General features: G+C 41.3%; 1 protein-coding gene across 2 annotated transcripts; it reads right to left on the reverse strand.

Annotated features, from left to right (window-relative positions):
* Positions 1-8,942: 8,942 nt before the first annotated feature.
* Positions 8,943-103,699, reverse strand: LOC124622048 (protein roadkill-like). Of its 2 annotated transcripts, none has more exons than XM_047147611.1 (2): positions 103,581-103,699; positions 8,943-9,356 (listed from the first exon to the last, which is right to left on the reverse strand). In XM_047147611.1, exon 2 carries the CDS (start codon positions 9,343-9,345, stop codon positions 8,986-8,988), a length of 360 nt encoding a protein of 119 aa, XP_047003567.1. In that variant the 5' UTR covers positions 9,346-9,356; positions 103,581-103,699; the 3' UTR covers positions 8,943-8,985. The 2 variants fall into 2 exon arrangements, with proteins under 2 accessions (XP_047003567.1, XP_047003566.1); XM_047147610.1 differs by lacking the exon at positions 8,943-9,356 and adding an exon at positions 32,496-32,988 and having other exon boundaries at positions 103,581-103,694.
* Positions 103,700-144,179: the final 40,480 nt, after the last annotated feature.

The following is a 144,179-nucleotide window of genomic DNA, read 5'->3' on the forward strand; positions in this document are numbered from 1 at the left end:
GCCTGCATTCTGGGAGTAGATTTTCTCCGTGAGAGGGACGCAGTGATCGACCTCTCCTCGGGAAAACTAAGCATAGTTAATAAAGGTAGGAGGATTGAGTTGTCTATGATGAAATGGAAGGAGGTACTTGTGCCATGTTGCAACCGAATAAATATCAAATGTAGGAACCCCTGGGTACTACACCTCGATGATTATTCACATGTGGCAGATCTCTATTATCCCAGTATGGAAGATAGAAATTTAGAAACAAATGTTGATGCATTTCAAACCAAAGTACAGGAATCTGAAAGTTTAACCAACATACAAAAGCAACAGTTAACGCAGCTGCTTTCGGAATATACCATGGTATTTACCGACCGACCAGGAATAATCAAGGGGTACAACTATCACATAGAGGTGATGCCCCACAAAACGTACTGTCGCGTATCTTACTCCATCCCTTGGTCAAGGAGGGAAGTAGTGGCTAAAGAGATTCGAAAGATGTTAGAGTGGGATAGTGAAATTATTTATTCAGTGACCCGTCAGATGTAAATAGTAGCAGTAAGAAGATTTCAATTGTGTTTTAGAGTATAAGTATGTTAGCTTTAAGAAAGAATTTGTGTGTATTTAAAATATTGAGAAAGCAAGACATTTAATAGGTAAGCATAGCATGAAAGTAGAATCAACAAACTGAGCAATAGCATGCAAATTGAAGACTTTGTTTACAGACAATTACTGTTATTAAAATACTATATGCTCATCAAGCAATGAACAATCTTTTTGTTGACAAGGTAATGAATAATTTCTTGAATCATTTTTCATTTGTAGTAAGTAAGTACAATTAATGATGAGATTTCATATAGTAATGTAACAGGTGTTAATTGTGTTAGAATTATGGAGCCCTGAGAGAGAGTCTCTACTGGACAATAAATGACTTTATAGTATAAAACAATTAGGTGATGTAATGTTACTGCCAATAGTGATCTGAGAACGACACTGGAGCAGAATTCAATCAAAGACAAACCCGTTCCGTGTAACCTACGCTTCTTATGTATCGATGCTTCAATTGAAGCCTGTGTACTTGGTGCACGTCCGTGAATATTAATTACGCGGTACGCGAATCAATTGAATCTACGCGGAAACTACACTGTAGTCCTGTAGGACAGATCATTTAAAAAAAATACTAATACTAAATGAAGTATTTATTGAGCAATATGCCCAAGTCCAGCTGTCATGCATATGGTAAAATCTGTTTGCTAGATGGGTGATAACCTGGCAAGCTACACCGAAAAAGAAAAGAAAACTATGTACCAAAAATCACACACCTTTAAATAATTTAAAAAAAGCCATATATGCCTAGTAACAATACTAAAAGTGTGTAATGACATGGTAAACACAATGGACTCAATGTAGATGAGAGTGATTATGCTAAGAACAGTTGATATGCATTAAAAATAAACTGTGTGCATAAACAATCTAGGAAAGGAAGGAATATTGCGTGTAGCAGGTACAGAAAATGACTGTTGTATCTGCACCAATATATACGTCGGAATAAGTCAATGTTGAGTGACTAACTGTCACAGTGCAGTGCTCAACGAACAATAAATTTACTGTGTGTAAAAGCGGTAGTTAGTGATCCGTTCGGAGTCGATTCAAACAAACATCGCTCGACGGAAACATTTAGTGTGTGTGAACCGAAATATTTTCGCGTGTTGAGAGACGCTCTGGCAGCGTATCGACCCTGAGAACAAATGAAAGTGTATAGTACAACGTGCGTGTGACGAACCCTAAATACCAGTGTCAAACGCGATTCACTTGTGAAGCCACAAGAAACCCGTTATCACGCCAAAACATCCTGTGCATACCAGCGAAACGACAGCTTACTGAACAATAAACGCTTTCAACCAAGTTGCATTTTCTCCCACAGTTAAAGACAGTACACCGTTGTGGAATATTTGTTTCATGCGTTGTGATGGGGAGCCATGCGGAGAAGCAGAGACGGGTGCCGTGCCGACAGCCAGCCGGCCGCGGGAAACAACTGCCACACGCCGACATTGGTGAATGGTTCGGCGCGGTTCGCGACTGCGGGGGCGCCACCCCAACACTCCGTCGCTGTTAGGCTCGTTTCACACTGGGACACTTGGGACGGTCACCGGTGACTGTGGCGAACACTCCTGGGTCATTGGTGTCCCACACTGCAGCTGTTGCCAACTGATTAGTTGGTGAAATGGACTCGAGCGAGTAGGAACTGTTGTTAGTACTTGTAATGAGGAGGAGGAGAATGAAGACAAAACGTTCATTACACATACATCCACTGCTACGTGATCGGCTGGAGAAAGGATTGTATTACACCCTTTATGACGATCTGAAACAATCTGAGAAGAAGTTTTTTCAGTATTTTCGAATGTCAAAAACTTCATTTGATGAACTACTAGCATTCTCCTTGTAGGTTATTAACCTCCTAGCCTCGTACAGGGGTAGAAAATGTATTTCGCTATTCTTGTGGTCCGAAAAATACGATATTAAAGCGAAAAAAGAATATAGAACTCACCAATTTTGTTTCTTTCATCTATGCTCTTTTCATCGAAATCAGGCACAAACTTCGTAATAATTTCTTGCCACGATTTCATTTTCGTGACTTTGTTACTGTAGTCATCGCTTTTCATATCCCAAATAACGGGACGACTTTCCACTTCACTTATAAAATCTTCTGTGTTGATGAACTCTAAACTCATGGCTGCACTGTGTGGAGAACCACTGGGCTCAGCAACGGCTGCCTGTCTGTTGGCAACTCTGCACTGCTGTGTCTGATCGGTTTCCCAGTGTGAACACTCCAATACAAGCTAATGCATGTCCGGCGTGACCGCAGCGAACACAGTGTCGGTGCCCGTCACATGTGGCGAGGGTGAGTCACTGCTGGGTCACCGTGACTCGGTGACTCAGTGCAGTGTCCCGGTGTGAATGCTCCGATTCAAATGAATGTATCTCTATCAGTGACCGTCACCGGTGACCGTCACAAGTGTCCAGTGTGAAACGAGCCTGACGCCGAGCAGGTCGTCGACCCCAGCGGACGTTGGCACGCCGCGTTCCAGACGACGCTACGCAACAATTGCTTCGCACCGCCCGCTCCGTACGACATTGTCGACATTCAACCGAACATTACCAACTACGCTGTTAATGTACTAACATGAAAATGATTTATTGGACACGAAATTACGTGAAAAACATTTTTTCTTTAGTTTACTGTGTATAAACTCAAAATATTATTTTGTTAGCTGTAGTATGTTTTCGTCATATTAGTGAAGCAAGCCGACACGAATGCCATACCATGGTAGAACATTTGTCGTGAGTAAGTGTAGAGACAATTCATTACACCACTGTACAACTATTTAATGATTGACTTTCAGTGTGACACAGAACACAAATATTACCACGAATGTGAAAGAGTGTAGAAGGTACATTTTTAACAAGGGGACTAAACGTTTAACATTTTATCATAAATAACCTTCGTTATCTGTGAACATTTGATAAATGCCGACCGTTTTTGATGAACAATCAGACTGCGTATTACGACAAACCAGGCGAGATGACAATGCCTCCGGCGCAGTTTTCCCAGGTTTTCTGACCGCACATAGCCCGAATAGGGGGAGCCAGAAAACTGTAATGACCCTGGGACTAGGTTTACGGTCACCTCGCAAAGTGTGAGAAAACCATAAAGAGTGTAATTAAAATTATAGTGCAAAAGAGCAAACAAGTGAATAGTGAATATTCCAAATAAGGTGACAAACAATGACAAAACGGACGTTAGTGGCAGCATATTGCCGAACATTCCTAACGTTAGTCAACTGCTGCCAGGGGGCATTGTAACGTCTCTTAGCAAAAGACATATTATGTAATAAAGACAAAGCATTATGTGTCATGTTTCGTTCTTGTATAGAATTATGTACAGGTTTTTTTTATTTAGATGGTATCTGTGTCGGCGAATGCTGGGGCCGCCACAGACGATACTTATTGAATATCAAACAAAGATGAGAGAATGTGACTGCTATAAATGGTACAGAACGAACATTAATTTCTCTGTCGTCTTCTTGTAGTTACGTGAGTAGGAAGAGCCTGTGATGTTATATTGTACGCTTGCGTAGCATTCTTTTGTCAAGATTGTGAGAGGGACGCCATTAGACATAGCTTGGGAAAGGTGTGTAATAACTTGATTTATTTAAATGTTTTGAATAGAGTTACTTAGTGAAACCTTGCATTATGATTTGTAATAAGCTTGCCTGGTATTTTATCCCATCCCTTTAAGAAATTTTCAGTTATTTAAATATTATTCGTGGTGCAGAGCTGCGCTACGAATGAACGAGCCGCTGCCGCGGCGCATTCAAACTGCATTAAATGAAATCAATCATACCGCAAAGAAGCGGGCAGGTAATAGTGAAGTAAAATTATTTCTTTCAGCTTTCGGAATTGCAGAGCAGAGCAGCAGATTTTATTATGTATTTTACAGGTTGACGCGGGCTGCTGATAATATATTATTAACAGTGCAAAAAGATAATTTACCTTCATAACATAAAAGAAATCTTGCTGTGCGTAGTTCTGATCAGGCCAACCTTATAGTAAAAACATCTTTTTCTATGACGATAGTCTCATGTTCTCGTGTTAGTTGTGGTACTTATTGGTGTTTTACTGTTAACAAAAATCCACTGCAAAATTTTGATGTTGAACAATCATTGTGTACTGTAAAATCAGTATTGATAACGAAGTAATTTTCATTAACCTTTTCAATAACTATAAAGTAAGGAAGATATGTTGAATTTTATGGCGAGTTACAGTAACGAAAAAATGTTCCTTTAATAGAAAGTGCCGGCCGGAGTGGCCGAGCGGTTAAAGGCGCTACAGTCTGGAACCGCACGACCACTACGGTCGCAGGTTCGAATCCTGCCTCGGGCATGGCTGTGTGTGATGTCCTTAGGTTAGTTAGCTTTAAGTAGTTCTAAGTTCTAGGGGACTTATGACCACAGCAGTTGAGTCCCATAGTGCTCAGAGCCAATTGAACCATTTTTTAATAGAAAGTCAGATCCAGAATAATAAGAACATAATATATTTTGTTTTGTTGAAAATTAATGATCTAAAGAAAGTCATAGCACAGCATCACTAAAACGTATTTCGGGGCTCTTTTCGTAGCAACATACAGGGCGTTTCAAAAAGAAAGAGCAGATTTCAAACATTTATTTCTCAAAAACTACAAATGATAGAAACACAATTCAAACGTTTCTTGTCAGAGAAAGGTTCAAAGTTTTTCAATGGTCCGCGCAGAAGTTCCATGCAAATCCGCAGTGGCGCTGGCGTTTGTTTGTAGGAAAATGGCGACGACACCACAGGAACGATCATTTTGTGTGCTGCAATTTGCAAAGTTAGAGTCCATTGTTGGTGTGCAACGTGCATTCCGCCGTCAATTCAACAAACAGCCGCCTCGTCATAAGCAAATTTATGAGTGGCATCACAGATTCGTAGAAGATGGTTGCATCTGCAAGCGAAAAAGCACGGGTCGTCCACGCACATCGGATGAAAATGTCGAGCGTGTCCGTGCAGCTTACGAAAGGAGCCCTAGAAAATCCACGACACGGGCAAGTCACGAACTAAACATGTCTAAAACAACGGTATGGCGCGTTCTGAGTAAGCGTCTGCACATGAAGCCGTACAAACTGCAGTTATTGCAAGCATTGCGTCCTGACGACCACAACAAAAGGTTCGAATTTTCAACTGCAATTCTACAGGACATGGAAGAGGACAATTTTGCCGAACGATTAATTTTTTCAGATGAATCAACGTTTCACATTTCTGGTAAAGTTAATCGGCATAACGTACGAATTTGGGCGAGTGAAACTCCGAGGGACGTTATTCAACATGAAAGAGACTCACCAAAGGTTAACGTCTTTTGTGCAATTTCGGTAAACAAAGTTTATGGACCTTTCTTTTTCATGGAGAAAACTATCACAGGAACCATTTACCTGGACATGTTAGAAAACTGGCTATTTCCTCAACTTCAGGAAGATTCAAATCACTTCATCTTCATGCAAGATGGCGCCCCACCACACTTCTCTGAACCTGTACGACGGTACCTAAATAACACCATTCCAGGACGGTGGATTGGAAGAGCAGGAGCACAAGATCAATGTCATCGTCTGTGGCCTCCCAGGTCACCAGACCTTACTCCCTGCGATTTTTATTTGTGGGGGTACATAAAGGACTGTGTTTATGTCCCACCTATGCCCGCTACTCTTCAAGAGGTACGACATCGAATTGTTGCGGCCGTGAATTCGGTAACTAAAGACCAGTTGCGTCGTGTGTGGCAAGAAATGAGATACCGGTTTGATATTTGTCGTGTAACAAATGGTGCTCATATTGAGGTACAGTTTTGATATTTGTTGTGTAACATTTGGTACTCATATTGAGTGAAGGACCGTTGGAATTGTGTTTCTATCATTTGTAGTTTTTGAGAAATAAATGTTTGAAATCTGCTCTTTCTTTTTGAAACGCCCTGTATTTTATCTCATATATTAGTTGTTACGCGAGTAATTGTAAAACAAGGCAAATAGTAAAGTGCCAGCGAAAACCTCCAGACAAATTCTGCGTAGTTTTATTCAGTCATTTACTTCTGTAACGACACTTCATCCTCTTCTTACAGCACTGAGCGTGTTTGATGCACCAAAATGATTTCCACATGAAAACTATTATTTGTACCCAGTATCTGTAGAACAGTGTTATTTTGTTAAAGATTCAGTGAGCTCCTAGGTCAATAAAACGCATTCTGGGATTTATTTGAGTTAACGACATTTTTAATTCAGTGCCTGTACAAATCAGATTGCGTGTATTGGAACAGCCAACTTACCTCTGGGAGTGATGATGAGCAAAGGCTAGGGGATACATGTGCAAGTTTTAGTTGCATGTGGAAAAGCGGTTTTAAACTGCTCACCATGGTGTGCTGGTGTGTCGACAGCCACATGGCATGCCCAGGGTTACTGGTGTATGTGTACAAGGAGCTGGAAGAGCTTTACGATCACTAACAATGTGTTGCATCAATCTTGGCGGAAGGTTGCGGCAAGCTGTACAACTACGGAATTACAACTGTACAGTAGTATATCTGGGATATTTACGTTCTGTGACACCTATGCTTGTGGCATCAATGTTACAAAGAAAATGGGTATTTGCAAGATCACTGGTTGGAAACACACATTAGATACCCCTCTTCCACTTACTTTACATGTGAACATTGTAAGTAAGAAGTAAGTACAAAACTTGACGTAAATATTTCCACTGTCACAACGGTCTAGTGGAAACTGTAGCTTTGCTGCAGACATGGAGATAAATTCGGTATGAGTCCAGACAAAATGGTAAGATTCTTGCCGCAGAACTAATAGGGAAGTAATATAGGTGGCATGTAACGCACAGTAGGTCCATGTAGCATCGTGTAAACTGGTAAGAAACACTTTAACCCTAGTGGTAACGAAATACAGCATTGTAGAGGTGGTGTACTCCTTGTTAACAAATTGAATATATGTTCGTCCCCACAGACTTTTGAAAAAATTATGCTGTAAATATGTGAGAGTTGTTCAGTAAACAAATATCGAATTTTCTTACAGCCATTAATATACATAGGAAAACTTTCTTTTAGATCTTTTAAATTCTCTGTTTTTCCTGGATGTGTGCGGAGATTACAATTCCAGCATATGGAAGAGGCATAGCGAGCCATTAAAACCAAGGTGTTGTAATCGATTTCTTAGTTGCAGAAAAATAAACCAGGGTAAACATTAATAAATGTTTCTGTGGTGTGTATGGTGTGATGCAGTTGATGGGAGTACTTTTGGGCTATGGATAAGAAGAGTTGAAGCATCAAGCATTGCAGAAACTGACTTCCATAATGTGCCACGTTTGAAATGTCATATCCACAACCATACTCCAAATATTGTGAATCCCGCAGATGCCATTATTCATTGAGACAAGTGAATCACAATTCGATTAGTTGGTTCTACAGCTGTCGGTAAACATTTGAAGTGGAATGACAAACTATTGAATATTCAGAGGTGACGTCCATGAATCCTCACAACACACAACAAAATTTTTAAAAAAGTCATTTTATCTGAACTAATGGGGCAGTTTGATACCGATGAAGGGGCCTTCCTGTCATAGACCATCACAGGTGATATAACCTGGGTGCACCACTTTGAGCAGGATACAAAAAGGCACTTGAGTGGTAACGCTCACAATAACCTAAACATAAGAAGTTCTAGGAAGCTCCTTTGCTGGCAAAGTCTCGAAAATGTATTGTGAATTGGGTCAACCATTACTTCACAGGTACGGTAACGACTGAACGAACTCTGTAACCATTTCTGACATGTTGGATTTGACAAGAATCCAAAAGAAATCTTGCTGAAACACGAAAACACTTACCAGAACTCAAGAACACATCACATATTAGGGTGGACATCACTGCTTCATCCTCCCTGCAACCCAGACCAGGCGCCCTCAGACTCTTACCCATCTGGGTCATTTAAGAATTCTGTATGTGGGGACGATCTTTGAAGAAGATGAATGTGTAATTCGTGCAGTGAAAACGCGGCTATAAGCACAGGACCAGAGCTCACACCAACAGCAAATACACAACGTCATAGAATATGTAGAAAAATTAATATATATAAAAGAAATGTTGATTGATATTGCCACCGATCCTTAACTTTTGAGAATAAACATCTTCTGACAAGAAAATTGTGGACCGTCAATTATTGAAAGATCTCGGTATTTCAGATTACTGTCAGCTAATTTAAGTTACATTAGTGTGCTGTTACTTCTGTTCTGTTGGGACCTAAATCAATTAGTTAAATGTCCTACATATTGGTGGTATAAGTGAGTGGTAATGGCATCTTATTTCATCTGAATTCTTTGTGTACAAATATTTATTAAACACATTTGAAGGCAAGTTGTTATATTTATTTCACACATGGTACTACATCAGTCAGCTGTGTTCTCTGCGGCCATGAGCTGTTCACACGCAGCCCTCAGGCCAACCACTTTGTACTGGTCAGCGGCGGCCAGTAACTGGGGACCCATACCGCCCAGTCCAGAGAGCCTGAAGGCGTACATGTAGGACACCAGCATTGCCAGCACGGGGCCCTCCACATCCGGGATGGTGAGCTGGTCACTGCCGTTGTCCAGCATTGAGGCTAAGACGGGGCTCCTGGCTGCCACGACAGCCCTGTGTGCCACCAGCCGCGTGTTACCAGACACCAGCTCCACCATGCCCTGGTCTGCGTCCAGCAGGGAGCCCAGGTACACAGTTGCCCCCCTCTGTTCCGTCTCTGGAGGTGACATGCCAGAAGAACCTGAAACACAGTGTTCTTCACTAATTCTGTATCCTTATGGCAAAGATGCAGTTGAAAGGAGTACTTCTGCGCTATGGGTAAAGAGAGTTGAAGCATCAGGAATTGCATAACTGAGGTGTACAATCCACCACGTTTGGAACACCATGTCACCAGTCCCTGTTCCAAACATAGTGAATAACGCAAGTGCAATTTATTCGTGGTGACCAGTGCATCAAAATTTAATTGGTTCTACAGTTATTGGTAAGCATTTGAAGACTGTGTGGAATGACAGACTGTTTGACATTCAGAAGTGTTCTCTAGATGACTTCCATGAATGCTTACAACAGACCACAAGACTCAAAGAAAAGACTCACACAGGACGTCTCTCTCAACATAAAGCAGAAACGACGTGGTACACCACACAGAACTTGCTCCTCATCATGATCATTAATAAAATTACTTTTCAATTATGGAAGGGCAGAAAGAATGTGAAGTATGTTCCAGTGAGTGGAATGTTGTTTGGACCTTTTCCCAATTTCTATCTATCTATTGCTTCTTAGTGAGTGTGCAAGTGCACAATAGTCAGAGGTATCTTACCACATTGTGGATTCACTAGATACCTCTTGATTGTTTTCGTTGAAAAATAAACTCCATTTTCCACAGGAACAGGATATTCCCTTGGGCAAACAAATGGTGAAAGTTGCTACGAGACAAATGTGGTGTATGAATTTTTGGCGGTGTACATATTCAAGTCCAGTGTCTGTATCTCAGAATATACACAAGAGTAGTTAAGTAACTACAGAAGTTTCACTTGTTGACATTGGATTAGTGATAAATGCAGCTCAGAGCAAAGCTGGCGACCTGTATTATCACATTGGTGGTGTAGTAGTAGTAGTAGTAGTAGTAGTAGTAGAAGAAGAAGAAGAAGAAGACGAAGAAGAACAGGAAATTCCTATGGATTCGCCTATAAATACTTCTGTCAAATCAGCAGAGTAGTAGATTGGGTAACTGTTTTCATGTGTCGCAGCATGCCGATGCCAAGTTCCCATGGGATATCTTCCTTAATGTCGAGCACCCGAACGTAGTTTCCTACATGGACGGTAGCCACTCAGAAACGAGCTGGTGCATCAGACGGATCTCACTTCTCACTTATTTGCTAGCACAGCACTCTCCAGTGGCAGCTGTTGGCGTGCAAGCTGAAAATGACTCATGTTTATCTATGTATCACACAGCGTACTGCAATGCAGGGGAATCAGCCTGTGTGTAAAAAAAAAAAAAAAAATCTCAGTTCATTGGTCCAGTTAAGGACAGGAATGTGACGAGTGAGGTCCAAAATTCCTGTATGCTACAGGCGAACTCGGGAGACGCCATTTAAATTTACTTTGTTTGCAGTTGCAGGAGATCGTTGATGTACCAGTACTATAAACAGCATATTTTCGTAGTTTGACTTATACAAAAAGCACCAAACATGTGATTCAACTGCAAACAAAGTAAATTTAAATGGCCTCTCCCGAGTTCGCCTGTAGCATACAGGAATTTTGGACCTCACTCGTCACATTCCTGTCCTTAAAGCAAAAATCGGATGTATCCGATTCTACCTACCTTTGACACTTGGAAATGCTCTGCAAAGTGAAATTCCACGCTATCAGATCACAATACTCGTAATATATTAATTTGTTCTGGCTACTACGAAGAGTCCTTTTCGACTGCGAAAAGTGCAAGAATCAACGTCCCAAGGAAAGGAGTAGTTCTATTTTTTTTTTTACCGTATTTAACACTTCCGCTGCGGCATCGGTGCAGGCGCGCAACTCTCCAGTGCGGCCCGGCAACGCCGGTAACGCTCTGAAAGAGCAGGTACCGCTCGGAGCCGACGCTCCTAAGACACCTGAGTTACACGCCGACGTCAAGACCTTGTAAGGTCTGTAGGATCATGCCCTATACTGACTTAATGATGACGTCTGCACTTAGAGGTTTCCATTTACAGATCCTAGATCCCTCTCTTGTATTTTCGCTCAGCAATATGTTGACTCGTTATCGTTCGTTTCGTCACCTACAAGTTGCAAAAAATCGTCTTTTACCAATAATCTGAAGAAATCCATAGGAGAATTGCCAGAAGGGTGAATTTGGAGAACTTCTTCCTTCGTAAATGGGTGATTCTGCATATTATGTCGTTCTTTATGCCAGGACTCACCTGGATTATCTCCGTGTGACAGGTCGGGCTCTTTTCCGTCGTTGATTGCCACACAATCGTCGTGATTCGTATCGTCGGATTCCGAACTGTCACGAAACAGATTCGAAAGCTGTGCTTCCACGCTATCATCTCTCTGCAATTCTTCTGCAGCCTCTAAACGACGCTGGCCGGCGTGGCCGAGCGGTTCTGGGCGCTACAGTCTGGAACCGCGGGACCGCTACGGTCGCAGGTTCGAATCCTGCCTCGCGCATGGATGTGTGTGATGTCCTTAGGTTAGTTAGGTTTAAGTAGTTCTAAGTTCTAGGGGACTGATGACCTTAGGAGTTAAGTCCCATAGTGCTCAGAACCATTTGAACCTCTAAGCGACAATCTCCGTGGTATGCCTCGTCCTCACTACACAGAAAATCACTGTCGTCTAGTACACTAAGTACCTATTCCTCTGTCAGTTTAACACTTTTTCTGCCCTTCTCACATTGGAAGGTCCAGGTGTTGGTTCACTAGGCACCATTACCAACAATATACGTTCGATAACTGACCACACAAAAGTTTACACGCTTTGATGCTACTAGCTTCGACGCTGCAACTAGACTGAGTCATCCGACAGTGAGCGCGGCCGCTTACAAGCGTCAGCCGCACTGGCTCGTGTCTTGTGACGCTTATAAGAGTCAGCCGCAGCGAAAGTGTTAATGTAGGGAATTTATCCATTTTGTGTGTACGTTTTCTTGATTATGTCATTACTTATTCAGCCACAACACAAGCATTTAGTATAGGCTTAATATGATAACATGAACGAGAAAATCTGTGAGTGAGTAATTTTAACGGATTTTCATTTATAATGGACTAAACAGAGTATGTTCTGAAAGATATTTAATGGCAACTAGTTGATGCTTCATTAGTATACAGCACGTTTCATTGATTTAATTACATTGCTGCCACAACAAAGTGTACATTTTTATGGACAGAAGCAGCAGCTGTGCACTGAAATCTGCGCGTTAAGTAATCGTAACATACATGTTAATTACAACTGTTTGTCGCAGACACCTACTGTCAAATGTTTTGCTTCTATTTTTCTCTTCCGATATTTGTGTGCCCATATTATACATAATGTACTTGAACTTTAAAAGACTTATTTTCATGTGGTGACAGTTACTGATTATAAGTAATCCAAATGCTTGTCAGTTTAACACTATGAATTACTTTTCTTTTCTTTTCTTTTCTGTCTGTCTATTTGGGCTTGCTGTGAACATAGTTGCGTGTAGTCAGCGCGTACACAACTTTCCCACTAGAGCGCGCCCCGCTAAGCACAACAGCGCAGGCGCAGCGCATGTCCGTCTCCTCACTATGAGATGGCGCTGTCTTAGAGACAGACCAAATTCTGCTTCCGCCGATCAGCGTATTAATATGTCACGCAGCCAATGAGATTGCTGCTAACGTAGAACCTTTTCTCCTCACGGATCACACTCACACAGTGATACCTGAATGCTCGAGGTATTATAACGAGTGTACAGACCTCCGATTAGTCAGTCTGCATTTGTCTGTAGTCAAGTTTCAGTCTGCGCCTAATAAGATTATCATATTCCTGTACATAGCCATGAAGGGCTCTTCTTAAGTGATCAAATTTGCTCTGAAACTTTGTCGTCTAAATTCTGGGCGAAATTTATTTCTCTGGATGTGGGGATATATGAGTATTCTGTATGTAACACGTTAAGATATTTTTAATTATCTGTAACATTCGATTGTAAATTTGTGTGTCTGCTTTATTGCTGAGCATGTACTGTATCGCAGGTAATCGCTACCTGCCGACAATGCCTTGAAAAATGTGCGATTGTTGTTGGGTGAGAGAACTTAACGTGGGAATCTAGTGGAGAACAGAGCTTGAAATCCACAACTTTTGTGGATCTCAGACGATGTGCTTGACAGCCGACTTTATATAAAATTGCTAGTTCTTATTCGATATCACTATAGACTGTACCATTGTTTGCCAAGACTTTCAGTGTGAACCAATCATTGCAATGTGGTGGCATACAAAATATTAGTAAACAGTGTATAATCGTTTTCAAAATTGTCTGGAATGTGTCATTTTTTAAGTAATAAATCTTACTGTCGGTGTTCTAATAATAAACATTCTTAATCGATACAATCATTGTTTCTTGAAACTATCAGTAATGTACACGTCCATTAATATGTAGAAGTCCTTTAAATTCATGAAATGGGGGGAGACGGGAGCAGTAATATCACAATGTAACCACCTTACCAAATGGTTCAAATGCCTCTGGGGGACTTGACATCTGAGGTCATCAGTCCCCAAGAACTTTGAATTACTTAAACCTAACTAACCTAAGGACATCACACACGTCCATGCTGAAGGCAGGATTCGAACCTGCGACCGTAGCGGTCGCGCGGTTCCAGACTGAAGCGACCATCTTCCCAGTCGTGTTACAATGCAGTAATGGAATACAATTTGGCTGTAACGCAACCAATATGTTACAGTTTTGCTGTAGAATGGTGATTTATGTACTGAATTTCCATGTACAGATTCTTTCTCTAAACTATAGCCATTATTATAAGATTTGTCCTTTGTTTTCTACAATCCCTCACGATTGGCCAGTTATACTTTCCTCCATGCAGCAGCATCTACGAACAGTCTTATAGTACTGCTGATCTAAGGTAAACAGTTTGTGCATATTAAAATTTTTGGCATTCAGATTCCTGTGTAACGAACTGTATTCTGTTTTCCAGCATGATGACTGTTTGTGGTACATGGACTGAATTGTCATTGTTTGATGGTGTGCATAATTCACTGGAATAACACAAAACTGAAAAATAAAGTTGCACTTCCCATTGATGTTACAGACTGATGAACAGAGAAACAAATGTGGGTTGTGAACTATGCCACTACTGTCCAAACTGGTATACTTGCCAGCACCTTGAAAATCAAGTAGTTCAGGTTCATAGCTACAATAATTTCAAGTCGGTGACCGAAATGGGACGATTCTCTCGGTGTTATGCACATTTCTCTAGGATTTGCTTGACAGTAATTGAAGAAGAGGGATCAAGATGAGCTAATGTTCTACTCCATTCCTATTCTCTACGTTACTACAAACATACTGCTAATTTCAGACCTCAAATGATGATACCCTGCACATGTATTTCCAGGAAGGAAATCTGTTTCATCACATTGGGTAGATCTCAGCTCATTGGATGCGGTGGTTAAAATGATAGAAAGGCTTGAAATGCCAACAGTGTAGCTGAGATGAAGTGCCAGTGAACATGTGGAATTATCATATTGATCCCAGCTCTTCCCTTGGATATTTAATTCTTCCACGTTTCCCAGAGGTGATTTCACAACACTTGCTTTGCTAGTGATTACAGTGACATGAACGGCACGATTTCTGACTTATCAGCGCGGTTGACTGGTCGTATATTTTTGTGTTTCTGTGTAAATGACTTCACTTTGTACCCAATATTGGAACAACTCTGTCATTTTCTCGAAGTGTTCCGATCAGTGGTCTTCGGTATGTCTGTCTCAGTGTCACTACAAGTTTTTACTTCATCTCATTTCAAATTGCACCTACACATGCACTCCACAAACCATCATATGGTGTATAGTCGTGGGCCCTACTACTACTCGTTATTCCCATTCCACTCTCAAACAGAGCACTGCAAGAACACTGTGCTTCCATACAAGCTCCGATTTTTCTCGTCTTCATGATCCTTAAGTGAAATATACGCAGTTTGCTATATCTAGCAATGAACGATATGATTAAAGCCTCACAAATTTATGTACTTTGAAACCATTACTGTTATACAGGATGGTCCATTGATCGTGACCGGGCCAAATCTCTCACGAAATAAGCGTCAAACAAAGAAACTGCAAAGAACGAAACTTGTCTAGCTTGAAGGGGGGAACCAGATAGCGCCATGGTTTGCCCGCTAGATGGCGCTGCCATGGGTCAAATGGATATCAACTGGGTTTTTTAAAAATAGGAACCCCCATTTTTTATTACTTATTCGTGTCGTACGTAAAGAAATATGAATATTTTAGATGGACCACTTTTTCGCTTTGTGATAGTTGGCGCTGTAATAAACATATAGGTCACAATTTTAGAAGAACAGTTGGTAACAGGTAGGTTTTTTAAATTAAAATACAGAACTTAGGTATGTTTGAACATTTTATTTCGGTTGTTCCAATGTGATACATGTACCTATGTTAACTTATCATTTATGAGAACGCATGCTGTTACAGCGTGATAACCTGTAAATACCACATTAATGATGTCCGTCAACCTCAATGTATTTGGCAATACGTGTAACAATATTCCTCTCTACAGCGAGTAGTTCGCCTTATATAATGTTAGCACATGCATTGACAATGCACTGACGCATGTTGTCAGGCGTTGTCGGTGGATCACGATAGCAAATATCCTTCAACTTTCCCCACACAAAGAAATCCGGGGACGTCAGATTATGAAATATGCTATTCAATACCGCTTCAACCGCACGCGAGCTATGTGCCGGACATCCATCATGTTGGAAGTACATCGCCATTCTGTCATGCAGTGAAACATCTTGTAGTAACATCGGTAGAACATTACGTATGAAATCAACATACACTGCACCAATTATCCTTCCTCCAATAATGCCGCATCATACATTAACCCGCCAAGGTCGCTGATGTTCCACCTGTCGCAGCCATCGTGGATTTTCCGTTGCCCAATAGAGCATATTATGCCGGTTTACGTTACCGCTGTTGGTGAATGACGCTTCATCGCTAAATAGAACGCGTGCAAAAAATCTGTCATCGTCCCGCAATTTCTCTTGTGCCCAGTGGCAGAACTGTACACGACGTTCAAAGTCGTCGCCATGCAATTCCTGGTGCATAGAAATATGGTACGGATGCAATCGATGTTGATGTAACATTCTCAACACCGACGTTTTTGAGATTCCCGATTCTCGCGCAGTTTGTCTGCTACTGATGTACGGATTAGCCGCGACAGCAGCTAAAACACCTGCTTGGGCATCATCATTTGTTGCAGGTCGGGTTGACGTTTCACATGTGGCTGAACGCTTCCTGTTTCCTTAAATAACGTAACTATCCGGCGAACGGTCCGGACACTTTGATGATGTTGTCCAGGATAACGAGCAACATACATAGCTCACGCCCGTCGGGCATTTTGATCACAATAGCCATACATCAACACGATATCGACCTTTTCCGCAGTTGGTAAACGGTCCATTTTAACACGGGATATGTATCACGAAGCAAATACCGTCCGCACTGGCGGAATGTTACGTGATACCACGTACTTATACGTTTGTGACTATTACAGCACCATCTGTCACAAAGCGAAAAAAGTGGTCCTACTAAAACATTTCTTTACGTACTACACGAATATGTAATAAAAATGGGGGTTCCTATTTAAAAAAAAAAAAAACCAAGTCGATATCCGTTTGACCTATGTCAGTGCCATCTAGCGGGCCAACCATAGCCCCATCTGGTTTCCCCCTTCAAGCTAGATGAGTTTCCTTTGTAGTTTTTTCGTTTGACGCTTATTTCGTTAGATATTTGGCCCGGTCACTATCAATGGACCACCCCGTATAATCTTCTCGTTGATAGACATTGATGCAGGCGGCAAGTATGTGATCCCTCTAACTAATCAACTTGAAGAGCCATAAAACTGGAACTTTTCATCATTTGTACTCACGATTACACTTACGACATGTAAAATTCCAAATGTCAATTCGCAAAACATTCGAGACAAATTACACCCTCCTTTGAATAGTGTCATATGTAATCTCGTCAGTTCTGAAGAACATTTATCAGTTCTGCTAATGTAAGTAAACTTTATACTTGATTATTAAAATATAATTTATTTTTGATTTTCAAATTCTTACCATTTACAGGAAATTTCTTTCTACGTAAATTTGAACTTAAAAATATTTGGCTAATTTTTGGTAGATAGAAACTTTAGTGTCAACATAATGTACAGTAAACAACATTGATACACATTATAGACTAAAAAGTCCCTAAACTCTCACGTCTCCTTGTCTTCAGCCAGTAGTTTAAGTTTTTCTCAGTACCAGTCTATTTATTCTGAACACTGTCATTAACTGTCTCTTATGATGTATGTCCGTTATGGCTTCTGCCATCAAGGAAAGTGTTACTAACCAAATACAAATGAGGTGATAGTAAAACTGAACAGGCTAACATTTTGTTGATGTTTACTATGACCACCGGCAGGCATCCCGATGGAGGCAGACGAGCTGGCATGGGTAGAACAGTCGACCAGTTGAGAAACATGCCATTAAGGACACATGCATCATGTCGTATGGGCAGGCCCATTGATCGAAGTGTTTATTTGTGAGTGGCAGTGAGTGTAGCATGCCTCTGTTCTTACCAGAGACTGACTGCCATGGACCTAGTCTTGAGCTTTTGCGAAGAGCCATCGTGTCAGTCGTTAGGTGTCCAGACCAGACATGTGCTGAGTACATTGTGTGCATACCTACCTAGGTTCAGATGCTCTGCTTCCTGTAGTTCATTTCATATGCAAGTTCATTTCACTTACAGGGTTTTGTTCCCCAGTTGTTACCAAGTCACTGTCGACCTGTGTAGCGTCCATACGGATCACGTTGAACAGCATCATTGTCACTAAATTGTCATTGATACTAAAACATGTCATCATTTGGATTCATTGTATCAAGATAGGCGATATTTGATGGTAAACAGACTATTTTGTGTTTTGTAAACTGATGTCAATAATTTAATGCTCTCAAGCAGCCATAGCTGTTTCATATACATAGCCCCAACTGCGCCGCCCCCCCCCTCCCCAATTTGTTACTGTCTGACACACTTATCACTGTCCATTACTAGAAGTAGGCTTGAGGTTCTATTTTTTTATTTCTCTGTGAAATTTGTCTCTTAGGTGTTTCCATTTATTCATACATCTTTTTCCTGAATAATAATAATACTAATAATAATAATAATAATACAAAATTTAAGTAATTACATTACTTATTACTTTTAACTAATTCTATATTATCAGAGGTCCCTTTCAACTTAAATAATTTTTAGAGGCATGGTGCTGACATTCAGAATAGAATTCACAACCACTATTAAGAATTGTAGAGTTGACTACTGAAGTGTTTAGGGATTGCCTCCAGCCAAATGACATGACAACGCTTTCTGAAGATGATTTTCTGAAGACTGAAAATGATTTGTATAAAATACAAATATTTCGAAATGCATCTGGTACTGTGAGAGAAAAAACATTCCCCTATATCGCTCAGAAAACTCAGATACTATATTGTATTATAATTATTTTCAGTCAATCATAGCACAAGCAGCTGCAGGAACTGTTTAGAAGTTCATAGTAATCGATCTTTAAGCAAATGGGAAGCAAAGTGATGATGGTATATTTCGTGGTGGTTGTGATGATGATTAAGAATGATTTATGGGTCATCAGCACGAATGCATTAATGATATTGAGCATGGTGAAAATCTGTTTAAAAATAAGAATAAAATGGAAACCCAAGTTGTATTTTCCCCACAAGAGTTGAACAGCAGCCACAATAAGGTGGGTGTCAGAAGGGTCTGTAACAAAATCCCGATAAAACACAATGAATTAACTACAAATAAAAATCAAGGATAAACTACTGGTAACGACACTGTTAAAATGGGGACAGATGACTGGCTGGATGGCCACTTTTAAATAATGAGCGATCGAGACGCACTGTGACACATTAAAATCACACACACACAATATTTTGGGAAGAATTCTGGACATCACATAAAATCGTAAAACATTAACCACTCTCGTCTCATTACCATTTAAACATAAGGTAAGTCCTGTAGGAGATAAAGATCAACCATCAGGTCATCATAATGAAACACACTACAATTTCTCATATTGATACCTGTGGCCAGCATCTGTGTCATACTGGGGGCTCTTTGGGACTTAAGAGAAAGCCATGTATCGATGGGCAACATCCTACTCTAAGCAAATCCTGATGTACCCCGAAAACCAGCTGAAAATTATTACCTTGTCTTGGCTTTGTAATCGAGAGCGACCCGTACTCCTTGCACCATCCGATCTGATGGGTATATCTGACCAGGAGCGAGAAGGGCACTTTGAGAATCTGTGCAGATGAAGAATTTCTTGTCATGGCTTCATCTCATCTGCTCCATTGCCCTCAGGTTAGCAAACAATTCCATATAATAAACTGAAAACAACTCTGAAAGCCCTGTCCTTAGGATGATGATGATGGGGAACACAACAGAACAATGGATAAAATCTCCCTGCTAAGGCCCATCTGTGTAACAGTAAAAATCTGGGTGGTGATGTAAAATCTTGTTCAATTGTAAAAATTGAGTCTGGGATACAACGCTTCCTGTAAGCAATCAGTTATAAAGTAATCTGGGCCTCAATAGCATCCAGTGGATACTCTACTCCACGTCTCGTTTTAAACCTTGACGCCCCAACCTGTAATTGCTCAAACTTCTCCCTTGCACAGATCCCAAATGGTCTCGTTGCTTGTGGCCAGTGACTGAACAGCCATTCCAGTAGCGGCTACGAAACAGAACTGGATGCACACAAGCTAGTAACAGGGCTCGTGCAATAGGTCCCTGTTGACAGCCTAAAACCTTTGTGATGAACCGCATCCAGCATTTTCCGATATGTAGGCCTTGTTGATCCATAAACCTAGCGTCCATAGTCAAGCCAGGGTCGCGCAAAGACCTCAAAGTTGGAGCAGACATGTCCTGTCGCCTCCTCAAGACCTATGACTCCTGCATTTAAGGATGTTTAATAGCTTGAGACCTCAAATAATGGTATCCTCCAGTTTAAAACCAGACAAATTCAAAAGAGAGCAGGAGCAGTTAAAACCAACACAAACAGTTTTCTCCAAGGACAATTTAAAACCTGTGGTGTAAGACCATTCCCCCAATCGCCTGATGGTCAATTGCAAGTGCTGAGCAGCTGTTGCTAGGATACATATAAGATGGAGAAGTCGTCCACAAGCGCTGAACACATTATGGGACATGGAACTGTGGATGTAATACTGATTATTTCAATGGCATATGCCACGATACTTAAAACACTCCCTTGAGGGATACCATTATCCAGCTTAAAACAGATAGGACATTCCAAAACTCATATCTAAAACACATGTCAACAGAACCCCCACTGTAAGAGCTGCAACAAAATAATATGCCTCTAGGTATTATTTTAGGCCTTTTGCAGAATACAGGCTGCTTGTATTCCTCTATGTTGATGGAACTGAAATCAAATCAGCCTTCTCTGGTGTCTCCCAATATCGAGAGGAAGTCGATTCTCGCTAGAATTGGTCACAAGGGACTTATATGATTCAGCCTTTGTATGAGCTGTCTCTCAGTGATGTTAGTAGAGACCAGTGCACTATTCTTAGAGCTGCTATTGGTGGTTACGAGTTGCACCTTGAGATCCTCCTGGTAGTTTCCCATACTTTACTTGTGGACATAGATCTAGTGGAGTTTAGGAACTTTTATCGACACCTCTGCTTACTCTGAATTATTCTCCTCACCTTTGCCCACACCATTCGAAAGGTTGCAAGATTTGCACCTGCAGGGCACCAACAAACTGTGCATAGCTGCCCTCCTACTTCCACTGACACTCGGATTCATCACTGACATGGTGGATCGTGAACAATTTGATCCACCCAGTCGTGGACACTGTCCCGATGCTCAAAAAACAGCAAACACTCTGCAATCATCCAATTAGCCATTCTGAACAACCCTCTCAGCAGCTTCTTGCAGGACCTGCTCCATCAGTTAGAAGGATTCTGAAAGGGTAGTGGTCGGTACCATGAAGATTGTCATTGATTCTCCATTGAGTACTGTTTGCAAGGGCAGGCACAGAAAGATCCATGGCGGTAGATGAACCCATTGCAGCACTAAAATGTGTAGCTTGACCTGTGTTCATCAGTATGATATCTGTAGTGCATGTCCAATCCTTAAGTATCCAAATTTGGGACAAATGATGTTAAGAGCCCCATGGTGCACTGTGTGCATTAGAGTCCTCTGTAATAATTGGTTGCTTGATATGGAGAAGGGGACAAAACAGCAAGCTCATCAATTCCATGATATAGGGTGTCAGGAATCAAGAGAGGAACAACACAAACAGCACAGCCCAGTTAAGGGGAAAGGGTAACATCCAAACAATGAGGGAATAGGGACATCAGGGCAGCAGGAAGAGGAAAGAACAAAAGGGGGTGGGTGGAAATGGGGAGAGCAGGGGTGCCCCAGACATGCTACATGTGGTGAGGCACCAGCACTGCCACTGACCCATCATGACATCCATACCATACCATGCCATCAACACAACGTAATGGGGACAAAACCAGGCAAAGAAGACAACCACATAACAGATTAGATAAAATATAGGGAAATGGTGGAAGAACATAGTCAGTGTGGAGGTAAGGATAAGGCCTCCGAAACCAACATCTACACTGAGGGACTCATATTCCAGATGAAAATTCGAGGACTTCTACTCAAGAGTACAAACGACTTTCGCGAAGAAAACTGAGGACAGACATAACCACACAATGGTCATCCACTGACACCTCTGACAAGGAAGGTTGGGGTAATCCAGCAAAATACAGATCACTGTGAGTGGAGCCCCACAACTACAGAGGGGAAGAGGGGGTGGGATCTATCATTGCTGAGTAAAGAACCATAGGTCAACTTTGTATGGCTAATGCAACGATAGCAGAGGATGGTAATTCCCTCTGGGAAAGGCATAGGGAAGAATGCCACATGATGGGAGTCTCCTTGATGGTGCGAAGTTTAATATATAGAGGGGTAGCTTCCTGAGAGTCATCTCACGATTGAGCAAAAATGAACTTCATGTAAGGCCGCAAATCCACCCCTGGATGGGTCAGGAAAAACAGCAGGGAGTGGTCGCCCCTACAGCCAGATGATCAGCAAGTGCATTTCCTGGGATAACTACATGGCCAGGAACCCAAAGGAAATCAACCAAACAAGCAGTGTCACCAAGATTAGCAAGGTGGTCATGGATAGCTACGACCAAGGGGTGGCAGGAAAAACACTGAGTGATAGCCTCAAGACCACTATTGAGTCTGTATGTAAAAAACTGGGTCAGAGAGGACTATTAAAGAGAAGGCCCAAGGGATGGCTATCAGTTTCACAGTAAACACCCCACACATCAGGCAAGAGATGGTGTTCTGTGCCAATAGAAGACGTGTAGGCATATCCCACATGATTGGTGGATTTGGAGCCATGAGTGTAAAAAGACAATGGCAACATGAAACTCCCATAAGAGCCAACAGAACACCATTGGAGTGATGGAGGCTTTTGGTCCCTGCAAGAGATCCATCCAAATCTGTGGCCAAGGAACTAACCATGGAGTGGTGGCTGGAAGAGAATGTGGGAGACAAGGAGGGGAGCTGGAAGTTGCAGCAGAGATACATGACATGGAGCCCAACCAGTAAACCCACCCAAGGATGGAAAACATGTGGGTGACATTCCAAAACCCCAAAAAGAACAGAATAGGAGGGAAAGAGCAGATAGTGACAGCATAGGAAACCAAGAACTGAGACTGGTGAATCTAAAGGGGAGGGATCACAGCGTCAACCAGAAGACTGTAAACATGGCTTGTGTGAAAGACACCAGAGGCTAAACAGATACTAAGATGGTGAACTGAGTACAAGAGGAGCAGCATGGAAGGGGCAGCCGATCCATAAACTTGACAACCATAGACCCTATAGAACACAACAAATGCCCAGTGAAGGTGGAGAAGGGTCGAACTATCTGCACCCCAAGAGGCATGTGAAGGAAGTGAAGAACACTGAATTTACAAAAACAGTCAACCTTCAGATGATGGATGTGGAAGCTTGTTGTCTAACAGAAGACCCAAGGAACGGAAAGTGGGGGGGGGGGGGGGGGGGGGGGGGAGCCATGGTCAGGTGTTGGGTCAGAGTTGACTATAATATGGCGACAGAAATGCACCATCCTTGACTTAAGGGGAGAGAATACAGAACAGTGCGTGAGTGTCCACATGGAAGCATGCCAGATGGCACCCTGGAGCTGCTGTTCTGCACACGCCATCGAGTCAGAGCTAGCCCAAATACATATATCATCCACATACAGAGCAGGGATGACCACCAATCCTGCAGAGACCCCAAATCCATTAGTAGCAATGACAGAAAGGACACTTTGTATGGAGCCCTATGGAACATCATTCTTCTAGATCCAAGATAGCTCAGAACAGTGCCATTGTGGACTCTGAATGTCTGATCAGACAGGAACTGTTGAATAAAGACTGGGAGGGCACCCCGAAGACCCCATTCATGGAGTGTAATTAAGATGTCATGGTACCAAGCTGAGTTGTAGACCTTACAAAGGTCGAAGAAAACCGCGACAAGGCGGAGGTGCTGAGGAACTGCAGTTTCTGAAAGACCATAGCTCCTGGAAGCCACACTGGTAAGGAGATGAAAGGTCCCAAGAGTCAAGGACCCAACTGAGTCTAGTAACTTGCAGTGGACATTTGTCAGGCTGATCAACCTGTAACTATCAAGGGACGATGGATCCTTGTCATGCTTAAGGACAGGTACCACAATACTGTCTCCCTATTTAGTGGGGAAAATGCCTTCAAGCAGTGGCAATGGCTGTTCCACAATGGATCAGGCAGTTGGTGAACGGACCCCATCAATTGAGGAATGGCAATGTCAGCAGTGTGGATTATCTTATCAGACATATAACACACGACTTCATCAATGAAACCTTACGAAGAAGGTATATAGAGGCCAAATAGCATGATGGAAAGCCCATCTGGGAAACCTTATCAGGAGGCAGGAAGAGAATGAGAGAAACAACAGTGAGTCATCATTATCATAGAGGTAATGTGGCGAGTAGTGTAGAGAAGGAAGAAGGGGAGGGGAAGAGAGCAAAAGATCAATGGCAGAGAGAGTGTCATATGCAGCACTAAAATGAGTAGGTGAAACATTAAGCAGCCACAGGTCGTTGTCCACAAGAAAATGGTCAATGAGGAGCCCCGACTAGATGAAAACGCACTACCCCACAAAGGCTGATGAGCATTACAATCCCAAAGGAGGAGGAAGGGAGGGAGGGGTGAATTGCTGAAGGAGATCAGTTAGGGCAGCAGATGTAGGTGGCCTTTCAGGAGGGAATTCCATTGACAGCAGAGTCCAAGTGGACCCAAAAGGCAACCACTTCCAATGTTGTATGAATTGGGATCCATGTACTAACAATATCTGTAAAGACCTATGTGCAGATGTCACAGTAAGCCATCAAATGCCTGACCTGGTTACGATGAAGCATGGAAACTATGAAGGGTCGATAAGTGAGCATCAGTAAAATGAGATTCTTCAAGAGCAACAACACAGGCTGCTATGTAAAAGACAATAAGGGATTGCAGCTCTGGCAAATGACGGTAGTATCCATTACAATACCATTGAATAACCACAGAGGACGGTAGTATCCATTACAATACCATCGAATAATCATAGAGAGGGTGACCACGTGGGAGATGAATAGACTGGAGTCAACTGATCAACAACGACAAGGTGACATCTATAAATACGATGTCAGATTCAGGTTGCTAGGGGGAGATCAGACCTCTGGGAATACCAGAGGGGCCTTGACCTGGGGCTTACATTCCTCCTCCTTCTACGTGCCCTCTTTCAAGAGGGCAGGGCACAGAGAGAGAGAGAGAGAGAGAGAGAGAGAGAGAGAGAGAGAGAGAGAGAGAGCAGGCTTCCGCAAGATCTGAAACTGAAAGAGAGCAGTGACCATGGGGCACGCAGACTTTGTCCCATGGCCGAGTTGTGGTAGCAGAGCTCTGGTCTGGACACACTAGGGGAAGCAGTCCACATATGGACCCCATCACTGGTGGGCGCCAAAGAAATGGGACACTCCAATGGAGGGCAAGAGGAGAGGGGGTGGAACTGGGGTAAGGCAGAGGGAGGAGGGGGAAAGAGCATAACAGATGCAATAGCAGAAGACGTCAATACAGGGTGGAGTCAGTCATGCTGTATCTTCTTTTTCTTTCTTATGAGCCGGGTCATCTGTTGAGCATGGAGAGTGACGGTTATGACAATTTTTACACACACAGGTGGCGGAACACACAGGCTCCCCTCATGGACTGGGTGCCATAGTCACCACATAGAGCATCCTCTGTACATTGGGAAGTTATGTGCCCACAACACAAGCACCTAATGGGTGGTGGGATGTACGGCATCATGTCACATAGACAGCTCACAACATTGACCTTCTCTGGGAGGATATCTGCCTCAAAAGCCAGAATAAAGGCGCCAGTATCGGTGTACTTGTCCTTACGAATTTTCTGCACATTTTGAATGAAATGAGCACTCCATCATTCCATATTAGCCTGGAGTTCGTCAGGTTGGATGATGAGATCCCGATTAAAAATTATTCCCTGGATCATATTCTGAAACTGGTGAGGTGTAACAGACACCCAGTCATCACAGAGATGATCACAAGCACAAAGAGCTGCAGATTTGGTGACAGAAAAAGCTTTTGTCATCAGGAAACCTGGTCATGTCTTACTGAAGAACTCCACATCGCCAAACTTATTTTCGACATTTTCTACTGAAAATAGCGGCTTTGCGGCGGTGATGGCGTCCCCATCCACCCTAGTGCAGACCTGACAGCAGAGAAAGTGTTTCACTCCAAGATGGTGTGCCTGACCCTCCTTCCGGGGTGTAGCCAGAGCAGGGAAGGCCACAGGGTCATAAAAGCAGCATTCAATGATGTTACCACTCTTAAGAGATGGCTCTAGGAGAATAGCCAAAGTTTTGGAGCTTGATATGTTTCATGCAAAAAGCATCTGCCCTGATACCACCCACTCTGATCAGGTGTCCTCTCCATGGGCGCCACCCGGCCACAGCAAGGGCCTTCTGGCATGGTGACTGTGGATGGGAGTCCGATGCTCTGGAATGACAAGCAACCACTCCTATGCATACTTTGGGAGGCAGAAGCTCAGGTATCAGGATTCCTGTGTTGTTGGGGCTCAGCCAAATGCATACATAACAGCCTCACCACACTGGCTGATTACATGTGCTGGCAACCAAGCAGGGATGAGGGGGCTACAGCAGACAAGGAAGGGAGGAGATGAATCCATGCCGTAGACACAAGGGAGGGAGTTCTTACCCAAATGACGCTACAGACATAAGTTTTAAGCGGACGTCAAACCCCAAAGACCCAAAAGCAATGAAAGAGAAAAGGCAAGGGAAACAAAACCGCAAGAACAAAGGAAACCAGGTGGATAGACAGATCAACATAAGTACGAACACAGAGGCAGAGGAAGAGGTAACAGGGAAGGAGTGAGGATGGAGAGGGAGGGGCACAGGGAAGGAAATGCAGCCTGGGTAGGAAGGATGGGCTGCAGTAGCTTGGGGCCCAGTGGGCGCCATTCACAAACTCGCAAAAGAAAAGTGATCCCCCTGGAAGACCACCTAAAACGAAAAAGGGATGGGTTAGATCAAGATGATACATAATGGCCTTGCTGTTAATGGCCTCATAGACCTGTTGGTACACAGAACGCACTGTGACAGCAACATAGGACACAATCTGAATGGCAACTGCTTGTAGGGTCGTGGTTTATGGACAGAGGTGAGGAGTGGAAAGTGTCCTTAATGAACATTTCTACCTGGCCTTTCAGTCTGTCATCAGTAAGGTAATAGCATCCAAGTCCATGTGTGTCCGTGCTTAAATTGAGTCTCTTGAAGAGAGAGGCCAAAAGGTACATCCTGTACGAGGAGTCAGTTCCTCCAGACAAGTCCTGTATCCATTCATACTCCACGAGTATGGAAGCCATTTCATTAACATGGTTTTGATTTGTCTCTATACTTCCACCAGGGGGGTGAGACAGTGTTAGAGTGTTGGGGAGTGCAGGGGCTGTCTGGGTACAGTTATCAGGCATCAAACCCATGGTATCATCTGACAGACATGCCAGAATAACATCTGATGGTACCCAGGACAGCTCTTGACTAATACTGAGACCCTTCCCTACTCCCTTTCCTTTCAAGGATGAGAGGTACGTGGGCGCCGAGAGGCGCCCTGCTTTTACGGAAGTGGGCGCCGAGAGGCACCCTGCTTTTACGGAAGTGGGCGCCGAGAGGCACTCTTGCTTCTGTGGAGCATTCATGATGCTCACTGCAGAAACATTGCTGCTCTCTTCTGGTGTAGCTGCCTGGATCTCTATGTCACTACTGACCTTCCTTTGGCATGTACAGGTCCTGGTAGTTGATAACTGTATGCTGGACGTCATTTCCATCGAAGTTACGACCTTGGGAACAGGTTTCTGCACCATGGAAAATCAGAAGTGGCATCTTACATTCCTTTTTGGCTTCTGCATAGGAGATCCATTTGGTGACTTTCACTTCCTGAATTTTTCATTCCTCAGCAAAAACAGGGCAGTCCCATCTCTTTATTGGGTGCCTCTAAGAACAGTTAATGCTGATTGTTGGAGATGGGTAGCCAGTCAGATTCATGGGGCCTTTCCACACTTTCCCCAAGTCACTTTGCTTCTGAAACTCAGCATTGTATGGCCAACATGATGGCATTTGTAGCACTGCATAGGGTTAGACATATAACGCTAACCTTAAGTCTGAGGAATCCTGCCATGGTGTGAAGGTCACACTTAGGTGGTGGTTTTCTTAATTTCTCCATTATTCCTATGCATCCTTTGCTCCTCATCCACTCTCCTGTGTTACGCATTTTTGTTTCAGCTCCGTCACATCCACGCCCAAAATGTTAATGGGCACATGATCACACTCTTGATGGAGATGAAGTTGTGCAAATCAACAATTATGTCACAATCAGCAACTTTTGTGACTTCCTAAGTAGTTCCACCCACTTTCCCTTTTAGTCTCGACCGGTACAGGAAAGTTTTGCAACTGCTTGACATACCTTAAGGTACCAGCAAGCCCTTCTAAGCCTTTATGTATATAGAAGGTGGGCATTTTTTTTTCCAAATATCCCCTCCTTTCTCTTGGTCACTACAAAAACGCTCCAGTTTATGACTCTTTGAGCCCTGTTACTTAAGACAAGTTTATTATCAGGGGGACTAACCTGCTTCATTCATCTGGATGAGAGGGTGTGAGTACTCCCAGGTAGTACACCCATCAAGCTGGGAAGAGGAGAAAAAGATCGACAGTTCCATCTTGGTCCCATGAGCAGCTAGGGAATTTAAGGTCCACTCAGACAGAGCCTCACTTGCTTGTGGAAGCTTTATACAACTGAGGTGCGGCCATTTCTCCATAGGTTACCTGTTAACGATGGTTCCATCTCATCAGTGCAGGACACACCTTGAGACTGTTGGGGCTTTTTACAGATGTTTGTCCCATCATCACAATCTGGACAGTCAAGCCAAGATCCATCACCTGTGCACACAATATTCTGCTGTTGCACTCTGTGACAGGACTGGCAGTGCTTATGAGCCCCAACTCAGGACCCAAGGCCTTACTCAGCAAATGAATGCCTAGTCCCTGAGAGTGAATACTCATTCTTCTAATGTATTTTGTTTGGTGCAAGAATCGGACATAAGCTACTGCTCAACCATCCACTGCCAAGGGTAATAGTTGTGTCTTTTGTATTTAATGGAGAAGAGGTGTATTTATTGTTGTGACATTGTATCAGACCTTACAGTCGCCATGTTTCAGATTCAGAGAAAGAATATTTCAAAGAACTTCATTCGACAGCACAAAAAATAATTTAATGGGCTCCTGGAATAGTGTGCGCTGATGCCCATAGAAACGTCACCACACTTTTGCCGACAACACCAAAATGTCTGTTCTGCACAACACACATTAACCTAGAATGATCCGAAGTGTCTATGAGCAACATACATTAGAAATCTAGCAATCTATACAAGGCACTTATGAAACAGGACGAAGCATTAACAAAGTTTCAAATTAACTTGTCCAAATAACAACGCTTTTGTAAACTGTCTCGCTCGATAAAATATGATTTTCATGTGTTTGCCATACGGTACTTTTAACTTTATTATCGCATTTCGTTTTAAGGCGATTGCAGAAAAAATTAAGAAAATGTATACCGCTACCTGCAGAAACAGCCAAATGCTCTGGCATTGATCGAAAGCAGCCAGAGTCAGTCAAATGTTCTATCTTCACTCTAAGAAACAAACTTCATTTCTTCATCACTGGTCTACACCATCTCCTTCCATACTGCTCTACTTGCAGCACCACAGCATTCTGCTCGGAATGCCATGCGGCTCTTGTCATTCAGTGTTGCTCCACCCCTCCTAGAGCAGTAGTCTTCTTCTGCTGTCACTGGGTCATCAGAGTTTGCGTAAAACAAATCAGTGAGTTATTGTCAAGGGTATGATCTGTCCTGTGGGCCTTTCACACCTCACTAGGACATCATTATTCTTTTGATACTACTGCCATCTGTCTAACACCACCTACTAATTTTCTTCTATTCTGCTGTGTGCTCCGAGAAAAGCATTTCACTGACAACCATTCTCCAACTTTTGGAAGTTACTGTAAATTATGTCTGGACAATGAGAAATCGCAATTACTGGACCAGGGTTCGACGGAAGTTTCTTAATTTTTGGTGCTATATGCCTGGGAACATACCAAGGGCTTGTACATGCGGAACCCCTGCTGTATTGTGTAAATGTTACAGCAACACATTATTAAGGACGTCTTCACTTCCATGAGCCACACTGCCCAAACAGAATTCTGGTTTGGTGCGACAGATTTGCCTGTATCCAACGCCTAAATACAACAAAAAATAGATACTAGTTAAAGAGCAATATTGTTATATATAAAAAAAATCGCGTTTCGTTGCAGTTCCTATGCACTTACTGCACTGTAGTTTCATCTCCTGAAAGTTTGTGACCACTGTATGTGGAGCTGTATCCACCTATTAGTATACATGAAAGCAGGTAAGTAGGTCAGAGTGCTAACATCACATTTCTGGAAATAATTCAGTAACTGGAAGTCCACTGAGCCTAGGGCTCAGTTGAAGTGTAAAGCTGTGTACCAGAGAGCATGCCAGCTGTCGTGGTGGCGAACTGCCATTAGGGGACATTAGGTGACAAGCATTTATTAACATTCCAAACCACATGACGTGGCCAAGCATCTTTAGTTCCATTTGCATCACACTGGTAAATGCGATCTGAACATCATGTGATGTGCCATCTGCAGACATGCCCTTACAGCTATTCCACACTAGGTTCCCAAGTGGTGCCCATAGCATGCAGTGACTGCGGTTGTGGTGAGTTGTCTGCCACATACCCAGTGCAACAAGGAGTGGCCACTGTTGATGCGTTTTGCTTCCTGAACTGCGTCTGTTGACACACACAGCTCTTTTCACCCACATATGAATGTGCAGGGGTGACAGCAGTGTATAGTGTCACAGGACAGTGGAGGAGCCCCCAGAAATGTAAACACAAGCACACACTAAATGTTCAGTGTGACACTATCTCACATTTTGGACAGGATTCTGAACACATTTATGCAGCACCAGTGAGCTGGGAAATCGGACAATCATGCAGCCTGGGCCAGTACTCCCAGATTGGCAATTTTTGATCGTAATGATCGATTCTAAAGTTACAGCATTATTTTGAGTTTTCCAACAATGGTAAAATTGCCTGTCTTCACCTCTTCTTCTCGCAAAGTGGCAGGTTAAGATGCATACACTCACAACACAGGTTGCAATATCACTGGTAGGAACAGACGTATCCAGAGAGATACCACCGTGAAGGACGAGACATAGGACAGGTTTTTGTCTTTGGTAGCCAAGCAGACTATGCAAGTTGCCCTCACACCTAGAATGAGGGACGAGGCCCATGTTCACAAGGGGACATAGCGCTCCCAGCATTCCTTCATACTGCACGAAAGCAGATAGTAAGCCTCAGCAATGAGCCACTTAAAAGTGATGAGGTTTGTCTGAAGGATGCATGAAACTTTGTACGACTCCTCAATGCTGAATAGCTGTCCGGTCAGTGGCCAAGAAGGTGCCATGGGCGTAACTATAGTGGATACAAATACTGCCAATGGGACATGCAGCTCAAAAATCAGAAAGTAACTGATGAATCAGAAAGTAACTGATGAATCAGAAAGTAACTGATGAATCAGAAAGTAACTGATGAATCAGAAAGTAACTGATGAATCAGAAAGTAACTGATGAATCAGAAAGTAACTGATGAATCAGAAAGTAACTGATGAATCAGAAAGTAACTGATGAATCAGAAAGTAACTGATGAATCAGAAAGTAACTGATGAATCAGAAAGTAACTGATGAATCAGAAAGTAACTGATGAATCAGAAAGTAACTGATGAATCAGAAAGTAACTGATGAATCAGAAAGTAACTGATGAATCAGAAAGTAACTGATGAATCAGAAAGTAACTGATGAATCAGAAAGCCCCTACCAGATGAATTACTTCCCCACAGAGCACTGTATGCTTATTAATCGCCAAGTAGGAGGAAAGGGGGAGAGTCGATAGTTGTTGGATTAACATGATCTCGCAGAATACATGTATCCTGCCTGGTGGTAAATAACTGTTACAAATGATCACCAGGGTCACTCGCACTCTCACTGCTATTGCATACACTCCCTATTGACACTTGTGCAAAATAATATACAGATTCCCCAGATACACTCTAGTGCTGCATACTTCACACAGATTGCTGACGAAAAGCTGTCTCTTGTGGAACAAAAGGAAGTAAGTTTTTCTTTCAGGAGAAAGGGAAACCCACTGCAGTTTCACTGAATCGTCATGTAGAGGGTATCATGGTTACGCTTGAAGAGGCCAGGAGGACAAGTCACATCCCATGATTCTCTCTCTCTCTCTCTCTCTCTCTCTCTCTCTCTCTCTCTCTCTCTCTCTCCCCACTCATTCACTGTGATTTAACTATTAATTGAATGTACTGTACACTGGTGGGTACAAATTAACAGTTGTGGGGTCTTTCTTCATTTAATTCTTTATTTACAAGTATTTAGCGAACACACATGCAGTCAAGCAGTTAAGATTTATTTCACATATGTCAGTCATTTCACATTATTTCACATATGTCAGTCATCCTCGTTTTCCACATCTAGCAGCTGTTCGCACAAAGCCCTGAGGCCCACCACGCCATACCGGTCGGCAACGGCCAGCAGCTGAGGGCCCAGGCCCTGCAGCTGGGAGAGCCTAAGAGTGTACATGTAGCCCACCAGCCTCTGCAGGACCGGGCCCTCTACGTCAGGGATGGAGAGCTGATCACTGCCGTCCTCTAGCATGTCCTGCAGCATGGCAGCAAACACAGGGCTCCTAGCTTCCAGCACGGCCTTGTGCACCACCAGTCGCGTGTTACCGGACACTAGCGTCACCATGCCGAAATCAGCGTCTAGCAGAGAGCCCAGGTCCTTACACTCACTCATACTAATCGTCTTTGCTGGTGACATGTTGGATGAACCTGAAACACAGCGTTATTGAGCAGGTCTGTATCCTTATTCCATCCACACACAGGATGTTTTTCTCAATGTGAATCATCCAAAAATGGATTCCAATGTAGATGGTTCACGTTAAATACAATTTGGTAAATCACACTGCACTTGCTCCGTACGGTTATATGGGAGTGCATCTCTCTCCAGAGCAAATTGTCTGCTACATCTGGTGGCCACTGAACACAATTCACTTATGAAAAATGACTACACATGTTATTCTTTCTGTAGTACACAATGCCCTGGAGTGCTAGTCAATCTGCCAATGTACATAACAGCAATTTTGCAAGTCACTGGTCCATATTCCTCGATTACTTCACAAAAACTAACACCTCGCCCTCAACATAGGGTCGTCTTATTTGTACACTGAACGTATACCTACATGAAATAAATAAGAAAACCTAAGGAAAATACGAATAAAAACAAACAATATTTTACGAAGTAATATATAAGCCCCTTTCACAATCCGCCTCTATCCACTACTCTATTACTCTGTTCCACCAACATTACTTAAACTTTTGTGATTTTAAGATGATAATTTTTAAGTTCACATTGGATATGATTCTAGGAACATACATAACTTTCTAATAATAATATACAGAAGACACAAAACTGCCAAATTCTGTTATGACATCATTTACTAGCCTTTGAACATAGTAATGTTCCAAGCATTCACTTTTAACCACATACATTACATTTCCTTTGACGTAATTACGTTTACTATATCAGATAATTGATGGACTGCACATAATCGCGAATCTCAGTGGCAGAACTAATTACAAAGTTTATCTTCCTCAAATTTACTTATGTCATCTGCATCTCCAAAGGCAGACAAAAGAATTAAGAGTAATGAAAATCTTTGCCCCTCTTTGTCATGGGTGCTATCTGTAAAACTATGATTTGTTGCTACGGTGGAGGCAGATTAGAAAAAAATACACTACTATCCAAATGTATCATAGCACAATCTTAATCTGAAAAGCACTAAATAGGTGCGTGTTCGTGGTTTTTAGAGCTTATGGGTACTCAGTGACGATAGTATCAGCGCCCTTAAACACATTAAAAGAAACGGATGTGGATAAAATTACGAATTATCACACAGTAAGGGGAAACCCATAAAATGACACTCTTGCACTCCCACTTCGCTTGTAGTAACCATATAATCACTATCTGCCACGTCTTAAGACAATAGAGAAAGGGTAAACGGTGCTATACCTGGGATTTAAAAAAATAAAATAGCAGAGCTAAAAAAAGGGGTGATGGGAACACTGACTGCCCACCTGAACCACTCACCCCGTTAACACGTTAAAAACATCTCCCTAAAATTTTCTGAAACATGTTGGACGAATCACAGATCCTTAAAACTCGCATTTGTTTGAACTTTACTTAAAACAGAGGGCAGATCTGTTATCAAATCTGCTGCCGCCCTCTGATCAGAAAATAAAACAATCTAATAAAATGTGGTGCACAGTGATATGTACGCCAGAAACACCACACATTGCTTTTCCTCAACAGCAGTTGTCGATACAAGTATTATTTTCCGATTTTTGGACCCTGTTAATATTATCTCAGTTGCTTTTCTCAAAACCTCCATATAGTTTTATTGACAGTATGCTATATATCAAGCTAAAATTTATGAAAGTAATTACTTTATAAAATATTTTAGTTTCGATGTTACAATCGGTAAGTGATAGTTGTGAATGTACAGTTAAAATTATTTTTAGAAACATGTGGAATTACGAATTATCTGCACATTTAAAATTTCTATTATTAATTATGTAATCTGTACTGTTTACTATGTTTATTTCTGGATTCATTTATGAAAGAATAATCGAAATTAATAATGTAAGGAAAACCAGAAGAAATTAATTTGTTACGAAAAACTCTAAATCGTTTGGAATATTGTTATTTCCGCAGAGTGTGGGAGTCTTAAGCCTGCCTCTGATGTGGTCAGACGGATTTTTTTATAATAGGTGCAAACCACGTAATTTCGGTTTTGCTGATGTGAAAAATCAAGACACACTGATTTACTAAAATGTGAGAAAAATATGTGGAAAATATATTTACGTAAAAAAAATTCTGCAACAACCATCTTCCAATTATTTAGTTCAAAATAACAGTGAGGACCTGATGTTACATATACAGCTTCAAGAATCAGACCCCTGGACAAGAAGTGGAGCCTTCTCAACGTGACAAGCTAAGTGAACTTTAAAAGTTTATTTTTATCTTCGCTCCTCTCAAATCTTCATAAAAGACTTCAATTACCAATTACTTGGATTGGGCATAGTTTAATGTAGACAATAGGTGGAAGAAGGGAAGAGGGGGAAGATTACAAAGTCCTCTCGCCGGAGCAAGAAGCCATGCGTCATAGGCCTGTGGCCTAAGCGAAAACAACTAAGGAGGACCTCGTTTCATCGACGTGGCTGGAAGGAAATATGCCATGGCCACGTTGTGGGCTGTGCTAGGATGTCACTTCCTGCCACTCATTCTTCCGTTGACACAGGACTATCTCACAAGTGAGCCGATAATATGCGAGGGGATTGCACATTGAGCTACCTGAGAATTGCAGTACATCTCCTTGGCTGCTGCATTTGCCCTTTCATTCCCTGCAATGCCCATGTGCTTGGTATCCAGCAGAAAGACACTACGTTTCCAAGCCATTGTAGCTGGACGAGGGCATCCTGGATATTCTGGAATACTTTATCTGCTGGGTACAAGAGTTCTGGAGATTGAAGGGCACTCAGAGAATCTGAACAGACGAGGAACTTAGTACTCTAATCCCATCTCATCTGCTTCAGAGCCTGCAAGATTGAATATAATTCTGCATTGAAGACAGTTAAGTCTTGAGGCAGTCTAACCTTGAGGACATGATCAGGGAAAACAGAGCAACCAGAGTCTCCATGTTTCTATCTATCACTAAAGACAGCTGTAAAGGTGTAGTGCACAGTTAAAAATGTCCTTAAATAACGTATTGAAACATGTGCGGAAGTGCAACCCCTCCGCTGCTGCACTAAATCTAAAATGACTGTGGATCTGCAGGTACTATGACGGCAGACAGTTAAAACCCTGGATTTGGGGTTGAATCTGCTCCACTCCCAGCGACTCCAGCACATGCTGCATGCGGGATCCCACGTGTCATTGCTGTTTGTGGAGGGTTGGACAAAAGTCATTCCAGAGGTGGTTGGGCAATAGTATTGTATGCGGATGAAGTCAGAGCTGTGAGGAACTTTCATGCCTGACGCACCAAGGAGCTGCCGCCGGATGGCGACTGGCGGCTCCCCAGCATCAGCAAGGAGACTGGGTCTGGGGCTGGTCCTGTGAGCACCTGTGGCCAGCTTAGTTCCCTCATGGTGTGCAGGCCTCACTGATCTCTACACTGCGCATCCACCGTCTAGTCACACACACACACACACACACACACACACACACACACACACACACACACACACACACACACAAAATACTGAAAACTTGTCTTTGCAGACCACTCCTCTAATCTCTGCACTAAGTTGCAACTGGGATCACTGTTGCAACACTGTAGGAAGAACAGGAAACAGCAAAATCATCCACAAATAAGGAACACTGTAAAGCACTCCTTACCATAAACGTGATACTGCTTATGGGTATGGCAAAGAGAGTAACACTTAAAACACTGCCCTGAAGGATACCATTCTCCTGCTCAAATCAATCTGACAATGTGCCACAAACTTGAGACCTAAAAAGAACTGCTTAGTCCAGAAGGACCTTATGAAAATGGGGAGGTAGCCACGAAAGCCCTATTGATGGAGTTGCACGAAAATATTGTGTCTCCACATAGTATCGGACACCTTACTGATGTAGAAGAATATCCCGAGAGTGATATTTATGCAGGAAAGCCTGCTGAATAGCCACGTCGCCTGGGTCAGGTTGTTGACAGTGGACCAAAATCCAAGGAATCCACTCAGAGTGCAACTAAGGAGATGTGTTGTCTCTAAGAACCGGACCAGGCGACAGTTAACCGTTCACTTCAGGGTCTCTCCTACACGGCTCGTTAAGGTGATGCTCCAGTGACAGACATGTGAGGCCCTTTCATGATTTGATGAGAGGTATCAATACTGCCTCTCTCCAAGAGCTGGGATAGTTTCCTGTTTGTCATACCAAGCATACATTCAAGGAGGATTTTCTTTGATGCTAATGGCAAATGTCCTAGCATTTGTTTGTGACCAGGTGCAGTACCATGAGTCTCAGACAGTGCCAATTCCAGTTTCCACAGGAAGAAAGGACAGTAGTAAGACACAGAATTATTGGTTCTGAAGTCCAACTTGCCCCCCTCTGCAGTCATACAGTAGTGGCGAAATGGTGGATCCTGGCTGGCACTGGCAGTAGTCGCTGCAAAATCCTCTGCAGTCATCTGAGCCATGTCTGCGGGTTTTGTTGGGAGACACCACCGATTCAGCTGTTATTGGTAAACGACTACATTTACCGGAAATCCTCCAGATGGCTTCCTGTACTTTTGTAGAACAAGTAGAGTGGCTGTCAGACTCTAGGAACGCTTGCCGTGGACTCTTCTTGCTCTCCTTAATTACGCATAGAGCCTTGGCTCTCGTTACTCTGAATGTCTGCTGTTGGGCAGCAAAGAGCAGCACGCCCTGGACTGCTGGGCGACACTCACCAGTCAGTCAAGGAACTTGTTGTCTCCTAAAGTGATATGAAGACTTCAGGATGGGCAAGTCAGTGGCACGACAGATCACTCACAGGATTTGTTTCACCCATTCCTCGATGCTATTGTGGTGTCCAAGCATATCCAAGATGGCTGATCAGTGTCCATTTGGCCCTGCTGATCAATTTCGGTGGCTTCTGTTCAAGGAATCCCTCATTCAGTAGGTCGACCCACAGTGGAAAGAGGTCACTGGAGTGAAGGTCATCAGCTGCTTCAGATAGTTGAGTTTGCAATGGTGGGACAGCAGAAAGAGGTCAATGGCTGAGAGAGATACAGCAGCAGCTGAGAAATGAGTGGGACTCTCTGTATTGAAGATGCACAGCTCCTGAGACATCAAGAGGGTCTTCAAAACTCGATACCTTGTGCTGTGTCAAAACGCACGGGTTACGTTCGCCCTTACTAGTGCTGAGCATCTTACATGATAACAACACCTGGTGGTCACTGTAAATATACGTGTACGATGTATTAAGAAAAAGAAATGTTGTAGGTGAGCGCGCGCGACTCAGCGATGCAACAAGTCGCCTTCGCTGGGTCCAGAGATGCTGCCCGAGCGACGCGCAGTGGCCGGCCGCTGTCGTAGGGAACAGACAGCAGCAACTGTCAAAAGTTGGCGTGGCGCTCAGCGTTTGTCGTTCTGAAGAGTTCCTATGGTGTGACAGAGTTTCCCATGTAGACCTCTCACCGACTAAGTGGACATATCAGTGTGCGTCTACGTCCGATAGTAGGGAGACCTACTGCGTGGTGTAGTGGGGCACCGCAGCTGGCGGTTAAGGCTTGGGAGAGGGGAAAGAAGTCTGGATTGATAGTATCACTACTTTAATTTGGGTACAGTTCACGGAGGCAGCGTGGCTACTTAGTCTGTTAGGCCCCTGCTCATATACATGGCTGTAACGGTTGTTTCCTCCCAACGCTGAATAACGAAATATACAGAGATTCTATGGGATTTTCTGAATAGTCGCTGGTGATACACTGGTTTTGGCGAATTTAGGCACACGGGCTATCAATTGAATGTCGTTTTGTGGACAGTTTCGGTCGTAAAGTTTGTTGTGGTAAATCCAGCGTGAGCCTGGTTAGAGAGAGAGAGAGAGAGAGAGAGAGAGAGAGAGAGAAGTAGATTGTAGGTCCTGAGGTTTTAGGAATAGGTGGAACCGATATCCTGTCCGTGTTGTACGATTAGTGGTCGCTGCTCGCCCGGAGGTAATTTGGTTGTTAGCCGTTCTGTTGAAGTGTGTGTGTGTGTGTGTGTGTGTGTGTGTGTGTGTGTGTGTGTGTCGAGAAGGGGAAGTACGTAGTAGTTTAAATACCACTATCTTGCAGCGGACCGAGAACTGGCTCGAATGAATACGAACTGCTTCACTATATTGTGATAGAGTGCACCAGTGTTCCACTGTGTTTGCTTAAAAATTTATTACAAGACCTTAACTGCAGTGTGAGGTCTCTGGTAGGTAGTATTGCGTGTTACGCACAGCTTCTTGTTTGAAGTAACAAGAGCTAATGACTATCTCTGTCACTCTCGCATCGCACATTTCTCTGAATGGGTTGGGTTCTTTGGGGAAGGAGACCAGACAGCGAGGTCATCGGTCTCATCGGATTAGGGAAGGAAGTCGGCCGTGCCCTTTCAAAGGAACCATCCCGGCATTTGCCTGGAGCGATTTAGGGAAATCATGGAAAACCTAAATCAGGATGGCCGGACGCGGGATTGAACCGTCGTCCGTCCGAATGAGAGTCCAGCGTCTAACCACTGCGCCACCTCGCTCGGGTTCTCTGAATGTGTAGCGTGTGTCCTGCGTGGTTGGTGTTGATATCGCAACCTGTGCTCGTTTATGTAAATGTCACTACGTAGATTGTTTCTTTCTGCTGCATAGGTGTGTCACACTATCTCTGCCTGCTGTCCCGTGTGGCTGTACTAGCGTGAACAAAAGAAAAATATTAATTTCCTCCCCTCTCCTATTCTGTGACATAACAATGTGTTAAAAGATAACGGAGTAGGTTGCATGCCTGCCAAATCCTTTCTTATGAAAAATTTTCAGTGTGTGTTAGATCACGTTATGTTTTGGTTTAACATTTTAAACGGAAATCACTTTCTCTTGAAGTTGTGTGCATTATTAACAAACACACATTACATTTTAAATTTTTTCCAAGAAAATTTAGAAAATTTGCTTCACAATGTTTCTCTAACAAGAGCTGTAGTGAACTTTATGCTTCCACATGAGTTTTTCTCGTAATTAAGAAAGGAAACCGTGGGTATCATAAACCTTTTGAACACAATACATTAATATACTATTCTCCAACTTTGAGGCATGTTGTGCGCGCTTACCGTTTTATTTATCAGAAATTTTACAAAACCGGAATTTTCGCGATTGGAGCAAGATTAGGGGTGGGAGCAGCAACAGTATCTTTTTGAAAGGACTAAGAGTTAAGCTTAATCATCCTCGCAGATTACAGTTGTATGCTGGATCAGGACTCTAACCCAGAATCTTTTCTTTTCGTGGGAATCTGCGGGTCTGATTCCTGACCTAACCCATTGTTTTAATCTGCCATGGAGTTCGAAAACAGTGCCCAGACAGTTGCAAAGTGACAATCCAACCCAGATGGTTAAGCTGTTTGCTGTGATTCAGTTGCGAACCTGTTATTTTTCTGGCTATGTCTTATACGGATGTGTTTCGGCCTTTTATCGACAAAATTGTGTAATCAGCGAACAATTTCGCTGAGTCCTCCAATGCCTTGGGCAAATTATTTATATACCTTTATATACGAAGTGTGATTGGAAAGTTTTAAGAATGGGTCCGCTACTGCTTACTGGTTCGGCAGGCAGGTACACGGAGAGTGGGGAATGAGTTATTGCCTCGTCCTTTAACGCCCTCTGACAGGAAACTTTACTTCATTCGGTTTGTTGTGGCAGCTGGTTGAGTGCCGTCTGTTAGGACTTATTGCCGGATTCTGTCTACGTGGAAACTTACGTAAAAACGGAGCAACGAGTTTGTGTGAAATTTTGATTTAAAACCGGGAAATCAGCTAATGGGACTTCGAAACAAAAACAGCTTTTGGAGATAATTGTATGAACCAGTGAAATGTTATTGTCTCGTTCAACAGGTTTAAAAATGACCACGAATGATTTGAAGATGAAACACGATTCGGCCGTCCTTCCACCTCAAAAACGAATGAAAACGTTGTGAAAGTTCGCGACTTTGTGCGCCATGATCGTCGTCTTACAATTAGGGAGATGGCCGATGAACTTAATTAACATTTCTATGCAGTTCAGTCAATTTTAACTGAAGATCTGAACATGCGTCGAGTGTCCGCCAAATTCATTCCAAAAGTGTTGTCAAGTGACCAGAGACAATACCGACTTGAAATGTGCCAAGAACTGATTAATCGGAGTAAAATGAGCCAGATTTGTTAAATAGGGTGATTACAGGTGAAGAATCGTGCGTATATCGATATGATCCAGGAAGCAAAGTGCCGTCTCCGCAGTGGAAGACTGCAGGTTCACCACGACCGAAAAAAAGCACGGCGAAGTCGGTCGAAGGTGAAGACAATGTTGGTGATTTTTTTCAATTCTATCGGTATTGTGCATCATGAATTTACCCCTGGAGGACAGACAATTCACCAGGAATATTACAAATGTGTCTTTGAGCGTTTGTGCGAAAAGGTGCGGAAGATAGGGCATGCATTGTGGCTAGACAGGAGTTGGATGCTACATCATAATAATGCTCCGGCTCATCGTGCCTTCTCCATCGCTGAATTTTTGACCAAATTCAAAATTCCTGTGCTTCCACGACCGCCACATTCCCCTGATTTGACCACTGCGGACTTCTGTTTCCTGAACTGAAGTTTTCACTGAAAGGGAAGCGATTTGGTTGGCTCTGAGCACTATGGGACTCAACTGCTTAGGTCATTAGTCCCCTAGAACTTAGAACTAGTTAAACCTGCCCGAGGCAGGATTCGAACCTGCGACCGTAGCGGTCTCGCGGTTCCGGACTGCAGCGCCCAGAACCGGTCGGCCACTTCGGCCGGCCGGAAGCGATTTGACTAGATTGAAGACATCCAGGCAAATACGGAGAGCGCACTTAACACACTTCAGAAAAAAATTTCCAGGTATGTTTCCTAAAGTGGAAATACCGTTGTAGTCGGTGTGTTCAGACATAAGGGGACTATTTTGAAGGAGATGCATCACAGTAGCATGTAAGTACCACCATCGTACAATTACAAGCCCACTCTTAAAACTTTCCAATCACACCTCGTAAAGAACGGGACTGGCCCAACAACCGAGCATAGGACGCCATACTTTTTATATACTTACATGGATATGGTGTCTGTTCTTTCGGACATGTCCGAAAGAACAGACACCATAAAAACCATTGAAGACCTGCAGCAGTCTAGAACGAAATTAGAATTAATTAAATACCTTCGGCTGCTGACGCGCGTTGATATATATCAACGGGGACAGGTGACAATGTGTGCCCCGACCGGGACTCGAACCCGGGATCTCCTGCTTACATGGCAGACGCTCTATCCATCTGGGACACAGAGGCTAGTGAGACTGCATGGACTATCTCGCGCACGCCTCCCGCGAGACCCACACTCTCACCTTGTACGTCCACACACTACATTCGTAGTGTCCCACCCCGATGTGGGTCCCTGCAGTCGCACTATCCTCTGTGCCCTCGGTGGCTCAGATGGATTTGCTGGCACGGTAGCTCAGCGTGTTCGGTCAGAGGGCTGGTTGCCCTCTGTAATCAAAAAACAGAGCAAAGGAATCAACGATCAATATGAAAGGATGTTATGTGACGTCCGCCCAGACCAAGCGCAACGAACAATACCGAACAAAATGCAGAGAATTAAAAAAAGATGGATAGAGCGTCTGCCATGTAAGCAGGAGATCCCGGGTTCGAGTCCCGGTCGGGGCACACATTTTCACATGTCCTCGTTGATATATATAAACGCCCGTCAGCATCTGAAGGTATTCAATTAATTCTAATTCCATACTTTTTTGTCCAGTCCTAACGTTGTCTTATTCCGATGATGTATCTTGTCTGACACTTCTGTTGCGAAGATATCACTTTCTATAAAAAATAAATGACATCAACTTCCTGATATGATTTATGCAGTGTAATTTTATTATTTATGCAATATTAGGCAGTAGGAAGATTAGTTAAAATTCCAACTAAATCATTTTTCTTAATTATTTGTACTAGAAATGACTTGAGGCTAAAAAAAATTGAGACCAAGGGACGAAGGTAAATAGTTTCGTGATTGGACGTGAGGGAAGTGATTTCTAGCATTCCCCAAGATACTGTTATACGCCCCCTGCAGTTCCGTACAGTATAAACGATTTATGAGACTATCTGACCAGCTGTCTTATGGTGTTTGCAGATGCTGTAATTTATCGCCTAGTAAAGCAAAAAATCAAAACCAATTGCAAAACTATTTAAATTAGATATCTGCAGGGTGTACAAATTGACAGTTGATCCTAAATAACGAAAAGTGTGAGGTCATCCATATGAATGATAAAAGGAATCCTTTAGACTTCGGTTACACGATGAATCAGTGATATATAAAGGCCGTAAATTATCGGAAAGAACATATACGAAATGTTGTGGAGAAGGCATACCAGAGACTGCATTTTATTGGCAGAACACTTAGAATATGTAACAGATCTGCTAAAGAGACTGCCTACACTGCGCTTGTCCGTCCTCTTTTAGGAGTACTGTTGCACAGTGTGGTATCTTTACCAGATAGTATTTACGGAATACATCGAGAAAGTTCGAAGGGGGGCAGCACGTTTTGTACTAGCAAGAAATGGGGGAAGAGTGTGTCACGGACATAATACAGGATTTGGTGAGGATATCATTAAAAGACGTTTCACGTAGTGGCGCTATCTTTTCACGAAATTCCGATCACAAACTTTCTCTTCCGAACGTGAAAATATTTTATTGACCAGACCTACATTAGGGAGAAATGACCATCATAATAAAATTAGGGAAATCAGAGGTCGCACGGAAAGATAATGGAGTTCGTTCCTTCTGTGCATTGTTCCAGAGTGGAATAATAGAGAATTATTTTGAAAGTCGTTCGATGAAACTTCTGCCAAGCACTGAACTGTGATTTGTAGAGTATCCATTCAGATGTAGGTAACTTGCTTATCTCATTTTTATAAATGGGTATTACTACTGCTTATTTCAATCTTTCAGGAAATACTCACTGACTCAGCTGATTACAAAGTTAATTGCAATGGGGTGTTGCTAAATCTGCCCACGATGTTAGCAGCTCGTTTGAAATACTATCATAATCAGAAGACATGTTTTTTCAGTATTCAGCTACTTTTATGATCTGTAACAGCTGATTTATCGGAGCTAATTTCTGGTTGTATTGTACTGGGTGCAATGATCGTCAAAGTAAGCGACGCGTCTGCTTCTGATTTTTGTGTGTGTGTGTGTGTGTGTGTGTGTGTGTGTGTGTGTGTGTGTGTGTGTGTATGGAGTGGGTGGGGGTGGGGGGTGTACCGAGATATTCCTAGGTAGAAATCACAATTTGTTGGGCAATTATTTGAAAGATCATCGTCACTGTTCCTGTTCACAGTTTGGATTATTGCGTTTACTTGTTTCATGTCTCACAACTCTCTAACTAGACGACTGTTATTAGAATTTTTTGCACACAGAGCAGGCTGAATATTAAACAGATATGATTGATAAGTAAAGCACAATGCTCCATCATCTGGGTCACTAGGGGAGAGGAGCAGGTGCAGCTCGGACAGCAGTTCGCAGAAACCACGGTTACTGGAATACCACCTTAGTCGTCTTTTGACATTGAATTTCATGAGAAGAGTGTTTCAGTTCGTTCTGATAAAACTTAACTGTTCATAAGATGTAGAACGTTAAGTCGCAGCTCTTGCAGTATCTTCAGATGACCTTTTATTAAGATGTATTCTTCTGCCTAGGTTAAAAATCCATCTAATCACAACTCTAGTTCTAAGTTCTAGTGGACTGATGACCTCAGATCTTAAGACCCATAGTGCTCAGAGCCATTTGAACCATTTTGTCTTGCAAATAATAAAGGCGAAACGCGTAGGGCAAGAAAATATGTTTTATTCAGTTGTATTTATGGAATATTCGCGACGGCGGCCGCATTAGGGGCACAAATTCATCGATGATGGGAGTTGAAAATTTGTGACGAACTGGTACACTAGACTGGATGCTTCGTTTCTCTAGAACGGATGCCTTAACTACCTCGTCCATCAAGCTTCACGCCAGACCCAAATTCTCAACGTCACATGCCCATTCAATTCAGCGTTCTAGTCCATGTAGCCTTCGCTCGCAACGCAGCCTGTATTCCCGCGGGAGGAAACGAAACCTGCTTTGCTTCTGTGTGGAAGGAATCACCTTACCATCTTCTGTTTTGTTGTAAGCGCCCATCGAAACTAATCACACAGTCTTTGTCATCGACGCTGCAGATAACTCATGTTTGATAGGAAAGGATGAGTAGTCTCTCCTGAAGAGAAAAACATCGATTACCGTTATCTAAAGATGTTCGAGGCAGTGTACCAGTGAAAAGTACATTTCTCGCCATATAAAGAGTTAAACAACATTGTAAGACCTAATAGTTACGTTCATTTGCACCAGCCTTTGCAACCAACGCAAGCAAGTTGGTGTGAAACAGGAACAGTAACGCAATTCCTGGATGACTATAGCAGTCTGTCCAAGGCAAAAACGTATTTAATGGACTGAAACTACAAGACTCAGTTTTTTTTGTGTGTGTGTGTGTGTGTGTGTGTGTGTGTGTGTGTGTGTGTGTGTGTGTGTGTGCGCGTGCGTGTATACGAAACGTAATGCGTCTCCACTTGTTTAACACATGACTGCCTAATCTACTGAATGAAGAAACCTAATGCTCGACTACAAAGTGAAGAGATAAACTGTCCTTTTCGGGCCTCAAATTTAGAAACTTCTCTGGATAATAGCTTTCTTCCTCGAAAGTAAAGACGAGTTTTATGAATTGGCTGGAGGAACCGACGGACAGGACTGAAAGCGACTTTCGCACACCCCTATATATGAAAGCAGCGTACTATTAGCCACAAATCCAAATAAAAAGGCTATTTCGCGCTTGAAAAGCACACTTGTGTAAAGGACACTAGAAAATGAGACAGAGGAAGAAAGTAAGTGAATTGTTTATTATTTCAAGTACGTAATCACCATATCTTTATACATTTATCCCACTGTGGGGGACGGACAGTGCCTTCATGGGAAAATGTTTGCAGTTGCCTATGGAACCAGGATTGTATCGAGACGTGCAACACCTCGTCCGACAGAAATCTACCACGAATGTGTCTTCAGGGGTTCCAAAAAGTATAGGTCCACATGTTGCTACGGTTGTTTCGACTACGCTGCAGAAGTTTCGCTGGGAAGTTGTTACACATGCTCTATACATTCCCCGTCCGTCCCCATACTATTTCCATAATTTTGGAGCCCTGAAGGAAGACATTCGCGGCCATCGATTTGTTTTGGAATAAGAGGTGCACGCTTGGGTGCAATCGTGGTTCTGTAGGCTACGGCAAACATTTTTCCATCAAAGCACTGACCGTCTTATCCCGCAGTGGCATAAACGTACAGGGTGTTCCAAAAAGGACTTTACAACTTTGAAAATTCATATAAATTAATTTGTAGTGCCTGCATGTGTTATTGTAGTGTCAATTCTTAGGGAAATACATCAAGTTTTGTCTCGCATAGTGCCGAATCGCAGCGAACGGTGCGGGAGACGCTGTTAGCACTTCGACAGTCAGATGTGACGTCAAAATGACTTGTACGTGCTGTATCGAAATCGGCAGAGGCCGTGTATCGACTTCAGTGGTCGTTACATACACTTTGCGATAGAGGTGGGCCAAACGGTTATTCTGGAGTAACCGTTATCACAGTTCCAGTTATTCTCTGATAACCGTTATTGTTAACGGTTATTAATAACTGCCAAGTTATTTTTCGCTAGCGAATACCGAATACTCCGAGAGTTAAATAACGACATAGTTGGAATCCATCAGTTTAGTTATCAGTATAACTGCGAGTAGTGTGAAATGGCAGGAATGTCATATGAATCGTGCCATAACGTTAGCTTATTAACTCCGGGTACATTTTAGTTGATGTTAGAACGATTATTAGTGTTTCATATTATATGTTTGTAGGTTATCGGTCGCTATTAGAAATATTATCTTCGCAGCTGCATCAGAAAGTACGCGGAACTTCGCCACAGCACTGTTTAAGTAAAATGTTAACAACGTGCGTTTTTAAGTATGAAGTAATATGTAAACTGAGTACTGTAGGTTAAATTCGAAGCTTAATTTCTTGTGCTGCTCACATAATAGAATAAAATGTACAGCCTTGTAATACAACAAAAAATCTACGTAATGTGATAGATTCGTTTACTCCTGTGATGTAAAAGATAGTCCTATTGGGGAAAGAGTGAGTACGCTAATCCAAGTTTTATGTGAGATTTCGAAACTGCTCGATTTCTCCAGCTACAGCACGTTTATAACATATGAAGACATGCAGATCGAAAAGGTTGACAGTGTTACATTTCTGGGACTACAACTCGATAATAAATTCATTTGGAAAGGGCATACCACATTTTTTCACTCTATTATTTCATAATGCAGCATATTCTGTGGTAACTCAAACGTAGCAAAAGTTTTTTTGCATGTAAAAGCGTGTAATAAAAATCGTTTGTGGTATAAATTCAAGAACATCATGTAGGAACCTGTTCAAGGAACTTTGTATTCTAACCACTGCTTCGTAGTATATTTATTCCTTAATGAAATTTGTTGCAAGTATTTCCAATCAATAGCTCAATACATAATATCAGTACTAGAAATAGGAACAGCAATCTACATAAAGACCTAAAATCACTTACCTTGGTCCAAAAGGGGTCCAATATTCAGGAACATGCATTTTCAATAAACTGCCAGAGTCAGCAACCATTAAAAACTTGGTTTCAGATAAAGCACAGTTTACAGTGTGTTTGAAAGACTTTTTGATACAGAAGTGTCTGATTCCACCCGTCATCAATATGCCGGAAATGGCTATTTTAAGTGTGTCCATGACGTCACTACACACACACACACACACACACACACACACACACACACACACACACACACACACACACACACACACACACACACACACACACACATGGCAACAAACAAGAAGATACATATAAATAATACAATAACATCAACCACCAAAAATACAATCAAACTAACGGGACAACTGCGGGAAGTTGGGGGTTTTAGGGTGAGGACAAGCTAGTAAAAGAAACACACCATGATCCCAAAACACAAAATGAAGAACAAAAAGAAAAAAAATACAGCATTCTGCTACACCAACAAAAATCTGCAGGAATCAGACACTTCCCTTGAACACTATAGGTCAACCATAGGTGACCATACCAAAACACCAACACTAAAAGCACGAAAATTGGAATCGGACAGATGACAGCAAAACAACACGTACAACTATGAAAATGGGAATCGGTCATTTCCGGTGACCTATATAGGTCCACCACAGCTACTGATGCCAAAAAACCAAAACCTACAACTGCGAAAAATAAATCCACAGTCCCAAAAGTCCACAAATCAATCATCCCTACATAAATCAAATCACATTCAATACTCCATAAATACACAGAACATCACAGCTAGAAAAAAAAAAAAAAAAAAAAAAAAAAAAAAAAAAAAAAAAAAAAAAAAAAATCAATTACCACCAACAAATTCCGGCACTGCAAACTAGATCGGCCAGCCCCCCCCCCCCCCCCACACACACACACACACACACACACAAACCAACTCATAAACACCGTGCCGTAATGACATTCACACACCACAACACGTTTTTACGTCGAAGCAAACGGGTGGAATCTGACGCTTACACTGACCCCTCCTTCTACTCTGTAGATGAATATCGTAACAGAGACTGATAGACCAGCTTAGGTAAAAATTCTGCTATATTTCAGTTTTGACAGCACTTGGTTGCAACAGTCAAGATCGGGTATTCTGTGTATGATAAATTTATTAAAAGTACGTAACTGTGTTTTATTCTGACAGTGTATTAATTCTGTAAATATTAGCAGTTACTGTAATATATTCACATATTTTGACAATCTCCTGACAAATGATGAGGATAATAATTATTATATTCAACTGTATTATGTTATTCTTCCTGACATGTTATTTGTCACTCGCGATGGCCAGCAGCTATTTCCGAAGAAGTACGTAAATATTTGTTCGCTCCAGTAACTATCGTCTCTGAAATATCTCCGGGGTCTAAGACTGGAGTCACTGTGTCAGGAACACAACCACACAGTTATTCCGTTACCAACTTCCAGGTTACCTGTAATTGTAGCCCGATAACTGCCAGAGAGCGAGAACTGTGAACCAATAACGATAACTGCCAGAGGAAAATACCGATCTCTGACAGTTATTTCCATAGTCGCTCGAATTCCTTATGGTACCTCTCTTTATACTACCCGTCCAAGCTAAATTGACATATGAGGCGGTGGCTTAAGGGAACGACCGTACTTGTTAATGCCTGTACTGCAGCTCCTATCAGCCACCGCTCGGACATTAACTTTATTTAATTGTTTGTGCTAAAAGTAACGAAGACGCACTATATAGTACAAAGTTCTTATCAACAGATGGCGCGCAGTTATTCCCATGGCCTATAGAACGCCTTCCAAATGGTCTACCCTCTCCCTAGTTCCTAGCCAGATCTCCGATGAGTTGACAAGAAAGCGTAGTACGATCTTCGGTCAACAGATGGCGCGAGGCACTGTTGACATTAGACAGTTATTGAAATAACTGCCTGTATCAGAGGAACGGTTATCGCAGTAACCGTTACTTCTCAGTAACCGGTTATTTCTATCAGTTACGTTATTTTTGCCACCTCTACTTTGCGAGTTAGCGTCAAACTGTCGTTCGTCTTTTAGCGGGCTGGTTAGCTTGCATACGATACGTTCATATTTCAGGATGAGCTGAACTTTTCAGAGTTTGTTAAAAGAAACGCTGAAAGATTTCAGCATAAATGATCGCGGCCAATATCGCGGTCATTGCGACACCAAAGAAGAGACTGAGGCACTTCTGGCTCGTCTGAAGATTGGATTTTCCTACTCTGAGGAGCAGCGGACGTTCAGATGCAGATAAAAGTAAGTGAATAAGTGGCTTTTTTGTGTTGAATTTTATTTCCGCAGCAAACCAGTAGTGTAACAACTGTTTTCGCAAAACTTTATAGTGTACGCCGGTTCTCGTACCTTGTGGCCTTGAAAGTGCGTGTTTTCTTCTGACCTCTTCCTTAGAAACATTTTGTTTCTACTGTTGCAGGTTCTCAAATATTCTTCTTTAGTCTCATGAAAGGGAGTGTGGAAATCTGATTTTGTGGATCTCTGTTCTCAGTGGAAGGTATAAGCCACCGAGTGTGCATACAAGGCCCAAAGTACCGAGAGGGAACTATGGATGTTATTGCAGATCACGTTGTTTTGTAACATCAAATTGTGTACAATATTAATTGGTAGATTATGGTAGAAACCAAGGAAAGTATTCACATCATTTATTATATCGTGTTATTTGGTTACGAAAGTTAAATGTTTGCACTTATTCTTAAAATTGATTTGTGTATGCAGTCATGACAGTAACAGTTAATTACATGCTATGTAAGCAGAATAATCTTTCATTGCTCATTATACTACTATATATTAAGCTATGCATCACTGAATATGGTCTTAATCGTGCCAGGTTCATTAACAGCATACCACTTCATGTAATACTCTTTAGTATAACTACTCTTCTGTGGCAGATTAACACTTAGGCCTATTTGTTTTCTTTGATCTCATTTCGAAGTTAGACAAAATGATTTCTTTAGGTAATACACTAATTCACACTGTAGCTTTGTTTTTCCTGTTAAGGTCTAACTGATGGTTAAATCTGGTTCATGTATAGACTTGGGTAGTTCTTGTTCATTGATTTTCTGTATGAAGTACCATATGTGCTTAACATACATTCTTCCAGCAAACACTACTTTTAAGCCTGCTGAGATCCTCCACAAAGGAAACAAAAACTTTGAATTAAGCCTGTGTGTTGTGTGTTTGTTTAGGTTGTGTTTTCAGCCTGATGTTGTAGATTCATGGATGCTGCTGGAAGTTTCTTTGGTTAATTTATAGTTGAAAATATTTGTTATTCAGTCAGTGTTGTTTTTTTAGGTGTGGATCGTGTTTGTTGTTTGTTTAGAATGTCTTTGCCTAAAAACCCCTACTTTACATGGTTGTCCTATTAGTAGTTCTTGTCATTGATCATTTCATGCTATTTGTCGTCTGTCTGGTATGGCACCATGGTCGCTATCTTAAATACAAGCAAAATATCAGGAGTTTTTAAGTCTATGGTGGTTGGTATCACCATCTTCTGTAATGCCAAAATTTTATGAAAGGCTAGAGTATAGGTTTGTGCATAGTTTGTATGCCAGAGACAGTTAACTAAATTTGAGCAATACATTTTTTGTTGAGGTGATTCCCTTCTATACACGCTAAAGATTAGCGAAGTTTGTGTGTGGTATGTCCCTGACCTGTCATTTTCAAATGCTGAGATACACTCCTGGAAATGGAAAAAAAGAACACATTGACACCGGTGTGTCAGACCCACCATACTTGCTCCGGACACTGCGAGAGGGCTGTACAAGCAATGATCACACGCACGGCACAGCGGACACACCAGGAACCGCGGTGTTGGCCGTCGAATGGCGCTAGCTGCGCAGCATCTGTGCACCGCCGCCGTCAGTGTCAGCCAGTTTGCCGTGGCATACGGAGCTCCATCGCAGTCTTTAACACTGGTAGCATGCCGCGACAGCGTGGACGTGAACCGTATGTGCAGTTGACGGACTTTGAGCGAGGGCGTATAGTGGGCATGCGGGAGGCCGGGTGGACGTACCGCCTAATTGCTCAACACGTGGGGCGTGAGGTCTCCACAGTACATCGATGTTGTCGCCAGTGGTCGGCGGAAGGTGCACGTGCCCGTCGACCTGGGACCGGACTGCAGCGACGCACGGATGCACGCCAAGACCGTAGGATCCTACGCAGTGCCGTAGGGGACCGCACCGCCACTTCCCAGCAAATTAGGGACACTGTTGCTCCTGGGGTATCGGTGAGGACCATTCGCAACCGTCTCCATGAAGCTGGGCTACGGTCCCGCACACCGTTAGGCCGTCTTCCGCTCACGCCCCAACATCGTGCAGCCCGCCTCCAGTGGTGTCGCGACAGACGTGAATGGAAGGAAGAATGGAGACGTGTCGTCTTCAGCGATGAGAGTCGCTTCTGCCTTGGTGCCAATGATGGTCGTATGCGTGTTTGGCGCCGTGCAGGTGAGCGCCACAATCGGGACTGCATACGACCGAGGCACACAGAGCCAACACCCGGCATCATGCTGTGGGGAGCGATCTCCTACACTGGCCGTACACCACTGGTGATCGTCGAGGGGACACTGAATAGTGCACCGTACATCCAAACCGTCACCGAACCCATCGTTCTACCATTCCTAGACCGGCAAGGGAACTTGCTGTTCCAACAGGACAATGCACGTCCGCATGTATCCCGTGCCACCCAACGTGCTCTAGAAGGTGTTAGTCAACTACCCTGGCCAGCAAGATCTCCGGATCTGTCCCCCATTGAACATGTTTGGGACTGGATGAAGCGTCGTCTCACGCGGTCTGCACGTCCAGCACGAACGCTGGTCCAACTGAGGCGCCAGGTGGAAATGGCATGGCAAGCCGTTCCACAGGACTACATCCAGCATCCCTACGATCGTCTCCATGGGAGAATAGCAGCCTGCATTGCTGCGAAAGGTGGATATACACTGTACTAGTGCCGACATTGTGCATGCTCTGTTGCCTGTGTCTATGTGCATGTGGTTCTGTCAGTGTGATCATGTGATGTATCTGACCCCAGGAATGTGTCAATAAAGTTTCGCCTTCCTGGGACAATGAATTCACGGTGTTCTTATTTCAATTTCCAGGAGTGTAGTTTCGTAAGGGAGATTTATCATTTTTGTCTTGGGGTAAAGGTTTTGCCCACATTGTGAGGAGAAAGAAATATTTGATCTCCATTGTAATTAATCGGCAAATTATTTTACACAAGTGTTGTGTGTTTTAGTTTAAGGCTGAGCATGTGAATCCATAAAGGACATATTTTTAATATCTTACTAAACACGTTTTATCTACCTATGTCAGTCTATCTTATGGAAACTTTTTTCAGGCAATTATCTTCTGGCAGTTCTAATACAAAATACAGCCATCTGTATTAGAGTAATGGTTTTGTGGAGCACACACTGGTAATTGAATCTCACGCCCAATCAGAGGAGAAGGCAATTACTTTTGCACGTAATCTGGTATATAACAGCAAATTTTGTTTAAAATTTATTTAATTTCCAGAAAACTTAGTCTGTTAAATTGGAAAGTTTTAAGTGTTTTTGTATGTATTTTTTAGGCTGGTCAACCAGGGGTGCTCAGAGTGGACAGTGTTGTGAATGCTGGCTGTTTTCAGAGAGGGCTAAGAAAATTAAACATAGTGAGTATCTGGTCTCAGTCATTCCTGGAGAACATTAGCCATCGCATTTCCATGTTGTTTAACTGTTTCAAACTAGCTTAATTAGAACCTTTGTATTGTATCACAGGTATTTTTAGCCTGAAGCAAAATTTGGAGTAAATGAAGAATCCAAAGACATTTCAATACTCTGAGATTGCTTTGTGGATGAATTGGTGCTGAAGCAACTGGAAGTATAGATAAAATGTTGCCTTTATTGTAAGAAATGAACTGCAGCAATGCAAGTCCTTGGAAAACAGACCACATCACACTCCCCTCCCCCCCCTCTCACACTAAATCCTTTTGCAGAATATCATTAATTCCATAATACATGCTGGAGAAGTGTTATCACTGTTGAAATGTATGTTTCTGTATTTTGGTAGCAGACAACTTTTAATGGAAGTCAGTGTAGGTTTCGTCAATTCATCACATTGCAAGATTGGAAGGTTATCAAAAATTTTCTTAACTTCATTACTACAGGAAGTCAGATTTATTAAATTTTCATACAGCTCGTGCCTGTCGATGCAGTGCTGAATTAGAGCTTGATGTTTCAGGAATAGTATGGTGTTCACTGTTTAACAATTGCCCTGTAAGTTACGTGTTGTTTAATTTGTTCACTGCTTGTCACACACCCAAGTGTTTCAAGACAAGCAAATTAATGGGCCAGTCCTATAGCTTAAATTCAGTTTGTCAAATCCACATTAAAAGAACAACTGGGAGATAGCACAGAAGTGCTTGTAAGGATACTTTGTAAATGTCCAGATTTCCAAATCAGAATTGCAAAGTTTATGACAATTCTTCAATTACTGCACATTTTACACAAAATAACCCCACATCTACCATGATTTACATTCTGTACTACATTAAATTTCTACTGATTTGCTTCATAAATTCTTCCTGTGCTGCAAGGATACAGGGATATCGTAGTTATAGGGTTTAACTGGGGAATTTGAATTACAAAATTGCTAAATGGGGCTAGAGATACTTATTAACTACAATCTTAACACCACCTGTCAAATGTTGAATCTGAGAAAGTGAAGGTGCCTTTGTTGTATTTATGCTGGCAAATCACCTTTGCCCCCAAATTATTTTATATGCACAGCTTTCTGTTAAAGAAGATTGATTTTTGTCATCAATCTTAGCATCTTCATCTCATTACTAGTTTGGGACCCAAAGATTGCCGATTCTAATAGAAAGGAAGTTGTATGGCTGTGTGTTATACAATGCCATTTTTAACCTTCATCGAACTTGTTCAGTACTGATGACTCGTATTTGTATCTATGAACAGTTCAGAGGATGCTGATGGAGCAGTATGTCCTCACAGATCCAGAATTGTGTCTTTATCAGCTGCTATTGTTAAATTGCCACATTTTAACCATCTCTGGCCCCTTCAGTGTGAAATGGACAAAGAAACATACAAGGCAACATTTAAATTGCTTCTATTTTGGACTCTGAGAAACCCAGTATGTAGGCTTGATGTCTGTTCCAGTCCTTTAAAATCTTTAATGTTTCAGATGTTGTAATCAATTTGGAGTCTTTCTTCTCTTACAAACTGATTCAAGTACATGATTAAAAATGGTTATGTCTGAGGGATGAAACAGTTTTCATAATGATCTAGTCTGATTTTCCCGGTGAAGTTAGAGGATGCAGCCAGATGTGTAGCTGTCAGGAATTCACTTTGTACGGACAAACACAGTTTTGTAGAATAGTATATGCTGAAAGACAAATTCTGATCAAAATTCAGATTATTGCGAAGCCCGATGGTTTATAAAATCAGTCTTAGTATAGGACTGATGAGAGCCTCCCTGTGATCATGTAATCCTGGCTTGGTCTCCGAAGATGTCAACAGCAGGGAAAGTGAAGAAATACAGATGTCTCGAGCCGAATAAAATCATTTTCACAGAGGCACAAGCTTTACAAGACCATTTGAGTACCAAACATGTAGACATTTTTCTAATAGAATATGGGTGTGCTGATTATGGTTTATATCACAGAAATAACAGATGGGTAGGCCAAGTGTGGAGAAATAAGCCAAATGTGTTTCGATTATCAATGTAAGCTGCTTCATTTCTGCTGCTTGTTCTAAAATTACAAGATCCACCATGAACCATTCTTACAGCCATGTAATTATTTCATAAAACTTCTTTGTTGTGAAAATGAATCTTTACCATGAAATGCATATCTTCTTACATAGCACACATTTGTTTTGCATATTGCACAGATTTAAGCACTTTGGCTAGCTGTTAAGATTGTCTGACAGGTAACTGATAGGTGGTGTCTTCTGACTTGCTAAAGAACAGTGTTGAAATACTTGTAATTATATTATTATTAACGTGCTCTGGTGTATTTTATGATCATGTGTGTGTCTCTGAATGATGCAAATCTATAATACCTGGTAATGATATCATCACTTGGGATTTATAGTAAATGGGAATGTTGTCTGTGTATTCTGAATTGTGTAGTGTGGTGTGAAGTTCATGAACAGAATAGCATGTTTGCTGCTGCACACACAATGATGGATGTTTGACAGCCAGTCAAGGTCACAGTCAAGAGTAAGGCTCTGCTGTGGCTGCCAGCAGGCACACGGCATCACAAGTGAGGCTCTGGTGTAGTAGTTGGTGACCTTGTGGTAGTGAATGTATTAAGCGATTCATCATTCTTCAGAGTAAAAAATACACCATTAATGTGTTTTCTTTCGTTCCTCAGTACGTAAGTAATGTAACAATTGGCCGAAAGTGCTTGAATGTACATGCACTGTAATCCTCCAAGTTAACATTTGTGGTGGCAAAATGTAAGACTGGTATCTACTTTTAAACAAGTAGGGAATTATCGTCTTCAGGAATGGTTCACTTGTTAAAATTAAAGATGTGTATAATGCCAACGCATCATTTAACATATATTCTTCGTACTGTGAGGAAATTACACATATTGAAAAACTGCATCAGTGTGTGAAGTTTTCTTAATAAGGATTGTTGAATTTGAAAAGAAATATTGAAATTTTTCATCTCACCAGGATGAGACAGAGGTGTAGGTTTGACTTTTTTGTTTAGACATCAGAGGGATCACCAGCATACATCTACATCTGTACTTGGCAAACTACTGTGTAGGGCATGGGACAGGGTACATCCACCGTACCATTTACTAGGGTCCCCCCCCCCTCCCTCTCTCCACTCCATTCATATTTGAAACACATGAAGTGTGTTTAAATGCCTCAGTGCAGCATGTAATCTAGTCCTTACAATCCCTTCCAAGTATGTTACTACATTAACGATTTAAAATTGGTTCTTGAAACTTGGAAAGTAGGCTCTCTCATGATAGATATAAACTCTTCAAGAGTGTATGTACAGGGTGTACATAAAGTCTGGGAACACTTTCAATTATTTATTGCACAAGCACCGAACATTGAAAAGTTTTTTTTCCCCCTCTCTCTTCACGTATACCGCAATAGCGTTGTTTGGTAATTTGTCGATAGTCAGCACTAGTCGAAAACACAGGGTTGAGGTGCGGAGCGAGCTTTCTGTGTGTTGGGGTTCAACAAAAACAAGAAGTGTGCTACAGCTGTTCAACAGATTTTTAGAACCAAGTACGGTAAGGAGCCACCAACAAGGAAGGGCCATTTACCACTGGCACAGCAAATTTGTTACGACAGGTTGCTTGTGCACAGCAAAGAGAATCGGACGTCCCAGTACAAGTGAAATGAATGTGGAGTACGTAAGAGACACATTCATAAATAGTCCAAAGAAATCGGCACATTGTGCATCCCGTGAACTCTAAATGGCTCCAATGATGAAGGTCCTGCGACAGAAGCTGTCTATGAAACCATTCAAATTGGAGCTAGGGCAGAATCTCAGTGACTATGACAAAGACAAGTTTTGAGTTTTTTTCGCAGTTGCAATAATTGAATGAGGATGGGGATGGCATTGTTGATTGCTTAATTTTTAGCAGTGAAGCCACTTTTCATACTAATTGGAAAGTGAACAGGCATAATTGTCGAATCTGGGGTACAAAGCATCCACACGAATGCATTGAATTTGAGCACAATTCCCTAAAGGTAAATGTTTTTTGTGCCCTGTCATGTCAAGCTGTAGGGGCCATTCGTCTTCGGCGAGAGCACTGTCACTGAATATTACTACTTGGACATGTTGCAGCAATGGCTGATGCCTCAAATGCAGTCGGACTCTACCTTCATCTTTCAGCAGAGCGGGACTCCACCCCATTTTCATCGTGAAGTTCAAGGGTACCTGAACACGGGAGCTGCTGCGTAGATGGATCAGCTGTGCTACAGAAGCAGACAGCTGTTTCATGAAATGGCCTCCACAATCACACTACATGTTACTTTTTTCTGTGGGGACACATATGGTTTATGTACCTGTCAGGTCACTCACGGTTCGCATAACGAATGTTCGTAAAAACTTTCAAAGTTTCTCTTCAAAATGCAATATGTATGACATTTGTACAATGTTTAATTCCTGTGCAATAAATAATTGAAAGTGTTCCCGGACTTTACGTACTTCATCTCTCCAGGACTCCCCCACAGATCAGTTGTGACCATTCTTGCATTCAGTACCCCATTTAGTACACGTCCCACAAACTTGAGCAATATTCTAGGATGGGTGGCACAAGTGATTTGTAACCAATCTCCCCTGTTGACTGACTGCATTTCTCCAGTATTCCATCAATAAACCACGACTTAGCCTACATGAGTCACATTATAATGCAGTCAATTCCTCATTTAGTTTGTTTTCAAAATTAGTATGGCAGATTTGCTAATAATAGTTGACCTTGTAACTTGTTTCTCAAATACCAGTTTCAAGTGACTATATCAGCAATACTTTCAAATGGTTTGTTAATCAGTTAAATGTGTTTTGTTGACATTTCTCATCTGACAGTTTCCACATATTTGAAAATTAACATAGAACTTTCCTGAAGTGACTAAAAATGACAATGAATATTGGATTGAATTATGTACCTGTTGACAGTTAAGTAAAATGTGATGAAGACTTACAGAGCTAGGAAAAATATCTATGGCACGCAGTGTCCTGTGTCAGAGCTGTAGGCCTGTGTTACGTATCATGTGACAGGGCAGACTAACGTGTTGTGCTTAATTACGTAGTCATTAGTCATGCCCTAAGATTGTACAGGGCTATTACAAATGATTGAAGCGATTTCATAAATTCACTGTAGCTCCATTCATTGACATATGGTCACGACACACTACAGATACGTAGAAAAACTCGTAAAGTTTTGTTCGGCTGAAGCCGCACTTCATGTTTCTGCCGCCAGAGCACTCGAGAGCGCAGTGAGACAAAATGGCGACAGGAGCCAAGAAAGCGTGTGTCGTGCTTGACATGCACTCACATCAGTCAGTCATAACAGTGCAACGACACTTCAGGACGAAGTTCAACAAAGATCCACCAACTGCTGACTCCGTTCGGCGATGGTATGCGCAGTTTAAAGCTTCTGGATGCCTCTGTAAGGGGAAATCAACGGGTCGGCCTGCAGTGAGCGAAGAAACGGTTGAACACGTGCGGGCAAGTTACACGCGTAGCCCGCGGAAGTCAACGAATAAAGCAAGCAGGGAGCTATTTTCATCTTTCAACAGGATGGTGCTCCACCGCACTTCCATCATTATGTTCGGCATTTCTTAAACAGGAGATTGGAAAACCGATGGATCGGTCGTGGTGGAGATCATGATCAGCAATTCATGTCATGGCCTCCACGCTCTCCCGACTTAACCCCATGCGATTTCTTTCTGTGGGGTTATGTGAAAGATTCAGTGTTTAAACCTCCTCAACCAAGAAACGTGCCAGAACTGCGAGCTCGCATCAACGATGCTTTCGAACTCATTGATGGGGACATGCTGCACCGAGTGTGGGAGGAACTTGATTATCGGCTTGATGTCTGCCGAATCACTAAAGAGGCACGTATCAAACATTTGTGAATGCCTAAAAAAACTTTTTTAGTTTTTGTATGTGTGTGCAAAGCATTGTGAAAATATCTCAAATAATAAAGTTATTGTAGAGCTGTGAAATCGCTTCAATCATTTGTCATAACCCTGCACAATAGTGATGAATATTGAGACTACCTCCATAATGCAGAGGCTACAGATTGGTGGTGGTCCATGCATGTAACATACATTCCAAGTTAGATATTTAAATTCACGATATGATACAGTTGTTAAAAGAACACCAGTCAATTTGATTCAGATGCAGCATTTCTATTCAAGATATATTCCATCGAATGTAGCTGTATAGTAGATTAAATGAGTTACGTGACTAATAAAGTTGCAACTTTAAAATGCTCCGTGCTCTGTAAAATAGTTACCAATAAAATTACAACACAGGCAATATGTGGTAGAGATTTAACTGCAATCCCGAGGTGTGTTACTAGCTGGCTTGCTGTTTTATTTATGCCTTGGAATAAATAATTCATCATATCAGCAATATGTGTTTAACTGAAGAGTGTGCATCTACCTTCGAAGTTTTCGGGTATATACAAACCCTGTTTCTGTGTGACCATTTTTAACAGTTGCATCGGAGGCACATGTCAAGAGTAAGTTGGCAACATTTACATTGGGGGAGGGGGGGGGGGGGAGTAAGTATCTAGAGTGTTAACACTTCACAGCATTCTTCCCCATTTTATACAGTCATCTCAACTTGTCAATTTTGTTTTTGGAATAAAGGTGTCTAAAAATGAAAAAAAATAGGATTGCAAAACGTTTCACTTCATAAGTAGCAAAACTAGAACACAAGGAGGGCGAGTTAACTGTATCAGTTCGAAAAAGAACATAATATAAAATTACGAATAGAAAACAGCATTTAAAATGATTTCAGAATGAAAATGTATTAATCCATATGCATCCATTTATTTTCATTTACCTTCAACATAGGACTGAAATAATTAACAAAACTCTTGTGCGTGTTGCCCACTGTCATACACATCCTTATTAATAATCCCACTCTTAGTAGCCCTGCATTTGAGTTCCTGTGAACCACACAATAATCCTGCTGACTGACCCCTTGCCAGTACTGAAAGTCTGGCATGGACAGAAGGAAATCACAAAGTATTTGGGGTGTCATAATAGCTGATTTCTTGGTGGAACACTTATTTCTGAAGGAAAGAATTTCGGGAGACATTTGCGTGACAATTGAAGAGAAATTTTAGAAACAAGGCTTTCCAGTGAGTCACTCCACATAAGTAGATTCAAAAGCTAAAATTACCTGATAGCTGAACAGCAAGTACCTATGCTCTTGTAACACACTGGTGAACTATTACTTTACGGTAACTACAAATATGTGTATGTGGATAATACTAATAATTAAGGACAATTTTGTAGCAGTTGAAGCATCATTGTGTTCCTTTTAAAAAAAGATGAGAAAAAGGACCGACTTTCCAAATAATGTTTGTGTGTTAAACTTGAGTGAGCACAAAAAGTTAACATGTTTATGAGAATAATGCTAGGCGAGAGAGAAATTTATTGCTGTAAAGCTTCAAAGGGCCCATGGCTCAAGTATTTTCACTGTAAGTTATTCTGGCAATGCTGTGTTTACAGAAGTATCATTCCCAATAGGGGAGATAATGAACAATATTTTCTTTGCTATGGATATAACATAGCTTGAAATTGGAAAACTAGTGCTCTACAAAAACTTTGCTACATGAAACGTAGTGGTGTTTTCTACTGAATAAAGTGTTAACACAAATGGCACCCACGACTGGTGTCAGTTTTCAATCTGACTAGATCTATTTTGACACTGTCTGCTAAATGATACGAAGTACCGTACTACTTTCGAATACGGCTGTAATTTCAGCACGCGGCAGATAAAGACAATTTGGTAGGACTTCCTTTTTTATGTAGCAAGTTTATACAAATAAGATGACAGTATATTATTCACGAAATGCATATTATTAAAAATGAACAGTATTCGGTAAATAAGGAAGCATAAAAACAATGTCATCTGTCAGTCATATGCTGCAGTTTCTCACTTAAGAGGTATTTAAAACAAAGTACACCGCAAAGTACGGCTCTCTTCGGAGCATGAAATCTAGATATAAATTCGGAATCTTCGTATTCTTAAAAATATTTGGAGCGCTGTCTCACTTTCTTCTTCTTTTTCATTCCGACATACAACTCTGCCGCGAATGCCGTCTATAATATTCCTGTCATCTTATAAACCCGGCTGGAAGTCACCGGCGTAGTTATCCTGCATTCTATGCACGGCGAAAGCATGCCTACAACTCATAATTTACGTTTACAAACACCATATAACATTAGCAACTACTTCCCCTCGTCTCGTCGTCTGAAATGATGGCTCCATTGGCTCGCTAGTCGCTACCAGTTTACGGTTTACATAATCACATCTCGACAATGTGTGGCTAACGACCACAGAAGTCGATACATGGCCCCTGCCGATATCGATGTAACACGTGTACGTCATTTTGAGTCGACTGTCAGTGCAAACAGCGTCGTCCGTAAGGAGCGCTAGTGTAGAGATGGGTCGAGCTCGTTCATTCCCGTGAACTACTACATTCATTTCACTCTTTGCCGTGAAGCGTTCAAATGAAGTAGTTCATTCATGAAGTACGGAAGGCTGGCGAAGTTGCCCAGTTCGCCGCTCAGCCGCGGCTACGCTCGCTTCGCCTCGCTCGTACAATAAAGCTTCGTAATACAAACTAGGGCTACCAACGAAATGCAGTGCAATATTGTTCCTTTTAAAATTTAATCCAAAATAGAATGAGTATGTTTACCACTGTTACAAAGTCTATATACCTACATTAAGTAATTATTCAGACGTTTCCCTGTAGATTTTATTTTTGTTGAGAATAATAACCCTCGAAATTCAAAACGTAAACTGTCACCTGTAATCATTGGTGCGATTTCAGGTAAAATCCCTCTTTATTTTCTTTGGAAAGCAGTTTTTGTGTCAGTTCGCTCTTATGCAATGGCTAGCAACTCGCGGTCGCGTAAAAGTAGTGAGCTTTGGGGTTTCTTCGCCGATTTAGGTGATGGGAAAGCAAAGTGCAATTATTGTTCTAAGTGTATTTCATATAAAGGAGGAAATACATTTAATCTAGCGCGTCATGTTCGAGTGCTGCATCCAACAGTGTCATTGTCAGTCAGGCGCTTAGCGCCCCCTGCTCCTGCATCTTCCGATATTTCTTGGATAAAAAACTCGGACAATCCGGAACCAACATCAGCAAATGCCAGAAGCGAACAGCAGTTGGTGCCAGAAAATAACAGTATCACTTCAGTATCAGAAAGCAGACCTCAATATCACGGAACATTACCCATGTATTTTCCGAAACCTCTTTCTAACAAAAGAAATCAGGAGATAGATTTCGCACTTCAGCAGACTGTTGTAAAGGATTATTTGCCCTTCAACATAGTGGAAAGCAAACATTTCCAAAGTTTTGTAGGCAAACTGAATGGTGCTTACAGAATGCCATCTCGGAAGACCATTTCCAATACGCTGCTACAACAACAGTACGCCATGATGAAAGAAATTGTGAGAGCCAAAATTAATTCTGCGGAAGCGGTTGTGCTGACAATGGATGGGTGGACCTCAACTACAAATGAGAGTTATTTGTCGGTGACAGCACACTACGTTAAAGACCTGGAGCTGGCGTCTTCCCTCCTAGAGTGCTTTAAATACGACGAAAGGCACACGTCAGAAAAACTCTCGGAAGAACTGCTACGTGTCACAAGGGAATGGGACATACAAGAAAAAGTCGTGTGTGTTGTCAGCGACAATGCTGCTAATATTGTGGCAGCTATAAGACTCACAGCCTGGAAACACATCCCCTGCTTTGCGCACACACCCAATTTAATTGTTCAGAATGGGCTTCCGCACATTCAACCCATTCTGAATAAAGTAAAAAAAATGTTGAATTTTTAAAAAGAAGTTCGCAGGCCTGCTCGAAACTGAAAAAGATGCAGGAACAGTTAAAAGAGCCAGTTCTGACACTAAAACAGGACACTGTTACAAGATGATATTCAACCTATGATATGCTGCGAAGAATAATCGAGGTTAAGAATTCCCTAATGACAGTTATCACTCTGAATTATCCGGATCTTCCAAATCTGACTGCAGAGGACATTGCAAGTGTAACACAAGCCTGTGACCTGTTGAAAGTTTTCAAAGACTGCACTGAGGAAATGTCAAGTGAAAATGTTGTCACTGCTTCTAAAGTTATACTCCTTAGTCGCTCGTTGAAAAAATGGTGTTGCAGGTTTGTTAATAACACTGAAATTCATGTAGACGTGCAACAGATGGCTGAAAAGTTAGCTGAAGACCTAAAACGACGATTTAGAAATATAGAGGGAAATTCCATTTTCGCGGAAGCAACTGCATTGGATCCTCGGTTCAAATTACATGGTTTTTCTGATAAAAATTCAGCTGAGAAGGTGAAATTAAACCTGACCAGGCACTGTGAGAAATTTGTGACGAACACATCCACTGCTACTGCAACAATCTCAGTTCCAACCACCGAATCTACTTCCAGTCTCTGGCTCGAATTTGATATAGTGTTTTCCAGGCTGCAGAGTAAAGCACACCCGAGAGCTGCTGCAATAGTGGAAGTGGACAAATACTTACAAGAGCCCCTGCTACAGAGACAAGGCAATCCACTTCAGTGGTGGTCTGAACGACTGTCAGTATACCCCTCGCTCTTTGAACTTGCAAAAATACGACTGTGTATTGTCGCAACCGCCACGCCGTGTGTAAGAGTGTTCTGGAAGGCAGGACACCTTATAACTGACAGAAGAAATAGCCTGACAGGGAAAAAAGTGGAACAAATCATGTTTTTAAACGGAAATCTCTGAAGATTCACCAAATCCGTTGATGTTTATTCATAAATATATATGTGTATTTTTTTTAAATTTAATTAGGACAATCCTCAAATTCACATTTAGTGTAACTATTTCAGTTATGTGTACGAGATAAACATTCCTACATGAACGATTATCTTTCAAGCGTGGATTCCACGCATGCTTCAGTCCCAGACTCACAAGGTAAGCATTTTATTTTCATGTTGGCTGTGCGTGCTCACACAGCCCAGCCTCTTCGTTTGTATTTTAATATTCATTTGTCTGCAAGCGCTGCCAACGGTAGCTTACCCGTAGACGCCAAGTATAACTGCACAAATTGTCGCTGGTAATGATGTCAGCACTGCAGGAAGCAGCTGACGCTACCTTCCCCTCGCCCCTCATCACCGCTACCCCTACTAACCCTATCATTCTCCACAAACACCGCGCGATTCGTCGACAGGCAGTAGAGGGAGGACTGAAGTGAAGGGGGAATGAGTGACGTAGCGCCGATGTACTGGGGGGAGGGAGAGGGGAAGAGAGTGAGGAAGAGAGTGAGGAACTAGAAAAAAGTGTGGAGTGTGCTATCTGTGAAGAATTTGAAGTACCGGTTCTTTGAAATTGAGTGGTTAGTTCACACTTCACTGGAGTGAAGCGTTCATTTGAACGACTCATTCACGAGCTCCCCATCACTACGCTAGTGGCAGTTGTGTTAAAGATGGCTGCATTAAGTATTTACTGAACCTGAGCGTGCTAGCTGTGCGTTTTGGTTTGAAGAGTCGACGTCTGCGACAAGAGTTCAGCGTAATTTCCGTACCAAGTACGCTAAAGATCCTGCTAGTAGGCCTCCAATTTATGAGTAGCATAAATATTTTGCAGAAACAGGGTGCTCGGTAAGACATGGGAAATCAACAGGTTGTCCAGAAATTGACTTCCAGTAGCATGTGTGCAGGATAACAAACGGACGCCACATACATCATCTTTAGTTTAAGGTAAAAAAAAAAATGTGTGTTTCCCTACAAAATAACACTATTTTGAAACACCCTGTACTAACAGTTATGGCGGTTATTTTTGAAGTACTAAACGGTTTACTTATTTTCTATCCGCCTCTTTTTCACTTGAATGCCCATTATATCATGGGATTCCTGGAACAAGCAGACAATCTTCGTAGTCCCAATCTAGCAGCCATACGTTGTATATCGTCCGTGACGAGAGCATTCATTCACGGGAGTGTGTTCACGAAGTTACTTGCTGTATCCATGTTACTAATGTAAGAATGAATGCTGACTAGTCCCGCGTTTGTAACACGGAGCCAGGACATTTCAACAACCACGCCATCGCGCATATGTAACAATACTCGATGGAAATGGTGACAAAATGATGCAGTATACACTGCCGACTTATTCCTGTACACGACCGCGGTCCACAATTTTAACATCAAGGCCTAGACGTGTTTCGTTAACAACGTCAAGCCAAGAACCAACAACGGCACATCAGCGTCCTGTGAACACCAGCGCGTTCAGCCTCTGCTGTAACAGGAAGTCAGAAACCTTCGCCCACCGGACACCTGCACATGCAGTGTCCGTCGTCAGTTTCCAAAGACACGACTTGTCTCGCAACTGTACCACCAATCCTACTACTTACATCTACATGATTACGCTGCAGCTCACAATTAAGTGCAGGGCAGTGTTCGTCGAACCACCTTTAAGCTACTTTTCTACCGTTTCACTCTGACAGCGACAGAAAAAAAAAAAAAAAAACCTAAATCTTTCCGTGCGAGCTTTGATTTATTATTATGATCATTTCTCCTTATGTAGGTGGGCGCCAACACAATATTTTCACATTCTGAGAAGAAACTTGGTGACAAATTTCATGAGAAGTTCCTGCCACGGCGAGGAATGCGAATGTTTCAATGACTGCCAGCCCAATTCGTCTATTATGCCCGCACTCCCTCCCCTATTTCGCGGCAATACAAAACGAGTTGCGCTTACTTTAACTTTTCCGTTGTCGTCCGTCAATACTATCTGATGCGGATCCCACACCGCACAGTAATCCTCCAGAAGAGATAGGACAAGAGTAGTGTAGGGTGTCCAGTAGATGTTACATTTCTAAGTGTCCTGCCACTGAACTGCAGTCTTTGATTTGCTTTCCCCACAACATTATACACGTGATCGTTCCAATTTATTCATAATTGAAACCCGTGTTGTTGAGTTGGATTTGTGTGATTGAAATTTAGCGGATTCTTTTTAGGGATCGTGTGAATGACTTCGTACCTTACATGGCTTCTAAACCAGTTGCCACTTTTTGCACCATACAGACATCTTGTCATTCATTTTTAGTTCGTTTTGATCATCTGATGACATTACATTACGGTAAATGACAGCGTCATCTGCAAATAGTCTAAGATGACTGCTCAGATTGTCTCCTAAATCGCTTATGTCGAACACAACAAAGGGCCTGCAACACTTCCTGGGGAAACGCCAGATATTACTTCTGTTTTTCTCTATGTCTTTCTGGGATGCAGAACTTATTCATACGACAGGTGTGCAATAATACTAGCATCAGGGTATGCCGTACAGCCAACCAGTTCGAAATCCATTAGAATTTATCGTTAATTTGCGTGCCAGTGAAAGTGGATCTCTGGTGTTACCCTGTACAACCACTTGCAAAAATTAAGATCGCTTCTGTACGTACAAACGCAACTAAAAGAGTGAAGATATCAAAATCTTCGACTTTATTGCAGGCCTGGCCTGGTTAGTTTCCGCTTGACAGTTGGCGGGCAGAGCCCTTGAGCGCCATGCGACCGCCGCCTATTACGTAACGGGAGCAACTTTCCAGTGACAACAGCGGTCCGTCGCTAAAGAGAGGGGGGGGGGGGGGGGGGACACACGTACCTATTCCGGTCTCCAGTTTTCGTCTACCACTTTGGAAACGTTAACATTTTTTTTAACTTCAGGTTACAAAAGACACGTGCATAGGTCAATAAGAAAAGAACACCCTGTTAAACATCTAAAATAATTCTATAATCCAGGGCCGGCGCAAGCCCAAGTGCCGCCCCGTGCGAGCTGCTAAATTGCCGCCCGCCCCCCCCCCCCTTCTTCTTCTTCTTCTTCTTCTTATTATTATTATTATTATTATTATTATTATTATTATTATTATTATTATTATTATCTTTCCTTTCTCAGACCTTAGGTCTGGTTCGGAATTAAAGTGACGCGGACCTTGATCAAGCGTCACTTCCTTTTAACTGTACGGTATATGTTACATTGCGTTTAGGAACTTTCGGGTAATTGAACATGTATCAATAATTACGGATTTCTGAAGTTGTATATATAAGTTTGGATGTAGCTGTATTGCATTGATGTACTGGTGGATATTGTGTGGTATGACACCTGTAGTTGAAAGTATAATTGGTATAATGTCAACTTTATCCTGATGCCACATGTCCTTGACTTCCTCAGCCAGTTGGATGTATTTTTCAATTTTTTCTCCTGTTTTCTTCTGTATATTTGCTGTATTGGGTATGGATATTTCAATTAGTTGTGTTAATTTCTTCTTTTTATTGGTGAGTATGATGTCAGGTTTGTTATGTGGCGTTGTTTTATCTGTTATAATGGTTCTGTTCCAGTATAATTTGTATTCATCATTCTCCAGTACATTTTGTGGTGTATACTTGTATGTAGGAACGTGTTGTTTTAAAAGTTTATGTTGTAAGGCAAGCTGTTGATGTATTATTTTTGCGACGTTGTCATGTCTTCTGGGGTATTCTGTATTTGCTAGTATTGTACATCCGCTTTTGATGTGATCTACTGTTTCTATTTGTTGTTTGCAAAGTCTGCATTTATCTGTTGTGGTATTGGGACCTTTAATAATATGCTTGCTGTAATATCCGGTGTTTATTGTTTGATCCTGTATTGCAATCATGAATCCTTCTGTCTCACTGTATATATTGCCTCTTCTTAGCCATGTGTTGGATGCGTCTTGATCGATGTGTGGCTGTGTTAGATGATACGGGTGCTTGCCATGTAGTGTTTTCTTTTTCCAATTTACTTTCTTTGTGTCTGTTGATGTTATGTGATCTAAAGGGTTGTAGAGGTGGTTATGAAATTGTAGTGGTGTAGCCGATGTATTTATGTGGGTGATTGCTTTGTGTATTTTACTAGTTTCTGCTCGTTCTAGAAAGAATTTTCTTAAATTTTCTACCTGTCCATAATGTAGGTTTTTTATGTCGATAAATCCCATTCCTCCTTCCTTTCTGCTTAATGTGAATCTTTCTGTTGCTGAATGTATGTGATGTATTCTATATTTGTGGCATTGTGATCGTGTAAGTGTATTGAGTGCTTCTAGGTCTGTGTTACTCCATTTCACTACTCCAAATGAGTAGGTCAATATTGGTATAGCATAGGTATTTATAGCTTTTGTCTTGTTTCTTGCTGTCAATTCTGTTTTCAGTATTTTTGTTAGTCTTTGTCTATATTTTTCTTTTAGCTCTTCCTTAATATTTCTATCATCTATTCCTATTTTTTGTCTGTATCCTAGATATTTATAGGCATCTGTTTTTTCCATCGCTTCTATGCAGTCGCTGTGGTTATCCAATATGTAATCTTCTTGTTTAGTGTGTTTTCCCTTGACTATGCAATTTTTCTTACATCTGTCTGTTCCAAAAGCCATATTTATATCATTGCTGAATACTTCTGTTATCTTTAGTAATTGGTTGAGTTGTTGATTTGTTGCTGCCAGTAGTTTTAGATCATCCATGTATAGCAAATGTGTGATTTTGTGTGGGTATGTTCCAGTAATATTGTAACCATAATTTGTATTATTTATGCATGTTGGATAGTGGGTTCAGAGCAAGGCAGAACCAGAAAGGACTTAATGAATCTCCTTGGTATATTCCACGCTTAATCTGTATTGGCTGTGATGTGATATTATTTGAATTTGTTTGGATATTAAGTGTGGTTTTCCAGTTTTTCATTACTATGTTTAGGAACTGTATCAATTTAGGATCTACTTTATATATTTCCAATATTTGTAGTAACCATGAGTGGGGTACACTATCAAAAGCTTTTTGGTAATCGATGTATGCGTAGTGTAGCGACCTTTGTTTAGTTTTAGCTTGATATGTCACCTCTGCATCTATTATCAGTTGCTCTTTACATCCTCGTGCTCCTTTGCAACAGCCTTTTTGTTCTTCACTTATAATTTTGTTCTGTGTTGTATGTGTCACTAGTTTCTGTTTAATGACTGAAGTTAATATTTTGTATATTGTTGGTAGGCATGTTATGGGGCGATATTTAGCTGGGTTCGCTGTGTCTGCTTGATCTTTAGGTTTCAGATAAGTTATTCCATGTGTAAGTGTATCAGGGAATGTGTATGGGTCTGCAGTGTAACTGTTAAATAATTTAGTTACATGTGAATGTGTTGAGGTGAACTTCTTTAACCAGAAATTTGCTATTTTATCATTTCCAGGGGCTTTCCAATTGTGAGTAGAATTAATTGCTTGGGTGACTTCATGTTGCAAAATTGTCACTTCAGGCATTTGTGGTATCATCTTGTATGTGTCTGTTTCTGCTTGTATCCACCGTGCATGCCTGTTATGTTGTACCGGGTTTGACCATATGTTGCTCCAGAAGTGTTCCATGTCTGTTATGTTTGGTGGATTGTTTATTTCAATGTGTGTGTTATCTATTGTCTGGTAAAATTTCTTTTGGTTTGTGTCGAATGTTTGGTTTTGTTTCCTTCTATTTTCACTTTTTTTGTATCTTCTGAGTCGTTTGGCGAATGCTTGTAATTTCTGCTTCTTTTCGTCTAATTGCTCTGTCGCTTCTTGTTGTGAGATTTTACCTAACCTTTTTCTTTTTTTTCCGAGATTTCATTTCTTATAAATTGTGTTAGCTGTCCCATGTCTTTTCTCAGTTTTTCTATTTTGATCTGTAGCCTGTGTTGCCATGCTGGTTTTGTGGGTTTCTTCTGTGTGTTGGTTGGTTCTGATCTCTGCCTAGTGTGTATATTTAGTGTAGTAAGTGCTCCTATATATACCAGTAGTTGTAACACTTCCATAGTTGTGTTTTCATTTATTTTGTTGTGTATGATTGTGTTGATAGTTGTTATTGTTGTTTCGACTTGTGGGTTATTTGGTGGTCTATGCAAGAATGGTCTAATGTCTGTATTTGTGTCTTTGTATTCTATATATGGCAGCTGAAATTTTTCTTCTATATCTAACATGTGTCACTTCGTGTTCTATTTGTGCTTGTTGTGGTGGCTGCCTTAAGATTTCGTTTTCCTCTGATTGTTTAATTGGTGCGTGTTGTTCTTTGTTTGTTTGCTCTGGGATGTTTGAGTCCATTACTGTATTTTCTTCTTCTTCTGATTGCACATTATTTTGTTCCAGTATTTGTTGTACTTGTTGTTTGATGTTTGATGTTATCTGATTCTGACTGGGGTATCCTGTTATTTTTTATTATTACACGGATCTGATCAGCTAGTCGTTGTTCTGTTAAAAATTTTAATTCTGGGTATCTGGTAATAAATGTTGTGTATACTTGTGATCTGTATCCAGTTGTGTTGGTTCCTAGGTTTGTTGCTTGGTAATAACAGAACATGAGGTGTCGATTAACTTCATCTGACCATCTCATCCTCTGTCTTTGTTTTCCTTCTAGGGTGGTTGCAGGAAGCATATCCTGCGAAACACCTCTATTTGGATTTAAATCATTTTCCAGTTGGCTAGCAGTGTCGTTACCATTGTGGGCGGGCATAGGGTTCAAGCGTCGTCCCCGACCATGACGGCGCTTGTCCGAGGCTTCATTAGTTCTGTCCTGAACCAACTCATCACACTAAAAGGGGGGTTAGCCCTATTAGTGGTTTGTTCTTTTCGTCGCTTTTACGACTGGCAGAACATACCGGAGGCCTATTCTTTATTATTATTATTATTATTATTATTATTATTATTATTATTATTTCTTCAAGACGTTTGTGGAATTTTATTTAAGCATATCTGTAGGAAATGTCAGCAATCAGTCGCAATTTGTTTTTACTTTTCAGATCTACCTAGGTTTCGGCCACTGAGTGGCCGGTCTCAAAGCTTTTTGTTGTGGAGGAGGAGGATATTAGTGTTTAACGTCCCGTCGACTACGCGGTCATTAGAGACGGAGCGCAAGCTCGGGTGAGGGAAGGATGGGGAAGGAAATCGGCCGTGCCCTTTCAAAGGAACCTTCCGGCATTTGCCTGAAGCGATTTAGGGAAATCACGGAAAACCTAAATCAGGATGGCCGGAGACGGGATTGAACCGTCGTCCTCCCGAATGCGAGTCCAGTGTGCTAACCACTGCGCCACCTCGCTCGGTGCTTTCTGTTGTGTACATAGAGTGTACAGACCTCCGATTAGTCAGTCTGCATTAGTCTATACCAGTATATAGTCACGTTTCAGTCTGCGCCTAATTATATTATCATATTCCTGTACATAGCCATGAAGAGAAATGTATAGACACTTTGTCAAGTATCAGACATATGTGAGAATAAGATTAACGTACCAAGACTAAAGGAACTTCAGATTGTCAATTGTAAATAGCATCTAGAACCAAGTTAATTTATTTTTATGCTTGTTATTATTTTGATAAATGCGTGTGAAAATTAAGTTCTGTTTAAAGTTGGTCACCGTCAATCCGCTACTTTAAGCGTGCAAGTGGCATTTCTATCGTCTGACCTAACCGCAGAAGATAAACACGCCACGATAAGACCACGAGACATATTGCTGACACTCGCCTACTTCGTTAGAGCGACAAGTCAAATAATCTGATGGTGTGTGTACCGAAGGTCTTACAGTACGCACGCCACACTTTTAATATGTGCTTACATCTAGAGTGCGAGTAGTATTGTCAAACAAAGTGGCAGTCAAAATTTAATTGTTGTTCATGCAGACGAAGACAGGTGTTTCATGGCTCAAAAACAAAAACGTCCGACTATCACTCAGAAACGGATAGCAAAAATTTTCAAACATACGTGGAAACCCAACTTATGCTAGGTTTATTAGCAATGTCTTTATCCCTTGTAATTACTCGCAGCGTATTTATCCATTCGGAATACTTCTAGCCATTGTAAGTGTTGGACATGTTTGACTGTAGTAATGTTCAACCATTTTTTTCCATAATGCGGGAAGAATAAAACACTCGGAAACTGCCATTGAAGGGCTTAGCAAAATTGCCTCAGGCTTAACATGTAACCGCAGTATCGAACATTGTATTCGATTTTACAAATTAGATTTCGTCTTCTGCAAAATTAGTTGTGAGTAAACGCGCGCGACAGGCTGGCAGCGCTCCACGCCGCCAGACTGCTTCCCCCTCTCTGTGCCTCCCGCGTAAACACGACGGTGCTGCCACAGTGGCGAGGCAGAAATTAGACCACCTCCCTCACAAGGGCGGCCGGCAGGTAGTCCAGGCGCCATGCCACAGTTCCCGAAGCCGCTCCCTCCGAGGTTTGGTTTTGCCGCCGCGAGCGGCCGCACGTGCCTTGCGCCGGCCCTGCTATGATCTTAGACCGAAATTTGGAGCAGGGCTTTTACACGTGAAGAAGAATCAGTTTTAAATCAATCCTCCAGAAGTTTCAAACTTGTTTTAGACTGTTCCAGAATTGTATTATGATCATAATAGCATCTTCCGCATCAGTATCTGTTTCATGGCGCAAAATTCGACATTATGTAGCTTTTACGAATGTACTTGAATGTTAACGAATGTCCTTAGATTGTCCCGAGATGCTGACATTTTCGAATAATCTAGAATATTGTAGGAAGTTCTTGAGTTTCTCCTACTTTTATGAATTTTTTCCAATGTGTGCTCAATAAAGAGGTGAGTGGCGTAACTATATCACATTGCTGAAAATAGATTTACACGTATTTTCGAACATTCGAGAGCACTTTAAAGCGAAATACGTTTCACGATTTTTTAAATGTACAACATCGAACGAGTAATAAACTTATTGTGAAAAGTGAACTATCAAACAAAGCATTTGTTATTGCTGTTGTCTCCGGCGCGCGTGTACCTCGCCGTACGACTGCAACACTTGCACGGAGTTACACTTGCACGAAGCCTGGGGCTCTAGTCGGGCTATCCGGCTTTTCACAGGTTCAGGTGCATTAAGAAGGCTAGCAGCGCAGCACAGCTGCTCGTGTGAGCTGGTTCGCGCTCACACCACAGCAGTCACCAACCATGTGCCTCATTAAACCGTTTTGTGGCAAATTTTTAAAACTGCATTAATGAGAACTGACGACCAAAGTCAACATCTCTTTTAATGTTTGGAAGATGCTAAGAACGAGAGCAACTAAGTTAGAAACAAGATATTTCTTACAACTGTTGCACAGCCCTATGACTTCCGTTTTAAGACTAAATTGACAAAATTACATACAGTCACCATGTTCTTTAAACGTTAAAGCAAAAACACAGTTGATTTTTACTAAAGGAGCAATGCCTTGTACCACTTTTCGAGTAATTCTAACTCAAAGTTGAAGTCTTCCAGTGAGTTTCTGTGGTTGGATTTCGTTCTCTTCATTGCGTAAAAAAGCAGCATGTCCATGTACGTACAAACATCGACGTAACCGCTGCAGACTTGTAAAGTCGTGGAAATTTACATCGAAGAAACAGAAGTTAACAAGACTAGTTTCATAGTAAAATTAATCACACAAACGTCGCACTGTAGTTGTAAAAGTTCTTGTAGCCGAATTTCCACAATGTCACCATAACCCGAAAATCGGTGAAACTGCACAAAACCTCTGCAAGCTGAAAAGCAGCTGAGGAAAGCTCCGCCTACCATACTCCAAGGAAGCCATGGGTCTGAAGATGGTTATGTAAATATAACCGAAACCGGTCACCTATGTTATTGAGACGTAAGTGTTGTGATCGAGACTGACTTCAGTTAAAATATAATACTCTATTGATCACTGTTTACCAAAATTGTGATGCATCAGTTTCTCCCGGCGTATTTCTTGTTCGAACTGTCCACGGGTGTACTGTCGGTCCATAGTGTCCAACGGGCCCGTTGGACACCATGGACCGGCAGTACATACAAGGACTGTTCGAGCAGTATGGTAACTTGATTTAACTGTATATGCATTCGTTGAATGGTTCTCCCGAACAACAATTTATTTTCTGAGAATTATTGACGTTGGTTGGTTGGTTGACCTGGGACGGGGGGACCAAACAGCGAGTTTATCGGTCCCATGGGATTAAGGAAGGATGGGGAATGAAGTCGGCTGCGCCCTTTCAAAGGAACCATCCCGGCATTTGCCTGAAGCGATTTAGGGAAATCACGGAAAACTTAAACCAGGATGGTCGGACGCAGGTTTGAACCGTCGTCCTCCCGAATGCGTGTAATTTCCAAGAACGTTGCCTATCGAAGCCGCGGGCCCCAATCGATAGGTACCGAAAGTTCGACTGTAAATCGATCATGCGACTGTGGTGGCGGGCGTTATGATAAATCGTGTAAACCCACACAATTTATGTCCGTAGTGAGTGGTGATGACGTTTCTTCGGCCGATTGCCTCACGCGGAAGAATCTAATTCCATGCTTACGCAATGTAGAAAATTGTTTGACTTTCTGTTGCAAATATCTACTAATACCGGATGAGAAAAGGATGGACTGCGGTGGGGTGAAGTGTGTATAAAACGCCGTAAGAAGAGCTCTGATACTGAAATACCGTTACAATGTCATTGCGGAAAGTGTGGAAAACTAACGACTATCAGGAAGAATACATGGTTTGACCATTGAAAATTCTTCCATCTTGCTGGGTTAGGGACTGCACCCTGCAAGCGACAGCATCGGAAACTGACTTATCTACTAATACCGTGTGTGACTATTTGGGGTTTTGCAGAGAGGTGTGTTATTTAATAGTCGCGAATGAGAGTTTACCGACTGGTGGACCAAGTAAAGTTGTTGAAATGGACGACTCTTACATAGCAAGACGCAAAACCAGAGAGGACGACCTTCAAAGAATGAAATTAAACATATTTGGTGGTATAGAACGAGAGTCCAGGAAGTGTTTTGTTGTGAGAGTGTTGTCCAGAGACAAGGTAACTTCAGTCGGTTTGATAAAGCACTTTATACTGCCCAGTAGTAGTCATTACAGACGGCTTTCAGTCCTACACGACACTGAAAGCAGGAGGATTCGACCACGAGTTCGTCAACCACTCTGTAGAATTCGTGTCTTCGGATGACACCAGTGTGCACACGCAGAACATCGAGCGGCTGTGGAAATCTGTGAAGTCTTCCATTAAAAGAGAAGGGGTCCAGGAGAAAGAAACGAACTACTTGTTTCAGTACCTCAATTTCCGTAACTTGCGTTTGCAAGGGAAAGTTGATGCATGTGACACCCTACCCATATTTTTGGGTGCCATTGGCAGAGTTTACCCAGGTTACAGCAAGAAGGGAATGCTTCCCGTATCGTACACATCAAATGGACTTTCTCATGACGACGAGTGGTGTAAGTCGTTTCCTTTGTAATTACAAGTACTTCAGTAAAGCTCTTCTTTTGTCGTTGCTGTAGTGACCACTTTAAACATGCTCGTAACGCCCGTCGCCATAGTCGCGTGATCGATTTACAATCGCACGTTCGATACCTATCGTTTGCAACCCGCGGCTTCGATAGGCAAACATTCTTGGAAATTAACCGAATGCGAATTATTGAGATATTTATTTCTCTTATCCCATATGATTAATACTTTCTTCAGTCATATAGCTTAAAAGCGTTGCTCTCCCCCCCCCCCCCCCCCCCCAAAACATCAGCTTCTCATTGTTCGCCTTCCAGGTGCTTTGCATCGAGACGATTGTAATGTTGCTGTAAACTGAATTTTTTCTTTGTGTTCAAAGTTTTTGAGCACGTTAATAAAACACTAAACGTACGAAGACACCGTTGCCTACAGTAAACCTATGTATCTGACTGCCTGAAGTTCCTAACTCGAGCACCGTGCTACTTTTCACACCTTTAAAAACAGCCAACCTCCATTTTAAGGAGAGACGGCACCTAAAACTTAAATTTTTCAAAAAGAAATTAATGGCTATTTTACATCTTTGGAGTATTTACTCTTAAATTTCAAAACGATATGGCTGTGTTCGAATTAAAAGTACGTCTAAGAAATGTTTGAAATACCGACAGCGTAAGGGGCTGTGACACACCAAAAGATGCCAAAGACAATTTTTGATTTGTCATCGAACAGAGCCATCTTTACTCCGAATTTGGCATAAAATCAAACTGGAAAAAACAGGCTGCAAGTTTTGCAGGAAAACTGAAGTGAAACAAGTCGCGGCCAGTCGTTGGAAATCAATTACTTTGCCTGTTGACTGTAAATATGAATTTAGGGAATACACTGAAGCCTTGTTCAGCACAATCAGCAAGCTCAAAGGAAAAAGGCATTGGCTTATTATCAAATATTCCTAATCCTTCACCTCCTCAAGAAGACAGCAGAAATTTTGTGCAGAAAATTGAAGAAAAGGCTACCCTGATCTCGAAATAACAAGCAGCAGCCTCATACAAGCAGGAAGGGAAAACGTTACGGTGCTGGTGAATTTTAACCAGTAACATTAATTTTTTGATCGAACGTTAAAATCTTTTTTACCGTAAGTTTTTCTTAGCTGTGTGCCAATTATATGAAAAATATTAACCAGTCCTAATGAATTTTTTATAGGAAGTAGTCGTCATATGTTTGCATACTTCTATGCATTAACGTTAGCGGAAATGTAATTGGTCTATTTTATCATCACATTTTGTACCGATAATTAAAGAAAATTTAAGGCTAAAAATTGAAATAAACGCTGATAAATTATTAAATGCCCCATAAAATTGAATGCACAGAACCGTTGAACTATGTCTTGTGAATGTACCGTACCTACAAAGACTGGCGTGTGAAAATTTTGGCTTTCACGAATACCATTTTAAGTCATATTAAAAACTCCAAAATCAATAAAATTACGGACTTCAAAACTTGGGTACTGCAGCAGCTTTACATAATAGACGCGATTTTAAAACTTGGTTGCTACTGGAAAAGTAGAAGAAAAATTGAATTTTTGGTTGGTGTCTCCGCTTAAGCACTGCACTGTACGCTGATGGGCCGAAACATCCCGACCACCTGCTTAACAAATTGTCTGTCTTTGGAACGAAATACTTCAGATTCTGCGTATTACAGGTCCGACAGTTTGCTGGTAGGTCCGTGGAGGTATGTGGCATTAGATTTCTACGCACAGGTCACCTAATTCGCGTAAATAACGGGCCGCTGATTTGCGTACGTGGTAATGGCACCCGATAGCGACCCAGATGGGTTCCACAGTATTTACATCAGGCGAATTTGGTCGCCAAGACATCAAAGTGAGTTCACTATAATGTTTCTCAAACCACTGTAGCACGGTTCCGGCTGCGAGGCATGGACATACTGGACTAAGATGACATCGGGGAAGACATCAATCATGAAGGGATGCAGGTGGTTCGCAGCTGTCAGCCCGTCTTCGAGTACTACCACAGCCCCCATGCAAGGTCCGGAGAATAGGGTAATACTCCTCCCACCAGCCTGCGAACGCCGCACGTTTCGAGCCGCCGTGCACAACGATGACGTTTGTGGAGACTACCACACATCTAGTGTAGCAAAAATGTGATTCACCTGAAGAGCCGATGTGTTTCTATTGATTGACGATTGAATCTCGATGGCCCCCAAAGCCCTCTGCAGTCTACATGTGAACACGTAGGGAGTGGTCTGCTGCGAGCTCCATGTTCGTAATGTGCGATGTGTGCTCCGAAACACTTTTGGTTGGTTGGTTTTGGGGGATTAAAAGGACCAGACTGCTACGGTTATCGGTCCCTTGTTCCAAAACAAAAACACTCACAAAGAATAAAAACGGATAATGGAAAAAGACAGACGACACAGGACAAGAGAAACTTAGACAAAGACCAGACAAGACGAACTAAAATCACACAGAGAGTGACGGTGGTTGGCCAACCATAGAAACAAAAAAGGAAAAGCCAACCACCGAGAAACACATTTAAAATCAGACTAAAATCGTAGGCCATAGGCCAGAATCAACACAAAAGGACAAACACTTACATTAAGCGATAAAAGCCCCGTGCCCGAATAAGACGCAGAACTAAGTCCGCCATGGCAGAGTCGTCTGTTAAAAGGGCAGGGAGCGTATCAGGCAGCGCAAATGTCTGCCTGAGCACAGCTAAAAGCGGACAGGACAATAAAATGGGCACCACCGTCAAAACCACCCCGCAGCGACAGAGGCGGGTCCCCACGGCTCAGTAAATATCCATGCGTCAGCCGGGTGTGTCCGATGCGGAGCCGACAAAGGACGACCGAGTCCCTGCGAATGGCTCGCATGGATGATCGCCACACAGCTGTCGTCTCCATGACAGCACGGAGTTTATTACGTGTGGTCAGTTCGCGCCATTCGTCGCCCCATAGCGCAAAAACTTTGCGGCGTAAGAAGGCTCGCAAATCAGTCTCCGGGAGGCCAGCGTCCAGAGATGGTTTACTGGAGGCCTCTTTCGCCAGGCGGTCAACATTTTCATTGCCGGGTATCCCAACATGGCCTGGGGTCCACACAAAGACCACAGAGCGGCCGAAACGGGCAAGGGCGAAACACTTTTGCGTGTACCAATTATTGTGCTCTTTCGGCAGAGATGCCGCGGATCACCGTCTCTCCTATTCTACAGGGCCAAAATGCCTCCGAACCCCGTGTTCTGTGAAGAGTCGTGTACGTCCAACCATTTAGCACCTAGTTGCAGTTTCACGGTCCTACATCATCTGTTGGTGGTCACGACAGTAGCACGTGAACATTCGACCAACTTCCCCGTTTTCGAAATATTCGTTCACAGTAATAATCTCCCCTTTGTCAAAATCGCTTATTTCAATGGACTTCCCCATTTGCAGCTCATATCTTCGCTGGGGTGAGGCCACGTCCGAGTCTGCTCCACTTCGATAGCTTTGTTGCCGTGTCACGTTCCCGCAACGCCACCAGGCGCCGTCCAACATCGCGGTGGGCAGTTGTCATAATGTTTTTGCCTATCAGTGTGTATACGTTCGTATCTAAGGCTACGCCGAACTTAACTGTGGTCATTCCTCTGAAAGCAACACATTGTTTGCACATCTACGCTCCCAGTCGGCCGTGCTGTGTAATGACGTCTGATCGTATTGCGCTCACGACGCAGGCAGCGAGCGAGCGTGACCGCTCAGGCCCGCGTAACCGCATCCTCAACAGGCCTGCTGTAGTCTGCGACAGGTGTTCCTAGAAATTAGTTTTAACGTATGTTTAAAGGTTGCAAAACTGCGACCAGTCACTTTAATATACACTACTGGCCATTAAAATTGCTACACCAAGAAGAAATGCAGATGATAAACGGGTATTCATTGGACAAATACACTAGAACTGACACGTGATTACATTTTCACGCAGTTTTGGTGCATAGATCCTGAGAAATCAGTACCCAGAACAACCACCTCTGGCCGTAATAACGGCCTTGATATGCCTGAGCATTGCATTATCCTGCTGAAATGCAGGGTTTTGCAGGGATCGAATGAAGGGTAGAGCCACGGATCGTAACACGTCTGAAATGTAACGTCCACTGTTCAAAGTGCCGTCCATGTGAACAAGAGGTGTCCGAGACGTGTAACCAATGGCACCCCATACTATCACGCCGGGTGATACGCCAGTATGGCGATGAATACACGCTTCCAATGTGCGTTCACCGCGATGTAGCCAAACACGGAAGCTACCATCATGATGCTGTAAACAGAACCTGGATTCGTCGGAAAAAATGACGTTTTTCCATTCGTGCACCGAGGTTCGTCGTTGAGTACACCATCGCAGGCGCTCCTGTCTGTGATGCAGCGTCAGAGGTAATCGCAGCAATGGTCTCCGACCTGATGGTCCATGCTGCTGCAAACGACTTCGAACTGTTCGTGCAGATGGTTGTTGTCTCGCAAACGTCCCTATCTGTTGACTCAGGGATCGAGACGTGGCTGCACGATCCGTTACAGCCATGCGGATGACTGTCATCTCGACTGCTAGTGATACGAGGCCGTTGGGATCCAGCACGGCGTTCCGTATTACCCTCCTGAACCCACCGATTCCATATTCTGCCATATTCTGCTAACAGTCATTGGATCTCGACGAACGCGAGCAGCAGTGTCGCGATACGATAAACCGCAAACGCGATAGTCTACAATCCGACCTTTATCAAAGTCGGAAACGTGATGATACGCATTTCTCCTCCTTACTCGAGGCATCAAAACGTTTCACCAGGCAACGCTCTAAGCTTGTTGACACCAGTGCCTACCAATTTAAATTGTATATTACAGCACTGAGGATGGTCACTAAGTGACCGAAAATCGATTTTGCGGTTAATAAAACAAAAAAATACGACCAATGCTGTCTCTCCTTCCAAGTATATCCATTATCTGGTCGTGGTGCACAGGACACTCCATGGAGTCGCCAGTCAATGTTTCATGTTTGTCTGCCATCTTCTAAGGGAGGGAGAAAGTATCTGGATTTAATTGCATGTCGTTTGCCTGGGTTTCCGCTACAAAGATTTTATATTCGGTGTCCTGTCCATACAGATTTTGATTCGAAGAACCTATCAAGGCGAACGCTGCAATTACTCCCCAGAAAAGTCTTCGCCTTTCAGATAGTCTTGTCAGCCTTCATTAGAAAATATTTTATAAATTTCTAAAGACATTTATCCGACTTTGTGCCGTTCTTTCCGACCCACATTAAATTTATTTACAAGATTGCCTGTGATTACGTTAAACCACTTTTCAATATTTGCAAATGTTTCAATGAGTATGACGTTTTCTTCGTCATCGTAACTTCTGTGCTTAGGCCACTTAAGTCTGAAATCTCCCATCAGTCTGGACTTTCTTTAAACCTTTTGCATTCGTTTCGTCAGTCTTCATTGCTGCCACTTTTTTCTTCTGTTCCCTTTAAGATTTAAAATTAGTCGGCCAAACTGGTGGCCGTAGTACCCTTCATCTTCTCGAAGATTTTTCACTATTGAGCAAACATTTGCATGAAGTTTTGATAATGTATTTATTCTTCGGTTCCATCCTTGTGAGACATAAATGTGATGACATCTTCCACATCTCTCTTTTCGTATATTCTTTATCGAGCCTCTGGTCCCGAAATGAAAGTCCTGAATTTTTGGTCTCCAGGCGTACTCCTCTGAATGTGCAGCCAACCATCGCCCAAGATTTCCAGGGGAAAATGTGCTAGAGCAGAACACATTCTTATGTGACAGCGTATTTCCTCTTTTCCGTGTGCGATGGAACCAGACCACAACACTGAACTAGTTTCCACAAACAGATTAAAATGATAATTTCGAACAGTAACCTCTGTTCCAGGAAACAAATTGCCTGGAAGATGGCGATTTCGGACTCCGTGCTCCATCCATTATGTTTCTCGCTTTTTATTTGACAACAAAGCGTAAACAACTGGAATTGTGTGTGTTTCTTCCGAAGAACTATTTTTTTTTGTTAAACACAATTTTCCCTTTTCGCTGGCAAACACCAGTATTCTGTCATCCGGCCCCCTGTTATCATCTGGAAGTAGGAAATTATTACCATCGTTCATCAGTAAATTATTTTCTTGGAAGAATATTCCTCTAGAATGGGAAGGATTTTGTGTAGTTCCAAGATATTTTCGTCTAATTCGAGGCCACGGTTGTGTCGCACTTCTGTGTGGTGGTAACGATGTTACTAAGTTGTAGCCTCGATCGAAGAGCTGCTCTGCTTCTTCAAGTTAAACTGCTGAAACTGTAGCGTCTGTTTCTTTTGCCGACTTCGTTGCTCCGACAAAACATTTTCTCGCTTCATTTGCTGCCTCATCCGGAATACAAACATGTCTACCTTTCCCTAAAACTTAATTTTTGTGGATAGCCTTCCTTTGCATTATTCTTTTTAAAGTTTAAACAATTGCATTAAGTCACTTCTTGTTTTGCATACTCCACCATATACTGGTGTCCGTTGTAAATCACTAAAGGCTTCCCTTTGGTGGTCTTTGTGAACATTAACTCGGCACTAAGGCACAGTACTCTACTTGCCAGTCACAGGTCAACTGCAGTCCTAAACTCTGAGATAAAGCCACGCACACTACGGACTGGTGCGGGGACAGGGAACTTTGCCCAGGAAATTAGCTTTGGCCTTGCCCACAATACGTTGCATACAGCGGCGGACATGCCGGTGCATCCTACTTCTGGAACACCCTGTCCACTACCAACATTGTTCCGGGCTCCGTACAAATGTCAACACATTCCTTCTCCGTACAAGTGTCACAAACTCGTCTGATTGCCAACGCCCGGCAGTCATTCCCGCACTGTAATCCAGTGGTTGCTTCAGAGGTAGAAACAGAAAGGTTGACCTATATGTTAAGTTATTTATCATAGTTATTTATAATAGATCTGTAGATTTATAATAGATCTGTACTATTATCACTGTTTCCGTATCATAATTATTACCAGTGGTCAAACAATACACTGACGGCCGGAAGTTTTCCAGTTTCTGCCATTTCAGAAGTAAGGAGTGCACTCAAGTGATTTACGGGCAGTAGGCCTAACTATTGCGCACACAGTTTAATTTGGTTGGTTTTAAATGCGGTGCAGGATGCGTACGAAACATGTCGCTATGGATAGAAGTGATGTGTTGCAAGTGTCTGCCCTCAGTGTGGGTAGCTTTTTTCCCTCAGGAGTACTCGTGATGCACTGAGAATTACGGCATAATTCCGTAAGAAAAGAGTTTTTAGAAATAATACCAGTTGTCTCATTGACTCTTTAGTTCGTGGTTTCGTGAGGCACTACAGAAACTAAATATTCATCTTTCGGCATTTTAGAAATGTGTTCAAAGAACATTTTTTTTTTATGACTGTGAAGATGGACGATTGGATACTGTTGAGGGACAGGGGGAGGGGGGGATTGAGAGGGCTTGCTACCCAACATCTATTACACTCGGAATGTTGGGTTCGGCTGCTGTTCGTGGCGCATTTTTTCCAGCTCGTAATCCGCTGCAAAAATAGCACATGTGGCCGTAGGGTTTAGTAGATTTTCGTTTTAAGGGTCTTCGCTCTTTATTGACTATTTTATTTTCACTGCGTATGTCTTATTACTACAAACGAGATCTTAACAGTAGACAATTTCAACGTCTCAAAGTCAACGGGCCGCACTGCTGCGCGTGTGTCTGTTTTAGAAGGGCGGTGGTTGGGGGGGGAGGGTACGGGTGCCGGAGGGGGCATCTGCAGCTGTCAGAGGAGGGGGGGGGGGGAGTGGGAGGGCGAGGCGGAGTCGTGGCAGTGCCAGCCTCTTCGAGAGCACACACGCCCGCCCTTTCTCCTACTTGCCGAGCCCTCCTCTAGAGCAGGGATTCCCAAATTTTTCGCCTGACATAACGCTTTGAGAATCCTGGTATTTTGATAGCCTGCCTTTATTTTGAAAGTTATCAAACAATAGAATTTAAAAAATCAAAAATTTTTATGGAGTGATTCCTTCAATTTTAAATCGTAGCTAACACAAATCAATTTTTTAAAAAGAAATATGCCGAAAAGCAGCCATGTTATTAATAGTTTTTCGCGGGGCACCTGTTCACTTCACGGTTTGGGAAAGCGATAGCATACTTGCTCATCCGTATTTGGTTAGATCACAACGTGATGCGGTAAGCATTCCGACAGAGACCCTTAACGATTACAGAAATTTTTCTGGTTGCTTGGAAGAGAACCATGCCGAATTCCACACTTACGAATTTAGTTATACTAATAAACCACCGAAATTAATCGTACGTGTCCTACCAATCACAACAACGGAGGATATGCTTAAAAAATTTAGGACATATGTTCTCTAGTACAAATGCGCTCGCGATATGACAAACGATCATATCCTTTGCATCTATACATATAAGAAATTAAAAGGCTGATCTGAAGATTACTGTCGGAATTTTAATATGGTTTTCGCTGACAGTCTAACGAGGAACGTCTGTATATATAATTTATTACCACTACTGTACCAGATAAGTCATCCGGCCGTGAATACTCTGTAATACCCGCGAAGCCGTGGCGGGTCGCTTATTTAGTGATACGTATTAACGCGCAGTGCAGAAGTTGCACACATACTGCCGGCAATAGTTTATCACATTTCGACTGTAACTGCAGATACATATAAATGAAAGGAAATTATCGTATGGCATTTATTGGCCGAGATATCCCCTTCGGGGTTCGGCCGCCGTATTGCGAGTCTTTTTAGTTGACACACTTCGGCGACTTGCGTGTCAATGACGATGAAAATGGTGAAGGACACACAACACCCAGTCCCCTGCCGGGAATCGAACCCGGGCCCCCTTGCGTGGTAAACGGTAACGCTACAGAGCGGACAGATACATGTAAATAACATAATCCTTACATTTGTCACAGCTGTCAAAAGTTTAATCATTCACTGCAACACTGCATTGTGTAACGTGCACTCACAAACACCTAACATCAGGAATCCAGATGCGTCCCAGTCTTTCGATTCGACTATAACTATTGTTACTAACCGTCCGGCTTTTCGATGCTTTTTATAATGTCCGGCTGGAATTTGTTTTTTAGAAAATGTACTGTTTTTGCCAACACAAGCTCATAATCTGACGAATTTCAGTGTAGCATAACTTGATGGAAGTGTAAGCTGCACAGAGTTGTGTACATTTTTTCACAAGCACTACTAACAATGGCGTAATCGTCTGAGAAACGTTGCATTCGTAGCAGACGTACGCGACATGTAGGTTCGAGGTATTTTCATAGTGTATGTACGCAATATCTGGATTCGAAATATTTCAGTCTGTGTAGCACTGCCTTCATATTTCCACGGTCTGAAACAAGTTTGTGAGTTAATTCTGATTTGAAGTATGTCGTCTTCTAAGTTACAGACACTGCCGGAAAAATAGTACACTCTTAAGGCTCCCAATTCACTCAAGTTTCATTGTTGCAACAATGAGTCAAGTGATTACATGTACGGATCAGTAGCACAGGCGGTTTTGATGTACCAGGTATCGTCCCACGCTGAAACACCCGTATCAGTACGTGGTGTAACCTCCAACGTGCGGCAGTGCAGGCGCTGACTGCCATCCAATCGATCGTTCCGATGCTGAATTCTCTCCTGGGCTACGTTATGCCACGCCTGCTCGACCTGTTTCTCGCTCCATCATTTCCCACGCTTTCTCGACTGGTGAAGTCGCTCCACGTCTTTGAGATCAGTTGAGTTTCACGGGCAGTGTGTGTGTGTGTGCGAGTTGTGGTATCAACGTTCTATACCACACTTGGTAGGGGTTGCAGTTATCGACCGCGGTCCGTATTAGTATCGTTGGACCCGCGAGTCGCGACCAGCGCCGCTCCACGGCTTTTATCAAGTATCTAGCGAGCTCTCGTCTACTCTTGCTCGGGGACGGCAAGTAGTAAAATAGCATAGCCTTCAGCTGATATGAAGCAACCTCTAACAAGGCGATTAGTAACGCATCTACATCTACATCCGTACTCCGCAAGCCACCTGACGGTCAGTGGCGGAGGGTACCCTGAGTACCTCTATCAGTTCTCCCTTCTATTCCAGTCTCGTATTGTTCGTGGAAAGAAAGATTGTCGGTATGCTTCTGATTTTATCCTCATGGTCTCTTCGCGAGATATACGTAGGAGGGAGCAATATACTGCTTGACTCTTCGGTGAAGGTATGTTCTCGAAACTTCAACAAAAGCCCGTACTGAGCGTCTCTCCTGCAGAGTCTTCCACTGGAGTTTATCATCTCCGTAACGCTTTCGCGATTACTAAATGATCCTGTAACGAAGCGCGCTGCTCTCCGTTGGATCTTCTCCATCTCTTCTATCAACCCTATCTGGTACGGATCCCACACTGATGAGCAGTATTCAAGCAGTGGGGGAACAAGCGTACTGTAACCTACTTCCTTTGTTTTCGGATTGCATTTCCCTAGGATTCTTCCAATGAATCAGTCTGGCATCTGCTTTACAGACGATCAACTTTATATGATCATTCCATTTTAAATCACTCCTAATGCGTACTCCCAGATAATTTATGGAATTAACTGCTTCCAGTTGCTGACCTATTTTGTAGCTAAATGATAAGGGATCTATCTTTCTATGTATTCGCAGCACATTACACTTGTCTACATTGGGATTGAATTGCCAATCCCTGCACCATGCGTCAATTCGCTGCAGATCCTCCTGCATTTCAGTACAATTTTCCATTGATACAACCTCTCGATACACCACAGCATCATCTGCAAAAAGCCTCAGTGAACTTCCGATGTCATCCACAAGGTCATTTATGTATGTTGTGAATAGCAACGGTCCTATGACACTCCCCTGCGGCACACCTGAAATCATTCTTACTTCGGATGACTTCTCTCCATTGAGAATGACATGCTGCGTTCTGTTATCTAGGAACAGATCAATCCAATCACACAATTGGTCTGATAGTCCATATGCTCTTACTTTGTTCATTAAACGACTGTGGGGAACTGTATCGAACACCTTGCGGAAGTCAAGAAACACGGTATCTACCTGTGAACCTGTGTCTATGGCCCTCTGAGTCTCGTGGACGAATAGCGGGAGCTGGGTTTCATACGACCGTCTTTTTCGAAACCCATGCTGATTCCTACAGAGTAGATTTCTAGTCTCCAGAAAAGTCATTTTATTCGAACATAACACGTGTTCCAAAATTCTACAACTGATCGACGTTAGAGATATAGGTCTATAATTCTGCACATCTGTTCGACGTCCCTTCTTGAAAACGGGGATGACCTGTGCCCTTTTCCAATCCTTTGGAACGCTACGCTCTTCTAGAGACCTACGGTACACCGCTGCAAGAAGGGGGGTAAGTTCCTTCGCGTACTCTGTGTAAAATCGAACTGGTATCCCATCAGGTCCAGCGGCCTTTCCTCTTTTGAGCGATTTTAATTGTATCCCTCTGTCGTTTATTTCGATATCTACGATTGTGTCATCTGTTTGACAATCTAGAGAAGGAACTACAGTGCAGTCTTCCTCTGTGAAACCGCTTTGGAAAAAGACATTTAATATTTCGGCCTTTAGTCTGTCATCCTCTGTTTCAGTACCATTTTGGTCACAGAGTGTCTGGACATTTTGTTTTGATCCACCTACCACTTTGACATAAGACCAAAATTTCTTAGGATTTTCTGCCAAGTCAGTACATAGGACTTAACTTTCGAATTCACTGAACGCCTCTCGCATAGCCCTCCTCACACTACATTTCGCTTCGCGTAATTTTTGTTTGTCTGCAATGCTTTGGCTATGTTTATGTTTGCTGTGAAGTTCCCTTTGCTTCCGCAGCAGTTTTCTAACTCGGTTGTTGTACCACGGCGGCTCTTTTCCATCTCTTACGATCTTGCTTGGCACATACTCATCTAACGCATATTGTACGATGGTTTTGAACTTTGTCCAGTGATCCTCAACACTATCTGTACTTGAGACAAAACTTTTGTGTTGAGCCGTCAGGTACTCTGTGCTCTGCTTTTTGTCACTTTTGCTAAACAGAAAAATCTTCCTACCTTTTTTTAATATTTCTATTTACGGCTGAGATCATCGATGCCGTAACCGCTTTATGATCGCTGATTCCCTGTTCTGCGTTAACTGTTTCAAATAGTTCGGGTCTGTTTGTCACCAGAAGGTCTAATATGTTATCGCCACGAGTCGCTTCTCTGTTTAACTGCTCAAGGTAGTTTTCAGATAAAGCACTTAAAAAAATTTCACTGGATTCTTTGTCCCTGCCACCCGTTATGAACGTTTGAGTCTCCCAGTCTATATCCGGCAAATTAAAATCTCCACCCAGAACTATAACATGGTGGGGAAATCTACTCGAAATATTTTCTAAATTATCCTTCAGGTGCTCAGCCACAACAGCTGCTGAGCCAGGGGGCCTATAGAGACATCCAATTACCATGTCTGAGCCTGCTTTATCCATGACCTTCACCCAAATTATTTCACATTTCGGATCTCCGTCAATTTCCTTCGATACTATGGCACTTCTTATCGCTATAAACACGCCTCCCCCTTCACTGTCCAGCCTGTCTCTGCGGTATACATTCCAATCTGAGTTTAGGATTTCATTACTGTTTACGTCTGGTTTCAGCCAACTTTCTGTCCCTAGTACTATATGGGCGTTGTGACCGTTTATTAATGAGAGCAGTTCTGGGACCTTTCTATAGACGCTCCTGCAATTTACTATTAGCACATTAATATTGTTATTCCCTGTTGCATTTTGCCTACTCCTACCTTGCCGCGTCTCAGGAGGCATCTTGTCGGGCTTGGGGAGGGAATACTCTAACCTAAAAAAAACCCATGTGCACTCCACACGTACTCCGCTACCCGTGTAGCTGCTTCCGGCGTGTAGTGCACGCCTGACCTATTCAGGGGGACCCTACATTTCTCCACCCGATAGGGGAGGTCGAGAAATTTGCACCCCCAGATCTCTGCAGAATCGTCTGAGCCTCTGGTTTAAGCCTTCCACTCGGCTCGAAACCAGAGGACCGCGATCGGTTCTGGGAACGATACTACAAATAGTTAGCCCTGATTCCTCCCCGCGAGCGAGGCTTTTCGCCTTCACCAATTCCGCCAACCGCCTGTACGAACTGGGGATGACCTTTGAACCCAGACGGCAGGAGTCACTGGTGCCGACATGAGCAACAATTTGCAGTCGGGTGCACCCAGTGCTCTCTATCGCCGCCGGCAGGGCCTCCTCCTCATCTCGGATGAGACCCCCCGGCAAGCAGACAGAGTGAACACTGGCCTCCTTCCCCGACCTTTCCGCTATTTTCCTAAGGGGCTCCATCACCCGCCTAACGTTGGAGCTCCCAATAACTAATAAACCCCTCCCCTCGTGTGCCTGCTCGTACTTTGCTGAAGGAGCGACCACATGTCCACTCACAGGCAGAGCGGGCGATGCCACACGACCAGCCTCCCCATTTACCCTCCGCCTCGTGCGCCGCGAACGCCGCTGAACCCGCCACTCCCCTTGGGGAGAGGGTGGCCCAACCGCGCCCCGTAACCGCGAAGATGTCTCGATAGCAGGGACTGTGGGTGTAGCATGTAACACCTGGGGTGCACCTTGCGACGCACCAGACTCCCCACTGCCGCTACACTCCGAGGCAGCAGCCTGAAGACGGCTGACAGCGGCCATCAACACGCTCAGCTGTTCGCAAACAGTGGCCAGCTCCTCCTGCGTCCGTACACAGCAGTCACACATCCTGTCCATCCTAAGAAATCAATTTACTGTAGAGAGTTAATCAACTTTTAACTAGACTGCTAATTCACTAAAGGCGGCTGATTGTTGACTAAACTGTGTTTGCTAGCCACTTCTTGTAGAAAGCAATGAAAATAGCACTACCTGTCTCTGGACTGTATTGAACAAACACTAGCACTACTGGCACTTTGGATGACTAAAGGGACTCTCTCTGACTGTATTCAAAACAAACACGAGATCTATGGAACACTATTACTAGCACTCGACAATTAAAGCTTCCTAAAAGCAAAAACACACGGAAGAAGAAGTGACAAGTAATAAAAATACAGTTAATACTTAAATTAAGGTAGCTCGTTGCACAGCAGACGTGAAGCAGGCGGCAGTTGAGACGACACTGACACTACTACGCATGGCATAAGTGAGACCTCAATAGCTATGTTTGTGTGTATGCAGCCAAGACGAGTCCAGTACAACCAGTTAAGTACAACATTGTATTATTTTTTTACCAACTACTAATTGTTTTTGTCGTTGCAGATCCAGACCATGCAGCCAGCACCTTATCGACGTTACTGACAAACCTATTGCGATTTGTGTGTTTCTATTTAGCATTGGCCATCAGTCGACATTGGCGACGACTCGTTCGTCGTCATAACACGAGCATTATCCTGTTGGAATACATCACCTGTTGCAAGAACGGCTGAAGAATGGGTCTAACGACACTCTGCACGTACCGAACGAACGCCGGTTAGCGCCCCCTCCAGAAACACTAAACGTTAACAGGAGTTGCAGGTTATCGCACCCCAGACCATAAGCCCTGGGGCGGCCAGTGTGCCTTTGACGAATGCTGTCAACGAAATGGCGCTCACCAGGCATACCTCGTACGCGTAAACTGCCATGACTTGCTTGCAGGCAGAAACAGATTCCATCGCTGAAGACCACGGCACGCCTTTCCATCTTCCAGGCGATCCTCTGATCGAGATGTGCACGCTGATGCTGTGGCGTGAGTGGACGACGGGCTAGAGGTGTAAGTCCCTGTAGCCCCACTGCTAATAAACCGGTTAGCAACAGTTCGTGTTGAAACGCCTTGGCTCACAAACCCTCTGTGCTGTGGTATGTGCCACTGCTGCCATAATAATACGACGATCTTGGCGAGTTTCAGTGCTGCGTGGACGTCCAGAACCTCTTCTACGGGTGCGAGAATGCTCGCTGAGACCAGCATCGTTGTACAACTAACGCAGCACGTCCAACTTGTGTGGCAGTTCTCCGAAAGGAGGACCATCCCGCCACTCTGAAGGCCACAATTTGACCCCTTTCCAAATCTGTCAGTTGCCTGTAGGAAGCACGAATGCATCTCTGTGGCACGGTTACCTGTTGGCTTCACAAGTTTTCACCACAATTAGACGCCTGGTTGCGAGCATTCCCTATTGAAGGGTAGAACCACATGGGGCTCGGGTATCTATATGCCACTGCGTTATCTGTTGGCGGACGACGTTGAAACCATTATCAGTACGTCTACTATTCCCCACGTAGCGTATGCCGTCATCGAATCAAAACCTACGTCTTTCCTGGTGTAATAATTTTTTTCCCCGGCAGTGTAGTACTGACGGCAGAAAAAGGCAAAGTAAGTTCTCAGAAAGAAACAAAATACCAAGGCTTTGTATTTGAACGAAAGTTTCAGCTAAATGTGCCGAATGTGGTCATTGCGTTAATATGGGAAATCCGGTGCTACCTGAGTCCGGCATGGCACGGTACTTTGCAGAACCTGACTGTTCCTGCACGTCTTGCAGCGGTTCGCACTGCCGATGTCGTTATTCATGCTTTTGACAGTCACAATGTGACTGGACAGTGTAGTATTAGACGTATTTGTTGCGTTTTTAACATTTTTTTTATTGGTAACAGCAATGATGAATTACTACTGTTGGTACAGAAGCAAAGAGAAATACATGAAAGAAGAAAAACTGTTGTGTGAATACTATGAGGTACTGTGCTGTTTCGGTTGCATTTTGAACGTTTTAAATCCTGTGCGTGCAAAATGTGCAGATTTGTTGAGGAAAGTCTTTCGCCATCTGCTGTTAATAGCAAATTCCATCTTAGTGTTCCCACACAGGAAAGGCAATTTATATCTATCTCTTGAAAAGATGTCCTGTGTAGGAAGTAGACTTTTCTCCTCTATATACATTTCCAATAGCTCAGATCTGCGTAACGTATGTCCAGTATGAAACCGAAACATACTTATCAAACGCTCTAACATGAAGAGACAGTTTTGTTATTTATGCAAAAATGTTTGCATAAATGTGTAAAATAATGTTTTGTACAATAAAGAAGAAAAAGGGGGCCTCGCGCGTGCGCTAGCGTAAGAGTAAGACCAAAATACAGAAAAAGTAATTAAGCACGATATATCATCGCCACTTTGCGGCAAATTCGCCGTTTTTCGGTATACTTTCAAAAGCACTGCCTCACTATTAAGGCGTTTTGCAACGTCACCACAAATAATATATTCAAACAGACTCCGAAACACGATAAAGTTCCGTATATACACAAAAATAGCTGTGAATGTCCCAGAAACTAAAAATTTGAGATATCTGAGCTGTGACATGTCAAAAAATGTAAATCAGTTTATTCCCAGTTTATTCCAGGTATCACATGCGAATCGCTATGGTGTCTACAAAACCCCTATACTAAATCCGCAGCATCTTCGAAGGGAACCTGTACTAGCTATGAAACAACATTGAAAATTTACAGGACGCATTACAGAGAAATCTACGGCGTCCAGAGATCACGTGACCATACGATGGCAATGGAACGATGAGGTGAGGCGAGGTGAGAAAAGTCATGTGATACCTCCTAATATCTTGTCGTCCTTCCTTTTGCCCGGCGTAATGCAGAAACTCGATGGGACATGCACTCACCAAGTCGCTGGAAGTCCCCTGCAGAAGTATTGAGCCATGCCGCCTCTATAGCTGCCCATTATTGTGGAAGTGTTGTTGTGAAGGATGTTGCCAACTAACTAACCTCTCTATTACTTCCGGCGATTAGAGCGGCCGTATCATTTGTTCGAATTTTACAGATTGTTTATCAAACCAATCGCGAACAATTGTGGTCCAGTGACATGACATCGTTGTTTGGGAACGTGAAGTTTATGAATAGATGCAATTTGTCTCCAAGAAGCCAAAGACAACCACTTCAAGTCAATTATTGGTTTAACTGGATCAGAGGAAGCAGTCCATTCATGTAACCACAGCCCGCACCATTGTGGAGCCACCACCTGCTTCCGCAGCACGCTGTTGACAGCTTGGATCCATTCGTAGAGTCTACGCCACACCAACACTACCATCAACTCCTACCAACTTAAGTCGCGACTCATCTGGCCAAGCTACAGTTTTCCATTCGTCTTAGGGTCCAAACGATATGGCCAGGAGAGTCGCTGCAGGCGATGTGTTATTACATATTCGCGTCGTTCGTCTATTGCCATAGCCCATCAACGCCAAATTTCGCCACACTGTCCTTACGGATACATTCGTCCTAAGTCCCACACTGATTTCTGCTTTTATTTCATGCAGAGTTGCTTGTTTGTTAGCACTGACAACTCTACACAGACGCCACTGTTCTCGCCCACTGAGTTGTCCGTGGTGACATAATGCATGTAATTTGGTGTTCTCGACACACTGGATTTCGTAATATTCACTTCACTGACGATTTTCGAAATGTGATGACCGATACGTCTCACTCCGCGTTTAAAGTGTTAATTGTCGCCATGCGGGCATAATCACGCCGGAAACATTTTCGTGTGACTTCAGTCCTAACATTTTGTCGGAACGGACAACTTTTCCACATTCCTTAATGCGTTTATTCACAATTCTGTGAACAGTTTCAGCATTTATTAGGCGACTAGTTTTAGAACCTTACGGTTCATTTTCAACCCTGGCCTATTGAGTTTGATTTTGACTTGGTAAGAGGCACGTATGAATTTTGGCATTCTGCAATTACATCTTAAGCATGTGTTGTCACTTCGATGTTTACTATTAAGATCAGGCACTGTCAGTGCAGCCGCAGTAGGCCACGCCTGACAAGGGAACCTCCCCATCGCACCCCCCTCAGATTTAGTTATAAGTTGGCACAGTGGATAGGCCTCGAAAAACTGAACACAGATCAATTGAGAAAACAGGAAGAAGTTTTGTGGAACTGTGAAAAAATAAGCAAAATATACAAACTGAGTAGTTCATGGGAAGATATGCAATATCAAGGACATTATGAACGCAGGAGCGCTGTGGTCTCGTGATAACGTGAGCAGCTGCGGAACGAAAGGTCCTTGGTTCAAATCTTCCTTCGAGTGAAAATTTTAATTTTTTATTTTCAGTTTATGTGACAAACTCTTATGTTTTCATCACTTTTTTGGGAGTGATTATCATATCCACAAGAAAACCTAAATCGGGCAAGGTAGAAGAATCTTTTTACCCATTCGCCAAGTGTACAAGTTAGGTGTGTCGACAACATATTCCTGTCATGTGACGCACATGCCGTCACCAGTGTCGTATAGAATATATCAGACGTGTTTTCCTGTGGAGGAATCGCTTGACCTATGACCTTGCGATCAAATGTTTTCGGTTCCCATTGGAGAGGCACGTCCTTTCGTCTACTAATCGCACGCTTTGCGATGCGGTCGCAAAACAAAGACACTAAACTTATTACAGTGAACAGAGACGTCAGTGAACGAACGGACAGATAATAACTATGCAAAAATAAAGAAAGTAAAATTTTTCACTCGAGGGAAGACTTGAACCAAGGACCTCTCGTTCTGCAGCTGCTCACGCTACCACTGGACCACACCGCTCCTGAGTTCATACTGTCATGATGTTGCCTATGTGTTCCATGGACTACTCAGTTTGTATATTTTGCTTATTTTTTCACAGTTCCACACAACTTCTTCCTGTTTTCTCAATTGATCTATGTTCAGTTTATCAAGGCCTATCCACTGCGCCAACTTATAACCAAATCTGAGGGGGGTGCGATGGGGAGGTTCCCTTGTGAGAAACGACCCTGTAAGGTTCGAAACTTGTCGCCTAAAATAAATACGGCAATTGATGACTATTACTAAACTCGCTTTTCACGTCAGTCACCTGATTATAAATGACAGCTCGCCAATGCTCTGTACTTTTATACACGACACTACCGCTTTCTGAACACTTCTGCAACCTCAGTCTGTTTCAGACCACAGAATCCATTCTGCGCATCTGAGTGCTCACCTCTGAGATACTTCAGCTCTATGATGCCATGTCACGTCATGCGAAACCTGTGTCGGGAACCAGCAAATACACTCAACACTAGCACCACCAAGTCATCACTTAGAGGTCACGAATGCCCTCAGCGCCGAACAAGGCACATCCATTCTGGCTGTCACATCAGGTCACCCCTCTTCCTTCAGGAAGGCAACATATGCACACAGAACAACGGCGCCCTCTCGCGAAGATTCGCTAACCCTTAAAATTCAACGGGGAAATTCGCGCTCCGGCAAAACCTGTGGCAATTCGAGATTCTCTCGCAGCGGACAGTTAACATACAAGCAACAATCAAGGTACCAACTTCTCAGGGTCTCTGAACCAGCCGCCCCAAGAAACAGTTTCTACCGCCTGATGTCACTCGTGTCCTGGGAGGAACACAGCAGCGGGTGAGCCGGCCGCTGTGACTTAGCGGTTCTAGGCGCTACAAGTCTGGAACCGCGCGACCGCCACGGTCGCAGGTTCGAATCCTGCCTCGGGCATGGGTGTGTGTGTGTGTGTGTGTGTGTGTGTGTGTGTGTGTGTGTGTGTGTGTGTGTGTGTGTGTTAGGTTAGTTAGGTTTAAGTAGTTCTAAGTCCTAGGGGACTGATGCTCAGAGCCATTTATTTAAGAAGCGGGTGATTTTAACTGTAAACATCACATGTAGAATTCTGCGATCAAGTAACGGAAATATATTTTTCACCTATTACAGTAACTCCAATTTCGCTGTTCTTTCATCAAATGAACAAACTTATTATCCAACAAAAACTATATTCTATAAACGGTACCTATCCTTGTCAGTGCAAATACTTTTACAGTCTTAATTCTGATTGGAATCCGTTGTTTGTAGGATATACAATATACATAGTCAAGGAGGAAATTAAAGCACGCACCTTCAACTTGGCATTATACGAACAAAAAATTTAATCTATTTTTTTGTTGATTTGGTGTGCCTTCAGTTGCCATTTTCTTTATTTGGCGTGCATGAACTGAAGAGAATGGCAGCTTGGCATCACGACATATTCAGAAAATCTGCCAGCTGCAGACCCTACCGCAATGAAAATTATTGAACTTTCGATGTTCCCGTATACAAACTGTTTAAGATCCGGAGCTGCATTTAGTTTTGCCCAAGATCTGGCACGTAGGGCATTCGCAACTGGGAGGCATGGTTAATGAATTTAGAGAGATACACTTCCGTTTTACTAAATATTTATTCAAACCACGACCGGTTTAGAAATATTAAAATCCCATCTTTAGATGCACAAAACTAACATACAGAGGAGAAGGGAGAAGAAATATAATGCTACATATGACTGGAAGTTTAGAAAACTGGGCCGGAGAACTGACAGACCACAATCGTTTGATGCGCCTACTAGTAATCCCCACTTTTTATAAAAAGATGGACAACCATACCAATATTTATTTCCGTTGTGACGAAATAGACCAGCTGAGTAAGGCGTGTCTTACAATACGCACTCCACTTTTGATTATAAAACTTCAACTACACTACCGGCTTAAACTACTACTGCCCTTGACCAATCTAAACTTGATGCTTCCAACAAAAATTACGTTACCTTTAAGCACGGCCAGAAACGGAATTTTCTAAACAGGACACACAGTTTCGTGGGAACTGGGAAAGTCCACACGCTCGCACAAAAGACCAGCAGATAGTACGGAACGTCAATAAGAAACTCAAAGATAACCAGACTCTTATCATACTGGCTGATAAAGGACACACCTGACAATAAGAGACCTGTTACACACAGAAAGCCCACGAGTTTCTTTGTGGGGATACTGTATTAGCGTGCCCCTTTAATTCGAAGCTGACATTCAGTAATATACATAACGTTTTCACCATTTAGAGAATGTTCACAGCAATGAATCAGAAAATTCCGACGCTAAGAGGTTCCCTTAAGGTGCATAAACCAAATTCTTCTCTACGAGCGGTAATTACCACCACTGGCTCCCTGGATCATTGCTAGCTAACGAGTTGAACCGTTTTCTCTGCAAACATTACCAATTTCCTGCTACCTACACCGTAAAAAAAAAAAGAGCTATGAACTCATAGGCCACTTACATATGGTTGTTATTACTAGTGACATATCTAGCTAGCCTAGACATTACTACCATATATACCAGTACAAATTTTCACGACTATCTTACACGTTCACAGATCTCTGTGGATCTAGGAGAAGTGCTTCTTAGTGAAGGAAGTCGAGCTCGAACGTAGGCTTACCGCGAAACATTCGCCACTGGAACAGGAAGAGAGACAAGTAGTGGCACACAAAGTACCCTCCGCGACACACCGGACAAGAAAGTTCACATTGCACGGTAACCCAGTTCTGAGCTATGCTGAAAGTGTGGCGCCTTTCATCGGGAAAAATAGTTTGAAACCAATTGTAAAATTTGTATCGAACAGACAGACAAGATAGCGACCTGATACAAACTTGTTAAAAATTCACATTCCAGGTGGTTTACGAAAATAACTGCTACTGTTTACGTCACAAATTGTGAACGTCAATTTTACTAACTACCTCTTGCACATTGGCAATGGTGTATTTAGCCACATAATTGCAAAACTCGAAACAATATTTCTATTTTCGCCCAGTGCATACGCCGAACAGTCAAACTTTGGGATTAAGTTGTGATCTGCTAGGTTGTATAAAGCGTCCAACAGACCGCGCTAATCGCGTTTCTGTTTTAGTTTCAATCTATCTCTTCTGAAGATGCCGATATTGTGACTTACTTAAATCGTGAGGTCTCAACACGTGCGATGGGTCACAGGAATCCGTCGCCATGTCGTGTGATATGGCGCAAATCTCAGATCGGAGCGATCTGTCGCTGATTGATCGTAATTATCAAGCAGTCTGAAGATAGAAATGCGACGAATCTCCTGGTTATTCCTAACTATTGGGTGCAGTTTGTTTCGTTGTTCATGTAGAATTTATCCGTATTCGGGGAAACTCGACTATCAAAAGGATTGCGACCAAATACTAAATGATCTGGACGCAAGTGCCACTTTCTTGTAGTGATTTTATTGTGCCATTTGTGGAGCTGTTGTACTCACGTAATTTGCGTCCAGCACACCAGCTCTTCATCAGCCCATCCCAATACGGGGCAAACGACATCACCACAAGACACACTGAGGAATTTATGTCATGCTGCACGAATGCCATGACAGACTTATGAAATCACTCTTGGTCTAGCAGGTACTAAATTGCTGCTACAAACTTAATTACAGAAAACTGAAAAAATGGAGTAAGGTCGGTGTTCAGTTTCTCCATCACAAAATCGTTCGCATGTCACGTGCCCTGTGTTGTGATTGGTTGATAAAAACAAGCCAAAAACGCCATATAGTTACAATTTTCTTAACATCGCAATACCAAGGGAAAGGGGGAGTACTTCATGGTCACCTTTTGAAACTATTGTAATCTAGTCGTGTACTTTACACACTGACGGCAAAAAGTAACACCAAGGCGTTTTAATTCTTTCTTTAGGAATGGTCAGTTTCCTGAACGATTAAAGTACTCAGTAGTAAAGCCGTTTTATAAAAATGGAGAAATGGGTAATGTAGACAATTTTAGAGTTATATCTATGCCATCAGAGTTTGCTAAAGTTACTGAAAAGGTGGTCAGGGTAAATGACCACTGTATATCACACGACTTGCTATCAAATGTACAGTTCGGCTTTAGAAGTCTTCTAACAACTGAAAATATTTTTCTCTGTGAGGTACTGGATGGGGTAAACAAAAGGTCGAACGCTAGGCATATTTTTTGATTTAACTAAGGCGTTTGATTGTGTTAATCACAAAATATTGCTCCAGAAGTTGGACCATTGCGGAATACGGGGAGTAGCTCACAATCGGTTCACCTCTTACTTTACCAAAGACAACAAAAGGTTATTATTCACAGTGTTGAGAATGGCTGTGATGTGGGGTCTGAGGGGGGTATGGTCAAATGGAGGGTGCCCGAGGGTCAGCGTTGGGGTCACTCCTGTTCCTTGTTTATATAAATGATATGCCCTCAAGTCTTACAGGTAACACTAAAATATTTCTGTTCTCTGATGACACTAGCTTGATAGCAAACGATGGTTTGTGCAACATTGGCTCTGTTTCAAATAGTGCAGTTCATGACATAAGTTCAGGGCTTTTAGAAAATAAACTAACCCTAAATCACAGTATGACTTAGTTTTTACAGTTTCTAACACACAATTTTAAAAAAAAAGACATTTTAATTTAACAGAATCGGCACATGATTAGTGAAACTGAACAGTTCAAATTTCTAGGTGTTCAGCTAGTAAACTGTCGTGGAAAGCCCATGTTCAGGATCTTGTTCAGACTTAATGTTGCCATCTTTACTATTCGAACGGCCTCTGATGTAAGTGATCGTTCGACACGAAAATTAAGTCTACTTTGTTTATTTTCATTCGCTTATGTCGTGAAGTATTAGATCTTTGAGTAACTCTTCCCATTCTAAAAGGGTACATTTTTAGATATTTTTTGTTCAGAAACGGGCGGTTCGCGCATCGATCACTGTCCGCGAGTCTGGGTTTTCTGACATTGGCCTCTCAACATATATATTCCTTACTGTCAACTGTTAACAACATTAGCTTATTCCAAGAATAAGCAGCTTTCACTCAATTATTACTCGGCAGAAATAAAACCTGCATTTCGCTCGGATTTCCTTGACAAGTGCAGAAACGTGTGCAGTATACTGCTGCATCCATATTCAACAAGCTACCACAAGAATTCAATAATCTTAGCAGTAATCCACGCCATTTCAAATCTAAACTGAAGAATTTCCTAATGGCTCACTCCTATTCTGTCGAGGAGTTCCTTGAAAAATTAAGCTGTTTCTTGTTGTATTGTTGACTGCGCTTACTTAAACTCATGGCTTCACTTTTTTCTGGTTCATAAACTTATTTTTATCTGTTGTTACTTTCATGTTTTAATTTCATGTACTGACACGTTCCATGACCTTGGAGATCTGCTCCTCAATTTGGTCCTACGGAACTTGACGTGTAAATAAATAACGAAAGTTGGTAGATGTTTCCACATCTGAAAAATGACGGCTATTCATGTCTTGCAACTCGCATAAAAGTGGCGCTAGCAGCGCAGTTATGAGGATGCAAGTCAAGTTTGCTTTACACACACGACGTAACCGTCGTGAGCGTTAGTTAGGCTTGAGATTGGACGTGGCGAGCCGATGTTAGTCAAGAGTGCCCTTAAGGAGAATGAGACGCCATTATCAACATCTTACTTTGAACACGGTCATATAATATGGCTACGAGAAGCTCGATGCTCCTACAATATCGCAGAAACACTCGGCGGGAATGCAGCCATTGTACCCGACAACGAAACTGTGGTCACGAGAATGTACGATCGCAAGACGAGTGGACTCCCGACGGCCAGCTAGAATTACCGACACGGAATACCACCGTTTCGGCGCATGGCTCTGACCCATCGTACTGCATCTACGGCAGCAGTTGGCACCACAGTGACAACGAAATGTTAATATCTGTTCCTTGAAACAGAGCTCCGAGCAAGACGCCCTGTTGCTAGCATTCCACTGACCCCAAACCACCGCCATCTGCGACTTTGCTGGTGCGAGAGCCCATTAGAGGGTACTGTGGGGATCTGACGTGCTTTCTGATGAAAGCTGGTTCTGCCTCGGTGCCAGTGATGGCCGTGCCTTGGTTACTAGTAGGCCAGTTGAGGGTCTGCAACCAACCTGTGTGCTAGACAAACTGGACCTACCGTTGGAGTTATGGCCTGGGGTGCGATTTCGTATGACAGCAGGAGCGCACACACACACACACACACACACACACACACACACACACACACACACACACACACACTGTTAGCCTATGCACCCAACATACAAATATATACATCAATGTGGTGGTTCGACCTGTTGTGCTATTATTCGTGAACAGCACTGTAGTGGGTGTTTTCCAACAGGATAACGCCCGCCCTCATACGACTGTTGTAACTCAACTTGCTCTAGAGCGCGTCGGCATGTGGCCTTGGCCTGCTCTATCACCAGATCTGTCTCCAATGGATCATCATATGACAACTCAAGCGTCATCCACACAGCACTGACCGTACCTTTATTGATGGACCAAGTGCAATAGGCATGGACCTCCAGCCCACAAACTGACATTCGGCACCTCTACAACACTGTGCCTGCACTTTTGCATGCTTGTATTCAACATTCTTGCGGTTACACCGGTTACTAATGTACCAGAATTTCACCTTTGCAATGGCTTATCTCGTTCTTTCATTACCTTCTGATTTTGCAATGTTAATCACTTAAATATGTTACATAAACAAATATATTCCCGAAATTTCATTACATTATTTTCGGTCTCTTGATTTTTTCTGTCGGTGTGTATTTTAAAAAATTCGAACACACTTGTTTTTAATGATTTCTTACAACAGATCCCGTAACTCAATTTTTACAGTAAAAATTAGCCCAAAAATGTTAAGTCAGCGAAGAATGTATCTATTCGCAGCTGCTTCGCCTGTCTAAAACGCTATTTTGTTATGAAGTCTATGGTAATGTCTCATCATAGCCTATAGACGGCTGTTTTTTTCATTTACAGCCGTTTGTGCTTCGCAGCTGAAAGCTGTCAAAACCGCTTCTAGCAGTAAAGAATTTCCGTAAGCTGATTCGACTGTTGTGTCTCAGTAGAAAAAGAGAGAGAGAGAGAGAGAGTGTGTGTGTGTGTGTGTGTGTGTGTGTGTGTGTGTGTGTGTGTGTATTAAAACTTCATGTCAGATGCGGAAAATATTCACGCATCTCAATGTTTATTACTTAGTTCCCGATGGATGTTAGGTAGGTGGTTCTTACCACCACGGCGATTGTTGCAAGGCAGAACAGGATACGAGTACAAGTATGGTTGATATCGCACCAGTGGTTTATGATATGTGGGGTTATCAATATCGTCAATGCACGATCTTCGATCATGTCAGTGACAGCACCGCGCGCGCGCACACACGCACGCATTATCTTTTTTTATGGATGTTGTGAATAAAAGTCAACAATTTAAATTTCTTTTTCTTAATTTTTTGTGGGATATAAGAAAACCTCCTTGGTATTACACATCATGGCAAATGTGGTGCAAGGATAAAACAATGTTTCTTAAACTGCCTGTGCTCCGCTGAGATCATGCACGGGTTTCTTCAAACTTACATGCCTTTTTCCGAAATTTAGAAACGTTAAAACTGACGCTTCTATCGAAAAACTGAACAGCTGACCCTGACTTTCGTTAATCTGATCGTTTGTACGATTGAGGCACATACTACGGCTGCATTTATCGCAGACCAGACAGCAAAAGAAATACGTAAGATCCCACTTTCGAATCAACATACCTCTGGTTTAAGGAATATAAAGAATAATCTTTTCGTTTCAAATCATGCAAATTTTCATTACGAATGGATGAATATAACAATGAAGCTGGACTCTAAGTGCAATAGTTTGGTAGAACAAAAACGGTGGAGGATCTTTTATGCGTTTTTTTTTATAAAGTGTCTGCTTTGAAATTTTGTCCCCTAAATTGTTTTCTAGAAGATGAAATTCAATGTGACACCTGCATTGACACCTGTACCAATAGAAGGTCATGAGTGACAATTGGGCTGTACACAAAAATATTTAAAGTGTTCTAGTAGCCACTGACTGATGGCATTTGCTGCAAAAAATTATTGCCACGTTATAAAAATGGTCTTAATGACATCACAATCACATACATAAAACTTCGCCCACTAAATAGTTTATTCAAGAGTCCAAAAGACATTCGAGGACATGACTAAGTGCACACACATTTTTAACTCACTGTGTTACGGGATTATCTCATGAAAATTAGTGTATCACCGATGTGAGGGAAGAGGCGCGTGCTTTCTTCTTAGAATAATTTCGAACTGAAAACAACGGTGACAGACCTTGGCTATTACCTATTTAAGCAACATTTTTACTAATATTAAACCTTTAGAGCAATCAAATATATTTACTGGACACGAAAAAAATTCTTGCTTTCAAGGAAGAGAGCATACGGGACAATTTGCATGCATTCAAATGAGCTTTATTGCTTACTCACATTACAAGTCATTTTAGAAGGCGGAGGAGGCTGAAATGGAGGTATGTACACACTACTCAGCACCGCAAAAATTTGAACGTACCGTTCAGTCATTACTTTCTACATGAACAAATTAAATATCAAAGTTAGAAGTGGGTTAACACTGATCTTTTTCTAGTAAAAGTAAACACACACACACACACAAACTTACACCCCTGCGGCCAGTCCGTATGTATTTGGGTTCATGCACATACTTTTACTACATAGAGAACGAGGAAAAGCTCTAAAGCTTGTGTGAATACTGTTTCCCGTTACTTGTTTCTATGCTCCACACACACCACAAAGTCCGCTACATGTTAATGGTTGCCTTTCCCATTCTTATGTGAAGTCCTACTCATGTTAATTTAAATTATTATAATAACTTATGTGTTAATTTCGAAATTTATTTTTAACGAAATAAGTTTATGAAATAGTCATTTTCGTCATTTTCGTAAAGTTGGGCCCTACGAAAATACGTTTCAACGCAGTGGTTCATTGAACATATTAAGAAAACCTGTATTTGCGATTTTGAGAAAGAACGAAACGCCTACTGTTTTGAATGTTTCGCAACTAAACACAGCGCCATTTTCCGTTCTTTCTATATTTATTTACCTTCCTTACATTTTCAGCGTTAAATACGTAATATCAGCGTGATGACTAACTAATGAATTATTAAACACTTGACAAGCAATCTTATATGCTTTTCGGAACGATCCTACTCTTAATTTGTAATCTAGTAACAGCACTTCAACGTTCCTGTGATAGGAGCTAACAAGAAATCACAAACACGACAACGTAAGACAGTCTTAGCTGCCAGAATCTCGAGAATAGGTCACACATCAGCCACCTTACCTTCGAACAAATAGCGTTATTCGCGGTCTCGCTGCTACGGAGCTTCTGCGGTCTGCGCCACGAAGCCTGCAGCTGCTTCGACCTTGGTTTGACGTCACAGAGCGCTGTTGCCAGATCAGCTCCGCCTGACCCTTCCGCACGCGCTCCCCAATAAATGTGACTAAGTACAACCAGCACCCCCCAAAGGGCTGCTGATACAACCCTGCGTCTGCAGCCACGCGACAAAAGAGCCAACACAGCGGCGTGCAGCTTGATTGCTCCATGGAGTACACAATAATATTTATACTCTCTTGTCCTTGTTGCCGCGCAATTACAGGCCGCAACAGACTTTACGTCAGTCACCGTGAACCTTAACTTCTTGTGTTCCAATACCTGTTCTGCTTTCTTTAAAGGAAACGGAACACTTTCGTCATAATCACGGTAGTTCTGCAATTATAAGTAGGCACAGCGTCTGTATTCTAAATGATTTAATTTGCAAATTGATTTTTAATGCTTCACTCATCAAGTTTTAGTTAACGCATTCGGTACCAGATTCGTATATAAACTGAATTACAGAATAGCCTATAAATATTTAGTGTCAATTTGCGTGTATTTTAATTCATCGCATTCGAGCTTTGTTCAAACAATACAGGTCTTGTTCGTTATCAGTCGAGAGACGGACGAAATCGTACGGTATATTGATAAGTTTCACTTGTGGACCGTCTGACAGCAACTGAATAAAACACAATTTTAGTGCCATACGCGTTTCGCCTTTATTTTCTGCAAGGCATCATCAGTGGCAGGTTGCGTAGACAGTTTCTTACATATTACGCTCCTGTTGCATTTTTGGTGTTGTTCTTCTTCCTATGAGCGCCAATTTGCTGTTTTTTCCACATTCCACAGCACTATGCACTGAACGCTTGTTTTAATCAGTGCATAGTGCTGTGGAATGTGGAAAAAACAGCAAATTGGCGCTCATAGGAAGAAGAACAACACCAAAAATGCAACAGGAGCGTAATATGTAAGAAACTGTCTACGCAACCTGCCACTAATGATGCCTTGCAGAAAATAAAGGCGAAACGCGTATGGCACTAAAATTGTGTTTTATCCAGTTGCTGTCAGACGATCCATAAGTGAAACTTATCAATATACCGTAGTATTACGCGCAACTGAGGAGGACAGGACCACAAAAGTTGAAGAGGACGAAATCGGTTTTCAGATCTCTGGCATGAAACTGTGTGGTTGAAACCAAGCGATTAAACTTACCGATTTGTGCAAAGAATTTCTTCAGGTCTCACAGCGAATTGTTTTACTCCCCACAGGGTTGTGGGAACATTACAGTTGCTACAATGAACTCCATATTTTTTAAAAAAGAAAAGAGATATGCGCCTCACACCTGATTCTTGTCAATAGTAATAAGAAACCACTACACATTTATCATGGCATTCTTATTTGTGTTCATACACATTGCTGTCGTCGCGGCTGGTTTCTCTCAAAACACCATGTTACCTACAGTTAAACAAAACCAAAATCGGGATGAAAGCTATTGCAGCATACTCGTATAAACAATATGCAATTCACACTGACAGCTGGCTTCCTAACAGATCCCTACAGAGTTGTGCCAATAATACACTTTAAGAAATCTAGTTATATAACAGTAAAGACAACCCTTGGAACATGACGATCTTATATACGTTCTGTCGACCGCTTGGCAGAAGCACGGCGAACAGCGAGCCAAGCAACTTTACAGGTTCTGTACACTACGGAACACCAAATATGAAAAGTACATGGTCCTTGTTTCGATACGGATACACAAAACGACAGCGTTCATAGTGGCCTAGTAGTGAATTCGAAGAGCGAAAATATGGCACGAAAATCAGCAGTCCTACTTTGCTCAATAGGTACTATATTAGATAATATTTTTCAGTTACACTTTATTGGTGTGCCTCGTAGTCTGGTGGTAAAGTGTGTACTTGAAACGTTTTTGTGACTTTGCAAAGAAAGGTATCACAGAAATCTCAATTTATAATAATGATAATAATAATGTCTCGTAGCTGGTGTTCAGTCATGTAAAATTTCGAAATTTCGTAAATGTCACTGTGGTCACCTTTTGACTGTAAAATTAATTATTTGTAAAACCTAATATCGCAAAATCGACCATGTGAACATATCAAGTGAAAATAATTTCGCTTTAGCAATTATCAAAATCTAAAAGTCATCTGACATGACACAGAAACTGGTTTCATCGTATTATGTTCCTGACTATGACCTGCACTCTTTGAATTGCATTGTAAATATGTTTCTCGTATTTTGGTGAATTTTTGCTTACAACTATAATACAGCACTCGGTAGGGTAAATGATTCGACATTTTTGTTTCATAGAAAACGGAAACCGGTTTCATTGCATGATATTTTGTGGACTCATGTCCATTTGTTAGTGTTTACGAAATCATGTGTGAACTCTTCATTTTAAATGCATTGTAAGTACTGTATATTGATCATATTGTACGTTATTTTTGTTCACATCCGTTTTCCGTACTTCCTCGCATTTGATGGATGGCTCTGACATTTACACTGTAGGGAGAGGATGAATCTAGTACACTGATATCTGCTAAATCTATTGTGTGTGGTTCCTGTTAATAACATGTGAACATATTTGCGTGAAAACAGTAGTATTTTTAGCATTTGCGGGCTAAAATGCTCTAGTCACTAAGACTGCAAACCATACTCGTCTATATCCACATCTGTACTCTGCAAATCACTGTGAAATGCACGGCAGTGGCAAGAGGCAACAACGCTCAAAGCAGAATTTCATACGCATTCCATGACAAGACGTAATAAAGTTGAATAACAATTCTGTCAGAAGTTGCTAACAGAGTACCGATACTCCATTTAACGCGAGAAGTACAGAAAACGGATGCAAACAAAATTGAAGTGGAATAAAAGCAAAATACGTGCATTGCAATCAGTAACATAAATAAATGCCATTAAACCAATGTCTATGTTACATGGAACAGAAACAAATATCGTATCATTTACTTCAAATATTACAGATAAGGGCAGAAATCAAGAAGAGTACAAGTATTATATTTACAATGCCATTCAGAGTGTAATACACACAGGAAGTCTTAATCAGGATTGCGTGGTGTCTGTTCTTTTAGGCATGTCCGAAATAACAGACATAACGTGGAATCCGCAGCTTGATACGTACAGCGAAGATGGAGCGGGGGGGGGGGGGGGGGGGCAGAGAAAGGGAAGGGAAGGAACGGATCTGTTGATGTCAGCTGCATCAGAACTTTATGCGGAATCAGCGGCGACGAGTGAAAACGTGTGCCGGACCGAGATTCGAACCTGTGATCATCTGCTTAGAGTGCACGCAGAATAACGTGACTGGTAGATGCGCAGACGACAGGGCACGCGTGAGAAGTGGTAGTAGTGGGGGTTTTGGCCAGGGGCTCTAAGAGAAATTCCGTTCTAACCTGAAGCCTACACTCTCATTTTTTGTAAATATTAAGCGGACCCCCTGCGCCAACACTTGGATGGTGGTGACCAATCAAAAAGATCTACTGTCACCTATGCTTTGGTTAGCATCTAGAAAGGATTCTGCTGAAAATGTGACAAAAGCAGAGACTTATTTTCGCCTAGGTTTTTAGCCATTTGTAGCTTTCAGAGAAGTAAAGTGAGTGGCGAATTTTGGGTAAAACCTACATTTCTCTTGTTGCCATGATAAAAATTTGCTTTTTTTGCCAAAACACAGCACAATTTACACAATATCACCTCACTAATATGTCGTGCAGACGCAACTGCGAGAGAATCCTGAAACTGGTTTGTTAAGTGAGCAACTGAGGAAAGGTAAGGTCAATAGCTTAAGAAAAAGCATATACTCAGTACAAAAATAAACGAGTAATGTCTTCACTTATGCTGTTCCAGAACCCACAGCATTTCTCATTTCACCAGCTATCGATGGCCCTTAAAAATTATATTCTTTCATCGACAACGTATGTAGTTAGTGGAATAACACGGCAGATAATAAAGTTTTACACTATAGCCATATGTTAAAATATTCTTCTCTTTGTGTACTATCATTTCAGTATCTGAAACCGTTTTTGAAATATGAAGAATGTTGTGGATATTTCATTCTGACTTTACTGCTAGGCGCGCGATCGAAAATGAGTGTGCTACATCAGATCAATTTTCGCGATATTAGTGACAGGGGCCTCCGTCCAAATGTAAAAAAAATTCAGTATGTTAGCGAAATCATACAGAGCAACATTTGTAATATGCATCAGACGAAAAGTCATAGCGAACCCTATTTCTCATTACAAACTTTTTCTAATCTCATGCAGTGTCTTACTTCCAAACAAATATCGCAGTATCTATGACCATTAACGAGATGATAAACTCGTCAACACGAAGCTGATATATAAAGCTATAATCAACGCAAAAATGAAATTTGTTTACCGAATAGTTTCTGTGAAATCGTTTGAGATAGACTGCAGTGCATGCACCTCGATTCTTCAGTCGCCGACCAGCCGAAACGGGGCAAACACTTATGGGCCTCCCCTTCCGAACAAATGAATAAACTCGTCCAGCGCTTTGGACGAAAACTGGTCTGCACATGGGCCACCGGATCCTGCACGGACAGTACTTGGAAGTTGGGTTAACCGCTGCGCCACCAGGACACAGTGTTCATTGCAATTGCGCGGACTATCTCGGCCGACCCACCTTGCCACCCAGCGCTACCTATCCACACTCCCCGAACATGTCCTCCACGCTCGCTACTTTGAGATTCTCGCAGGAGTTAGACCGAAATTCGATCCGCACTGATGGTGGTAGGTTCATTGCCCATTGAGGCGAATCAGTTATGTGAATGCGTGATGTCTGTTATTCCGGACATGTTCGGAACAACATGGGCTGGCTAGAGGTGAAAGTGTGAAAAGGGCATGGACAGGTACCGCGGATAGGTGGGGCTGGGTGGGATTATGGGTCGACAGAGAAGCGACCAGAGAGAGTCCGCGCAATTGCAATAAACACAATGTCCAGGTGATGCAGCGCTTAACCCTACAGCCTAGTAAGCAGGTGATCCTGGTCCGGCACACATTTTCACTCGTCGCCGCTGATTACGCATAAAGTCCCGATGCAACTGACGTCAGTAGATCCGTTGTTTTCCTTTCCTTTCTCCCCCCTCCCTCCACCTTCAAGATCGTGTTGTCGGTAGTCTGAGTTTCACCTTGGTGGTGTAAACTATCGCAAGTCTTGCTATGCACGAGACCTCCTGCTTAATACACACTTCAAAAAAAGTTTTACATCACCTCGGTTCCGAGAGTTCCGGAACCTGTACAGAAAATTGGAACAGAGATCAACATAAACATCATTTCCGCCCTTTTTATTGCTTATGAAAACCACACATTGCATGTTGTACCATCATACAGCGAGATCTTCAGAGGTGGTCCTCCAGAATGCTGTACACACTGGTATCTCTAATACCACGTCCTCTTGCATTGATCCATGCCTGTATTGGTCGTGGCATACTATCCAAAAGTTCATCGAGGCACTGTTGGTCCAGATTGCCCCACTCCTCAACGGCGATTCGGCGTAGATCCCTCAGAATGGTTGATGGGTCATGTCGTCCGTAAACACCCCTTTTCAATGTATCCCAGACATGTTCGATAGGGTTCATGTCTGGAGAACATACTGGCCACTCTAGTCGAGCGATGTCGTTATTCCGAGGGAAGTCATTAACAAGAAGTGCACGGTTGGGGACGCGAATTGTCGTCTATGAAGACGAATGCCTCGCTAATATGCTGCTGATATGGTTGCACTATCGGTCGGAGTATGGCATTCACGTACCGTACAGCCATTATGGCGCCTTCCATGATCACCTGCGGCGTACGTCAGCCCCACATAATGCCACCCCAAAACAGCAGGGAACCTCGAGCTTGCTTCACTCGCTGGACAGTGTGTCTAAGGCGTTCAGCTTGACCGAGTTTCCTCCAAACACGTCTCCAACGATTGCCTGGTTGAACGCATGTGCAATACTCTTCGATGAAGAGAGCGTGATGGCAATTGTGAGCAGTCCATTCGGCATGTTGTTGGGCCCATCTGTACCGTGCTGCATGGTGTCGTGGTTGCAAAGATGGAACTCGCCATGGACGTCGGGAGTGAAGTTGCGCATCATGCAGCCTATTGCGCACAGTTTGAGTCGTAACACGACGTCCTGTGGCTGCACGAAAAGCATTATTCAACATGATGGCGTTGCTGTCAGGATTCCTCCGAGCAATAATCCGTAGGCAGCGGTCATCCACTGCAGTATTAGTCCTTGGGCGGCCTGAGCGAGGCATGTCATCGACAATTCCTGTCTCTCTGTATCTCTTCCATGTCCGAACAACATCAGTTTGGTTCACTCCGAGACGCCTGCACACTTCTCTTGTTGAGAGCCCTTCCTGGCACAAAGTAACAAAGCGGATGCGATCGAACCGCAGTATTGACCGTCTAGGCATAGTTGAACTACAGACAACACGAGCCGTGTACCTCCTTCCTGGTGGAATGACTGGAAATGATCAGCTGTCGGACCCCTCCATCTAATAGACGCTGCTCATGCATGGTTGTTTACATCTTTGGGCGGATTTAGTGACATGTCAGAACAGTCAAAGGGACTATGTCTGTGATACAATATCCAAAGTCAACGTCTATCTTCATGAGTTCCGGGAACCGGGGTAATGCCAAACTTTTTTTGATGCGTGTATTATGTCCTTATTGTGGAAGAATTACGTTCAAGTGTATCATTCATGCACCTCAACGCATCTTAGCCGGCCGGTGTGACCGAGCGGTTCTAGGCGCTTCAGTCTGGAACTGCGAGACCGCTACGGTCGCAGGTTCGAATCCTGCCTCGGGCATGGATGTGTGTGATGTCCTTGGGTTAGTTAGGTTTAGGTAGTTCTAAGTTCTAGGGGACTGATGACCTCAGCTGTTAAGTCCCATAGTGCTCAGAGCCATTTGAACCACTTTGAACTTCAACGCACTTTATTTCCGTAGTTAGAGTGCTTCCAAAGTATAGGAACCACAAGAAACAGTGAAATAGAATTAACATATCTGGAAGGAAGAATTCATTTAAACATGCTGAGAGCAAGCGTCTCAGTTAAGTAGTGAATAATTTAGAATATAAGATTCGAGAACCACGGAACGTCAGTGCGCCGCAGCAAGGGGTAATCACATGTCAGTGCTCCTAGCGGACAGCGCGCGAACTCAACTGACTCATACTAAGCGATCAGCTGATCGCGCGCTGACAGCTGCGCGACCGCCTGTCGCAAGAACCTACAGTGCAGAGAGGGCCGGTCGACGAGAGAGATAAACGGACAGGTTGGCCTCTATCGAGTGCGATTAATTAAAGTGGGAATGTAACCGTTAGAAATAAATACAATAACAACGGTAATTACAGAGAAGACTTTCTAGTGTAAAAGATACCATAGAGCTGCTCAATCAATCAGTAAAAATGCACACATACTAAAGCAGAACAAAATAATTACGTTCAATAAAAGGAACAAATATTAAGCATGAGTGTCCGCAGAAATGTTTCCAAGGGAAGGAAACATTTAGAAATTGCCATATTTATGTAACTGATTCGGTGCCCAAGGGAAAGTATTTGACAAGAAGTACACAGAACTTATAGTACCTCAAGTGATTGATAGTTATCAAATTAATATTTTTACTTTAAATTATTTTGATATTTTAGCAGTAAGCTTATTCAAACGTATATGCAAAATACATCTTTTACTTTATTAATAGGAATGTGGATGCTACCTTTTTGATTCAACAGTCAAAAATTTCATTCTCATGTGATTAAATCCAGCATACCCAACGAGTTATGAAATAAATCTTGGATCTTAACACAAAAAATATATTGCTCCAAAACGTGATAGGACGAGAAAATTAAGAATCTGATGCAGGTAAAAGTCAGTACGATTAAGAAAATCCAGTTGAATACCAACAAAAGTAATTGACATTAATACTTCTCGATGTGGAGGAGAGGCTGTGAACTTTGAAAAAAGTCTTAATAGATTTGATCTAAAATACTTTCGTTGCTTGCAAAACACATCTGAACACGACAATGGATTCATTGCACCACTTTCGTGCTATTTAATTCGTTCTATATTGTCTCGCGTAACTAAAATTATGGAAAGTGTGTTTTCAAACCTACTTTTCTGTCTACGGAACGTGAGATGTAAGTGAGGCACGTATCCGACTCTATGAACGTGAGAAATCTTTCAAGGGCACGTCGAAAGTGGCCGGTAGAATCGATATCTGACGGCCTTGGACTGATTCACATTCAAGCCATTTCTCGCGTCTATAGGTTGTCACACTGTTGTGAAATGAGCCCAAATGGACTGCATAATTCGTAGCTTTTGTGACTGCATCTGGCGTTGTGTTGGATCGTACAGAGTTGAGTTTTCTAATCCTGGAGAGAACGACATCTTCTAAACCTTGAAAGTTTCCTTTGTTTCCCCTTCTGTAGCGCTTAAAATAGTATTTCCTGTTTCGACTGAAGTGTTTGGACTCTTAGACAAACTACAGACGGCTGTATTCTTCAGAGTTCAATTTGCAAGCAAACAAGGGTCTTCTTTGTCCACAAACGGTAAACTACAATTGAAACTCAATCGTGCAGCAAGTGTCCGATTCCACCCTCTTCTGTTTCGACCCGTGACGTCATCAATATGGTGGAAATGGCTATTCAAAGCGTCTTTAATATGGCATCTATGACGTCACTACACACACACACACACGGCAACTAACATGAAAATACATATAAATAAGACAATAACGACGGTATGGATAGTGTCTTGAAGGGAGGATTTAAGATGAACATCAACAAAAGCAAAACGAGGATAATGGAATGTAGTCGAATTAAGTCGGGTGATGTTGAGGGTATTAGATTAGGAAATGAGGCACTTAAAGTAGTAAAGGAGTTTTGCTATTTGGGGAGCAATATAACTGATGATGGTCGAAGTAGAGAGGGTATAAAATGTAGACTGGCAATGGGAGGGAAAGCATTTCTGAAGAAGAGAAATTTGTTAACATCGAGTATAGATTTAAGTGCCAGGAAGTCGTTTCTGAAAGTATTTGTATGGAGTGTAGCCATGTATGGAAGTGAAACATGGACGATAAGTAGTTTAGACAAGAAGAGAATACAAGCTTTCGAAATGTGGTGCTACAGAAGAATGCTGAAGATTAGATGGGTAGATCACATAACTAATGAAGAGGTGTTGGATAGGATTGGGGAGAAGAGAAGTTTGTGGCACAACTTGACTAGAAGAAGGGATCGGTTTGTAGGACATGTTCTGAGCCATCAAGGGATCACCAATTTAGTATTGGAGGGCAGCGTGGAGGGTAAAAATCGTAGAGGGAGACCAAGAGATGAATACACTAAGCAGATTCAGAAGGATGTAGGTTGCAGAAGGTACTGGGAGATGAAGAAGCTTGCGCAGGATAGTGTAGCATGGAGAGCTGCATCAAACCGGTCTCAGGACTGAAGACCACAACAACAACAAGACAATAACATCTCCCTCCAAAAATACAATCAAAGTAACGGGACAACTGTGGGAAATTGGGGGTTTTTAGGGCAGGAACAAGCTAAATATAACAAGGTTTTTAACATGGCTGTCAATCAGCGAATGTTGTATAATACAAAATTTTTGAAAGAAAACAGTCCTCAGTCGCGAACACAATTAATTTGTGACCTACATTTCGGTGTTACAAGGGACACCTTCTTCGGACAAAAGTAAAACTAAATGCTACAGCATAACGTACCAAAAAATACGAGAGCTGGGGTCATATCTGACAGCGTCAGATAGAATTAAAATAAATGCACCAGAGGTGCAAGCCACTAGGGGCTGCCATGTGTCCTCTGCTACAATCAACACAAATGGGAGGGAAAGCCCCTAGTGGCTTGCACCTCTGTTGCATTTATTTTAATTCTGACTATCTGACGCTGTGAGGTATGACTGCAGCTCTCGTATTTTTTGGTACGTTATCCTGTAACACTTCGTTTTAATTTTGTCCGAAGAAGGTGCCCCTTGTGACACCGAAACCTAGGTCACAAACTAATTGTGTTCGCGACTGAGGGCAGCGTATTTCAAAAATTTTGTCTAAATATAACAGTAAAACAACACACACACACATACACACACACACACACACACACACACACACACACACACACACACAATCCCAAAACGCACAAAAAGACGAATAAAAAAAGAAACAAAAACATTACAACATTCCGCTACATCAAAAAAAAAGTCTACAGAAATCGGACACTTCCCTTGACCCGGGGGATTTTTTTGATGTAACTGGGGATGGATGATAGGTACGTACTACGTATACTGCTACCGCGTTTATGTACTCCTCGAATCAACAGTCCAGTATATTGTATTGGCTCGTTCTGCTGCTCAAAAAAGAGCTGTGCGAGAAATACTTACAGATAAGATTGGTGACACTACTTCAGCATTGTTCTGTAAATGTTCGCATCCATCTAGACTGCAGAATAGCGCCGAAACTACCACTGCAACAAGAACTTAGCATAATTTCTCGTGAACAGTGTGAAAAACAAAAAGTTCCCAAGACAAGTATTCACGTAAAATTAGTTCCACTCCATGTTGGGCGCCTGGTAAAGCAACCGTTTATGAATTTCTTAAAATAAGACAGTCTTGCTTGCAAATTGTTTTTATCTATTTAATGACAGTGACGCAATTCGCATTTGTGGAGCATCTTCAGATTAACATAAGCTGTAAAGCGGTGAGCCAACATGCGTCCTTTAATGCTGGCGTACGGCATTAAGAAATGCCTCATAGATGCTTTGATGACTCACACAACCACCTTCTCAAGTGTATAAGCTTTGTTATTAGGTGTGCTCACCACCTAAACTCAATCAGAATGTGAACTATTTTAATAGAGTTCTATTCCTGATGCTCCCTACATCCTGTGATCCTTTTTGCCTTGAGAGCTCACACTGATATTCCATGAAACGCGCAAATTCTCTCAACATTTTCCTGCTATTGTGAATGTGATGGTCAGTGAGATTTTAATAAATTGAGTGAAGAACTCTGAGTATTATAAGAGTTGACACCTCTGCTCCTGTTTATTAGTTTTTCAGATATTTTTATTTCCATAGACCCCATAATTATGCTGTACAAGGATCTGGTATTTAAACTATAACACTGCTCTAATTAATTTTATTTTTCAACTATATTCAGGGAGTGCTAGTAAAAACTGATCTGTTTGGTTGTTGTAGTTGGGTCTGTTGCTGATGTTATTTGTATCTCTCATTGACTGTTCTAATAAACTGCCATACCTAAGAAATGCCACATTTGCACAGAATGTGGCACAGATCTGACTTCCAGAGGCCTATGGCATCTTTAACATTACAAAGCTGAATGGAGGAAATATACTGGATGCCATGTTTCCATAGGAGTCTACCAATCATTTTGGATATTGGGCCAGTACAAGGCAGATAAGCGATTTTGGACCTCTCTTCCTCCGTCTCAGTTTCAGCCTGTTTCGCAAGCATTCTCCATATTGACTGCATTGCCCATTCAGTTTGACTATCTGTGTACCAGTTTCTTCAAGGCACTATTTGTGTGTGTTGCATTTCCTTAGAAAAGGCTACCCTTGCCTGAAAGTGTTTGAGCTCCATGGACAACAAACACACACACACACACACACGTGTGTGTGTGTGTCTTTACTACTGTACTGAAGAAGGCTGTGGCCGAAGGTATATGTGAGTGTCTTTTAATTGTGCTTGTCTGCCACTTGATGTGTCTTCTTTACAGTAAGTAAAAAATCTATATTTTCCTACATTTTTGATATTCCTACCTTGAGTTTCCAATATGAGCTCTGAGAAATAAGAGTGCCAGTGGGTATAGGGAGTGTCAATAACTGGCTACAAATAGCGGCATGAGACCAACAATAGTTCAGTCTCATTGCAGTCCTTGCAGTGAGAACACGCAACACAAATACTTACAGCTCCAGAAGAATATGGCTGGGTCACTCATCAAAATATTGTGCGTCTAATGGAAACAATAACTTTGCAGAACACCCAAAAACACATCATTAATTAAGCATGCTGAGAAAACTTGAAGTATCAAAACTAATGTACCACTCAGAATTGTTGATACAATTTCTTGTAGTATTGTTCCCATTATTAATCCAATCAGGAAGGTTTCTAAAGCAATGAAAAGTATTATTTGTATATTTCAATAAAATTAAAGAAATATCTATTGTATTTCATCTAATAACTGTTATGTCTATAATATCTGATTCTGCATTTATTATTTCAAGCAATTCAGAGGTTGCTTTTACTAAAATATGGGTTTTGTGATTGGTTTTTATTTTTCTAATTTTACTCTGTTACTAATTGTTTTGCAATTGGTTAAGTTTTTCTTCAAAATATAGATACTGATTGATGGTTCTGTTACTAATGGAGTTTAATGTTCTTTCATTATTTGCATTATTATTTTTCTTATTGAGTTTGAGTAAGGTTATTTTTTCTTGTTATTCATTAGGTTTTTTCCCTGTTTGTCGGTGGGCCTTAGGTTTTTCTGTTATTTTGTCTCACTATGGTGCCACACACAATAGTGTTGAGAACTGTAGGGCCCTCATAAATAAGTCAGGTGTGCACTACAAGTTAGAGGCAGCTGCTCGGGTAGCTGGCTGTGTGGGATACACACAAGGTTTTTTTTAGATTAAGCAGCTCTCTGTACAATTCAGATACAATAACTGTAGGAAACCCATGAGTAACAGTGTTAGACCAAAAGAAATGCCACTCACAGGTGAGAGTATTAAAATCCTGATTGTTAACTGCAGAAGCATTCACAACAAAGAGCCAGAATTTGAAGCACTCACAAAAAGCAGTGAAGCTCACATAATACTAGGCACAGAAAGCTGGTTGTAATCTAAAGTTGATAGCCGTGAGATTTTTGGGGAAAATTTAAGTGTATATTGAAAGGATAGGCAAATGGAAAATGGAGGTTGTGTATTTGTCGCAAGAGACAAGAAACTCAGATAGACCAGTATGGTAATTGTAGCTGCATGCGAGATTGTTTGACCAAGACTCAGTAGCAGGAGTTGGCATAAAATGGTTATAATTAGATCCTTCTGTCAGTCACCAGTCTCATCTCCTGATGTAACCAAAAATTAAAAAAATAAACAAATAAGTAAATAAATAAATACAGTTCACTTTTACATAACTTTCCCAATCATGCTGTAATGATTGGTGAAGACTTTAACCATTCAACAATTCATTGGGAAAATTACAGTTATGTTAGTTGTGGGAATGATAAGACATCCTGTAAAACAGTACTATATGCCTTCTCTGAAAACTACCTATAACAGATTGTTAGGAACCCCACCCTTGATGGAAGAATTTTGGATTAACAGCAACAAACAGACCTGACCTCTTTGTGGATGTCCACATAGAAACTGGTATCAGTGACCATGATATGGTTGTGGCAACAATGATTACCAGAGTACAAAGGACAACTAAAACAAGTAGAAAAATACATACAACCTCTGACAATAAAGATCAGTGAATAGTCCTATAACATTTACATAGATGAACTATGAACTACAGTTACCTTACTGTACTTTAAAATAGTCACGTCCCATAACTATGCACCACTGAATTCTGTGATACATGTCCTGGAAACTTTGCACGAAGTCTTCCTTTGGGATGGTGTTCAAAAACCATGTCACGTTTTGTTGGATGTCAGGAATATTGTCAAATCTCTTTCCTTTCAATGCAAGATTGAGTCGAGGGAATAGGAAGAAGTCTGGAGGACTGAGATCTGGCGAGTATGGTGGATGTTCAAGTTGCACCACCCCCTTTTTTGCCAGGAACTCTTTGACGATATTGGCTTTGTGTGGGTGAGCACTGTTGAGAACAAAAAACCAGGAACCTTGTGTGTACTGGGGTCGTATCCTGCATAGACGTTGCATGAAACAGGTCAAAATTTCAATGTACCGTGCAGCGTTCAACATCGTTTCCTCTGGTAGAAATTCCTATCAAAAAAGGTGATGAGCATCGATTTGATGCATGATTTGTTTGGCTCGGACCTTTTTCTGATGAGGTGATATCAGAGAATGCCATTCCATGCTTTGCTGTTTCATTCCAGGGTTGTACTGGAGACACCAGGTTTCATCCTCAGTGACAATACAGTTCAAGGAATTGGGTGTCGCATCCACCATTTCGACAAAACCCTATGATGCCTCTAAACGTGCCTGCTTCTGATTGTCAGACAAGTGATGTGACACAAGATGACATTTTCCCCTTCCCTAACTCTTGGATAAGGCTCTGTAACACAGATTCATGGTTCATCTGCAGTTCATATGCTATCATGTGCACAGTTAATCGATGGTCGCTCGTGATTAATGTCCTCACTTTCTCAATGTTTTTGCCACTGATGGTGGTAGCCTGTCATCTGCTATGAGGATTGTCAGAAACAATTTCCCGGCCTCCTTGAAAATGGGTGAACCACTCGTACACACACTTCACAGACAGTGCTTGATCCCCATAAACACATAACAGCATTGCATCATTTCTTTTGGTGTTTTGCCAAGCTTAAAACAAAACTTTAAATTGATCCTTTGCTCGTCCAGTGTCCTGTTCTCAGTTTAGAAACAATGCGCTAAACATGCACTTTGTACATCAGATCCAACATGGAACACACACGATGCTCAACTGAACTGTGGTGGGGACAGCTTGTCAACACCACCCACTATGCAGATGCAGTATTGTGAGTCACCTGTGTTACCCAATCAACCGTTCTGACTTCATTCACCAAACTTTATTGTGAGAGGTTGTATGTTCAGTAAAATAGATGAAAAATCAGTAGTGTCAAATCTCAATGAGGAGCTTGAAACAAGAGCACGTAGAGGAACTATGGCTTAAGTTTAAAAGAATAGTTTACCATGCATTGGATAGATATGTACCCAGTATAATAGTTCATAATGGGAGGGATGGTCTGTGTTATACAGTCACTGTAAAGAAACATCTAAAGAAACTCCAGTTACTGCATAATAGCTGTAGAACAAAGCATAGGGCTACAGATGGAGAAATGCTGAATGAAAAGCGATTGGCTGTCAAGAGGGCAATGCATGATGCCTTCACTGTCTACCACAGCATGATATTGTCAAATGACATTTCAGTCCAGTCCCTGGCAAATGACACAGGAACTGAAACTGAGGGTCGCAAAGCAAAAGCTGAAATGCTTAACTCTGTTTTCAATAGTTCCTTTACAAAGGACATGCCAGTACAAGTGCCCCAATTGAATCCTCATACCACTGAAAAGATGAGTGAAATAAGTGTTTGAGTGTTGAGAAGTAGCTGAAATTGTTAAAACTGAACAAAGTACCAGGGCCCAACAGAATCTCTGTCGGATTCTATACTGAATTTTCAGTTGAGTTAGCCCCTCTTTTACCTATAATTTGTCATAATCTCTCAAACAAAAAAAAAACATGCCCAGTTCTTGGAAGAGAGCACAGGTCACACCTGTCTGAAAAATCGGTAATAGAAGTGATTCACAACACTACTGCTAAATATCCTTGTCGCCAATTTGTTGTAAAATTTTAGAACATATTCTGAGCTCAAATCTAATGAGCTCTCTTGAACAGAATTACCATGTCAATGCCAACCAACATAGGTTCTGAAAACATCAATCATGTGAAACCCAGGTTGCACTTTTCTCACATGATATACTGAAAGCTATGGATTAAGGCAGTCAGGTAGATGCAATATTTTCTGATTTCTAGAAAGAATTAGACTCAGTACTGCACCTACACATATTGGCAAAAGTACAATCATACTGAGTATCAAGTGAAATTTGTAACTGGCTTGAGGACATCGTGGTAAGGGAGAGTGCAGCATGTTATCTTGGATGGAGAGTCGTCTTCAGATGTAGAAGTGACTTCAGGTGTGCCCTGGGGAAGTGTGTTGGGACCCTTGATATTTATTTTGTATATTAATGATCTTGCAGCAATAGTAATAGTAACCTCAGACTTTTTGCTGAAGATGGAGTTATCTATAGTAAAGTACTATTTGAAAGAAGCTGCATAAATATTCAGTCAGATCTTGATAAGATTTCAAAGTGGTACAAAGATTGGCAACTTTCTTTAAATGTTCAGAAATGTAATACTGTGCGCTCCAGAAAATGAAAAAAACATTGTGTCCTGTGACTATAATATAGAACACATACAGAGGAGGACACCATGAATGGTTGCAGGTTTGTTTAATATGTGGGAGAGTGTCACAAAGATTCTGATGGAACTGAACTGGAAGACTCTTCAACATAGATGTAAAGTATCCCAAGAAAGTCTATTAAAGCCTAAAGAACTGGCTTTAAATGATGACTCTAGGAATATACAACAATCCCCTACATATTCCTCACATAGGGATCAAGAGGATAAGATTAGAATAATTATTGCATGCACAGAGACATTCAAACAATCATTCTTCCCATGCTCCAAACATGAATAGAATGGGAAAAAACCATAAATAACTTGTACAATTGAATATACTCCCTGCCATGCACCTCAAGGTGGTTTCTAAAATATACATGTAGATGTAATGATTTAAAAAACTTTTGGTTTATTTTTTGTGAAAATATTTGGTTATAACAATTTTTATCCCCCTGTTTTTATTAAATAAATTTTGATGAGTGGTATATTCTATAGCTTTAGTTTCTATTTTTTATAGCTTGTTTACTCTTATGCTGGTTTAAATTTAATTACATATTATTCTAGCACACACTATGTTGTTAAGTTTTTTTGATGATCAGTCTTATTCCATTCCTTTTTCTTATTATCATTAAGTTTTTCATGGTTTTAATTTTAATGATTACACGGTTTCCTTCATTCACTACATTAGGTTTGTTAATATTTATGTTTTCTGAGCGAAAATATATCATTTATATGTATATACAATGGTTAGTCAAGTAATTTACAGATGGTATCTGATTGGAATGAAAACGTTTATTGCACAAAAATTAACATAGTAAAATTGTAACTAAAGATATTATGTAGATTAAAAAAGTCAAACCACCCTTAGTTACACTTCGGCAATGCAAAAGATTGTTTAACAAGTGAGCCATAGATTCTAAATTCTTGCACCACCATTAGAATCATGGCCGCAAAAAAATCACAAAACAAAAGAAAACAAAACCTGCATTTATCAGTCCATAGTCTTGAAGCAGCAGATGATTAGGAAGTTTTGCAAAGGTTTGGTCATTGTGTCTTCCAGCATTTGGCCTAATGGTACATTCTGCACAAGTGCTTGGGCTGACTTTGCTTTGTCTTATAAATTGTTTTTTTTTTTTTTTTTTTTTTTTTTTTTTTTGTGTCTATATGTTTAGTGTGACTCTTGTAGCCACTTGTCTTAAACAAGTAAATTGCTACCTTGTTGTCACATAGTAGTATGAATGGATTCTTCTAGGAGTTCAGAGGTATTTCACTATCTAACCTGTGAAGCTCTAGTGTCTTCTGACATGCTGCAGTAGGGCCATTTATTACACCTCAATTTTTTGATGAAGCTGCAGGTGTTTGTACACTCTGCCAGGATATCACTGCTCCATGAGATTTAATCAGATATCCAGCTGTCGACTTTCTGTTCTAGGAATCTGCAGCCCAGTCAGCATCACAGTAATTGATTATGTGGCAGTCCTCCACTTTGGGGGGGGGGGGGGGGGGAGGAACAGTAGCTTCATATCCCAAGTACTTCTTAGATACCTAAAGAACCTTTCAATTGACTGCCAGTAGGGTATGCTTGGTTTATTAGAGAGCTGGCTGACATTTCCTAATGAGTAAGCTAGGTCCACCCTGGTTTTTAGTTGAGCATACATTAAACTTCTTATTGCTTCCCAAGAGGCTATGTTCTTCAAAGTTGTTTGTTCTCACTCTGTTTTTGGACTCAAGTCATGAGTGAGCTCTTGTTTACTGTTAAATGGAGTGTATACAGTGGAACCTCAATTTTACATTCTCCAATTTTATGTTTTTTTGCAATTCCACACCAATTCCCTGTGAAAAACCCATAAGATTAATGCTAAAAATTCCCCAATTTTACATTTCTTCCCAGTAAGGTTTACCTTGATTCTAAGTTCTTACTCGACATTGACACTTAATGTGACTGAACAACTTATAAGTAGTTCACAAGACAGATGGTTCACACCACACGTGGTGGCAGAATTAAGGGAATATTTTAGGCCGTTCTGGAGAATGGAGGTGTAAGAGAGGAAATGCTGATGTAATCCATGATCAGTGTTGCCAACACAACTTGCAACATTTAGCTTCACCAAGCAATTATGATACATCTACTGTTAGGTTGCAGTAATAATGGAAAAACAAGACAGTCGACACAAAGAGTTCCAAACCGAGCCAGTATGTGATGAAGGGGGCCCAGTCACCACCTTTTCTTGTGCCACTTACAGTTCAGTCTCATTTTTTTTTGCATGTATTTCCAATGTAGTGTATTCAGCAACAGTATCGTCAACCTTTTAAATTCAAACACCTAGTCTTGAAGAACATGCTTGGTTATAATTGAGAAAATTCTGGCCATTTCCAGCTAGTGAACTCTTATTGGCTGGGGACTTGTTAAGTCACCTGAGCCGTGGAAAATAAATTGCTGTTTTGAAGAGCGTGCCGCAGCACATTGTGTGAAGCAGTCGCCCTCCGTTTCTGGTGGTTGCGCTGCTGTGGCAATCGCAGCTTTGGTGTCTCCCTCTGGTGGAAAAGGGGAAAGGTTGCCTGTTCATGGGCATTTAAGGGGCACTATAAGCTCGCCAGTCTGTCAGTTGGTCAGTCGGAGTGAGTCTGGGTCAGTCACTTGTCACCAATTGCTGGTCTGTCTCTCGTTTGCATTTGTGCGGCAGTTAGTGTCTGTCGTTTGGATCAAACCTTAAAGCCGGCAAAATGAGAGTCCTGCCACTCTGCCAGTAACAGAACTCAGCTAGTGGTCGCCCGGTCAGGCTGAGTTCCTGCATCTGAGTCTGCACATTAGGCCAACAGTCTGCTTGGGTTGCTCAGGCAATGGTCATTGGCAGTTGGATCGATCGGTTGGTCGGTCACGCACTGAGACACAAGATGACTTGTCTGCCTTGAGTGTCGGCACATTTGAGGTCACCATGTGAGTCCAGTGGGCCGCACTGTATAACGAGGGGTAGTGGCTTCACGGCCGACATGACAGCAACAAGAGTCAACCCACATCAGCTGGCCGGTGCGAGCAGCGATGTCGTGAGACCGGAGATCGGCACGCCTTCCTGCGTCCGTTGAAGCGACTGGCAGCGGGCGGTTCGGGAGAGCGTTTTGGGGGTGCTGCTCCAGGTCTTCGCCAGAAATCGCAGTTTATTAGAAGTTAAGTGATTGGAGATATGTTGTTTCACTTACTTGTTAAATTCTACTTGTTTCTTGGTGAGGTCACCAGCTGTTTTGTTTTGGGGTCGTCTGACCATTCTGCTCCGTTTGCCCACCCACGGGAAGGTGGTTATTTATGAATTGGGTGGTCCATTTTTCCCTTGTGGAGTAGGGGCAGGTTAGAGCAACTTGGGGTTCAGGTTGTTCGGTAATCTCCCTGTCAATCTGCCATACGTTAATAGCTGCCTCTGTCATGTTTGTCAGATTCGGTATTAATGAATTTATTGCTTGAAGTGTAATGGCCAAATTCCTGAAATATGTTTTTATCTTACCCATCATCTTGAGAGGCGGTATATGTGTAATGTAGACCATGTTTGGCCAACATTGTATATTTATGTAAGACTGCATTTCATGGGTTTTTATTTAAGAGTTTTTTTTTTAACTCAAGTTGCACCTTCACTGGCAAGTTAATCTTTTAATGTTAGTGTTTTGTACCATTTCCATCCCTCCTACAGGGTGCATAGTTTATGTGCTTGTGTGAGTTGTTAAAATTTGTAGTTTAAAGTAACCTGGTGTGTTGCAGATTTGCACCAGTGTAGTCTTTCAGAGGTTGTTGTGAGTGGTCATGACTACGGCCGTGTCAAAAGGGAGCGGCTAGGTTCTCAGCCCAAAAGCTCATACAGTCAAAAATTGTTCTTTCTGCCTCTGAATAAATTGTAACTTGATATTTAGAGGGTTCTTTCTGATTATAATTTTAAATTTGCTTAAAAGAAAGGTTTTTAGGAATAAAATTTTCATTTGTTGAAAGAAATTTGATTTTTCATCAGTTACCCACTGGCAGCTACTTCCACGCTCACATAGTGTGATTAAATGTGTTAATGTTCTTGATGAATTGCTAGTAAATAAAGTAAATTCTTAATAAAAGGTTCTGAAAGTAAATTCACAGTTCATCACCGTTACCCAGTAGCCTGGGCAGCCACCACACCACACTAACACACACAAAAAGAGCTCACTCGCTGGACGTGTGGAGAGGGTGAGTGGCCCTTCAGTGACGGGAGTGCAGGTAGCAGTGAAAGCATTTTGTGAAGTGCTGAAAATATACTTTTCATACAGATGATGTGCTATGACAGAGATGTCACATGGAAATAGAACAAGGGTTTTACAATAGCACATTTATATGACTCTCATGTTCAAATCTGACATGATGCAGTTGCAACAATTACATATACTACTCATGTATATAATTTGCATCACGCACATGAAGCAAAACTGTAGCACTTTTTTTCAGATTTACATTTTACACAGTGTACAGAAATTCACTGAGCTGACTTCTAATAAGCTTGTAACGTCAGTTTTTATGCGTCTCCATTTCTCTTATCAAGCCTAAATTAACACTTATACGGTGGTGAGCATATGAAGTATGGCTCATAAGAAAAGTATTAAACAAGAACAGCAATGGTGACAAAGTATGTCATTATGCAGGTGTCTGCATTTATGCTTATGGTTTAACCACTTAGCTCCTGTGGTGTTTTTGGTTTGTTGTTCAGCCTGATGGTGGAGTTCCTCTGCAAGGCCCCTTTGATCAGTAAATATACTGTCTTGTTTGCTGCAATTGTGAAGCGCATTACAGCTCCACCAGTCACTTATTTTTATAAGGAGTTGTGTAGCCTTGCTTTCGAGTTGCATTCTCAAATTTGCAGTTATTACCACCAGCAGGTCGTCAGCATAAGCTACTATACCCTTCACTCTATCATCTTCATGCAGACTATTTAACTGTGGTTCTATGGCAATATCCCAGAAAATTGGCCCACAAATTCAGCATTGTGGGAATCCTTTGTTATTTTCTCCATAATTTTTTGTGTTCCTGCTTGCCATTACACAACCCTATCTTAGCAGTAGTCAAGTAAGCTTATAACACCACAACTACTAATGTAATTTAGTATGCTTTTACCTAAATAACAGAAACCCTGTCTCTATGTTGCCACATATACTGTACACTCTTACTGAAATTTAGTTCAGTTTCCAAATAAAGTACACTATGGGAGGATAGTCGTGCTAATAGGAAAAACTAATCAATAGAGTTACCCTTTTTATAGGATTTGACCATATGTTGTGTCTAATAGTTAAGTAAATCAGACTATTCAATTCTTTCCCTAAGATCTTACCCAGTTGTTAGAAAGAAACCCAGAATGAATAGTATTATGTTGTAGGTAGGACAACTCAGTTCCTAGTGGTTTAAAACATGTACTAATGATCACCAGCCTAACCAGGCAACGAAACAGTGAAGTATTGGAAAAGCAGAAGTATGAATTTTGTCTACTTTCTTGCTACTGTTTAATTTGGTTTTTCAAATAAATATTACTCCTCTTAAACACTGTTGGACTACACCCTTATACATTACGTTTTTAAAAGAGAAAAAACCCAGTACATAACTTCAAGGAAGCTAAAAAAAATTGGGCAGGGGGAACCTTTAGAAAAGCACTTTCCATAATCAACAAACTTAAATACTAAAGCACACACTTTTTATACTGAACATTTCACTTCAAGAAAACCTCTTTCTTACAGGAATTTACTTTCAAAAGCTATTATTCTTTGAACTAACTCTTATAATTATTTAACAGAGTCTAGTAACTTGGCTACATTCTGCTTGAATTTTGCATAATGAAACTTTTACTATAACACTTTGCAATAGTTAAGAACACAAAAATAATTTAAATAGTGCCTCTTTATATTAACTTGACACTTCATAAGTCTGTAAAACAGGATACTTTGATTAAAAAACACCAGGAATGAACCCTATATAGGTGTATGATTAGGATGAAATAACATGGTGAACCAGTTTCTTTAAAGTTCAAGAATGATTATTAAAATGCAATTTAAATTAATAGTTCATGCTGTACAAAAGAAAAAATACAAAAAAATTTTATCTGGTGGCTGTAGGCTTTGGTGTGGCGAACAATTATGATGGCTACACTACCCACAGTATGGCCTGCAAATATCTTGGTGTATGGGCTCAATTTCTCATCTTTGTGTCATTCAATTTTACATACAGTAGCCCACCAACTCGAAGGTATGCTGTAACCCATTTGCAGTCTTCATCTGAGGCAATTTTGTGGAAATTTGCAGGCAAAGCTTCTCCTGCTCCACAAAGGTGTTGCCTCAATCACTGCTGTCTACACACTGTGTGGCTCGCTTCCCACACTTGCTCTAGGTAGTGCGCCAGTTCACCCTTGCCACCTTTTCCACTCTCCAGAGCCACTTTTGTTTCAAACAAAAGCACACTGGCTTTTACATAACACCTATTTCTTACATTATTCCTAAGTGGGACCATTTCTTAAATTGTCAAATTTACATCAACGTGAACAATTTATACACACAAATATTTTTAATACAAAATGTCATCAGAAAATTATTTAACATAATAAACAATTTACATAGTATTTTACATACATTACTCACATGCAATGCAAAGAAATTCAAACTCCAGTATAGCACACACTACTTTACATCTACAGAAGATATAGTACTGATATGCAAAAATTTTAAAGAAAAAAAATTATAAAAATTTAAATGAACCATTAACAAATAATTTTATAAGCTATTGTATAAGACTGTTGGTGTCTGCATCCCTCATAGCCTTGTAAACAAGGCAGGCCATCAGAGATCGTCAAAGGTGTCTGCTGTAACTATTGCTACTGTTACTGCGTATTTTTCTTGCCTGCCCTGTGTTATTTCCAGCACATGGTTAACTGCATCATCTACTGAGATTTTTGGTCTAAAACCATTCTGATGTGTACTAAGGCTGAATGTGTGACTAGTTGATTACACAGGAGTGTCTCCTGCACCTTAGCCAAAGTGTTAAAGAGGCAGATGGGCCTGTAAGTCTTTGGGCCTGTTGGGTCCCAATCATGTGAATTTTTGATGATTACTCTACCTTGCAGCAGTGCTTCATTCAGTAACTCTGTTAGAAAGGGGGTGACCTGTGCAACATTATTTTTTTAGTGTTTCTGAGCGCATGCCATCTGGTCCAGGAGTCTTCTTATTTGTTAATTTTTTACTGCTATTGCTACTACTTCTTGGGAAAATGAGACAGTAATGGGGCCATTTGTGCAGGTGTGGTCCATTTGTCTTCATAAGCCTGTGTGATATTGTTGGTCATTCACCTTTTTGTCAACAGGGAGAAGCTGCTTCAGCAGGTACTCTGTTGAACATCTGCAGCCCTATGTAAAAGTGGTGTCTGTGCACCTAAGAGTTGACAGTACTGTCGGCATCTTTACCTTATCTGTTAGAAATTTAAATGGTTTCCCCCAAGTATTGTTTTGCAACTGAATTTTGATAAAATTGTTCCAGTGATCCTGTCTGGTCTTGTATAATTTGTTTTTATATTTTTGCTATGCATCATGGTATAGTTCCAATCTAACCACTCTTCTTGTGCTGTTTTTGCTCTTTGACAATGTTCCCTTTTTTCTCTAGCATCTTTCTTTAGTTTTGTCAACACACTAAAGCATGGGAGTTTCTGTTTCAGTGCATAGTTGGTCTTTGGAATAATTGTTGTGCTTTTTGAAGCAGGTCCATCAGAATGTGAGATTTATAGCTTATGCTTCCACTGACGGTATGGAGGGAAAGTTCTTCAACCATGTCCCTCAATTTTTGCTAGTCAGCCTTGTTTATAAGAAGACATTTTTTGTTGATATGAAGTTTGTGTGTTCATGTTTATGTGTCTGTGTGGATGAGTATAGCATTTTGGTCAGTATGTGTGGCATTTTCTAGTACTTACCATTTGTTGATGTATATTATGGATTTCACATTTGTTAGTGAGATGTCAATATTGCTGGATCCTCCAGCATTGTTGCAGTGTGTAGACCTGTGTGCTGCTTTGTTTAGAACAGAGGCTTCATTCATTTATTGTGTCAACTATGATTTGTCCCCTATTGTCTGTTCTATCTGCGTGCTATAGAGTCGACCGTGCATTGACGTCATTATGTGTGGGTAATCTTTTGTCCCTACAAAATTGTGCTATATCTCTCATTTGGTCAGCAAAAGGCTCTTTGTCATATGAATACTGTGCATATATGGATGTGATACTCCAATGTCCTTGTCCATGTGTAATTCCAGCTACAGCTACACATTCAGGACAAAGTTGTGTTGTTTTTGTGACTGTGTAATTTATGTTCACTATTACAATTGCAGCCTTGGCATTTTTGGTCCCTAGCGTTGCTGCCTCTGGATCATGGAGTCCCTGGTTCGATTCCCGGCCAGGTTGGCTATATTCTCTTCCCGGGAACTGGGTGTTTGTGTTGTCATCATCATCATTCATGATAGTGGCTAGATTGGACTGTGTACAAATTGCTACTTTGTATGGGCGTTGATGACCACGCAGTTGAGCACCCCATAAACCAAACATCATCGTCGTTGTTGTCATCGTCATTTTGGGTCCTGGTAATTGTTATAAGATGTTTGGGAAGGCCTGGAATTTATCACCTTGCATATATGGCCCTTGGAGACAGATTAATCTGCCTGTACTTTGTTCAGATGTCTACCCAGTCCCACTCCAACCAAAGTGCTTCCATAGCAGTTAAATTGCAAGATCTTCACTGTGGGGGGTAACTAGTAAAGGCATAGCACTTGGGTGTTGTCCCTTTACGGTCATAATAAATATGCCCATGATGACGTTATAAACTTTATAAAATCTATGTTTAAACCTATGGTATCACTCTGTGTTTGTTTCCTGCTTGTTTTGTTACGTTCCATGGTACATTGGTATAAAACATCCTCTTACAGTTCTTCCACTCGTAGCATGTCTGGTCTGGAAGATTGCCCACAGGAACATTTCATGTTTTATCTGCCTTCCTACATGGTAGTCAAAGGCTCCCTGCACACACATCATCTACGTAATTAGTGATCTTAAAATATTTTTTCTGTATTGTGTCACACGTTTACAACTACATAAGATTGTTTATTTCTAGATCCATTCTATACTGTTGTGTACATAGTTCCGTGTAGTCAGTGCGTATACAACTTTCCCACTAGAGCGTGCCCCACTAAGCACAACAGTGCAGGTGCAGCGCTTGTCCGTGTCCGCACTATGAGATGGCGTTGCCATAAAGACGGACCAAATTCTGCTTCCGCCGATCCACGTATTAATATGTAACACAGCCAATGAGATTGCTGCTAACGTAGAACCTTTTCTCCTCGTGGATCACACTCGCGCAGTGATACCTGAACGCACAAGGTATTAAACGAGTGTACAGACCTCCGATTAGTCAGTCTGCATTTGGCTGCACCAGTCTGCATTAGTCTGTAGTCATCTTTCAGTCTGTGCCTAATAAGATTATCATATTCCTGTACATAGCCATGAAGAGAAATGTATAGACACTTTGTCAAGTATCAGAGATATGTGAGAATAAGATTAACATACCAAGACCAAAGGATCTTCAGATTATCAATTGTAAATAGCATCCAGAATCAAGTTAAATAATTTTATGTTGTTATTATTTTAATAAATTAATCAAGTTCTGTTTAAAGTTGGTCACCGTCAATCTGCTACTCTAAGCGTGCAAGTGGCATTTCTATCGTCTGACCTAACAGCAGAAGATAAACACGCCTCGATAACACCACGAGACATATTGCTGACACTCGCCTACTTCGTTAGAGCTGATGGTGTGTGTACCGAAGGTCTTACAGTACGCACACCACATATACCTACATGCTTTTACCAAGCGAGTGCACGTCACTAGTCCCTTGTTTTAGTTGATGGAGACTTAGGTTTGCATCTGCCTGTATTGTTTCTTTGCATATCTATACTTGTATTTAAAGAGGGCTTTAGTGTCTGGCCACTGTAGTTGTACTCAGTGTTAGTGAACATTGTCGGCAGTGTCATATTCAGTGCGCTCTATTTGCCTCTCGTACTATTGGTTGTAGGCAGAGAGCAGTCAGGCCCCCTGCCGTATCATATGTTCTGTTTCTATATTTGCATGGTATACATCCAACTGCGGCTTCCTCTCAGCATTCTGACTTCTTGTTGGCTGACTTCACACATCTTCCACAGCCTGGTTTTTTTATCACAACATTTTTGGTGGGTGACCTAGGTGCCAGCAATTAAAGCATTTCTGAACAGCCAAAAAATCTCTGATGTACAATGACTCAAACTGAATATAAACTCTCTCCCTTTGCAGCAGCAGAAAACGAATCCTTGGAGTAACTTCTAGGACATTATTAACTGTTCATTTACCTTTTGGGCCTGTTTTGAACTTTATTTTGACTTCGTCATAGAACTCTTCCTTATAGATGTGATCTCATATAGTTCTTCCTGGAAGTCCTGCTCAGTTAGAGTAGTTGCAACCTGATATACTGCAAGGAAAGGTCAGAATTTCCTCAGCTCTTCACATCTAATATCTTTTAGTTGGGCTGTCTTTTCTATGATTTTCCTTTTATCTGCTTGTGTTTCTGTTTCTAAGCTGACTATTTGCTGTGGATCTCATTGCTTTTATTTTTACTTTGTCTTGTTGGGAACTGAATGTTTCAGTGCTTGTTTCATGTATAATCTTGTCGTCTGGAATATTTTCCAATTTGGAGAAGACAACACTGAGCTTTTTTTGATTTGGCTTGTTCTATGTGTTCTCCTACTTTGATCTTCAGTTTTGAAACTGAGCCAGTAGCTGCAACTGCCACAAAGGACGGTGGTGTAGACTTTCTTTCGGTTCTCAGTCTTTGGTTTTCTGATTTGAGACTGGTTATTTCTGATTCCAGACAATGAATTCATTCCAGTGCATCTGGTGCATTGGTGTTGGCTAATTCTTTACGTAAATGCTCATTTTCATTACTTAACTCCCCATTCTGCCTTTCTAATTTTGTTTGAGTGATTGCGGGTGCCCAAATTTTGTTTTTACTGTTGCTGGTATAACTGTGATGGTTCTTTTATGCCTCAGTTTGTTTTGAAGCTCTGCAGAATATTGTTGACTATGGTGGTCTTCTCTGCAGTTGATGCATCTGAAAGTGTTACCAACGATGCCGTTTCAGCAGAGGTAGTTCATTTTATAGAACTGTTTTTATGCCACCCGGTGTGCTGTTATTTTGTTTTCCTTCTGAAATAACCATGATTACTATTTTTCGTGATTTGTTGTTGCTACAAGGGCTAGCAGCGGCTGCTGCCAGCAGAGACCAAGTAGTTTTCTCAAGTATCCACACTTTCACGAGATATAGAGACAGCTTAATCAGAGAGGCACAAAGCGCGCATCCCAAATTCTTCACAGTGTGAGGTGTTGGGAGCAAAAATCACTTCTATGTTCCTAAAATATAGTCAGTGTCTAGTCTATTTGGCTGTAGCATATAAACAGAAAATACATGGCACAAAAAAGTCACACACCGTTTGAATGATATTTAATGGCACTTTGTTACTTTTCTTGTTACTACTCACATACAGACGTCATTGTTGCCAATGCATCTGCTGCAATCACTGTCGTCACACGCCACCTCCACAGTTAAGCTGAGATGTCCCCAGTGGCCGCTGGTGTGTCAGCTGGTACTCGTGCTGCCACTGTTGCTGATGTAAGCTGCGCTGACATTTCACAAACCAATGTGCAAACTGACATGGTGTGCCACCACCTGGGCTGCACAATAACAGCTGTTACACACAGGCAAAATCATGAACAGTATATACATGTCTTTTATGATTATCAATGGCTCCAAGGGGCATAATGCTTATGCCTAAAAAATGCTGACTCCTGTTAAAATTAGGCACTCTCAGATAGTAATGGAAGCTTTGGCCATTGTGTATGCTGTGATGAAATTCCATGATTTTCTCTATGGTGCCAAATTCCACCTGGTCACCAATCACAAACCATTGGTTTCCTTGCTCAGTCCTTCTGCACCATTACCAGATAAAGCGGCACATCACATGCAGTGTTGGGCTCTTTTCCTTTAATGTTACAACTAAAACATTCATTTCCACCCAACGAACCAACACGCAAATGTTGATGCTTTGTTCTGCCTGCCAGCCGATCCAGACCCAGGATTTGATCAAGAGAAATTGCTTTGTTTCCACATTGATGATGCTGCACAGCAGACAGTTGGTGGTTTTCATATAACTAGCACATGGATCAAGAAGGCTGTGGCTTCAGATTTCATTTTGTGGATGGCCTCTGCTCGGGGCACTATGATCTGCTTCTCCTTCACATGGACTGCTGATGTCACACCATTGCCTCAGAGCCTGTCTGTAATGGGCATCACATCACCTGCTGCTGATGGTTCTATACTCCTGTGTGGGGAAGACCAGCCATACTCCATGACCAAACCAGCAGTTCCTCTATTGCTTCTGACACCACTGTACGGGATTCTGTCACCCATTCCTGACAACTGCTGATACCAGCACCATGAGAATGATCACCAGAGCCTATGTCTGAGGTTGACATGGAAACAGCCCCAGTGTCGCTGGTGTTGCCATGTGGTTTGACATGGGAATGTGGGTTTAGAATGTGTCTGCATCCAGATCACTTCAGACCATACCCTCCCGTTGCAGTACACGACCTTAGCCAGAGCCCAGCGGCCGGGGAGGACAGCATGGATGTCTCAAGAATCTGTGGTCTCCCAAAGAGAGAAGGAATGCAGTGATGTGTGCACATACTTTCAAATGAACATGCATGCCTCAGCTCTCTATATGTATTGCTACAGCTCTTTGTGCACACAATTGGTTCCTGTTGAATGTTACTTAAATACTGTGTTCAAGTTGTTAATACATCTGTGGAATAAAGTTGAGTGTACTTGTACCTAATTACAACAAATTGTGATTCACAGGGACATAATTAGTGTTCACAGTAACCACAAATTCAAAGGAATTAACTCATTTTGTAACTTATACAAAAAGGACATAAGATACAAAGCATATAATATTCTTACACTAAAGTAGAGTCTTAAATAATCCCAGAGTGTTATATAATATTCTAAGTGCCTTTTTCATAGTGCTCATATTCATTATGTGTTAACCATGAATTATTATTTGTATTTACCCTACAATAACAATTTCTCTTTTTCATATGTCTTCAGTTATGTGAATAGTACATTAGACAGTTTCTAAAGATATCCACAGCAGTAACAACAACAAGTGTAGAAGACACACAAACGCCACCAACAGAAGAGGAGGAGACAACTATGAGTGAAATGTGTAATTAACAAGCAGGTGAAAAATAGTGCCTCCATCTCATCTGAAGCATTTTCTAACATCTGGCATGAAGAAGAGGAAACCATCATGAAAACTATAACAAAATGCTTAACATTATTTCATCAAAATATACAATCCATAAAGAATAAAGTTCAGCAACTAGAATTAGAATTGCAAGCACTAGAGAGTACCACTGTATGTATCACTGAACATTGCTGTAAGGAAAATGGAACTGTGTATTTTGCATTAACATCATATGACCTGGCCTTTTCCATAAAAAAGTATCACATTTAAAATTAAAAAAAGGCCTTACAGCATTAAGTTGAGACAAACATTTTGAATTATCAGCAGCTGAAATAACAGGAGACAGCACGTCAAAAAAATTAATTGCATTTTGTTTGTGTAGATGCTCCAGTGGGAATACAGATGGTTTTCTCTCAAAACTCAATCAGAGCTCAGATGTGGTATCTAGTCCAAAAATGATAGTTGGGTTTTAAATATCAACACAATGAAATCAGGCGACATTAGTAGTACATACTCTATTTAAAATATTCTTTGCAGCTATGGCATAACATCACTCATATTGTCCAATAAGAGTCACCAATCAATCTTCCTCAATAACAGAACATGTAGTAATAGATAGAGAAAGAAAGCACTGCTAATTACTTGTTCAAAATCTAGGCCTATCAGATCATTTCTGTCATATATTAAAAGCGAATATATTTATGTAGAGAAATCTACTAAATTAAATGCATTCAGAAGGGTATTCTCGGAATCAAATATATGTTATTTCTCAACCCAGTTACAACATGAATGGTTGGAGGAGGAAGTGTATGCAGAAACAAATGTAAAAAAAAATGTTTAATCAGTTCATGGCAATATTTAAACTCAAATCTGTGGAAGCATTTCCCAAGACACTGCATTCCGGAGCTTCAAAATATACATAGCCTTTTCCATATTTTACGAAAATTACAGGAGAACTTTTATAGAAGTATCTGTAGCTGCAAAAGAACTTACAAACAGGTACAACATTACTGAAAGCAGATAACAAAAGCTAATCAATGTGGAACATAGTCAAAAAGGAGACAACAAATGTTGAATAAAAACATCCAGAAATACTGATTAAAAGCAGAGAGGTTCAATGCAGCAACCCAAAGGAACTAGCAAACTTCATGAATGAGTACTTCAGCAGCATTGCTAAGAAATTGCAAGATAAATTTCCAGACACATATGTTCTACACCACTAGACCAACCACCATACTCAACGGTGCTCTTTCCAATGACAGAGAAAGAGGTGGCACAGGTTATACATCAGTTAAACAATAAAAAATCCACAGGGTTAGATGAGATTCCAATCAATGTCCTTAAGAAATCTATAAACAACATAAAATCCCATTAACATTAATAATTAATGAATGTTTCATATCTGAATGCTTTCCTGAATACTTGAAACAAGCAAGAGCAGTACCAATAGTAAAAACCGACGATGCCGAAAATGCAGACAACAACAGACCAATTTCTTTGTTATCTAACATTTCCAAAACAACAGAAACCATTACAAAAAATAGACTAAAGAAATACCTAAATAAACACAACCTTCACTGCAATAAACAATTTGGGTTCATGCCCACAAGAGGTACACAGCTTTAACACTGTTTACTAAAGTTGTACTCAAAACACTAGACAAGGGTGAGAATGCGACAGGCATTTTTTGGATCTGTCAGAATCATTTGACATAGCTGACCACAGAATTTTACTACACAAATTAGATTAGGAATAAGGGGTATTGCAAAAAATTGGTTTAAGTCATATTATGTGCAAAGAGCTGAAATCTCAACAATGTAGGAAAAGACAGATTGCTACTTACTGTAAAGAAGACACATCAAGTTGCAGACAGGCACAATTAAAAGACACTTACTTCAGCCACAGCCTTCATCAGTAGTTGGAGTTGGCGCTCTTGTGCGCACGAATGGTGTGTGTGTGTCTCTCTTGTACTGACGAAGGCTGTGGCTGAAAGTTATATGTAAGTGTCTTAATTGTGCCTGTCTGCAACTTGATGTGTCTTCTTAACAGTAAGTAGCAATCTGTCTTTTCCTACATTGTAAATGTTGCTACCTGGAGTCTCCATTGTTTGAGTTGAAATCTCATATATTTATAAAAGACAAGTTGTAAAACCACTTATCAGATCTGAAATATATTAATACAGACAGCACCCAAGGCAGTGTATTGTACACACTACTCTTCATTGTACATATAAATGGTTCCCCACAGAGTATGAGGTATGGAAAAAAATACTATTGTATTTGCTGGTGAGAGTGCCATAGTGATTACAGACAAAAATTTAACACAGTTAACAGAAAAATCCAATTAAGCTCTCAAGAGACATCCACAACTGGTCATTAAAGAATGGATTAAGTTCAAATGCGAAAAAGAGAAACTGTGTAAACTTCTGACTAAATAAAAAACCTAATGACACTGAACTGAAAGTAAACATGATGTACCAGATTGTGGAACTGATATCAGATTCTTAGGGATGAATGTACTATGTCAATTGAAATGGACAGAACATGTGAGGATTTTGGCAACGAGACTATTTTCAGGTGTTAACCCCTGCGAATCCTTGCACCGGTGGGTAGTATATCATGCCTCATAGTAGCTTACTTTGGATACATGCATTCAATCCTCAGTTGTGAGATAGCGTTTTGGAGAATAAGTGTTCTCAACATATAGACTATTTTTAAGATGCAGAAAAGAGCTGTATAAGTAGGAATAAATAGTAATAACAGGGCATAAAGAATTGTTCAAAAAGCTAGAAATTCTGGCAGTTTCTTGTGAATACATCTATCAGGACGTAAGGTATATAAGAAAAAAATCTTAATCTGTTCACCACAAACAATGCAATATATAACCATGGGACCAAATCCAGACAATGTTACATCTAAAGAGAAGAAACAAGTCAAACACTCATAATAGTGTATAATACCACAAAAAAGTACACTAGACTGCCACAAGAAATAAAAGATGTGAATGATCCCCACACCTTTAGCCAAAGGCTAAAGAACATTTACTAAATAATAGCTATTACACTGTAAATGAATAGCCATAGTAACTTAATGTAACAATTTACAACATGATTCGAAAAATAGGACTAAATGTAGGAGTTATAAATACTGTAAGAGGTATGTTTATTTTGATAAGAAATATTGCAGAAACATTTCATGACATTCATACAGTGTATATTGTGCAGCAATGAATAAATAAATAATTTAAAAAATGAAACAAGGGTAATGGAATGTAGTCAAATTAAATCAGACAATGCTGATGGAATAAGACACTAAAATTAGTCAATGATGTTTCATACTGGGACAGCAAAACAACTGATGAGGGCAGAAATAGAGAGGATATGAAATGCAGACTGGCAACAGCAAGAAAAGCATTTCAAAAAGAGACATTTGTCAACATCAGATAAAAATGCGTTAAGAATTTTTGTCTGATGGTGTTTGTCTGGAGTGTAGCCTCTTGTGGAAATGAAATGCAGATGGTAAACAGTTCAGACAAGAAGAGAATAGATGCCTTTGAACTGTGGTGGTGCAGAAAAATGTTGAAGTACCAAAAAAACTGGGGAAAAGAGAAATTTATGGCCTGACTTCACTAAAGAAAGGGATCACTTGATAAGGCACATCATCTCTACAGAAAGGGATCACCTGATAGGACACATCTTCACTAAAGTAAGATCATCTGATAAAACACATGCTGATTCAACAAGGATTTGACAGTTTGGTAGTGGAAATAAATGTGGGAATAAGAATTTTAGAGGGATACCAAGGCTTGACTGTGGTTAGCAGATTCAAATGGATATTGGTTTCAGTAGCTATGCACAGAATAAACTAGTGTGGAGAGCTGTATAAAATCAGCCTTTTTCAGACTGACCACCAGCACCATCACAGCAACAACAGTACGGGTCAAATGAGGTGTATCATAAGGCATTCACAAGGCAACTTCCAGTTTTATCTCTGATTAGCTTATATCATTAAAGTATGTGAAATCTAACTGAAATATATGAACTTCATAAAATGCAGTAAGAAGCTACTGCTTTCTTATTGGTTTAGTCTTAGCAGGTTAGCAGGGTGCGAAATTGTAGAAACCTGAAGTTATACATCACATTTACCTGCCAAAGTAATAGAATCTTTTATACTGTTTGATTCAATTACATTGGTAACGAAAAAGGACACTTCCAAGCCTGTGTAATTTTGTTTTTACATTCTCCACATTATTTCGCAGAAATTTAGTAAGTTCAATTCATATTTATGAGTTCTATAGCTTTACAATGATGAGCTGTACAAAGGTTCAGAATAGGAGATTTCCGCAATTGTATCTTATCCTGTGTAAAATGTAAATTACAGATTTCTGAAAGCTGCTGAGATCGGTAGCACTTGGGCCACATTTTACCACTCTTCCTTTCCATTTTATTCTTTCTTTAAGTGGCCTTTGTCCATGAGGGTCCTGTGGTATTGCCCTAGTGTAGTTACACCTCTGCCTGCAATGTTTGCATTTACAATATTTATTTATCAGGTTCTGTGGGATTATGTGGGCCGAAACTACTTGGTAATGGTATAAGTCAGTACATAGCTTATGGTGATGGGAAAATATATAAACAACAGAATTAATAAAGCATGAAAAATTGAGACTATGTGAATAAATGATACTTTACAGAGACCTGTTTTCAGCTATTGTGAGGAACATCTTTGCAGAATACAAATGTGCCACAAAGAAACCTTTCAGCTGCAAATTATTGAAAATGAAGCCTACTGAATAGGACACACCTTTCTCTACAGTGCATAATGAAGTATTGTAAAGACACCATGGAGGAGGGGGAGGGAGTGCAGGTGGACCAGGTCCTTGGGCAGCACAGTTACTGATGATAATGTTAGCAGTATGATTTTTCAATAGGTAGCAGCAGTGACTTTAGTACAAATAAAGTTACTAGTTCATATACTGTCTACCAGAGGCTTTATTCTGGCTTGTTTGTTACAGTGAAAAATTCTTTCATTTATTCCTCAATGTTCATCTGTACATGAACCATCAAAGAAAATTTCACACCTTTTACGAACTTCAATGATAGTTTAATGTTTTTATAAAGTAAACCCTATGTAAAAGTGGGCTACCTCTGCTCATTGTTTCTGGCATGTGATTTGGGTTCAAGTGAACCTGAAACACATTCTGTCCTTCTAATGAGAAACTGCCCATAAAATACATTCATTTGTAAAACCACGCAGCTATTTGGGAAATATTGAACCACAAAGTTGTCAGCCACACCAACCATGAATCAACTGCTACACAAAACCAAAATTTTTGCAAATGGAAAGACTTGGATGCAAGTTTCCAAAATGGACAGTCTGTTGATGAAAAAGACCAAGTAGTAGTGGCAAAAGGAATCAAGCAATTACATGGAATTTTAACAAGAGTAGATGACATTATAAGATTCCTGGCAAAATGAAATTTGGTGTTACATTACCACATGATGATGGTACCAGTGCCATCAGAGGCTTTTTTATTTTTTTTTCTTTATTTTTATTTATATTTTTTTTTAGAAATAGTGCATCTATTGTTGAAGTACAATCATGTTTGCTGGAAACGTATAGTAAGAATAAAAATTGACCAAAAATTTCTCTTACTTATATATCACCATGAATTCAAAATGAGTTCATTGAAAATTTAAGGGATAAAGTTTGTACAGAAAATTATGGGTCAGATCAAAAGGCCATGTATTATTCCATGATATTTGACAGTACCCCAGGTATTTCTCACAAAGATCAAACAATGTGCCACAAAGACACTTTCCAGCTGAAACTTGTTGGAAATGAAGCCTACTGAATAGGTGTACCTTCCTATATAGTGCTATGTGATGACTGATAATTAAGAACTAGGAGTAATAGAATCTTTTACAGATTTCATTGGGAAAAAAGCAGCCAAAAGGTATTATTGAGATGATACTAAGTAAGTTTGATGCTGATGGACTAGACATTATGAATTATAGAGGGGACACTTATGATAATGGTGCTACAATGGCTGAAAGAAAGGTGTGCGGCAAGAAATAAAATATCAGTCCTAACACAGAGTGTGGGTCCTGCTCAAACCACTCACTGAACCTAGTTTGCCTGCATGTGGCTTCAGTGGAGGTGATTGCACTGACCTATTTTGACACAATAGAACATTAACATGCTTTATTTTCTGCGTCCACACGCTGATGGGTGTTCTGATTGCTGTTCTAGCCAGAGTCTGAAGAGAATTCAGGGCAAACATTGATGTGGAAGAGAGAGTGCAGTAGACATAACACAAATCATTACAAAGCAATTTTGATAGTGCTAAAGAAGCTAACAGAAATAGAAGAAAGTTTAAACACACAAATGGACACGGGAAATTGTCAAATGCAATGCAATCATTTTTGTTTATATGTTTCTTGGATCTCTGATGACCAAAGCTGACATCCAAAATTATTTGCAAACTGAGGAACTTGATATACATATCAGTGTGCTTAGAAAATAAGCATCTTACAGATCGGAAGAGAAGCCAAGTTACTGGTGCATTCAAAGATTGTGTGAAGAACTTAGCATTTCTATTGAACCTCCAAGATGAATTAGGGGGAGGCACATTTCTGGTGGAGAAAGCAGGGATACCAGCTTATGGGATGAAGATGATTTAAAACAAAAAAAGTTTTCTTCAATAGCTAGAGTACCTGCTAAAATTCAAGAAAAATTTCACTAGCTCCAGAATTTGGCCAAAAAATATGTCTTCCTAGAGCCTGCAAAAATGCTGGGCATCGATGATGAGGAATGCAACCTTGACCGAGCTCCTCAAGCTATTGACAGAGAAGAGTTTAAGCTTGACTGTGTGTAGCTACAAAGGACTGTAAGAAACAACTTATTGATTCTGCCCACTGAGCCTGTGAACGTTTATTTATGAGGCCAAACTTGAAGAAAGGTTACCTAATATAGTGAGAATGCTGAGAATATTCCTCACAGGTGCCATACATAATGTCAGTTGTGAGAGAAGCTTCTCTGAATTAAAACTGATTAACAGTTATTGAAGATCTGCAATGCCCGCATTGAGATTAACAAGTCCTTTTGCAAAGGAAGAACACAAAGACATTTATAAATTTGCCAGGAAATTCAGTTAAACATACATTCAAGCGTCTTACATTTTTGTCGCTCTATGTAAACACTTCCTACTTCTGAATATATAAATAAAATCTAACTCAGATCACATAATATTCATTCTTGAGTCATAATTTTGTGTAAAAAGAGGAATACTTTCAGTTCATTTTCACTGAGGTCATATCAGGTATGTACTCAGGTTGCTTCAAAAAGGAGTAGGAGACTTTCATACTTATGAAATACTGACTGGAAACATGCGTACAACACACTTGGTGACAATGAAACATGTAATTTATTTTGTAAGATGGCCTAAAGATCCCTACAAAAGCATTCCAAAACAACTTTAACAAATGTCATTCTGTTTTAAGATCTTGTACATGGTTGTCAATACCAACTGTAAAGCAAGTTGTAACGCGTCCTCTTATATTATTATGTTTTGCTATTGTTATTGTTAGAAAAATCTTTATTCAGTTGGTCATCGAAATTTTGAAATAAAATTTATTGTGGATGTCGCGTAACAAATATTTCGCGTGAAGCGCTGTTGCGACACAGACAAAGATCAAGTGTGGAAACTAACCTACTGAATATTACAAAATTAAAGAACACAGCCGACCGACTACATCAAATAAGAGGGCACAAACATTCACAAATGAAAAAAAAAAAAAAAAAAAGTATGCGAACATACAAACAGGATAGAGGCATGTACATTTTGAGTACAATCGTCCCCCATGGCCTGGATAAAAAGAATTACTGTTAAATGCATTTATTCATCTTAGAACGTAAATGTATGGACTTCAAAATTAAATGAAAAGAAAGACTGCAGGTTCTGAATGTCACAGCAAATATATTGAAATTGATGGTAGCGGCCACAAAAGGAAAAAGATGAACCCATTCACGTACCTCTATTGTTGAGCAGCATTGCTATGAAGATCGTCACCTCTATCTAAATTCTCCGCTTAAAATTAAAGTAATAGTAATAATTTTCCAGAATTTCAGGAGCTGGGACCCATGGTACCACAAAAGACGAAATCGCTCTGCTTCAAAATCACTTTCATTATTTAACCCAATTTTATCAGTAAGAAACGGCACAACACATCTTAACACTAGGACAGGATAACAGAAAAAGGTAACTTATTCTAAAACTAATAAACGAAGAGCGCAAAGCTTCTTTTGGTCAGCAAATGCGTTACGCATTAATCTCTGGTAGTTGAACTAGTGTCTATATATTCATTAAAAAAAATTATATAATTCCTTTACAAAGTCTTGGAAAGCATGAAAGAAACGGCCAATCAGTTGCCTAAAAAGGTTTTTAGAACTGTTAACCTAAGCTTTTATAATTATAAAATTATCTTCTTCAGAAGGAGATTGAAACATCTAGAAATTGCACATTGATTACAAAAGGTTCAAGTAACATGTAAATAGCTAATGCAGGATAAACTACTAGAATTCCAGAGTACACACGTTTGTTACACAATGTGTTGAAAAGGTACATTTGAATAAAGTGGTTTAGCTCTTGTCAAGTAAAAGTTCATTTTGTAAACAATAAAATAATATGTTATGGTCATCAGATGAAAACAATGTGTACTTCACAGATAAAGCTAATATACTAGGCTTGTAAACGATATTTGCAAAAAGCTATCTACTACCGTATATGCCCTAGAAAACTGACACCCTTTTGTACCACTACCACTCTGAGGAAAATATATTTTGCAATATTTCAATCCCATCCAAGCTATGGGATAGAGGTATAGGGATCCAGCAATAAAGGTAATGTGACAAGAGTACTTATCCTTCAGAAGGAAGCACTTAGAATTATGTGAAAGAAATGTGCCAGGAAATCCTGCATAAATTTGTTTAAAGAATTTAAAATACTAACTGTTCATAACCTGTATGTACTTAAGATAATCACAATGACAGTAAACAGTAACAAAGCACGTAATAAAGAAATACACAACCACAACACTAGAGGTAGAGTGAGTCCCCTCAATATCTCTTATAGAACCACACTTTATGAGAACAGCCCCCACTATGCAGGCATAAAACTACTGAATTGCTTCCACCCTAATATCTCCAAACTGCCCATTAGAGAATTAAAAAATAAATTAAAATTATAGCTCTTAAACAATCCCATGTATTCAGTAAACAAGTACACTCATATGATGGAAGACCCTTTTTCTAAAACTATATGAATCTCAGATCCTAAATTGTGTAACAGACTGATACGAATCTCAGAACTGAAGACTGTGTCACAAACGGTAAATTTCTTAATCTATGTATTGCAATAGCAAATTGTTTTATGTACAGTCCATATATGTAACATTTTTCCCATCAACTAAAGTTAGAAAAATTTGTGTAGATATAACACCAGACAATAATAAGTAAGGCTCTGACTTATCCAGAGGACTGAAACAAAAATAAATGCATTTGGTTGATGTTGGATCAAAATAAATAAATAAATAAATTGTAAGTTAAAAAACTCTTGTCCAAGATATTATATAGGACAAATGGACATTCAAAGTTATGTATAAAGAGCACCCACTGGACAAGGCAGGTAATAACCTGTATAATTTCACCTACACAGGGCATTTATTTAAAATCTGAATACTCCCAAACAAAACTGAAAGAAATGGTAAATTTGCTTCAAGAAAGAAAAGGTTATAAGTTAGATTTATTGGAAGAATTTGAGATTTTTAAACATGTGGATAAAATACATGGTTTTGTCATGAATGAATAGCTACAGCTTAGTAATCAGAATTCCCTTAATGGCCGCTTAACAGCTGTTTACCAGCTGCTCATACTGTGTCAAAGATGTCATTTTTCTCACACTTCCTTGTGTTACATAACCAGCAATATATGTTTAGATTGCAGTCAAGTTGTTATATCATAATGAAAGATGTCCAATGTGCATAAATATTTTAAGATGTTATGTTTTATTTTACATTGTCAGAGTTTATATTTAGAATCTAAATGCATTTTCAGCTATTACTTTCCATTTACTTGAAGTAACAGCCTTTGTTCCAGGAGAAGGAAGATTTATCCAGTGTATCTGTAATTGATCTAACAGTTATTTTTTTATATAGAATTTTCTGTTATAATAAATTTTATGACAAGAGTTTTTAGATACCTGTATAGCATCATTTTATATGAAAAATGTTTCATATATTAGATTGCACTATTAGAGGTAGGCATAATGTTTGTTAGTCATGCACTGTTTTTGTCAGATATTAGGCATAAGCTACTGAGAAAGCATATTCATGTCCCAGCACATGGAGCATTTTGTTAATTCATTTTATTGAAGCCGCTCAGTATGCTGATTTGCTCATTGCTCATGCAGATCCTTCATAGAGCCCTCTATACAAAAGTTACCTTAAGAAGTTTTATCCATGAAGATCATATTGTTTTTATCTGAAGACCTTCACATGTTATTTTATTGTTTCACAGCTTAACACTTAGTTGACAAGAACCAACACCTTTATTCTAGCATCCTTTTCAACAACATGTTAAAAGTGTTTGTGTATTCTTGGATTCTACTAGTTTATCCAGCTTTTGCCATTTATGTTCTACTTGAACATTTCTAACCAATGTGTAATTTCTAGGTGTTTCAATCTCTGTCTGAAGAAAATTTTATAATTATCCAAACCTAAGTCAAGGGTTCTAATAAACCTATGTTACACAACAGGTTGGTAGTTTCATTTATATTCCTGAGACTTTCATTTTGTTTATTACAATTTTTTGCCAAGTATTTATCAACATACAGAGATCAATGGCACCACTTGTAAACACAGCATTGCAGTATCCAGTACTGTTAGACAACATGACATTAAAAAAAATGGTTGAAACTGCTTGCTAAATTGCTCGTGTGTAATAGAGTCAAGGAAAGTGATCAATTACATGCGATATTGCTGGTGTGTTTGGGGG

Source organism: Schistocerca americana, chromosome 7, assembly GCF_021461395.2.
Source record: "Schistocerca americana isolate TAMUIC-IGC-003095 chromosome 7, iqSchAmer2.1, whole genome shotgun sequence".
Taxonomy (NCBI): domain Eukaryota; kingdom Metazoa; phylum Arthropoda; class Insecta; order Orthoptera; family Acrididae; genus Schistocerca; species Schistocerca americana.

Excerpts from the sequence above, each read along its gene's own strand:
- LOC124622048 (XM_047147610.1), bottom strand. The coding sequence starts at position 32,977 with ATGTCACCAGCAAAGACGATTAGTATGAGTGAGTGTAAGGACCTGGGC.